The 144,179-nt window shown below is 36.9% G+C and overlaps 1 pseudogene; it reads right to left on the bottom strand.

Moving 5' to 3' along the window:
* Positions 1-24,592: 24,592 nt before the first annotated feature.
* On the bottom strand, positions 24,593-143,660 carry LOC112922059 (large ribosomal subunit protein eL42-like; annotated as a pseudogene).
* Between the last annotated feature and the right edge of the window lie 519 nt (positions 143,661-144,179).

Raw genomic sequence — 144,179 nt, 5'->3', positions numbered from 1 at the left:
AAGGATGTATCAGACACTAAGCTAGATGGGGGAGAAATAGCAGTAGTAAGGTTCAAAAGGTCCTTATACCCACAGGATTTCTATTATGGTAGGGAAAAAGACAAAACAAACAGGGAAATGTGTACATCTTAGAAAGTAATAAGTATTCTGTGAAATTTTGAAATGAATGGCTGCTTTAGAAAGTGGTTAGGAGAGATCTTGGTTAGGGAAGATCTTTCTGAGGAAGTCTGGGAAGATAAAGCCTTAATGACAAGAAGGGGCCAGTCCTATGAAGGTCAGCAGAATCTATGGGCCGAGAGAACAGTAAGTTGAAGAGTCCTATGATGTGAACAGGCTTGAGGTAATGATAATGATGGAGATGTGGAAAAAATTACAGAATGTTTCAGAATAAGAACTGATGGATTTTCTCCTGGATTGGAAATGAGGCTGAGGGAAAGAGATGAATCAAAAGGTGAATACTTTGTTGGTTTGTTAAGATTAAAGTAGGTTGTTGATTTGCAATTTGGGGAAGATGGCACGTGGTGGGCAGGTTTGGGGAAAGACCAGGTGTAATATTTCTTTGAACTTTTGAACATTTGATTATTCTGGTAAAACATATATATAATGTAACATTTACCATTTTAACCACTTTTAGTATACAGTTCAGGGGCATTAAGTACATTCACGTTATTGTGCAAACATCACCATCATCCATCCTCAGAACTTTTTCATCTTCCCAAACTGAAACTCCATACTCATTAAACACTAACTCGCCCCACTCCGCCTCTCCCTATGGCCCCTGGCATCCAACAGTCTACTTTGTCTCTATGAATCCAACTACTCTATGTGCCTCATAGAAATGAAATCATGCAACATTTGTCCTTTTGTGACAGCCTAGTGTCTTCAAGGTTCATACATGCACCAGATTTTCCTTCCTTCCTTCCTTCCTTCCTTCCTTCCTTCCTTCCTTCCTTCCTTTTTTTTTTTTTTTTTTGTAGACTTATTTCTTGGAGCAACTTTATGTTCATGGCAAAGTTGAGCATAAAGTACATAGTTCCCATACATTCCCTGCCTCCTCAACACACATAGCCTCCCCTAGGATCAACATCTTCCACCAGAGTGGTACATTTGCTGCAGATGATAAATCTACATTTTTAAAAAGATTTTTATTGATTTAATCATGAGAGAGAGAAAGAGAAAGAGAGAGAGAGACAGAGAAAAAGAGAGAGAGAGAGAGGCAGAGACACAGGCAGAGGGAGAAGCAGGCTCCATGCAGGGAGCCTGATGTGGGACTCAATCTCGGTTCCCCAGGATCAGGCCCTGGGCTGAAGGCAGCACTAAACTGCTGAGCCACCCAGGCTGCCCTAAATCTACATTTTATAGGTGAACGATTTTTTTTTTTTTAGGTGAACGATTTTATAAGTTAAAAATTACTTAGTTCCAAATAGAATGTAGGAAGAGGAGAGAAAATTAATTATGAAGTTTTAAAAAAGGATTTATTTACTTTTTTTAGAGAGATAGAGGAGAAGCAGAGGGAGAGGGAGAAGCAGATTCCCCACTGAGCAGAGAGCTCAACAATGCAGGGCTAAACCAAGCTAAATGACCTGAGCTAAAACCAAGAGTTGGTCGCTTAACTGAGCCACCCTGGTGCCCTGAATTAGTAACAGTTTTGATTGTTTTCTTTCTCTAAATGAGCTCTGTCCAATAGAATGGCCACTAGCCACTTGCAGCCATTAAATATATGAGACATGGCAGGTCAGAGATGCTGTAAGTGTAAAATAAACACCAGAATTTGAACATGTAGTAATAAAGTAAGAACATAAAATGTCACATTAACTTATTTTGTATTGGGTAATTGTTGAAATGATCATTTATTTTCATACTTTTAGTTTTAAAAAAAATTGTGGTAAAATGTACATATCATAAAAATTACCATCTTAATGACTTTTAAGTGTATAGTTCAGTAGAATTCAATATGTTCACATGATTGTGCAACCATAACCATCATTTATCCACAGAACTTTTTCATTTTGTAAAACAGAACCTCTGTCTCTATTAAACAACTCCCTACTTCCCTGCCCACAAGCCCCTGGCAAGCTCCATTCTATTTTGTATCTCTATGAATTTGCCTACTCTAGGTCAAAATGACACTCATTTGGGTTTATTGGGTTAAATTCAATAGATTAGGTTTTGTTTTTTAGAGAGAGAGAGAGTCTGTGAGGTGGAGAGGGAAGGGGAGAGAGAGAGAATCTTAAGCTGACTCCATGCTGAGCATGTAGCCCAATGTGGGGCTCGATCTCAAAACTCTGAGATCATGACCTGAGTTGAAATCAAGAGTCAGATGCTCGACTGACTGAGCCATCCAGGTGCTCCTTAAATACAACAGATTTTTAAAATTGTTTTCCTTTTTTAAAATGTGGCTATTTCAAAATTGTACACATGTAGCTCACAATATATTTCTGTTGGACAGCATTACTTGCCTTATATGGCTATTTAAATTTAAATCCACATTAAATAAAATTAAAATTTCAATTCCTCATTTGCACCAGCCAGATTTCATGCACTAGCTAGTTACATCTGGCTAGTGTTTACCAAACTGAACGATGCAGATATAAAACATTCTTATCATTTACAGTAAGTTCTGTTGGACAATATTGCTATAGAAGACCCAACTAAATGAAGAAATAGTCAAAGAAAAAACATGGAAATCTGAAACAAGGTCAGCATGGTTGAGCAAAGAGTTCTTGCAGCCAACAAGGGAAAAGTGACAACATATTAATGCAAAGATTAAAGGGAAAAGTGACAACATATTAATGCAAAGATTAAAAAAGTATTGCAAAATTTGCAAGTTTTGCATTATTTGTTTTAAAACACTTGGACAACAACAGACAGCTTCAGATGTTTTTCCCATAAAATCTTAGATGTTGCCACCAAATGTACAACACACTACTGTGTACTGTCATAAGTCAGCTAAAACATGTGTAAACATATGTCATGTCAGTCATTAAGAAGAAGGGTATAATTATACTTTTAAATGTGGCAAAGCATTTTGAAAGTAGTGTATAATTTTCTAGAGCAAGAACCTTTGTGAACATATCTTTCCCTGAGTGTTTATACAGCCTGACATCTTCAGGTTTGTTCAAATCAAGAGCCCCACTGTGAACAAGCCAGCTGCAGACAAAAGAAGCAATTTGTTCTTTAGGTGCCATTTCATTGAGAGAACCAGAAAGAAGGAGCAAGGCAAGCAGAGCTCAGACAGAAAATCAAGACAGGGGAGGCTACTACCGAGCTAGAACAAATGGCTGAAAACTTTATAAGGTCTGCTGATATTAAAGGGAAGACTTTTTACTAATTGTGACCAAGATGCTAGCATAACAAATATGTAGTATAACCTATAAAAGTTGATGGTTTTGCATTTTTACAGCTCTATTGAGGTTATTACTGATACATAAAAATAATAATAAACAACCCTGTACATATTTAATATTATAATTTGATAAGTGTGCATTTGCCTTGCACCTATATATATCATTACCGCAGTAGTGGTAATAAACATATGCAACACCTTCCAGATTTTTCTTTTTCCTCTTTTTATTTAAATTCAATTAATTAACAAATAATGTATTATTAGTTTCAGAGGTGGAGGTCAGTGTTTGATCAGTCTTATATAATACTCAGTGTTCATTATATCATGTGCTCTCCTTAATGTCCATCACCCAGTTATCCCCATTCCCCTACCCTCTCCTCCACTGACCCTCAATTGGTTTCCTATGATTAAGACTCTCTTATGGTTTGTCTCTCTCTCTCTGATTTCATATTATTTTATATTTTCCTCTCTTCCCCTATGATCCTCTGTTTTGTTTCTTAAATTCCATATATGAGTGAGATCATATAATTTATCTTTCTCTAATTGACTTATTTTGCTTAGCATAATACCCTCTACTTCCATCCACATTGTTGAAAATGGCAAGATTTCCTTTTTTGATGGCTGAGTAGTAGTTCATTGCATATATAGACCACATCTTCTTTATCTCTTCATCTATCGATGGACATCTGGGCTTTTTCCATAGTTTGGCTATTATGGACATTGCTGCTATAAACACTGGAGTGCAGGTGCCCCTTCAGGTCACTATTTTTTGTATCTTTGGGATAAGTCCTTACTAGTGCAGTTGCTGGGTCATAGGGTAGCTCTATTTTCAACTTCTTGAGGAACCTCCATACTGTTTTCCAGAGTTCCTGTACCAGCTTGCATTCCCACCAACAGCGTAAGAGGTTTCCCCCTTCTCCACATCCTTGCCAACATCTGTCATTTCCTGACTTGTTAATTTTAGCCATTCTGACTGGTGTGAAGTGGTATCTCATTGCGGTTTTGATTTGTATTTCCCTGATGCTGAATGATGTGGAACATTTTTTCATGTGTCCGTTGGCCACTTATGTGTCTTCTTTGGATAAATGTCTGTTCATGTCTTCTGCCCATTTCTTGATTGGATTACTCATTCTTTGGGTGTTGAGTTTGATAAGTTCTTTATAAATTTTGGATACTAGCCCTTTATCTGGTAAGACATTCGCAAATATTTTCTCCCATTCTATTGGTTGTCCTTTGGTTTTGGCAACTGTTTCCTTTGCTGTACAAAAGCTTTTTATTTTGATGAAGTTCCCAGAGTTCATTTTTGCTTTTGTTTCCATTGCCCTTGGAGACACATCTAGCAAGAACTTGCTGCGGCCAAGGTTACAGAGGTTGCTGCCTGTGTTCTCTCTAGGATTTTGATGGATTCCTGTCTCACATTTAGGTTTTTCACCCATTTTGAGTCTATCTTTGTGTATGGCATAAGGAAATGGTCCATTTTCATTCTTCTGCATGTGGCTCCAATTTTCCCAACACCATTGGTTGAAGAGACTGTCTTTTTTCCATTGGATATTCTTTCCTGCTTTGTCAAAGATGAGTTGACCATAGAGTTGAGGGTCTGTTTCTGAGTTCTCTACTCTGTTCCATTGATTTATGTGTCTGTTTTTGTGCCAGTACCATACCATCATGATGATTACACCTTTGCAATAGAGCTTAAAGTCCATAATGTGAATGGATTTGCCCTTAACATTTTTAAAGTGTATAACATCATACTGTTAACTATAGGCACTATACTGTACAGCAGATCTCCAGAACTTATTTACCTTATATACCTGTCACTTTACACCCATTGAATAAAAACTCCCAATTTCTCTGCCAGCCCCTGGCCACCACATCCTATTTTCTGCTTCTGTAACTGTGACTATTTTCAGATACCCCACATAAGTGGAATCCTGTAGTATTTGAATTTTGTGACTGACATTTCACCTAGCATAATGTCTGCCAGGTCAATTCATGTTGTTGCAAATGGTAGGATTACCTTCTTTTTTTAAGACTCATTTATATATACACATATATATAAATGTGTGTTTTAATATATATAATATATATTTATATATGTATATATTAATATATTGTTTATATATATTACATATATATTATTATATTACATGTATATATGCATATATAATTTAATAATGTAGAATAATTTAATTATTTAATGTTAATATATATTATTTTAAGTTAACATTTAATATGATTAAATTCAATAATTTAATAATTGTATATATATTTATATGTATTCTTTATCTCAGATTCTTCTGTGATATATTTTGCAGTACTTCGAAACTCTCCTTTGGATTAAATTATGAATTCTCTTTTCCTAAAGTTTTGGTTCTTCGTTTGTGTCTCCCATTCAGTCAATTGTTTTTCCTAAAATGTTGCGATTCTTGATCAGTGCTCACCTTTTCATCGAATATTCTTGGTGTGTGCGTATTATTAAGGATGGGGGTGCCTAGCTGGCTCAATTAGCACAGTATGTGACTCTTAATCTTAGGGTTGTGGGTTTGAGCCCCACATTGGGTGTAGAGGTTACTTAAAAATAAAGTCTTAAAAAAAAAAAAGGATGGCATATGGCACTTTCTATCGTTTTACCATTAGGGCATGGCCATTGAATCAGATGGTTTTGGGTTTGAACCATGAACTCTGCTAATTAAAAAAAATTTATTTATATGTATATATACATATATATGTATGTGTATATATATGTATACACACACAAGTAAATATATATATATATACACATAGGTTACTATAATATTTTTATAATAAAGAAATCAATTGTCATCAGGTTTAAAATGAACTTATAAGGAGAACAAGATAATAATTTAAGAACTTGAACTCACACATCACTGGCCATCAGGGAAATACAAATCAAAACCACCATGAGATACCACCTCACACCAGTGAGAATGGGGAAAATTAACAAGGCAGGAAACCACAAATGTTGGAGAGGATGCAGAGAAAGGGGAACCCTCTTGGACTGTTGGTGGGAATGTGAACTGGTGCAGCCACTCTGGAAAACTGTGTGGAGGTTCCTCAAAGAGTTAAAAATAGATCTGCCCTACGACCCAGCAATTGCACTGCTGGGAATTTACCCCAAAGATACAGATGCAGTGAAACGCCGGGACACCTGCAACCCGATGTTTCTAGCAGCAATGTCCACAATAGCCAACTGTGGAAGGAGCCTCGGTGTCCATCGAAAGATGAATGGATAAAGAAGATGTGGTCTATGTATACAATGGAATATTACTCAGCCATTAGAAATGACAAATACCCACTATTTGCTTTGACATGGAGGGACCTGGAGGGTATTGTGCTGAGTGAAATAAGTCAATCGGAAAAGGACAAATATTATATAGTCTCATTCATTTGGGGAATATAAAAATTAGTGAAAGGGAATAAAGGGAAAGGAGAGAAAATGAGTGAAAATATCAGTGAGGTCTATCTTCTGGAATCCTTCCCTTATTTTCCCTTTTATTGTCATTGCTCTTTTTTTGGGCGGGAGGGGAATTTGCTGAGTTACTGCCATGGCTACCTAATTGATATTCCCCCATCTACTCTCCATCTTTTACAGCACTCTGTTCTTATCATGTAAATCTGCACTCAACAACTTTCCATGGTTCCCCAGGGTCTATGAAATTAAAACCAAACTCCTTGGTCTAGTATTAAAGTAGACGCATGAATCCCTGCCCCCTGAAATATGCCTCTATGCCAGTCACAGCTGACATTCAGCTTATTTTTCCAGGTACCTGATAATATTCTCTCATCTTGCTTTTCCTGGTGTAATTTATTTGAGTGGAACACACAATGGAACCCTTCCAATCTATAGAAATTCTACCCACACTTTCAAACCTATATCTTCCCTAATAATCACCTAGGCAGTTGTGGTCTTCACTGATCCTTCCGCACATCCTCCTACATGATACTCAATATAAAGGGCTTAAAACAGTTCTTATTAATAAAATGATCATAAATAACATGTTCTCTACTTTTTCTCTACTTTTCCCCTTTGTGCGTAGATTACGTGCTCTTGAGGGCAGTGACCCTCTCTAACTCACCTTTGAGTCAGTATGGCACCTAACCCAGTGCCTACTCATGGTAGTTCCTTAACAAAGATTTGTTAAATTAAATAGTGTCATTTGCTATTCATTGGCAATTGTTTCTAGATTTCTTTACTGGTACAAATAGAAAAATATTTATAAGAGAGCTATCTGTTCATTGAATACACAGATACACATGGCATTGCTGTTGGCAATGAAGACTGCCCTTTGGCACTAGTTCAGTATATTGGCTGAGTCATAATAACCTTTTCCTTTTTGGGCTCTGTTATTCATATTTTATCTCGTTTAGCTTTTGACTTTAGTATCAACTATGTCCTTTTTGTGTTCTGGTCTCATTCCTTGCATTTATGCCACTGTTTTCCCCTCAAGAACAGCTATGGGTCCTCTCAACAAAGGTTTTAGAGAACAGCTCCATTTTTGCCACATTGCCTAGAGCCTCAACATTGCCTACATCCTTCCAACATTCCCCACACCTTGCTTATTCAAAACTACTCCCTCCAGGGAGTCTCCACCAGCTTTCATTGCTTAGAGGTGAAACCCAATGAATTGATAAACTTGGGAGAGCCTTCCCTTTCTCTATCTCTCAGAGATATGCCTGCTTTGTTTACTTCATAGAAATATAGGGGGAACAAATAAATCAACACACAAGATAATATACAAAGTCTAAACTGGAAGTTTTACAAATCTAGGATTTTATTTTAAAATTATGTAATTAAACATATTCCTTGATGACATAGCTTCTTCAGTGCCCATTAAGACAGATTATCTTTAACAAGAACAACAACATTTAAAAAGCAATGCAATTTTTATCTTGCTATAAAATTCTCTGTTTAGCTTTGTCTCCCCTGTAAGGCTGGAGATAGACTTTAAAATTGGTATTAGTTAAGGCCATGACAATTAAAGAAACTGAGCAAAAAAAAAAAAAAAAAAAAGTCCTTTTCCCAGCTGGATTAATAGGGGAAAGCTTAAATCTCTGACAAGAAGATTTTAATAGTGAACATGAAAATCCCTCTTACTGGGTCACCGTTACTCCAAGAAGGGCCTGCTGAAAATAAGAAATTCACAGCTATCCTGCTGACACAGAGAGAAAGAAAACTTCAAAGTAAACCTTGAAGAAATGATGTTTAAAGCAGTAGAGTTGAGGCTTGACCCAGTAATAGATTTTGAAAGGGTGTTTGGTATCTCTGCGGTAAGTCAGGGTGTCCAATAGACAAGGCTCCAGACCAGAATACAACCAGGCTGGAGGCGTCTTAATAGTGATATTGATTGACTATAAACAAAGGCAGAAAAAAAAGTAACCAGGATAGCAGAGAAAAATGTATTTTTGGGAAAAGGTTATTATCCTCCTTTGGGATGACTAATACCACAGCCATAGAAATTCATTTTACAACAAATGTTTTTTGAGATCCTACATTGTGCCAGGCCCTGGCTAAAAGATACATTTCTAACCCTCAAGGCATTTTCAAGCTAGCTTATGTGTTTTAGGGAGGTTGGTGGAAGGAGGGAAGAATCCACGGCCCAGACACAAAAAATCAAACCTGCCACTTTAGCATTATCAGTAACCCACACTCTGTTGAATTGCTCTGAAAAAAGAACTATACAACCCAGAATGACTCTCATTTTGTTTCTGTCACCAAATGGCTGGGTAACTTAAGAGCAGTCACTTCACCTTTCTGGATCTTAATTTCCTCTTGGCCAAATATGGGGTCTGGTGGGGGAGGAGGAAGACAGTGAACAAAAGTTATACCTAAATCTCTTTTAGTTCTGGGGTGCCCGAGTGGCTCAGTTGGTCAAGAATCTGACTCTTGGTTTTGGCTCAGGTCATGATCTCAGAGTCCTTGGATCAAGCCTTTTTTGGGCTCCACGCTCAGCGGTGAGTCCGCTTATCTCCCGCTCTGCCTATCCCCATGCTTACACGCACACTTTCTTTCTCTCTAAAATAAATGGATGAATCTTTAAAAAAAATAATAAATCTCTTTTAATTCCGTAATTCAAATGTGGTTGGGAACTGATACACAACAGTAGGATCTGTAACCATCTCTGTGAACAGAATACAAATTCACTCTTTGCAAGAATCAATTTGTACAGAACCTGTTGATGGAGTTAATTCAGGACATTACCCCTTGTCTTTTCATTAGCACTTACCCTTGGTTTCAGACTTCCTGTCTCAGAGATGGTCAGAAGTAATCTGGCAACAGTCAGGGGAAAACATGAAGCTGAGTGAAGCCCCTTTGCCTTTTGGGATGGATGTTTTCCAAGGATGGATTTAATTGGTTATTTTGGAGTCTTCCAATCTGGAATAGCTCTACGAATAGGATACCCAATGGTGGCTGGATTTTTCTTGTGATCTACATATACTGCCTTCCAACCCTTGCTCTGCTCCAACCTGCTATAGCTAGAAACAGCACATTGGGTGAATGTAGCAAGAAAAGTAGAGGACAGCCAAAGAAACCTAGTTGGAACCATAGTCCCAAAGAGGTGACCCTGTACGTTGCAGACACTTAGGATTTGAGAGTCATCAATTTAAAAATGTTTAAGCAAGAAGTATTTATTCTAGGGCTGAAGTCATAGGCAATAAAAAGCCTAATTTGATCTTGCAAAAGTAATGGTCAAAAAGGAACCACACATGTGTCAAATCCAAACAAGAAGCAACTTCAGACAGCAAGTGCTATTACAAATCACAACTCCACATATCAATCCGGCTATGGCCATGGCAGTGGCTGCTGTGCAAGCTTCAACATGCTTCATGCGAGCACAGCTTACTGGTACTTCCCCTTGGGCCTGCTGCCTGCCCTGGAGCTTCTTAGCTTGGATGCCCACGGTAGCCTGCTAGGTACTCATTCACAAAGTGGCCACCCTGAGCAATGGGCGGTGGAAGATAAATGTGCTTCCCATTTCATCTCCATAGGGGACAATTCCGAGATGCATTTCATTAGGCATCTCAGAAGATTCCACCAAATTGAGAATGCATTCTTGTATTTGCTATCCTCCTCTACTCCACTCACCTGCCCCTCACTCCTGCTTCTTGAGATCATTCCCCCCAAACCACCTGCATTCATGCAAGCTTCTGACTCATGCTCTGCTTTATGGGGAGGTCTGATAAGGAGGCAAGAGGGAGAGACTAAGGACTGTGTTGCAAATATGAAATTTCTTTGAAGTTGGGTGAATTTTGTATTCTTCACAGTATTTCCATGTATGTTTTAATAGTAAAATATTAACACTAATATCTCTAATGAAAAGTCCTACAGTAACCTATTGGCTGGCCTCAACGTTCCCACTATTGACACATCCAACCCATGCTTCATAACATCCTACGACGCAAATTTGAGTCATCCCTTTGCTTACACCTGTTAGATGGACAGACCATTTGATGAAGTTGTGATGAAGTTCAAACTCCTTAATGTGATTTATTAGGTCTTGCATAATTCAGCCCAGGCTGATCTCCCCAGCCATTCTCTATCTTCTCCCTGACATTTATCATCCAGCCATAATGAATTTCTTCTGATTCCTTAAGGGATCCACGTTCACCTGCCTCCAGGCATTTGATCATTTTGTTAAATCATCCTGGAGTCCTCACCCCACTACCCTTCAGCCTGATCAGAGAGCACTTTGTCATTCCTCAGATTCTCCCTCGAAAAGTGAATCCCCATCTTTGTCTGAATTAGATGCCCACCCATGTGTTCCTGTTGTAGCCTAATCTCCCCCCATCACCATACATTTAATTCTTTTGTTCTTGCCTATGAGTCTGGATCTCCTGCAAATGAAGCAGGGGGGGCAACAGGCCACTCCATCCATCCCTGCTGCCAAGGGCCTTGCTTGGTTCTGGGAACAAAGCTAATCACTGGCAGTTAGGGTTTTCTGAATCACTGAGTTCAATTACTGTTTTTCACACCTGTTGGCCATGTGACTTTGGGCAACTCTTGCAAGCTCTTTTAGTCTTAGTTTCTTTATCTGTAAATTGTGGAAAATAATAATACCTGATTATAGAATGATTAAAAATAAATGAGATAATTCATGCAATTTAGTACAATGACTGACCCACAGAAAGCATTAATAAATGACAGCTACTATTATCCTAACAATACTGATTATAATTATTAGGTATTCAATATATAAGTATGAAATGAGCAAATGAATGCAAAATAAAAGAAAAATACTTCATACTTCCTCTCATTTGTTAATAAGCAAGTTAAGTTTTTACCATCTTATCAATTTCTTAGAAAAGAGAGCTGAACTGAAGAAGCCAATAAACCATATATGATTCAGGATCCAGGAGATTTTTGTTCACTGCTCCACTGTCATAAATGCACATGCATATGTGAATGTGACTGCCATTCATTTATTTTTCAGCTTTTTAAAAACTAGGTAACTAGGATACAAAGGAGAGTGTAGCAGGCTGAATAGTGCTTCCTCCCAAAGATGCCCATGTCCTAATCCATGGATTCTGTGAATATATTATCTTACATGGTAAAAGGCACGTTACAGATGTGATTAAACTAGAGAGCTTGAAAGGAGAGATTATCCTGTATTATCTAGCTGGGCCCAATATAATCACAAAGGTCCTTAGAAGAGGCAGGCAGGAGGGTCAGAGTCACAGAGGGAGGGTGGTGATGTGATGACCATACAATGTGAAGCCAAGAGCCAAAGACTGAGGACAGCTTCCAGAAGCTAGGAGAGGCAAGGAACAGATTCTCTCTTGGAGTCTCCAGAAGTAATCAGCTCTGTTGACACCTTGATTTTAGCTCCATACAGACTCAGTTTAGATTGTAGCCTCTAGAACTGTAAGGAAATTAATTTGTATTGTTTTAAGCTACTAACTCTGTGGTAATTTGTTATAGTGGCAACTAGAAGCAAATGCAAATTTGAGGTACACAGAATACTGATGACCAAGGGGTTTAGTACAGTGTTTTTGGGTTTCTGAGAATAGAGAGATTGACGAGCATGAACTTAACTGAAGGGATCATCTTTCAGTATGTAAAGAGGACCAAAAACATTCTGGAGATAGAATTTCATTTTTTGCTGGCTATTTAAATCTGAAGGGAGTGCTAACCTCTTTTTATTTTAAACTTAAATATACACTCATATATATAAATACACTTGGGTCTGCAATCATGCGGTCTTAAATAACGTGGCTCTATATTTTAATACATGGTAGAATTAGCCTTAGCTCATTAGTTTTCCTTTCAAAAAGTTTCCAGCTATTGCTCATTTATGCTTCCAGGTTAATCCGGAAATACTGTCATCTTAAAATAATAATATTCTAAGTCTCTTCTGCTTGTAGTTGATGTTGGAGGATTTTTACAAGGTATAAGGATCTTCATTTTTTATGGAGTCTTCCTATTCACGAACAATATATATTTACATATTTAGCCAGTTTTTTTCCTCTAGGTGCCTCAATAGAATGTTATCATTTCTTCAGAATGTGTCTCCATATTTAGCATTTGTTTTATTTCTAAGTATTTTCTTGTGGTCCTTATGAATGGAAGATCTTCTTCCATTGCCACTGCTCTGGACTGAATGTTTCGGTCCTCCTGAAATTCACATGTTGAAATCCTAATGTGATGATGTTGAGAGGTAGGGCCTCTGGGAGATGATTAGGTCATGAGGGTGGAGCCTTCGTGAATGAATTTAGTACCCTTATAACAGAGGCCCCAGAGAGACTTCTCATCTCTTCTACCATGTGAAGATAAAATGAGAAGACGGCCGTCTGGCTGTGAACCAGGAAGCAGGATCTCACCACACACCAAATCCGGTGCCTTGATCTTGGACTTCCCAGCCAAGAATTCTGGAGATCTGTGAAAAATAAATTTCTGTAGCTTAGAAGCCACCTAGCGTACAGTATTCTGTTATAGCAACCCATATGGACTAAGATGTGATCCTTTTTTTTAGATCTGCCAGCCTTCTTTTGTTGTCAGAGAAGCTCATTCTTGATCTCTTCCTTTTCTACATTGGTTCTCTTGCAGAGTCTACGTTCTCTCTGATTTCCATGAGAAATGCATTTGTTGTCAATTTTCTTTTGTTTCCTGGGATAAATATTCTACTAGAGTATATTATCTTTTTCTTGTGTGTTGTATTCCTTCCTTCTTTGCCTTTTTAGTTCTAAAAAATTTTGTCTTCAATGCTTCCTTCCATTTTTTTTAAAAGCTTATTTCTGTTGGGTACAATGTTTTTAATTTAATTTTTTTAAGACAGAGAGAGAAAAATTGAGAGCCAGGGGATGGGAGGAAAGCGCCAGAGGGAAAGGGAGCAAATGTCAAGCAGACTCCATGCCCAGGGCTTGATCTCACAACCCTGAGGTCACAACCTGAGCCAAAAATCAAGAGTCAGGCACTTAACTGAGTCATTCAAAGTGCCCCTCTGATGGGTGCAATTCTGAGCATTCTATTTACTCTCTGATAGTGTATGGTATTCCTCTTCATTCCTCCCTTAAATTTCTTACTCCATTGTTATCCTTCCTTTAGAACAAAATTTATGAGATGGTCTGGCTTTTTGTTTTTTGTTATTTTTTAAAAAAATATTTATTTATTTATTCATGAGAGACACAGAGACAGAGAGAGAGGCAGAGGGAGAAGCAGGCTCCATGCTGGGAGCCTGATGTGGGACTCGACCCCGGGTCTCCAGGATCATGCCCTGGACTGAAGGTGGCGCTAAACTACTAAGCTCCCCAGGCTGCCCAGTTTTTTGTTATTTTTGCCTCCCAGACCTCTAGCAACTTGGAAAGGGCAAGGTGGGTTAGTACAGCAATCCTGCCAGCTGTAACTGATAAAACAGATTTTTCCCCCAGAAGAGTAACTTAGTATTAAAGTTCTTGTTCTGTGATACCAGATTTTGTAAAGCATATGGAAGTCTATTCTCATAGTTCCATCAGCTGAGGATATTAATATGCACACATCATTAATGGGATCATGTTACCACCATAAGTAATTACAGAAGATCTTTGGCTCCTGGCTTTTACCGTACATCCTTACATGACAATGTAATGATATTTTCAACTTTTATTGAAGATTTATTTTTTTCACCTGACTTAGGTTTTTTCCTCAAATAATACATTTGTGTTATCACATATATGAAATTGAGTGATGAACATAAAGTCACATTGAGGTGCAGATACTATGTGATAGTTAGCTAGTAATTTTCACTAGTAAAGTGACTTTCATACAAACTAGCATCTCAGTCTATGCCAATCTAATTTCTTGTCACAGCAAAATTATCAGTCTCTCTATATCACAGACCTTGAGTATTCTGTGAGAAGAATCAAAATTGTGAACACTCCATCTTGAATCCTGAAGGTCTCCTATATTCACTGTGGCTTCCCAGACTTTGAAATTGCATAAGTAGGTAAGATGTTTCATGATAAGCCCTGTAATGATGCCAGTTCAGACCATTTTTGCAGATAGAAAAGAGTTTGGAAAGTAAGTTTTATGATTTAAGGTAAAAATCATTATATATGCAGAGATAGCTATCATATAAATATAACTTAACCCTTCTGAGAAACCCCTATTCATAAAGTAGACCCTTTGCCCATATAGTTGTGAGGAAAATATCTGAAATATGATTTAAGAGTCCAAAGATTAAACAGAAATGCAGAGAGACAAGATGGGGGAAGTTAGAAATGGTTTAATCTATGCAATTTTTTATGTTGGTACTTGGGTTTACCTGTTCACAGGCCTAAGAAAACTGCTCTTCCTGACACTTCATGCACTCAGGTTTGCACATAGAGCTAAAACAAGCCTGGCAGAGAGTGTAAAGTTCATGAAGAAAAAAGCCTTCAGAATGCAGCTTACTGCACAGGACCACTGCCTCACTGGTGTCCTGTGTCACTGCTAACAAATTTTAAAACCCACACCTAGGGATGGCTGGGTGGCTCAGTCAGTTAAGCATCTGCCTATGGCTCAGGTAATGGTCCCAGAATCCTGGGATTGAGCCCTGCATGCACTGGGCTCCCTGCTCAGCAAGAGTCTGCTTCTCCCTCTGCCTGCGCCCCCCCCCCCACACCCCCATGCTCTCCCACACTCTCTTCCTCTCGAATAAATAAATAAAACCTTAAAAAAATCCCACATCAAAAGGGAAACAAAAGGATTCCTAAAGGATGTCTTCCTTTGTTCTCTGAAAAATATCACACTAATTCCAGAATCCCATGAAACTGCTATTTAAGCAAAGTTACTACAAAGGAATAGTCAACAGGATAGATGAGGCAGACTTAGTAATGTCCTCTGAGACATTCAGGATGAAAGCAAATTTAAAGATGACCATTTCTACTTCAGAGAGGCAACCAACTAGTTTTCCAGTCCTGTAAAATATAGAGAAATGTAACCCCAAGTTTGGTTCTATCTCAAACTGTGTCTTGTACTTACTGTAACCTCTCTCACTCTTGCAAATATTCCCATTCTCCATCGTGTACTAAAATGAAAACATCTTGTTCAACACAAATAAAGAAATTCCCTATAAATCCGAGGGAGACCGATGGTTATAAGCTCTTGGACATCTATGCCAAGCAGCCCATTAGACTGCAGAAAACCTTCTTGCTTGAGGAGAAATTATAACACATCAGCAGGTGCAATTTTATTTGGACAGTAATATCTTGACTAAGTGGATGGTTGCAGTTTTCTGACACACCAACCTGACAGCTGCTCCGATGACCTTTACTTATCTCAGTGAAGTCAACAGTGATGCTATTTCTTTGACTCTCAGCATATCCCATGGTTGTGCTCATCACCGACAGATCTGTACAGATATATATCTTACTTCACATCAGAATGAAAAGATGAATCTTGAAGGAAAACACTCCTGAGTTGACATTTAAACAAGTAATTTGATTTGGGGGAGAGGAATAATTTTAATTTATTGTCATTTTGAATCTGTATCATCCTTGTGAAACTGATAGCAAGGCAAAATAAAGCTTTTCAAAAATACCTATGTCTTTACAAAGGTTATGTGGAAGAAATGTCCTTGCTTTTAAGGATGAAGTATACCATATTAAGATGGTTTTATATACATATATACATGTATATGGGTATATATTTGCACAGGTATGTATTCGTATACCTAGAGAATGCATATGTTTGAAGAAAAATAAGAAGTATTAAAAATTGTTCACCTTAGGTTTGGATATGCAGGAGTTACTTATATATTGATTTCAATTTTTGAATGCTTAACCTTTTTCATAATTAAAAAATTTAAATACTGATATTTATTGAAATTTTAAGGCACAAACAATCTGCACTAAGATTCCCCCTCCTATCATCCCCTGCCCTTATATAAGTCCCTGGACTATGGAATAAAAGCGAAGTTGTAAAAATCAGGAAAGCAACCACTCCAACCCATTTGCTTTTTGAAAGAGGCTGCAGCATGGCATGGCAAGACTCAGGATCTTGAAACAGCAGTCAAGTACACATCCTTCCTTTCTTGCCTCCACGCTTCCTGATTCCGTCTGCTGCCTGCTTCTCTGCAGTCATGGCCAATAACATGCTTGGGATAGAATCGGAACTCTTTTCAACTGGAGTCTCCCATATGTTCATTATAGAAAATGTGTTTGCATTTTCACTGCAACACAGCGCATATACTGACGCTGCCTGACTGTGAATTCATAGCTGGGAGAGAAGAGGGACTGGCAGATGAAGTGAAAGAAAGTTGGTGAGAAGTAGCATTCCAGCCCAAGAGTTTCAGAGTTTCACAGGACTTTGAAGCTCTGGTACTTGGCATAGTTCTCATTACAGAACGCCCGGATTGTTGTTTTTTGCCTGCTGTGGCCCCTTTCCACTTAGGACTGTAATTTCAGCACTTAGAGCAACATGAACTTTCTCAGCATGGGACTCTATGTGAGACTAATTTCTGATTGGTCGAGGTTTGTCTTTAAAGTGATTTTCTTTTCTTTTTTTTCTAGCCACTGACAGTATTGATTCTTAATCCATGGATGCCTATAGATTCAGTGTCACTGATATATTCTGCTTTCCCTCCATATTATGTAGATAGAAGAATGGATGGATGGTTGCATGGATGAACAGAGAGAGAGAGAGAGGGAGAGAGATTGAGATGGAGGTCACCACATTTTTGTCTAAATTTTCATAATCTTAGAGCCTGCTATTAGAGAACACATGGGAAAGGTCTAGCATACGAAGAAATGAGAAAACTATTTGCTGAATTCGAATTTCTGTGCTGCTTCCAACAGACAGCTGTTTGGAGCTTTGTAGCACTTGTCTTCATGAAGTCCGTGACTCTCCAAAGGTTTCTAACTCCTATGACTCTCAACTAACATTGCCATATTTATGACTAAATTTATTTTGTTACAGATTACTTGAGATTTTTAGTTGCCCACTGTATTGGTCTGCTAGAGCTGCCATAACAAAGTACCACAAACTGGGCTACTTACAACAACAAAAATGTATTCTCTCGTGGTTCTGGAGACTAGGAGTCTGAAATCAAAGTTTCAATGGGGCCATATTGTCTCTGAAAATTTTAAGGAAAAATCTTTCTTTGCCTCTTCTTAACTTCCAGCGGTTGCTGCCAAACTATGAAGTGCCTTGGCCAGTAGATGCATCATTCCAATTTCTGCCACCATCTTTAGATGGCCATCTTCCTTCTGCAAGTAATTCTGTTCTCCACCTGACCTTCTTATGACACCAGTCACTAGATTTAGGACCCACCCTAATCCATTATGGCTTCATTTCAACAATTATAGCCACAAGGACCCTATTTCTAAATAAGGTCACATTTTGAAGTTCCTGGTGGGCATGAATTTGGGGGAGACATGATTCAACTCTCCAAACCCAACAAGAAATAAATATATCTTTCTAGCATGTGGGTTTCTGTTTTAAGGAGTTCAGAGTAAATGCCTTTGTACAAGATTTTAAGTATATGTTTTCCTTTTTTTCAACTATGAAAATATTTCCTTGATTTCTTAACTTATCTTTCCACAGATTAAATTTCTAAATTTTATTTTGGTTGTGAAAGAAAGATTTAAAATGTTTCCAGGAGCAGTCCCATTAGTTTTGATTATTCCTTAAGAAATAAAATGTGTGAACCAATTGACATGAGAGCTTAGAATTTATGGGGCCAGTTTCAACCTTTCACCCTCTTATGTGAAGCTGGAAATCAAGCTACGCCAGGTTCTGGCTATTAATATTAGCTGTACTCTATAGCTTCATGCCTCTCTTTCTGCCCCTCTTTATGCTGTTCCATCCATAAGCTATACACTTCCCCCATCTTTACTATCAAAATACTCCCATTCTTCAAAAACTCAACTAAAGGGCTTTTGCTCCTCAGTTTTCTCTTCCTTACTCAATCCCTCCAAAGTCTGAGTCGTTTTCTCTGTCCAACTCCTCATACTAAAGTCAGTCAGTGACCTCAGTTTCTTTGGGTGTTCCTCCTTGCACCACACCGTACCCATATGACTTCAGAGAATTTATTTAGCCTTTCTCAGGCCTCAGTAAACTGAGGATAATAATATCTACTTCTATGTAAATTGCTTAAAATAATGCTTGGCATCAAGTAAGAAGTCAATAAATGTTAGTTCTCCTCTGTAATCATTTTCTTCTTTGTCCTGTGGTTATTTGTGAACAAATGTGCATGCTCCACTAGACAGGGAACTATTGGAAGCCAGGGGCTGTGCTTTATCTATCTTAGCATGCCATATGCCATCAAGTACATGCTTGTTATGTAGCTGTGCTCAGTACATTTTTGCAGATTTGATACAGGAATGAACGCTTTTCAGATTCTGTCTGAATTCTTAACTAATACTGACAATCTTTCTCTTGTTTTCTAATGGAGTTATGGTAGAAATCTTTTCTGTCTGCACACATCACACATGAGATACATGCATTGAACATTTTGTTTATTTATTTTTTGATGTGCTCATGGTAGAAGGTTTTTAAAATAATTGCCAATAAGTTTTTATTTATTAGACACTTAATATGTACTAGACACAGACAATATGTTATCTCAATTTCTCACCCTCATAAGAACTATGCAATGTCTTTGCTATTATTCCCAGTTTGCAGAAGATAAAATGAAGCCCAGAGAAGCTAAACCTGTTCTGATGCAGAAAGCCATAGTTATAACAAGGGACAAGGCTGAGATATGAACCTAGTTAAGCTGGCTCTAAAGTCTTTCATCCTCCCCCTCTTCTGTTGTGTTGCTTGCTTTATTTCTTATTATAACATTACAAAATAGTTCAGAACCAGGAGGAATTTCTACTATAATTCCAATATCTCATCACAATTGGTATACACATTCTGCATATTATCTGCTTATCTTCTTCATTAGCTTATTTTCTGGAATTGATATCATAGTACCCACACAAATCTCTAACTTGCTTTTTTCACCCTCTGAAGTGCTTTTTTTCAGTATGTATTTGTCATAGACCTGCACTAATTGTCACCATTTTCCTTTCTCTTTGAGTGACAAAACACGTGGTCAATCAAATAAAAATCTTGGTGTATTGTTCACACTGACTTGACTTAATTTGGAATTTTTTTTCTTTTTTTCTGACTCAGTCAGAAATCCAGGGATATAACAAATGAGAGCATAGTCACTGATGGAGACAAGATGTTCAGTTCTTCTGGATTGAAAAGGGATAGTTTCCCGTCCTTACCTGAATCATATTTTCACCTCTTGAACACCCCTAGGTTTCACTCTCTACAGGAAAGGCAAAACTAAACATAACTATTACACAGTGCATGCATGCACACACACATACACACTGAGAAAGAAACAGAATAAGGATCCCAATAAAACTTAAAAAAAAGTAAAAACTACTGAATTCATTGAGTTAGATCTATTCTAAAATTAAAGGGGAGTAGAAATTATTAGATTCTTAAAAGGAAGAGAAAATCTTAGCCTGCATGGCAGGTAAATTCCTGAATTATTATTTAATGACTTACATTCACCATTATGAAAAAAAATCAGGAAGACTGAATGTTCTTTGGATTTTTCCTTTTCTTGTGCCAAGAACTTGGTTAGGCTTTTGGTTTGGGGGCAGTTGGAAAATCAGATGTTTGAGGACAAATGCTTTTCCAGGCTTGGTAAAACTTACATTCATGGAAGACATTGTGCCAGGAGACTCAGAGAGGGAGAGTAGAGCTCCTCTGGGGTGAGTAGAAGGGAGAGTAGACTGATAAGAGCCAGAAAATGAAGAGACAAGAGAGGAGAAGGAAAGAAAGGGACAGGGAGTTAGATGGAAGAAGGAGGAAAGGAGGAGGTGCTACTTCTGTGGTTCTCTATTTTCTTTTGAGTGGTAAGGGACAATGGGTGAAATTAATTTTAAGAATGCATTTTAGTTAATCCAATATATTAGAAGTATTATCATTTCAACATGTGATCAATATAAAAATTATTAATCAGATTTAATGGATTAAATATGAAGTGTGTATGTATAACCCACACAATATCTCAGTTCAAACTTTTTAATAACCGTGTATGGCTACTGGTTATTTTATTGGACCACACAGGTCATTGCAACAGATATCTGAATTTTTAACTCTTGAAGTGACCCTAAAGGTTATTCTTAATCTAATTATTATACTGTAAAAGTGAAATAAAAAATATTTAGGGAGGTTCAGCAATTAGTACAAGGATACAAAGCAAAGCAAATAGTACAAGGATACAAAGCAAAGAACTCAAATCTGAAAGTCTGAGGCCTTTGTTGCACAAATGTCTTCAATCCTGGAGTAGTGCCATATTTACTTCTCCATCATGGGAAATGTTACCAAATATTTATGCTCTTCTTCTTTGCAATAACTCAACTATAATATTGGGGGGGGCAGTGAGAGGTAGTAATATGTTCAGCCATTAACCTACATTTCTCAGCTTGCCTTGTGTAGAGTTATTCATGAGATGAAGTTCTGGACAATGAATTAAAAGAAAAAATATGAAGGTGACTTCAGGGTAAATTTCCTTTTGAAATAATATTTCATCTCTTGTTCTTTATTGTTTTCTTTTTCTGCCTGCCTATAGTGCAGATAGGAGACTAGAGGTGAGACTATCATTGCATGACACTGAGATGATCATGGGAATCAAAGCCATAGTCTGTAGATGATGAATAAGAGAGACGGAAGAGGAGGGCATGACATGGAGCTGATATGTCAGCCATGACATATCATGGCTGTATGTGATCAAACTTTTTATTATGTGAGTATAAGTCCTTGTATGGCAGAGCCACTGTACTTACATGTGGCACAATGTAATTCTTAACTGATATTTTCATTTCAAACATCATTAAATTATATCAGGATCAATAGACTTTTAAAGTAAAAATTTCAATGAAATACAATACCCAGTAGGGTAATATTTATTAGTAGATATGCCAAATATAGGACCAAAAAATCAAGAAAAAGAGAAAGATGTATTATATTCCTTTTGTAATGTATAGTCCTGAAAAATTTTTAACCCTCTATGTTGCTATATAGTTTACTGGAACAAAATATGTTTGCATCACAGCAGTGCTACAGCACTACGTTCATGTACGTCAACACCTATTAAAATGGGGAAATGCTGTCTTTTGGGTTAATAATGTACTAGGAGTTATGAGATCTTGGTTCTTTTCCCGGTTCTCTCACAAACATGTTGTCTTTGGGCAATTCAGGTAGCTTCTCTATAACTCAGGTTCTTCATCTATAAAGCAGAAAAGATTAAGGTACTGGAATCCTGAATTCCTTTGTAGCTTTAGCATTCTGCAAATCTATAGAAGCACTTCTTCCAGGAGACAGGATTCACAGCCTGATTTCCTTCTATGTTTGGCCTTTGGGGCTGTGCTAGTTTAAATTGTTAGATTAAATTTTTGGCAGTGATAACTCTTAAACATCCACCATTTGCAACTCTGACAGTATTCCTTCTGCTACGGAACCTACCCTTTCAGAAGACTCAACTTATTCAGCATTGCATAAAGCACCTTCATAAAATTTCAAGTGAAAAGGATTTCGAGGAAGTCAGATTTAGTACCTATTTTCTCTTTCAGAGGTTCTGGGAAATTATTTTTAGTGAGCTAAGAAAACAGGGACTATTGATACAATTTAGTATGCTCTGTGCATGTGTATTTTAAAATATTAGTCTCATTTCTTTAGTTCTATTTACTATTAGGCATTATTGAAAATTCTACCTCTTTTCATTTGCTCTTAAAAAAAACCCCAAAGAGTCTTTTTCCAATTCTGAAAACTCTTGGCTAAATACTGGTGCTATTTTCAACTTATAGTAACTGGCAACCTCACATTTTGTAAAGTTCAAGAAGAGCAGAAACTCAGCCTCTGAATATGCTGCTCTGTCAAATGGTTAGAATGAACAGGAAGCAGACAATGGAAGGCAGATTGCTGGAAGTCAAACCCTCCTTTACTATAAAGAATAGACTCAAATGAAGACTACTTTACAAAATTCATCTTTTAGATGGTCATGTTGAAAGGGGGATGGGTCCTACCTCCAGTCATTCTTGCATCCAGATCTGCTTGCATCCCTCTTATTGAACCTTAGATTATACTTCATATCTCTTCAGGTACTATTTATTTTAATACTATTGCTAGCTAACAAAAAGCATTCACCTCACAAGATGCCTTTGAACCATGGTCCCAAGGGAGACAGTACTGACTAATGCTTACAAGTGTAGGAATAGTAGAAAAACTGTCAGACTGAACAACTCATTCACTCTTTACTAGCCCTTAGTTTTCTAGTTTCCATTGAGTCTCTCCCTCATACAGTATTATTGTGGTGACTACATAAGATACTACATGTAAAACATTCATTTACTCTTGATTATAGTCAATATTCAGTTACTGATAACTGTAAATCAGTAGTATTATTATTACCTTTACATTATTGTTTTTTTTTTAATTTTTTTATTTATTTATGATAGTCACAGAGAGAGAGAGAGAGGCAGAGACACAGGCGGAGGGAGAAGCAGGCTCCATGCACCGGGAGCCTGATGTGGGATTCGATCCCGGGTCTCCAGGATCGCGCCCTGGGCCAAAGGCAGGCGCCAAACCGCTACATTATTGTTTAAAGTAATAATATTAATAGCACTAGAATTCCTCAAAATAGTCTTCCTATTAAAATTGTCACTATTTGCTGATGATATGATCTTATATACAGAAAACTCCAGTCAGTCAAAAAATTGTTGGAATTAATCAGTGATTTCAGTAAAGTGGCAGGTTACAAAATCAACTTCTAGAAAATGGTGGCATTCCTTTACACTAACAATGAAGCATCAGAAAAAGAAATAAAGGGAACTATCCCAATCATAATAGTATGAAAAACAACAAAGTACTTAGGACTTAATTTAATCAAGGAAGTGAAAGTTCTGTATGATGAAAACTATAAGACTTTTCTGAAAGAAATTGAAGAAGATACAAACAAATGAAATGGTAGCCTGTGTTCATGGATCAGAAGAATAAATATTGTTAAAATGGCCATATGACCACAAAGCCATCTACAGATTCAATGAAATCTCCATCAAAATGCCAAAGGCAGTATTCACAGAAATAGAAGAAAGAATTATAAAATTTGCGTAGAGCCACAAGAGTCTAAATAGTAAAAGCAATCCTGAGAAAAAGCAAATTCAGAGCAGTCACACTGATTTCAAACTAATACTCCACAAGGGAGCCAAAAATACCCAATGGGGAAGAATAGTCTCTTCAACAAATGGTGCTCGGAAAACTGGAGAAACACATGCAGAACAATGAAATTGGACCCTTGTCTCACCTCTCTTACAAGAATTAACTTGAAATGGGTCATACACTTAAACATAAGACCTATGTCAAAAAACTACAAGGAAAAAATAGGGAAGAAACTCATTTATATTGATTTTGGCAATGGTTCTTTGGACATGATGCTAAAAGCACAAACAACAAAAGCAAAAGTCAACAAATAAGACCTTGTTAAAATCAAAAGCTTCTTTCTGCACAGTAGAAGAAACAATTAACCAAATGAAATGACAGCCTACAGAATGGGAGAAAATTTTTGCAAGCCATATATTAGATAAGGGATTAATATCCAAAATATATAAAGAACTAACACAACTTAATAACAACAGACAAATAATCCAATAAAAATGGGCAGAAGAACTAAACAGACATTTTTTTCTTTCTTTTTTTTTTAATATCACTGCATTCATTTTCATACATGTAATTCTACGGCGTCAACATTTTCCTCTCAAAAGAAGAATTGCAAAGCTTAAAACTGGATCACTTGGCCTTTTCTCTTCTTATCTCCTCCCAGTTCAAAATGCTTGCATCTCTTAATGGCCAGCATCCTCTTGGACCTGCAGTTAGGTTCAACGCATTCAAGCCTCAACACACAATCTTCTTTGTGGTTTTAGCCTTCTTCCGGAAAATTGGCTTTATCTGCCCATCATAGCCACTCTGCTTCCCATCATAGCACCTCTTTCCCTGGGCGTAAAGGGAATCCTTGCCCTTCTTATACTGGGTCACTTTGTGAGGCTGATGCTTTCCACACTTCTTACAGAAAGTCCTTTGGGTTTTAGGAACATTGACCGACCATCTCTGCAGTGGCATTGTCTGCACGATGAAAACGGGAAATTCGGCGTCCACCAGCCTCACCTCGCTTCGTTCGTGCCTAACAGGAAAAGGGAGGATGAAGCAGAAGTCCATACATTTTTTTCAAAGAGGACATCAAGATGGCCAAGCATGAAAAGATGCTTAACATCACTAATCATCAGGAAGATGCAAATAAAAACCAATTACACCTGTTATAACGGCTATCATCAAGAAGACAAGAGACAATAAGTGTTGGCAAGGATGTGGTAAAAAGAGAACACTTGAATACTGTTGGTAGGAATATAAATTAGTCCATCCACTATGGAAAACAGTATGAAAGTTCCTCAAAAAAACAAAAAATATATCTACCATATGATCTAGCAAGTCTACTTCTGTGTCTATATACCCAAAGGAAATGAAAACAAGATTTTGATGAGACATATGCGCAACCATGTGTATTGCAGCATTGCTCACAAGAGCTAAGGTCTGGAAACAACCCAAATGCCCATTAACAGATGAATGAATAAAAAGACATGACATATATACATGATGAAATATTATTCAGCCATGAGAAAGGAGGCTATTCTGTCATTTGTGACAACATGAATGGACCTTAAGCATGTTATGCTAAGTGAGATAAGTCAGACAGAGAACGACTAGTAGTGTAGGATATCATTTACACGTGGAATCTTAAAAAATCAAACTTGTAAAAAAAAAAAAAAACAGAGTACAATGGTAACCAGGGAATGAAGAGTAGATTGATAAGACTGATGGTGTGTAAGGGTATGAACTCGTAATAAATGGTAAATAAGCCATAGAGAACTAGTACACAGTTTAATGAATAGAGAAAATAATACTATACTATAATGATGTAGTGGGATAAATATTGCTTCACTGGCAATCATATTACAAGGTATAAATTTATCAGAGTAGCACACAGAACACTTTAAATTTATAAAATTTATAAAATGTGACATCAAATTTATCAAATAAAAATAATAGTTTTCCTTGGCAGTATCATTAAATTGTCCCTCTCTGCTATTTCATAAACTAAGTAGATTTCTAGAGTCATACCAATAAACATAATATTTTTATTGGTTTCTTGAAATAGTCCATGCAGGATCCTTGAGAGTAAGGATGTGGTTTATTCATTATTCTATGTTCAATGTCTAATGCATAAATGCTCATTGAACAAATAACTTTTGGGTGACAAGCAACAGAAATGCTTTCTGGTAGCAACTGCTTTTAATTTTACCCTAGTTCATGAAAAAACTCTGCTGATCCTAATGTAACAAAATGTGAAATAGAACTCTTTCATTGTCTTATAACTGAAATAAAATATCTTATGTGAGTGAGCAAGAGAGAAAAAATAACAGAAAGAGACCAGATGATAGACTTCAGGGTAATGAGAGAGAAAAGGTAAATAAAAAGTAGATTTTACTCTCACTTCTGACAAGACAAGACATGGGAGTTTCCCATGGGTCAATGGGGGCCCTAGAAAATGGCCCACCTGGAGCCATCTGGCTGATGCCCCACTCAAGGGGGCTCTAACAGTAAAAACTGAGTGTAGGGGGTTTCTCAGCGACCTGGAGCTGAAGAGGGTAATTGAGGATGTCAGCTGGAGAACATACTTACAACAGGAATCTGAAGGGGGCAATTGTTCTGAAGAACCTACCCAGCGGCCCCACGGAAAACAGCATTGGGATGCTGCCCTAGAGAGGGTACCATGTAGTGAAAGACTTTGACTCTTTGCTTAAATCCTCCTTATCTAACCCCTAATTCAGAGGGATGAGAAGGAAGAAAGGAAGGAAGGAAGGAGGGAAGGAAGGAAGGAAGGAAGGAAGGAAGGAAGGAAGGAAGGAAGGAAGAAGGGAGAGAGGAAGGGAGAGCGGGAGGAAGGAAGGAAAGAAAGAATGAAAGAGGCAGAACACCCAAAGGGCATGGAAAAGAAAAGCCTTAACTGGATATGATGGGCATTTTAAGACTGGACTGGAACTCTCCATATTTCAATATTAATAATATCAAGGTGAGACTGTTTTAATACTAAGGGTAATGGGTTCCTTATGGAACATGCTCCAGATATTAATCAAGCCATATACAGAGAAAGTTAAAAAAAACAAGCATGAAAACAATAATGGCACGAAACCCAACTCTGTCCTTTGTCCTCCCATGTAGCCAAGGCTGTACATTGCACCAATTACACTCACAACCCTGTGAAGGAAGGGAGGAGAGGGGGAGGTGCAAGGTAACTAGCTGGGTAGGTGGGTCCCTCATGCTTAGCTGTTAAATGCACCCCCTGATGTTACAAAGTAAGTTAGCAAAAGTGAGGATTCTGAAGAGCTTCTGACTCTGTGCCAAGTTTGCTTTCCACTGCACTGCCCCACCTCCTACCTCCTGTAATAAGGGCTTCCGCCTCTACTGCACTTTCAAATTAACAAAGCACGGCCTAGCCAAGAATGTTTAGTGGGAACAAAATTCTGTTTAACGAGGTGTCAAAACAACCATTAAAGATGTTTCTAAGAGCATTATCTTAGCACTGCAGGGAGTCTGCTAGATGTAGAGAAAATGCAGGATTGGCAATCCAGGGGAGGCTTGCTTTCAGGTCCTAGCTCAATGAGGAACATTGCAAAATGAGCATGGCATTTGGAATCAAATTGAGATCCAAACTCTGGCTCTGCTTTTTAGCAGCTCTTTGACATAAGGCACATTCTTAACCTCTTTAATCCTCAGTTTCTTGATGCATAAAATGGGAAACCAGCACCTACTCTTTAGGATTGCCGAGAGGAATAATGAGATCATATAAAGGCCTAGGAAAGTGACTGGAACTGAATCCAATAAACATCCAATAAGCCATGAGTTTTATCAAATCTTCATCAGTACATTTTTTTGCTCTGCTGAGCCAAGAGAACCCGTGTGATGATGAAATACAACAATATATGTGAGAAAAACTTTTTTAAAGCATAAGTTATTTTAAAGTATTTATTTTTCTTGCTTGCCTCCTGGGAGATCTCTCTCTGAACTAGACAAATCTCTGAACAGGAGCACAGGGTGAAGATAAGATGGGGAAATTCCCTCTCCTTAGAAAACAAAGTCTAAACTCTCAGAGCCAATTTATTCTATATTTCTTAGGTGACAGTTGTTTTTACTAGTATTTTCATATATATAATTTCTTTTCAGTTATAAAAGAAACACATATTCATTGTGGAAAAGTAGGAAATATTTTAAAGTATTTTGGAGTTTTCTTTTTAGATAAGAATATTTTTAAGAATTAGACTTCTATGCACATGCAATTTTGCATCTTGCTTTTTAAAGTTAACACTGTTTAATAGGAGGTTTTTCTTAGGATCATTTGAAACTTAGTTGAAATATTTGAGTCACAAAACAATAAAAAGAGAAACCATAATTCATCAGCACTCAATAGAGAATGTATAGATAGTTCCTTAAAGGTGTTAATTACTGTGAATTACATACACTCAAAGAAGAAAATACAAAATGTACATGTACAAGGTATAGAATACAAGAAACCACAAACACCAGTGTAATGATCTCGGAACCAAAGATCTCTAGTTCTACAGAAGCCTGGGTGAGAATTTCCTCCCCACTGAGAAGTAAGCTCTATCTTCAAGAGTCAGACTCAGAATGCTCAGAATGTTTAACAACTGTTGAGATCATCATTTGTCACTGCCAAAGATAGTCCTCTCTTCATTCAAGATCCCAGAGGCCAAAGATACCAAGGTGTGGTAGCCATCTTCCTGCCACCTGTGTTGTATTTTGATTTTGCTTATGGTGTTCTTTGCCATGCCAATTATTTAAACTTTATGTTTATTTGAATTTAGCAATCTCTTATCTTACCAGTTCTGTTTTTTTTTTAATGGATAGCTAGAAATGGTTTTTCCACAACTAGGTTATATAGGAATTCACTGGTGTTTTCTGATAGTATTCACATGATTTCATTCGCTACATTTAGATCTCTAAAGATTAGCCGTGCATTCTGCTAGATAGTCTGAGGTTTGCATCTACTTTTCTCAATAATTTAGATGACACTTTCATTATGAATTAAATGGATTGGGTCCATTTCTATATCTTCTTTTATGTTCATGATTGTGTTTGTCTATTTGTGTGCCAACACCATACTGTTACAGGAACTTTATACCTATATTTTAATATCTGATAGACCTAATCTCTCATTGTTCTTTCTGAGGGTTTTTCCAAGTGACTTTTCAAAATTTATTTTCTATGGAAACTTTGCAGTCAAGTTGTCTAACTCCAAAATAAAATCAAACTAAGCAATACTTGTGTTTTACTAGAACTATATTAAATTTACATATTAACTTGAGGAGAAATACTATTTATAATGATGAGATGCCCACCAAGAACAAGATAAATCTTTCTATTTATTCAAGGCCAGTTTTGTCTTTCCAAAATATTTTAAAGTTTGCGTCTTACAGATTTTGTCTATTTCATGCTAACTTCATTACTAAGAATTTTGTCATTATGGCAATAAGGTTTTTCTTCTATTATGTTCCAAATGGTAATAGTTTATACAGGGTAATGCTACTTTTTGTTAATTTTACAGTATACTTCCTAATGACTTGTTCATTGTTTCTATTAACTTTGTCATTTATTCTCATCAATGTTCCAGGTATACTGTCATCTCATGGGCAAACAGAGATAGTTTTCCTTCTTTTCCAATTCTCACACCTCTAATTTTTTAATACAGTAATAGAGTATCATTGCCTTTTTCTTGAGGAAAAATTTCTAGTTTTTCCTCATTAAATTAGATGCTAGCTTTAGAACTGATACACACACACATGCACACACAAATCTGTAGATAAATATTAGATATATTTGTATGCAAAACCTTTTAAATAAAATTTTAAATAAAAGTCAACCACACATTAGATACATATTTTTCTAGAAATTCAGAGATGGTTCAAATACAGAAAATTCTGTGTTATATTGACCATATTTAGAGCTCAAAGAAAAAAAATTCATATGATTAATTCTTAGATACTGATAAAAAGGCCAACAAAATTCAACCACAATTCCTATTAAAAATCAATAAAAATAAGCATTTATGAATACTATTATAACATGATTATCTATAATTATATTCACATATAAATAGAGATAGAGAAATGAAGAAATAGAATTCAGTTCTAAGTGGGGAAATACTAGTTCTCAATGAGGAAATATGGACATGTCCCTGAACTCAAGAATTATTCTTTAACATTGTTAGAAGTATAACCAACGCAATCAGATGAGAGTTATGATGCTATTTAAGCCCAAACAACTTGAATTTATAGAAATATGCACAATTGAACTGCTTCACCTGTGAATTAGTTACAGGCTGGATGATATACATGCAAGTACAAGTAGGAGGGGGATGGATTTACTGTGAAACAAAGGGGTGTTTTTGCCATCTACAGATCTGAGGAATGATTCATCCTGGGTTCTGAATCACCCAAAGAGCCCATACATGTTGTCTATAGAATGAATGTTTACATCTCTCCAAAATTCCTATGTCAAAATCTAACTTCCAATGTAATGATATTAGGAGGTGCAACTTTTGGAAGGTGATTAGGGCACAAGGACAGAGCACTATGGATGGGACTAGTACCCTTATAAATGAAATCCTAGAGAGCTCCTTTACCATTTCTTCCATGTGAGGACATAGAATGAAGACAGTTATGAACCAGGGCCCGCACCAGACACCAAATCTGTCAGGACATTTTGATCTTGGAGCTGTCAGCCTCCAGAACTGTGAGAAATACACTTCTGTTCTTGTAAGCTACCCAGTCTATGGTTTTTTGTTATAGAAAACTGAATGGATAAAGAAATTGGTACCAGCAAATGGGGTGTTGCTGTAACAAATACCTAAATATGTGGAAGTGGTTTTGGAACTGGGTAATGGGTGAATACTGGAAGAGTTTTGAGATGCATGCTAGAAAATCCTACATTGCTATGAATAGGCTTTTGAAGGTAACAAGCCACAGAGAAAGCCTTCATCTTCTTAGAGAATACCTAAGTAATCCTGGATAGAATGTCAGTAGAAATATAAATGGTAAGGCTATTTTGATGAGGGTTCAGATAGAAATGAGGAAAACATTATTAGAAAACGAGGTGATCCTGGTTATAAAGTGGTAAACAATTTGGCTCAACTGTGTTCATGTTCTCGTGTTTTACAGAAGGTAGAATTTGTGAATAATGATATTGGATATTTAGCTGAAGCTATTTCCTCACAAAATGAAGATATGCCTTGGCTCCTCCTAACTACTTATCATAAAATACAAGAAGAGAGAAATGATGAAAAGCAAAATCAGATCTATAAATACAGAGAACAAACTGATGGCAGCCAGAGAGGAAAGGGCTTGAGGGGACTGGCAAAACAGGTCAAAGAGAGTGGGAGATACAGGGTTCCAGTGATTTAATAAATAAGTTATGGGAACAGAAGGTACAGCATAGGGAGGGAATATAGTCATTGGTATTGTAACAGTGTTGCATGGTGAAAGATGGTAGTTACACATATGGTGAGCGTAGGACATGCATAGAGTTATAGAATCATTATGTTGTATACCTAAAACTAACATTGTGTGCCATTTGTACCCAAATTAAAAAAAAAAAAAAAGAGGAGAGAAATAAAATTGTGGAATTGTTAGGTGAAAAGAAAGCAGAACTTAAAGATTTGGGAAATTTTCAGCCTATTCATACTATAAAAAAAGAAAAAAAAAAAGCCCACTGGGAAGAGAACATGAAGGGTGTGGCCAACTGACCATCTGATAAAGAGATGAGTATGAATCAGCCATCTCAATAGAAGCCAAGAGCTCTTCACCAAGATGATGGAAGAATGACATCAAAGAAAATTTAAAAATCATCAGGGCTATCTCCTTGGTTTCAAAGTAGGAACCATAGTCTTTTTTTTTTTCAACAGGCTAGAGGGTGTCCATCCAAAGCTGTGGGGGAAGGGCCATATGGAGCCTTGGGGTCCAATCCCTGCCCAGCAAATTGGTGGAAGCAAAACTACCACCGCAGTGGGGCCAAAAAGTGGGACCTTTATGACTAGGGCCTGTAGGGTAGACCACTGAGTCAAAGAAAATTATTCTCATGGGGTTTGCCTTATAAGGTGGGCTTACTTGGGATCAATTATTCTTTTCTTCTTTCCTATTTTTCCCTTTTGAAATGGAAATGTCTATTCTATGCCTGTCCCACCACTGTATTTTGGAAGTGCATGACTTAAATGGTTTTGCAGGTTCACAGCTGGATAACAATTTGCCTCAGGATGAATCATATCTTGAATCTCATCCATATCTGATTTAGATGATATTTAGATGAAACTCCGGATTTTAGACTTTAGAGTTCACACCGGAACAAGTTAAGATTTTGGGGCTCTTAGGATGTAATGAATATATTTTGCATGTGAGAAAGACAGGAATTTGAAGGACAAGAGGTAGAATGCTACATACTGAATGTTTGAGTCCCCCTAAAATTCCTAAGTTGAGACCTAACTCCTAATGTGTTGGTATCAGAAGGTGGAGCCTTTTGAAACTGAGTAGTTCATGAGTGCAGAGTCCTCATCAGGATTAGTGTCCTTATAAGAGATTTTAGAGAGCTTCTTCACCCCCTCTACCATGTGAGGACCCAGAAAGAAGACTGCTATGAACCAGGAAGTAGACCCTCACCAGACACGGAATCTGCCCGCACTTTGATCTTGAAACTTTCAGCCTCCAGAACTGTGAGAAACAGTTTTCTGTTTTTACAAGCCACGCAGTCTATGCTATCGTTAGAGCAGCCCAAATAGACTAAGATAATGTCTATATATCAGAAAGCTCTTACACCTGGAAATGCATGTTTTCAGAACTGATCACTGAATAAGTAGGTCTATGATGCTATCTTGGAAACTCTGTTCTTGCTGTGTATTTCAAATGACACCTGAAACCATTTCTGGTTTCAGGTGTCATTGTTTTACAAAGCTTTATTTATTTGATTGGGTGGTTGTTTATTTTCCACCTGTTTCAGAAAGGATTTAAGGAGCCTTACTAGAACACATGAAACACTGCTAGACCAATTTAGAGTAAATTTAAAAAGAGAAAATTAAAACTAAGAAAGTGAAATACTGGCACAGTTGAAGCTAATACAAAAAAACCCATACCAATAGCTGAGAAGCACTGAGGCTCTTTGAAGAGGCTGGGACACAAAGCCAATCCTGGGGTATTGTGTGGCGTAAATTACTTTACATTCTCCCTCTTTCTCCAACTTGCAGTATTTGCATGTGCATAAAGTGGTTTAAAATAAACACCAAGAGCTGCTATAGGAAAAGAGGTAGCATAAAGGTTTATCACAGTCTAAAAAAGCATGTGCAAAAGACTGGAGTAAATCCCAAAGCTTTGATAATGAGGCAAAGGTCTGGAGTCTGGATGTGGGCAGAGCACCTTAGATTTTTATGTATTTAATATTTTAGCATGGGTCAGCAGGGTCAACCATTTCATCTCCAGCATCCGCACTGATGAAGCTTTCTTGATTGTCTATGTCCTACATCCACTGTAGGGAATTTAAGAATGGTTAAATGATACCAAACACACAGATGTGTGTGTGTGTGTGTGTGTGTGCACTTACAACCATTAACATGCATATAGGAAAAACAATTCAGAAATCATTTAAAATAGGGTATCTGAAACCAGGTCTACTGGATACTTGTTATATAGTTTTGACTGCAATGAATTATTACAGTTGATTTTCATTGACTGGCCACTAAAGCAAAAAAGGGAAATGTGACAAAGTTGGTTCTTCTCTGATAAAAAAATATCTTGAATCTTTTTAGGAAAAAGATTTTTTTCCTGCTATTAAATTCTAAGAGGAATTTACCAAATGGACCTATCCAGGAACAGTACTGAGTCATAATTCTACAGCCTCCAACATATCAGAAGATTGGCTTTTCTCTCCCTGGTTTATAGTTAGGTCTTTAGTTAGTTCCTTACATGTGTTTTTTCCTTATTTAGATTACAAGCTCTGTGAGAATCAGAATATGTCTGTTCAGCTTTCTAGTGTTGCACTTTTCTTGATACAGTAGGCACTAATAAGTGTTTATCAAATGAGTGCTGAATAATGAATGAATAAATGAACAAATAATACTTTGAGTGTCCAACTAATTGCATCTCTCAGCTGTTACCTAAAGGATTGGCCTTGGGTAGTTATTTAACAGGTTATTTATCTAACAAGTATTTATTGAGCAACTAATGTATGCCAGCCAGTATTTTTAGTACTGGGATATGGACAGAAAACAAAAGAAATTTAACAAAACTTCCCTCATTTATACTGCTTACATCCCAAAGTGGGTTGGAGTATAAATAAATGATTAAAATATAAAATACGTTAGATGACAAGAAGTGCTTTTGAGGGAAAAAGAACTGACGATGAAGAGAAGAGAAATAAATTCTAAGGGGTGTGTGTGTGTGTGTGTGTGTGTGTGTGTGTGTCAGAGAGAGGGAAAAAGAGAGATAGAATAATCTAGGAGAAAAGACATGATTTATTCGTCCTGGCTCCTTATGGAGGCTGATGTAAATAAAAATAAAAAACATACTGAGTTAGCTTTAATGGTTCTAAGGCAGGTAATGGTGGTGATGGAAAGAGTCTTAACTTATACTCAGAAACACATAGAGTCATGGGTAATTGACCCGCTTTGCTGCACAGAGAGATTTCTGGATACATCCAAATCATACCACATTGGCTAAGTGCACACATGGTAGGAGTGGACTGGGGAAAGTGGAGGAGAAGGCTGGAGGCGGAAGAAATTCTTGAGTGCATTGGGACTTCTTGCAACACTGCAACAGTAATGTTTTTCAGAACATTCAGAACTTGAGAATTAATTTCCAATTGGAAGTCTAAATGTAATTTAGGTAGGCAAAAAGTAATTTCCTGGGTTGGATTTGGGCCAGGGCATTGGAATTAACACCTCATCTCTTACAAAAAAATTGCCAGGGGATCGCTAATAATCACACGCAAGCCTGACCTCAGATTTACAACTCCAGTGTAGGCTGGTATCTTCAGAGGGCAACTCTGATTAGCACTTCGAACAAACTCCAGGTGATGGATGACACCTGAAAGCCATTTACTGATTTACATGCACTCTGAGCTCCCAACAGCTCCTACGTGCTTCCTTGAGAGCTCCTGTGCAGAAGGACCGCCAAGACTACTCTGTCAACTGCTACAAGATCTGATCAACTGATACCAAAGGACCTCTACAGCCAAGAAAACTAAAAACTTAAAAAATTAAATAGGTCAAAAGATTCTTGCTGTGGTGATTATTATTTTTAAGCAGGTAAATACATCAATACTTCAGATATACTATAGGTGGTGAATATTGAATTAAGAATCTCAGACCGAGTTTTTATCTCAACCACTATGAAACTGTGTCAAATCCAGCAAGTCACTTCACTTCTTGGAGCCTCAGCCTTCTTGTTCCTATGCACCTAGAACGCAATCCAAACAACTTACCTGTCCTAAAAAATCACCACCTGATTTATCACCCAATGGTCTAACTTTAACATCTGTTCCTATGCCCCTCTCCCTGCGATTACAGCCACACTAGCCTTTTTCTGTCCTGAAAATTTGCCACCCTTGTCTGGACTCAGGGCCTTTACACTTGCTTTACCTGCCATGTGGAACAATACTGTCCCAGAGCTTTATGTGGCTGTTTCTTCCTATCATTCAAACACGACCTTCTGGGGTGCCTGGGCAGCTGAGTCAGTTGAACATCTGCCTTTGGCTCAGGTCATGATCCCAAGGTCCTGGGACTGAGTCCCAATCTGGTTCCCCCCCTCAGCAAGGAGCCTACTTCTCCCTCTGCCCCTTCCCTTGCTTATTCTCTCTCTCTCTCAAAAATAAATAAATATAACCTTTAAAAAATGAAAATTAAAAATAATAAATAAAACAAGATATGACTTTCTCAGAGGCTCTACCTCATCATGTAATCCAGCGTTGTTCCTTGCTTCATTAATTTTTTATTTATAGCCTCCCATTTTATCAATTTCACGTCCTAAAATAATCTTTTTAGTTCAATGATATACCTGCTTAATGTCTTCTTCCCCAAGAATCAGTTCCCCAAAGGAAAACAGTCTTGTATATCTTTCCCACCAGTTTATTCCCAACATTTAGGACACTGACTAGGCGAAAGCAGATCCTTAACAAATATGGATGAATAATGGGTACTGGGCCCAATGATAGTCTCAGGCCATCCCAGTTCCAGTAGTGGTCGGCGGGCCCATGCTTCCCAAACTAGGGTAGCTCTCAGCTCCATGCAATACCAGGAGCTAGGGAAGTTGTTTGTAGTGTCTCTCTTCCCCTGCCCCACCCCCTGCCTATTCTAGATCTAACCTCTTTCTCCCAAAGGCACTGTTCTCATTTACAATCACAGAGAAGAAGATTTTGGGGTAAGGGTAACATGAGATGGAATGAATTAAAATATGTAAAACTGTGCCTAGCTCATAGTAAGGTACTGAATGTTTTCCCCATTTCTCCCTGCCTGGTAATGGTGACATTTGATAGAAATATTAAATAAAATGTGGACTTGTTGACTGAAATTTTTAACTATGATAGGATTTCAAAATAGTTTCTAGTAGGTGATTTTCAGGTGTTACAGGTTTCCCATGACAGGATGGGAAGGTCAAGGATTGAGGAAGAATGAGTCAAGTTGAGACTGAGCACAGAGTATGAGGGCAAAAGGGTACTAAGTGACTGGGGGATGAAGCAGGACCCATGAATCCATGAAATCCAAGGCAAGCATGCACCTCATTGTAGTGGTGGGAAGGGTGACACAGAAAGAATGGGAGTAGGGAAGTAAGGCAGGTGAGTGTTTCTTGCCAAATGACACAGTCAACTGAAGGTCTCAAACTGGCAGCCCAGAGGGCCTGGCAAAAGTTATGTTTTGTGTGGCTCATATGAGTCACTAGTTTAAACACAAAAACTGGATGCCTCTTGTCAAAGCGTGTCATTTTATCAAGATACCCTCCTTTTTCACTGACTTCCATTACGTACAGTGTCCATAATGGTGGACACATAAATGGTGTCCATAAACCATTTCAGATCGCAACTACATAGCTTGAGAGTGGGATTATGGCCAAAAAGCAAGAAGCAGAAGTCTTACAGTCAAGAATCTCTAAAAGCTGGAGATATTACAGGAGTAAGGCAAGACCAAAATCGGTCAAATGCAACAGCCACCCTTCTCATTGATGATATTTCTGGAGCAATGCTGTCTTAAGTGGCTGGGTCTGAATATTTAGATTTATCCTCTTTTCTGTCTAATATAATGTCTAAATCTCTCTCCTTCCTCAAAGAGACACCAGTATCCAATGGGTTCTACCAGCTTACATGTGAAGTTCCAAGAGACATCCTGCCTGGAATAGGAAGGAGGGCAGTTATATCTTTGACTGAACTTAGACAATTTCTTCTGAGAAGAGAACTTCTGTATGCCAGTTTTATCAGTGACCATCCAAGTAAATAAAGCTCACCACAGCGGGAAATTCAACAGGCATCATTCAATCTGAGTATTTGGTCACTAGGGGTAAGAAAAACTGGAAGATCAACCAAAAGGAGGGGAGGAAACACAGAGATTAGCAACTATAGGGAGTTGTACCACTGTGAGGACTGGAGAAGGGAGGCAATAGAACCGGAGTCCAGAAGTCTGGGCCATATATGGACATGGAATCATGGTAGGCCTATGGGGCCGACAGGTTGGAAAGAGGTATGTGGTGCCATAGCCATTGTTAGATATACGCCCGAAGAAGAGAGAAGAGGGAAGAAATCTTTGACTCGTGTTTTCTTCCTGCCTGCCAGCCTCTAGCCAATCTTCCCCCACTGCTCTCAAGAAGTCAGAAACTAGTAGGTAACAGAGACTGGAAATTATAGTTTGCAGGGGGTGGATCCTTCTGATTCAACGAAACAAGAGAAGATGAGTCTGAGAACTACCAGGTCCCACAACAGCACAGGGAAGGGCTGGAACATTTGCTCCAGTTCACCAAAGCACGGTCTGCCCATCACGGACTGCTCCACCACCCCTCAGGGGCTCTCTTTTTTTGTTTACTTGTTTTCATTTATAAGATGCTCTTTCTGGGTTTGCTGTCAGCGTGATATTGCCATCTCGCTTTAAAAGTTTCCTTCTCACACAAGTGAAACCATTCAAGGCCATTCGATCTAGATGGGTGGTTTCTTTCAGTGCCAATTTAAAATTATTTTCATAAATATATATGCATTTGAAACCAGCAAAGAAAAGGAACAAATCTGAGAAGAGAGTGGAGTGCTAACACAAACCAGAAATCCATTACAGCGTGCTTCACAAATACCGTAGGTAATTAAAGACTTTTAAGGGCAACTACAGTATTATTTACTTGACAGTGGAACTCTTACAGGCTATTATGTAAATATACATTGAGCACATTTTAAAAGTGCATGCTATTTACTATTCATAAGTGTTGTTAATATGTATTTCATTTAACCCTAAGGAGCCATTTCAGTCTCCTGTGTGAATTTACACTTATGAATGTTTTTATAAAATGCATATTATTTACCCAATAGGCAGCTCTGCCATAGGAAATGCTAGAGCTGATTGCCAATTTAACTTCACATGAGTTTCCATGCAATTGTTCTGTAGGCCTGCCTGCATGATTGGGCATCCCTAAATAGTCCTTCCGTTCAGAATCCTGCAAGTCGAGACCCATGAGCTGTTCAAATGAAAGAATTTTCCAGTCTGTTTTGGTGGTTCTGGGGGTTTTAGTATCACATAAAAAAGGGCCAGTATATGTCTCATCTTAGAAAACAAAATAAAGATTTCAGCACTGAAGATGGAAGTCTATAAAGTATTTGTGTATAATCACCTTGTTTGCTCTGTGTCCTGAAGTCAATATCCACCAAATAAAGACAAGCAGGCTCTAGAATGAGATACTGAAAAAGTGAACTCCCTCCCTCTAGCCATCCCTCTGGGCCTCCCTTCCTTCCTTCCATCTTCCCTTCCTTCCTGTCAGGATGGAATCCTTCCTGCCTCAGTCATTTTCACTAAGACACCAATATGATCCCCTTCCCCCTCTGCACACACACCATATGCAGAATTCACAAAAGGAATGAAGATTCCTTGCCAATACACACACCATATGCAGAATTTACAAATGGAATCTGTTCCATGACTCCTGTACCCCTCAGGCAGATCAAAGACATAACAGGGATCAGAAAAAAAAATTAAAGAGAACAGACTGATGAAAAGATTTCTTCAGGGAGTCTTAAGCTGAAAGTCCCTGCTCCTTCTCTTGGAAGAGGAGTGGATGAAAGTGCCACTTTCAAACCCCAAACCTGGAGGGATACACTGAAAGCTTTGAATTTGTTCTTATGGGAGAAACAAAGACTTGGTGCTATTCTTATGACCAATAAAGCTAACACAGATTGAGAACTGAGGGCTGATTTCTACCCATGAATTCTAGAGAAAAAAAAAGAAAAGCTACTGAACAATTTTTATGGCAGACCTGAGAGCCTGTTGCTGTGTTGAAGTTGTCCTGCAGTTCTGGAATTCATCAGGACAAAGATGTGGTAGTGTATTTTAGCAATTTGACGTGCGCCATGGTGCAGAGAGAAGCAGGCATCAGGCTGTCTTCGGCCCTAACTGACTGGCTGGGGGTATGAAACTGGATGTCTGGGGCCAGGGGAGAAGGCAGAAGCAACTGCCCACATGACAAGTGCATCTGGCCAAAGTCAAGGATAAGAGAGAGATCTCTAGTGAAAAGATTCGCTGAGGAAAGTACAATTGTGCTCCACATAGCAGTAAATTTTAACCACCTGCCAGGTCCAGGGAATCAGAAGCCACCTAAGCTGAGTAAAATACCCATCTCCTCACCTCTCTTCCCTCCTCCTTTTTCACCCTGGCAGAGAGTGCCAGTAGCTAGAGAAAATGACAGTGGACAAGAGGAAAAAATTTGGAATAGAAATTCAAATTCTTTGTGGTAGATTGGCCACAAAATCCTCCCCCTTAAAATTGGCCACACATCCTCCCCCTTAAAATGTGGTATTACACATCCTTTCATCCAAAGATGGAGTCTGTTTCTCCACACCTTGAATCAGGGTTGATTGGTTGACTTGCTTTACCCAAGACTGAGAGATGGTTAAAGCATTTAGATATTTGGAGTTTACTCTCCGTTGTTTGTCTTGGAAATCCAGTGACCACTACACTATGAATGAGCCTAGGCCAGCCTGTTGGAGGATAGGAAATATGTATCACAGTGTCCCAGCCAATAGCCAAGCAACAACCAAATACATGAGTGTCGCTAACCACCAGCTGACTGTGAAGCATGAATGAGTGCAGCTGAGACCACTACGAGAGCCAGGTCTCTGAACCTCACCCAAATTGCTGATCCATAGACTGTGGACTATTATACAGCCAGTGGTAACTGATAGAGCCTTTCCCCCAGGTAGATTTTCAGTCTGAAGCAAGCCTGAACTAGGGAAGAGGAGAAGTTCAAATGTCTGCAGGTTTGCACATTTGATTTTCTGAATCAAGACTGTTTTTGATATACCATGACTATAAGAGTTTCTAACACCTAACAATCACTGGCCTGCATGAATTTCCATCTATCAACAGGGAGAAATCACTCCTAGTGAATAAAATCTGAAGAGATGATAAGACATAAACCAAAAATTGCGTTTTGATCAAAATCCATGTGTTGTTTAGCACACTGATTACTCTTTAATAAACATGCATTACATGCCCAGCATAATGGGCCTGGCATGACCTCAGAATAAAATGCATGGCATTTCTGAACTTCATGAAATTCATTTAAGTCTTTATAATGTGGACTCAAATGTGAATTTTTTCAAAGATATTAGAAAATTAAAATGGACTTCATAACATTTGATATTAAGGCTTTAAAATTTATTTTCCGGGAACTTGGGAACAAGAGAGGTGCCTCTATCAACAGCTTTTAATGTAAGTATCAGATTAAACAATATGAAACTGCCATTTTTATAAACCAAAAATGTAGAGGTATTAGGAATTTTGTATGGGTCAAGCTAATATAATACAATGCCTAGGTTAACCAACATGAGAAAGAGCAGAAAAGAAAAAGAAATAACGTGAACTTTGAAAAATATGTTGATAGGTTGATTGGCATTCCAACACTTCCCCAATATTTCTCCAGCCCCACTCCCTCACAGTTCCTACAGAGTTTAGAAAAAGAAAATATACCTTTCTAGCCATAGTCAAGTATAGTCATATGGCACTTTTTTGACATATACAACCTAAGCTGGAGCTTCTGGAAAGACATTTGTTCTCTTAATAAAAAGGGTCGATGAGGCTGGTACCATGCTATCTTCTCTCTCTTCTTCCAGTCCTGGGTTTGATACTGTAGCTGTCAGCTGGCTAAAAGGTTAAAAATGCTGATCAGAAGGATAAAAAGAAGTTGGGCCCATGATCACATCACAGCACTGTCACCCCTGGGCTTTCTACCTCCAGATTTTTGCTACTCGAGAAAAACCAACTTGTATTTACTTAACCTGGTTTTCTGCAACACAGAGCTAAAAAAAAAATTCTTATATGGTAGTAAACACAAATGTATAAGCAGACACATAAGCAATCATCAGGATTTTCTGTTTAAAAATCCTATTAATAAGATTTAGAGAAAGTGCTTTTTGTAGCAATTTTTATTAGAATTTGTGTTAACTATATCACATTTCTCTGCTTTTGTGAGTACAGAAATCACGAGTTTGACTTTTTTTTTTATACTTTAACCATAGTTTAGTGCCATGGGCTCATCTTTATGAACACCAAAGATTAATTACTAGTAGTTTGAACTACGAATTAGCAGCTAGCCACCTGTTTTTGGCCAACATAAGTGACAATTCCATAAGGTTCAACATAATATACAGCCCTGTTGCTATAGGTGTTAAGAAGTTTCTGAGATTTGGTAACTCCTGTGTGGATCCCAGAACATACTTGAGAGGTACCAATTTATATTTTTATTTATTTATTGACGTATTTATTTATTTAACAAAATTTTGAAATTTACTTGTTTCCCTGAAATTTTCCTCCTATACATAAAAGAAAGTTTAACAAAACTTCTAAGTATTTATGGTTTGAGATTTCATAGCACCCAACATGGTACACACACATACACACACACACCAAATACTCAATATTTTACTGATTAAAATCTGATTGCTGGAAATGGGTTGGTGTATCTGAACATATCACACACATACATATATATCATGAGTATCTTATAAAGATCTTCCTTAGATCAAATTATTTTAACTTTCAGGACACACTAGAATTTCTTCAAAATAAGAATTTAAAACCCAGATCTCCTAGGCTTATTAAATGCTAGTAATAGTGACACCATCATTGATAAGACATTTAGTAGTATTTCACTGGTTATTTATTAATTTGCCTTAAAAGATAATAAATATTAGTAAAGTTTTTTTTTGGTTTTTCATTCTTTTTCTTTTCTTTTTTTTATAACACATTCACTTTTGAAAGCTGTCTGGAATGTCAAACATAATGCATTTTGCATTAGTTCTATATAAATTTTCATTGAATTCAAACTTTTAAATAAATCTTCCAATATCTAATGCATCATATTATCAAAGCACAAAAAACCATTATATGATTATAAGAAGAACCTCAGAACTCACTGTCTTCAAATTTAATGGACTCCCAATGCTTTTTTTCCCCCTGCGAAGACTGTTTTTAAGACATTTCACGGTATTTTATACATTATAAATGGATTCCATTCTTGGCTTAGTAATTCACCTAATGGACAATGGATACAAAAAAGCTGTAACTCCAGGGACATTAAATTGGTTCTAAACTCTGAAAATTACAGCTTTTACAAAAAGAAGAAAATACTAAAAACATGTCTAATGCAACACTGCATCTAATTTTCCACTACCTCCAGATTGTGTCTAAAAGCTCCTAAACTTCTTAATGACACAATATGTTAAAATTGTGTTCCTGTATATTTAGATCTCAGAAAGATCTCATCCATTTTATAACCCCGAGGAGGGCTTACCAGCAAGAAGGGCACACATATGGGTTTGGAGGGCAGAGAGAGGAACAAGTGTGAGGCGCTCCATCTATCCCAGACACTGTGAATTCATGCCGGGGTAGGAAAGTAGCACCTCCGATGGCAGCCTCTCACTCACTGAGACAATAACGGATCCAAATTCCCATTTTAAGCACTGATCAGTGGGACTTCAGGAAAGGAATAGAAGAAGAACAGAAGAAAATGTTTTCTAGACATACCTGATGATCAACTCTAAGCCTTAAGACCAACCGCTAGTTTGGTAATCCCATCATTTAGGTCCTCCTCTATTCAGAGAACATACGCAATGTTCCCTGAAGCTAAATATTACATTTTAGTAATAGGGGGAGGGAAGTTATTCCATTCAACTCCAAGAGCAAAACGCACCACACTTTGTGCATTCACATGTAACTATGAAAAATATGAGTAGCATCTGAAGGCAGAGGGTCATAGATTTTGCTTAGCATGGTATTAGCTGTCTAAATTCTTCTATGAGATATTCAAATTTTAAAGAGGATACTTCCCCACTCTCCTTATCTCTCCCTTCTGAAAAGTGATCCAAAATATTATTACAATAACATAAGTCCCTCCTTTTAATCTGTTTATGTTCTTCTCTATCTTATTCTGAGGTTAGGAAGTAATTATTTTTGTGTGAATTTCCCCCACATCTTCCCAAGCACTTAATGTAAGCATGGTATGGAGAGACGCCTATGTTACGTGTTCCTCTGCTATCCTGGGCATTTTACTTGATTGATGATTTGTGCTGGAGAAATAGAAATTCAGTTCTAGCTTTCACTCAGTCCTTTTTCACTTCTTAGCAAACTATAGTAGAATTTGCACATCACTCAGAGAATCTGTTTTGTTTTGCTCTTTTTTAAAAAAGATTAAGTTATTTATTTTAGAGAGAGCTGGAGCAAGAAGCTGGGGGGGCAGAGGGAGAGGGAGAGAGAAACTCAAGTGGCCTCCACACCCTCCCTCCCCCCGCCCCCACAGGGTTCCATCTCCCAACCCAGAGATCAGGACCTAAGCCCAAACCAAGAGACTGCAGGTGCCCCTAGAGAATCTCCATTTCTTTTAAATTAGCGCTTTTTGGCCATCCAGGTAATTAAAAACTTCCTTTTGCCCGATACCACTTTTTACTCCAAATCTGACCTATTATAACAAAAATTTACCTAATCTGGGTCTTTTTTTGGCTGCCTTGATTTCAGTACTTCATCCTCCTTGTAACAGGCTGATAATCTTTTTTTTTTTTTTTTCATGCTAAGGGAAGAACTCTTACCAAGCTTTAATTCTCAGCTTTTCTCTTAATGTGTACCTGTTCTCTCCTTAAGGGCCACATATCACCCTGTAGTTCTCGAGAACACTTGATTTTAATGAGAAATTCCTTATTTTGGTTCGAGGCTTATTAACTTTGCTCTTCTCTTGATTTGGTCTGAGTGCTGTGCCACAGCTGAATTCTTCTGTCTTGTTCCTTAAAGCTTGTTGGCTCTCTTCCATCCACAGTCACATACCACACCTTCGTATTATGTGAGGTAACTGTGGTAAGCATTTCCCACCATTTTTGTAAAAGATATTTGTGTGAAAATAGGCCTTAGTTTCTCCGCATTCTCCCAACGCCCTATGTCCTGGCCTTCATCATTATCACCTAAGGCTCCCTGGAGTCCCTGGAATCCAAACATCTGAACAAATTTCACTCTCTCTCACCAACAATGTCACAGAAATCCTGTGAATCCTGGCTCCGAAATATCTTCAGAATTTGTCCCCTTTGCCTTCCTCCCTCTTATTTTATGTGCCTCCAAAGATAACTAATATATGTTGCAAAGCGCATCGTATGCATGCTGGTTTGTTTTATTCTATATTATTTTACTTTATTGCCTCAGACCATTCCATCATTAGACCAAGTAGATAAAGTAGATCATTTTTTCTTCCACTCTACAGATGAGGAAATTAAGGCCCATGTAAATTAGGTAATTGTGTGAGGTTCCCAAACCAAGAGAGAAATCAAGTGTTTGTTCAGTTCCAGAGAATACACAAAATTTCTTCTTGCACAGACCACTGCCAAGCCACTCCAAACTGCTCTTTCATACTCTAGTTTCACCCTCACCCTTTAATTACCTCTGCCAAAGCATTAAAGCTGGATCTCTAAAACATTATTCTGAACAAATCATCCTTCTGCTTATATAACTTTAGCAGCTTCCCATTATCTATAGGGCAATGCTTATCTTTCCAATGAGCTGATAGGACCATCGGTGATCCAGCCTAACCTCTCCCACTCACTGCATGGGTCTCACCCCTTCCATCCCACATCAAAGCTCCTGAGAGCATGGACACTGTAACCGTCCATGTTTTCTTACCCAGATGTCACCCTCTGTTGCACTGCTCCTTTCTGAACTGTATACTCCTTATGTGTACCTGGTCATAACCATCACTTCTTCTATGGAAACTTACTAAAATGGCTTGTCAGGTATCATCTTTCCCTCCACTGAGACATCTGAGCATTTCTTTAACTCTATTGGAACATTGATTTGTGATCTCTCTCCCTTGATTATGAACATGTCAAGGGACAGGAACATATCTTTAAGATGTTTTTCATTTCTCCAGTGTCTTACATACAAATATTTATCAAATAATGCCCCAGTCTTTCTCCCTCCACCCCTTACCTTTTAATATCTTTATTTTATTCTGAAATAAAAATCATAAGCTTAAAGATATTATCCAGGGATCTTTCATAGAAATATTAACTTTCAGTCAGGCAGAATTTACACCCTGAAGGATGCCATTTTATCATTTTTCTCTCTTGAGTCACTTAGAGTTTCTGGTACTGAATGCTGATAATCTTCCAGCCAGTAATCTCGCAGCACAGCAGTTCTCAAAGTGTGTTCCAGGGACCACTAAGGGTCCCTGAGAACCAGAGATCTGTGATGTTAAAACTATCCTCACAGTAATACTAAGAACATATTTGCCTTTTCACTCTTATTCTCTCCTGAATGTCCAGTGGAGTTTTCTAGAGGCTACCTGACACGATGATATTGTTAATTCATGGCTAATGGAATGTGCATATGCTTATGTTTTAAAAATTTCTGTCTTAAAAAAAAATGTCTGTCTTCATTACTAATTCAGTAAACATTGATATTTAGCAAATACTGATAAATATTTCACATAAAGAAAATCTTATTGGGCTTTTCAATAATTTTTAAGATGATAAAAGGGCTGTTAGACCAAAAAGTTTGAGAACTACTGCTCTAGCAATATGCCGGCCTACCTGAGTTGTAGAGTGCTAATAAGAACAGCATATGGAACAGAATCAAAATTCTTAAAACTACATGTGCAACTTCATTGTATATTTTTTGCTTCATAGTATATCCTGAAATACATTTTTATCATACTGGAATAATGTTGACAAAAGTCTACCTTCTGGAGAGTGATGTTGATTGTGACCCAGGATGTTGTACTTTTTTAGGGGATTACAAACTACCTGATGATTACCAGTTCTAGTATCTGCCCAGGTAGCAAAGTTAAATTGGCTTTTCTCTACAAATAAAAGACTTGTCCTTTGTAAAAAAATGAGAATGTGTACACATTTTCTTTATTCAGGCTCTTACAGAATTCAGTAATAGTAGGAAGAAGTTCTTTCTTCTTTTATTATACTAATTCCTGAACTAGTCTCTGAAATATATAATACCTATTTGTGTTCATGCAACAGAGAAAACTTAATAATTCCCAAAGTTTTCTTTTATTTAGTGCAAAAGTATAGCCTTTTTTTCAAGGTTATATCCACTTCATCCACCTCCCTCATATTCAACATTATGCACATTTTAAAGAAAATTATCCTTTCCTTATGTCCTGATGTTTTCTTAAATGTAGTAACAAGAATGAATATGTGAAAAAGTCTCTTCTAGGATGAACCTTTAAGCTTCCTAATAATCCATATTTTAAATTTATAGTTTTTCTTATGTAATTTCTTCTCTCACTAAGGCATACACAAAAAGAAGTGCTAAGAAAATTTCTACTTATTTCTACTTTCTAAAAATATCATGCATACATTCGTCTTGGCTAATCTTTCTGTATGTGGTTTCAAACAGATTACTTTATAACATTTTGACTGAAATAAAAATCCTTTACAAATTTTCACTGATATTAAACTCATATGAGACCTAAAATGCTTACAAAGGAGTGTCTGTTTCTTTTCAAAGTGATGCATTACAAAACTCAGCCTGCATTAAAAGATCTATGACAGGATTCGACAAAAATAACAATTAGATAACTTAAATGTTGCTATCTTCCGGGATTTGGGGGAAGCCATCAAAAACCTGTGTATAGATTCTAGCACAAAAGTAAACAAAAAATAATTTCCTCCACTACTATCATTATCATGGAAATATCTAACTTTTGAAGGTGCAGCTAGATAGGGTTAGAGAAAACATTTTTTTAAAAAATCTGATCATAAAATCACGTTGAGCTAAGTCGTCTTATGGAGTGTGAACCTTCCAGAACTACACCTAATTCTCAAGCTCATTGCCATGATACTCTCTTTCACGCACAGCTGCCCTTTCAGGCTCTACCCAACCCCATATAGACACCCTGTTGTTTCTCACATTTTCTTGTAATTTGAAGAGATAAATGGTGCCAGCTGTCTCCTGTTTAACTCAAGGCGAGATGATATTCAGCTCTTCAGGAAGTTGGTACACACCTCAGAAAACTTGCCAGGAGAGATGAGGAGTGATGGGTGTGTGCATTTAATCAGGGAGGAAATGCAGAGGAAGAAATACCTGAATCAAGTTGCTGTAGTAACATTCTTTGGGGCTTCAATAGCCAGATTAGCACTAATGCTCTAAGTCATGAGGGAAACCTAAGGAGAAGGATGGGAGTTCAATACACAAAAGTGAGAAAAATATCTAGCATACTTGGGAAATTTTTTACATACATATACTTGGTTAAATCACCCATTTTCTCAGCTGGACAGATCAACTGGGCAAAGAAGAGGATAGGCAGAGTGCTATAATTACAGTAAATCCTTAAAATGCTCTTCTTATAGGAAAATCTATTGAAATAAATAAGGATATGCATCGCTGAGTATCAATAGCTGACACTTTTTGGTCCTTACTATGTGCCAGCGACTGTCCTAAAGGGTTTGTGTGGAGTAACTGATTCAAATCTCACAAATATTGATGCCAGGGATAACTATTATTCTCCTCATTTCACAAATACAATGAAGAAACTAAGGCATTAAAGACTTCCAGAGAGCACAGATAGCAAGTGATAGTGCTGGGATTTGAACCCAGAAAATCTTGCTCCAAAGAGCATACCCTTAGACAATTCTATTGTCTCAAAACCAGGTATAATACCAAGATAAAATTTCTTTTACAACTTTCTCATGATACATTTAATATTCTATAATTTCATGTGTGAATACTTATTACTTTTAAGTATTTTTTATTGTTTACATTTTCATCATTTTGTTCCCTTCTTACCCTCTCCTGAACAAATCAGAGAACAAGTCCTATAACAAATTCCCCCAGAAAACGGAGATGAACTTGTACATAATTAGAGCTAAGAATCCGTTTTTATAGTGATTAGATCACAGTTTAGCAATCAACACATAAAACAAGGGTTCCATTGTGTCCTCATTCACATGTGTTTTTAAGATTAACATTTAAAAAGTAAAGTTGACTCTATCTGCAATTATAAAAATAGTGCCTATTTGTTCAAAAGCTCATAAAAATTACTGAAGTGGAAAACAGAGATCATTCCTAAAAGTCAGCCTCTGTACCATTTGTCCGTCTCCACAAAGAGATGTCTAAGGATCAGAATTGGTCAACAGAAAGATGAGGACTGAGCTTGATGTTACTGGAAGCAAAGCCTGAGAAGACAGGGAGACCACTTAGCCCATTTCACAGGTTACACAGAGTCTGTGGACTGGATCTCAGGGTTAGAGAGTTGGAGAAGTCTTCACTTACAGTGTTTGCTAATTTTCATGAGGTAAATACTTCCATCTGGGCTGATTCCAAGCCATTACCATACCACTGAATATGGAGTTTGGCTAGGGGCACACATCAGCTATTGACAACTAGTATAACCTAGCCCTAGTACCACACTGATAAAGTACTCACTCTAAGATTCTTACTAACCCCAAAAGTCGAGCTAAGATCTTTAGCTAAGATGTTATAGCTCATATCTCCTTATTTTCCTTCTCTCCTTCCCAGAACCACTGCATTTGCCTCCCAACTGGTTCACCAATATAAACAGGGTCTTTCCCCTATTTGTCCTTCACAAGGCAGCTAGGGTGATCTTTTAAAGATATAATTTGGAACAGGCCTTTTTTTCTGCTTAAACAAATGTAAAGGCTTCTGTGGTGAGCTGAATAACGGCCCCCAGTGATTATCTTTGCCTTAATTATCAGGTGCTGTGAATGTTGCCTTATATGGTGAAAAGACTTTGAAAATGTTATTAAGAATTTTGAGATGAATAGATTATGTTGGATTATCTAGGACCTGATATAATCATGATGGTCCATATAAGAAAGATACAGGAGAGTTCAGGGTCAGAGCAGAAGGTGATGTAATGACAGAAGCAGAGATTGGAATAATGCATTTTGTAGATGGATAAAGGGACACAAGCCAAGGAATACAGGTGGCCCAAACATGAAGATGCAAGGAAACAGATTCTCCACTCAGGACCCCTCAGGGAGAACCATACTGGACAACACCTGGACTTTAGCTCAGTGAAACAGATTAGGGACTTCAGAGATCCAGAACTATAAAAGAATTAATGGTTTCTTAAACCACTAAGTTTGTGATAATTTTTATAACAGCACAGGGAAGTTAATACAGTAACCTTTCCTATGAGGTAAAGACAGACTCCTTTAAACGGCTGATGTCCCACGTATGGTTTTGCTTCCACCCACTCTCCCATGTCAACTCATATCACATGATCTCTTTTCTTTCTGCCCCAGTCCCACTGTATTTCTTTCAGTCCACTGTATTTTCCAAACTTTGTATGTCATAGGGCCTTTTCATATGCTGTTTCCTCTGCCTTGAAAGCTCTTTCATTTACCTTTTTTCCTAGGTAATAATTAATCTACATCAATTAAAAACACATAAAGACTTCTCTTTATGTGTTTTTTCTGCAGAAAGACTTTTTCTCAACCAAGTGGATCAAATGATAGACACCAACATGAGTATCTCTATCCTTCACTATATTTATAGCATTTGAAATTTTACATGTGTTTGCAAGATTTTTTTTTAATTGCCTTCTCTCGCACTGGGTAGGGTCCATGCTAGTTCTTACTCCACCATCCCATCCAAGGGATCTGACAAATAAGAGATGCTTAATCAATATAACTGAATATATGCAGCTCATTCTTCTTGAACAGTTGTGATAAACACACTCTTTGTTCTTTTATTGTGCATCTAACCAATATTTACTGAAAGCCAACTATACATAAAGTTCTGATCTCACATCCAATCTTCATGCAGTGTCTCCAACAATAATAACAATAAAGAAATAGTAATAAAAGCTAATCTCTACTGAGAATTTACTGTGTGTCAAGCACCATAATAAGTGCTGTAAGTCTATAAGCTCATCTTACAAGATGAGTGTATTATAATTACCATTTTCAGATCATGAAAAAAATGGCCTTAGGGCACTTATATAACTTTCAGTAGACCATATGGCTAGAACTAGATTGAATGTGTACATGTGACTCACTAAACTTTTATTTCTTAGCACAGTATTATTGTTTGTCCTTTCAAGGCTCCATAATTGTTTATAAGAATTATTTATATATTTATGCTTATTTATTTAAGTACTCTCCTATAACCTACTCTCATTCTCTCTCTCTCTTTTCCTCACTCAGCATTCTGTTTTCAAGAATTTTCAAAGTTGCTGGAGCACATGTAGCTCATTGATTATAACTACTGCCATTTTTTATTCAACAACATATATTTATTATAATCTTACAATACAAAAACAAACAAAAGTAATCTTACAATACCAGAGAAAGCTAATTCTTTTTTTTTTAAGATTTTATTTATTTATTCATGAGACAGAGAAAGAGAGACAGAGACAGAGACACAGGCAGAGGGAGAAGCAGGTTCCATGCAGGGAGCCCGATGTGGGACTCGATCCCAGGACTCAAGGATCAGGCCCTGGGCTGAAGGTGGCACTAAACTGCTGAGCCACTCGGGCTGCCCGAGAAACCTAATTCTTCTTCAGTATTCATTCCTCCCTTCTTTAATAATAGTAGGCAGTTGAGAATCTGGCTGTCCAGTTAGAAACCACATTCCACACAGTCCCTTAAAGTTAGATGTGGCCATGTGACTTATGTTCTGAATAATGACATATAAACATCAGTAATATGCCAGGCTTCTAGATTGTGCTTCTAAATAGAAGTGGTAGACCCTCCACTTTTCCTTTCCTATCTTCCCCTGGCTAGAGCTGGAGCAATCATTTTAGACTACAAGGCAGGAGTATGTGTTGGGATTGCAGAGAATCATAATATAATATTTGCTAGAGATACCATGGTGTTGCCATATTAACTTTGGACAGTTGAAATTCAGGTGTCTATTACATGGAGATACATTCTATCTTGTTTAAGCCACGATTATTTTGTTTTTTCTTAGCACAAATGTGTTAGTATTCAAAACAATATACATATCCATTTCTCTGGTGAGAAATGCTGAATTTGCTCTAAGTCCTCACCACTAGACTAACAATGCTCTATTTGTCTACAAATCTATTTGAGACTTTACCTAGGTACCTACCTCTTAGGTACCTAAAAGTATAGTTATGGGTCATGCTTTATAAGAATACTTAATTTGACTAAAAATTGTCAGATTGCTTTGCAGAATGATATTTTGTTCTTAATCCTTACTTAATCCATGATTCCTCCCTCTGAAACACTCCCGCAACTCAACTCTTTCATTTCAGTGCACAACTTTAGTAATCCCAACCCCTACTTGGTTTAAATATAAGTTATATCAAGGGATAAAAAATGAGAATAAAGTTTATGGAAATATCTATTTTTTAAATCACATGGTCAGTGGGCAAATATTCTCCTGTGGCCTGGACTGCAGAGTTGCATCTTATAATGAAAAAATAGGTAATATGAATATGCGATTTATATATCAGAACTTATTAGTTTAATAATCCTGTATAGTTTTATAACTTGTCCTTGTACTCATACACCAATATCTCTTTGATTGTCTTGGGTTGTTAGAAACTATGCCCAGTCTCCGCCAAGAAGATTTTAGCGCGATGAAGATTCATGGCCTTGGCTGCGACTGAAGAGCGGCCCCTGCCTCTGCTACTAAGTGGACAGAGGAACTTAGACAGGACCTTCCTCATTATTAGCCCTTATTTATCTCCCTTATTCATAAGAGAGCAGACCAAAAATATCTCTCAGCACATTTGCATGCATGCTTCACATTACAAAATAAAAACGACATAAGTGTTCATTAAATCCCGAACACTGTGTTAAGTATGCTGGCTACACCAAGATGAATGTGATGTAGCCTCTCCCCTAAATGGTCTCATCATCCGGGGATCGAGATAGTAAAATAATAGGTGATTTAACACAGCATTGTGTCAGATGCCTCTTTTACCCTCTTCACATATTTTTTAGTCTCTCCTCTGATTCTAGCCATGGCAGGGCAGATAGTTCTGTGTGGAGCTATTGGTGAGGCCACAGAGCCTGTGGATTATTGTGTTTCAGGGTAGTGCTCATCACAAATCATCCACTGCAGAGGAGTCACTAAACAATCACGTGGACAGGATGACTTGCCTCTGGAGTCATCACAAACAATATTGCCTTAAAGTAAGGGACCCACTTTATGACAAAAAAGGTGATATTGGGCGTATGATCATAGAAGCCACTAGTCCTGCTGTATACTACATTATCAGAAGGAGCTAACCTATAATAAAAGGATGATTAAGATGAGAATTAGAAGGAAACAGTCTACAGGGTTGGTTCTGTTTTCCTGAGACAGCACAGCACAAGACCAGTAACCAATACCCAGCACTCTGGCCCTAAAGGCTAGACTACACAAATCTAGGAATCAAGGGGTAGAGTTTGCTTATCTGAATAATTCTTTCACTGATGCATTGAGGAATTACTGCTTCCTGTCCCCAAATCTTAAGATCTTCCTAATTAGCCACCATAGTTCCCGGGGAAAGAACATTTCCATCAGAAAACACAAAGATTCCACTGAACTTTGTCATATCAAGGAATTCATGTTGGTAGATCAGCTGCCAAAAACAAAACAATAACAACAAAAGAAGTTAATCTTGACCCAGAATGACAGGAGGAATGAGGCTTGCTGCTACAAAACATGGGCTGACAAAAGCATGTCTAGTAATCTTCATGGGGGTGTTTTGTTTCCATTCCTGGTATAGTAATGAGCAAACCAATTGTAACAAACATATCCAAGTAATGGAAAGGAAACTAAAGTCTCAAATGTTTCAGGAATGAAGGTCTGGTTCGCCCTACTGGACAAGTAATTCAGATCAGCTGAAGTGGATGTAAAATGGAGAATTGAGAAGAGAAATAGTTGAGTATCATTGACAACCTGTGGACCATTCACACCTACAAAAACTGGAACTTCTTCCACCAATCTTTTTGTTAAGTATTTGTAGAGATTGGAGCAGGCTACCACCTTTAAGCCTTGATTTAAGGTAAAGATGTATGGGTATGAGCAATGTAAACTGGACCTCTTTCCCTTCCTCCTCATTTTGGCCTAACCTCTGCTTCCAGCCATGGCTCTACTGAACAGTTCCATGTGAATCTCAACTCACAATGCAATGACAGCATCTTGCTATTTCTGTACAGCCTGGAATGACAAAGAGCTACCTCAAATAATGGGGGTATATCTCAAATACGGGGGAGCAGGAGCTGATGTATACCTACATTCCCTTTCAAAGCTTAAGTGGAAAATTTGAAAGACATTCTATAGCCTTCTCAGAAAACATAGGCAAAATAGAGCCCTTTGTGTCCACTGGTTATCAACTTGATTACATATGCTTATTTTTGGCTTTTCCTCCTCTGTTACATTCTCTCAATCCCCTCACTTTAAGTTCCCAGGATCAACTCCAGTATATAAGCTGTTGGCTCAGGCTGTGCTTCTGGAGAGAACACAAACAAAGTGATAAAAAGTATATATAGTGAAATGTACCAACAGTCCTTATCACTACCTTGATAATTGTTTATTGCCTCTACAATTGTTATACACCTCTACAATTGTGGAGGTTTCCTGCCTGTATTTTTTAAAAGATTTTATTTATTTATTCATGAGAGACAGAGAGAGAAAGAGGCAGAGACTCAGAGGGAGAAGCAGGCTCTCCGCAGCATCCCGATGTGGGACTCGATCCTAGGACCCCGGAATCATGCCCTGAGTCAAAGGCAGATGCTCAATCACTGAGCCACCCAGGTGTCCCTCCTGTATGTATTTAATAACTGCTTTCTGGGGATCCCTGGGCAGCTCAATGGTTTAGCGCCTGCCTTTGGCCCAGGGCGCGATCCTGGAGTCCCGGGATTGAGTCCCGCATCGGGCTCCTGGCATGGAGCCTGCTTCTCCCCCTGCCTGTGTCTCTGCCTCTCTCTCTCCCTATGTCTATCATAAATAAATAAATAAATCTTAAAAAAAAAAAAAACTTTTCCTAGTGCCTAAAAGAGTGTCTATACATAGAGAGTGCCTAAAGCATATTTTCTGTATAAATTCCACTGTTGAGATAATTCTTTAGGGCACCTGGGTGGCTCTGTGGGTTAAGCATCCAACTCTTGATTTCTGCTCAGGGGGTCATGATCTCAGGGTCATGAGATTGAGTCCCATGTCAGGTTCTGTGCTGGGTGTGGAGTCTACTTAAGATTCTCCTCCACTGCATGACAAAAGTGTCACAGTCTTGACCTTTCTGGATGTAGCCAAGGAAGTAGCCAGTGCCAGAGCAAGGGGTAGATGGATGAGGCCAAGGGATTGCTCAGACATAAACTCTATTTAACCACTGAAGATTAGAGTGGCTCTTTAAAAATATCTCTAGAATATGAGAAGTGATATGTAAGGGTTTGGTAAAATGAAGTATGTCTCATACATATAAACCATGAACTGATATTTGACCCATTCTGTGAATAATACAATTATTTCAAAAAGGTTATCTAAATTTGATTAGGCACTTTAATGAAAGGACCATTTTAATTAACTCTTACTTTGCTTCATTTTATTGAAGCAAATAATTATTACAGTATGAAAGTTTGCATATAGTCAAAAGTGAGCTCTTAATCTAATTACTTGATTTTTACAACAGCTCAACCCTTCTAGCATTTAGGAAACCAAGTGGTATTTCTGATGAATTTGCACTGGGAAGTTAATTGGTTTACACTTAACCTCCTCAGGGGATGTTTCCTCCCCTTTGGGGGTGGGCTGGGGTGGGGTGGGGTTCAGTATCTCCAAGTTACCATCAGATGTGCTAATGCCTGAGGCCAGAGAGAAGGATAAACTCCCTGTTAATCTGATCCTGAGACCGGCCTCTGTACTTTGTGTGTGCAATACTGCACACACAGACCTCCAGCTGCAAATAAGCTCTGATCACTGGGCAATGGGCTGGCTGCTTCTGACTGAGCCCTGCTGGAAGGACAAAGTCATGCTGTGAGAGAGTTTTCATGTCATTAGTGGCCTGGGTTATGACTCAGATGGAGGTGATCAAATAGATCTTTTTTAGACTGTGTAATAGCCTCCAGCATCTTGGCCTCATGCCTAAAGACTCTTTTTTTTTTTTTAAACAATAAATAGGATTTAACTCAACCATAAAGCTTCACGCCAGTACTTCCCTAAGGCCATTCAGTGGTTATAAAAAGCTTCTGTAGGAAATCTCTGCTAATAAAAGTTGTGGAAAGTTCTGATTTTACAAATGAAAAGAGGCAATTCCTGTCTCTCTCCATATGGGAAGCTCATCATCTTTGAGCCCCCACTTCAAGGCTTTGCCATTATGTTCAAATTTCTTCCTCTTTGCTCCAAAGCCTTCCATCCCTGTTGTCTTGGAATGAATGAACATTTTTTTCACATTATGACCTTTTTATACCCAGCTCCTGTACACCTTTCTAGCCCTGTGTCTCACCAACCCTACTTGAGATCATTCTTCATCCCAGCCCTCCAGTATTTTGAACCTGCTTGAAGGTGGGTGTAAACTTGGCATGGCACAATCCTTCTCCCTTCTGTGCCTTGCACATCATGCACCGTCTTCCTGGAACATTCTTCCTTCTACTCCCTTGTCCCCCATGCTGAGCTCATTCCTATTTACCACTTGGACCTAGGAACATGGATCAGTTAGAAAAAAACTTCCCAACTCCTACCTGAGTTCTGAAAGGTGAGTCTTTGTGTTTAGGTTTCTCACCTGCCAATGTATTGACTCACTCTCAGAACAATAGGGCAAAATCGGCTCCAAGCAGAACATATCCTCTTTTTAACTGTTTAATGACAAATGCAATTGTGAAAATCAAAAAGTTTAGAAGTAAATGAGCATTAGCTCTTCTAACATATATTCTAAACATCTGAACAACTATTTTCTTTCCTGTTGGCTCCTAAACAGACACATCACCAAGGCTGATATATTGAGCAGACATGTATAGATATTGAACTACTCCATAGCAGTTGATAAAAGCAGCTATCCTGACCCTGACTGTCATCTATAGCTCATTCCTTTGGCTGCCTTGGCATTTCACCTTGGATACTCCCAGGAACTCTCTTGCAGCTAAATGGGTAAAGCCTGGCCCAACAGGGGGACTCCAGAACCCAACCTGCTTCTCCAGGTGTCCAAGCTAATTGGTTCGTGCCATACTTCCTGTTGATATATTTCTTTTCTTTCTTTTTTTTTTTTTTTAAGATTGTACTTATTTATTCATGAGAAACACAGAGAAAGAGAGAGAGAGAGAGTGAGAGAGAGAGAGAGAGAGAGACATAGACATAGGCAGAGGGAGAAGCAGGCTCCATGCAGGGAGCCTGATATGGGACTCGATACTAGGACTCCAGGATCATGCCCTGGGCCAAAGGCAGGTGCTAAACTGCGGAGCCACCCAGGCATCCCGTATTTCAAGTATCACTCCTGCAAATCACCACATTTGCCCAAGTTCCAAAGGGATAATTGCAAGTATACTCTGTTGACAGGTATAATAACAATGCACAATGAGATAAGCCTGAATGTGAATAAAAATCAAGTTTGCAACTAGGAAAATATTCAGTATGGCATTGTATCATGAATCAAACGGATCCAAGAGTCATCTTCATGCTACCAAGCAAAGGCAGCTAGAATTGGAAAAATTAATATTTCAGATTTCATATTTAAAAATGATTTGCAACTGAGTGGTTCCAGTTGGCTAAGTGTTTGCCTTTGGCTCAGGTCATGATTCCAGGGTCCTGGGAGCGACCCACCTTGAGTCTGGCTCCCTACTCAGTGGGGAGCCTGCTTCTCTCTTTCCTCCATGCTCATGCTTTTTCACTTACTATCTCTTTCTCTCTCTCAAATAAATAAGATATTTTAAAAATAAAATAAAAATGATTTAATTGAAATTATCAAATAGGATAAATAACTTCCTCATCAGAAACTTATTTGCTGCAGCAGTTCATGTGTGTAGGTGTTAAAGCACATTTTGATTTTGTATTTAACAACTTGTCAAGTATATACTGAGCTTTTGTGAATTTAGATGTATCTGCCCCATTCAGGAGATAAAAATTACTGAGAATTTAAAATTGGGGCAGTCCATCATGGGTCTTATTGACATAATTAAGGATAGTGATGAATACAGTAGAAGAGGTGGAGGCAAGACGAGATACGTAAAGATTGTGAAGATGATGTCAAGTCATACAATGATGCTTCCAACTGTTGGAGATGTTTGATAGATAATGTTGCTTCCTCTGTTGTATTTGTGAGAAAGAAAAAGAAATAAGTAACAAACATCCTAGAAATGAATAAAATGCAACCATAACACATACACAGAGATAAATAAATCAAAGAACAAATGTTCTAGGGCCCATACTTACTTATGAAGTTTTTAATTCCAGTTAGTTAACACAATGTTATATTAGTTTTAGGTTTACAATATAGTAATTCAACACTTCTGTACATCACTCGGTGCTCATCACAAGTGCATTCCTTAATCCCCATCACTTCTTTAACCCATCCCCTCCCAAATCAACCCCCACCCCCCACCCCAACCATCAGTTTGTTCTCTATAGTTAAGAGTTTGTTTCTTGGTTTACACCCTCCTCTCTCTTTTTTCCCCTTTGCTTCTTTGTTTTGTTTCTTAAATTCCACATGTAAATGAAGTCATGGTATTTGTCTTTCTCTGACTGACTTATTGAGCTTAGCATAATACTCTCCAGCTCCATCCATATGGTTGCAAATGGCAAGATTTTATTATTTCTTATGGCTAATAGTACATATTCCACATCTTCTTAATCTATTCAGCAGTCAATGGATACTGGGTTGTTTCCATAGTTTGGCTATTGTAGATGATGCTGCTATAAATATTGGGGTGCATGTATCCCTTTGAATTAGTATTTTTGTACTAATAGTACAAAATAGTAGTACAATTGCTAGATTGTAGGGGAGTTCTATTTTTAACTTTTGAAGGAACTTCCACACTGTTTTCCAGAGTAGCTACAACAGTTTGCATTCCCACTGACAGTGCAAGAAAGTTCCCCTTTCTCCACTTCCTCACCAATGCCTCCTGTTTCTTGTGATGTTGATTTTAGCCATTCTGATACATGTGGGCTGATATTTCATTGTAGTTTGATCTGTATTGCCCTGATGATCAGTAATGCTGATTTTCATTTATCTGTTGGCCATCTGTATGTCTTCTTTGGAGAAATGTCTATTCATGCCTTGTGCTCATTTTTAAATGGATTATCCATATTGGGGGTGTTGAGTCTTATAGGATCTTATAGATTGCGGATATAAACCCTTTATCAGATAATATCATTTGCAAATATCTTCTCCTATTTTATAGGCTCCCTTTTAGTTTTGTTGACTGTTTCCTTCCCTGTGCATAAGCTTTTTATTTTGATGATGTCCCAATAGTTTATTTTTGCTTTTGTTTCCCTTGCCTGAGAAGACATATGTAGAAAGAAGTTGCTATAGCTGATGTCAAAGAGTTTACTGACATGAAACCACAAACCTGTAGAAGATCCACATGTATTTAAATGGAATCTACACTGGCACTGGTAGGAGAGCAATTCAGGTAGTATGTGAAAGGAATTGTTATCTCAGAATACTGTTTTCTTAGAGTGGAATCTCAGGAAAAGGAAGTAGATGGACCAGTGAACGTGTGACTTTCAGAGCCTAATTGGATATATGGTTTCTATGAAGATTTATTGAGGTCCTACATTGTGCCAAACATCCTGTCTTACAGTGATGGATACAAAGATGCATGCAGCATGATCCTGTCCTTAAAGAATCCACAATTCATTAATGCAAAGATACATAAATCCTAATAATATGGTTCAGGCTGTAATGAGCAAAGCAATAGAGAGCCATGAAGACACACAGAAGTGAGTTAATAATTTGGACTCAGGAACACTAGGCAAAGGGCTATTTTGAGTTTAGATACCGACAGATGAGAAGGTGCCCTGCTAAGCCGAATAGTCAACATGTGATTCAGAGATGTAAAATCATTTATTTGGAGGGCTGGTGAACTAAGCAGTCACATGTAAATATCCACATAAGCCAGAGAAGTCTTTAAAAAAAGCTTCTCTCTCTCTCTCTCTCTCTCTCTCTCTCTCTCTCTCTCCACATCATGGGAAACAAATCAAGATGAATTTCAAAGTATTTCTACAATATTTGAGAGTAAAGGGCTATCAAGAGACCAAGTAGCCTCTACTGCAGCGACATGAGCCTATCCATCTTCAGAGCAGCCCCGTTTGTGCTATGCCATTGGAACTGTTATACATGGCAGTGTTGGCCAGACAGGCAAAGATAGGGATAAGGAGAGAAAGGGTAGAATGGAAGCCTCTTCATACAGGAAAATCAGGATGGGAGAAAGAAACTGGAAGATTTGAGAAACAGTGAGGCTCTGGTACCAGAGACTGTAGACTATATATTTTCTAACACAGAAGCCACCAACCGCATGTGGATACTTTAATGTAAACATAAATCAATTAAAGTGGAATGAAATTAAAAAGTATTTTCCTCAGTCCACTAACCATATTCTAAGTACTCAATGACCCCAGTGACTAGTGGCTACTGTACTAATCGGTGCAGATACGGAACATTTCTGTCATCGCAAAATGTTCTTTAGAACAATACTGGCTTAACATTATGAGTAAAGGAGAAGAGAGTGTTAATGAAGAGATAAGCAGTGGTACAAATGAACACAAAACAAAGCTTGTCTTGGACTGAAATCTTGAAATAAGTACCAAGATAGTTAGATCTGAAGGAGGAACAGCACACTGACTCAGGACCTTTATCTCTTCTTATATAGTTATACTGTCAAAGGAGAGATGAGACAAAGGCTACTTGTAGAATCAGTAGCACATGATGTTCCTGGCCACATGATCCATAGCAGAAAATAGACAAATGACTCAAGAAGGTAGAAATGCAGATCTTCTCATTCCCTCCCTGCTCTGCACATACTCCGCTCTGTTTCCTAGCTGTGTGTTCTCAGCTTGTTCACTTTAACTCGCAGAGTTCATGTTTTCACTCATAAACTTGTGCTAATAACCTCCTTCCAAGCAATGGTTTAACAATCAAATGAGACAACACCAGTGGAAGTTCATTATAACCTGCACAGTAAAATAACTTTGTAAAAGTTATTGTAACTACTCAGTCTGACATGCTTCAGTTATCCTTTGGTATGTTTATTAATTTTGTCATATAGATTATAAAGCAATTGGAGGGCTAAAATACAATTAAAGTGACACACTCCCATGTAAAATTATGATTTTTACTTTTTCTGACATCTTATTTCTTTTTATCATTTTCTAAACATTTCTCTCACTGGATTGTAAAGCATTTGAGAGCAAAAACTCTACAACAGAGTCTCATTTTGATACAGCTAGGTTAGTAATTTGCATATTATTCATTAAAATGATTTAGTGACTAAGTCAAATATTTCTGGTGTACTACAGATTGAGTTCCTCAGGAAGCAACCCTGAGATGGAGATGAGCATTTATTAGGAAGTTTTTGTGGGATGCATACCTGTAGAAGGAAGCTTGATTCAACAAAGGATAAAGCCGAGCAGCATACAGTCCCAGCTGACGTATCAGCAAACCCAGGAGAGCTGGAATAATTCTTCAGATTTGGGGTTAGGGGACTTTTATGCCCCAGTGTTGACCAGTGTCTGGTTGTTGGCTCTTCTTGATGAAGTGACCGTAGGTGAAGCAGGGATTTGCAATCAAAGCTGTGCCCAAAGAGGTCTGTCAACTGATGGCTAACTTCTGGAACATGCCCAACTAATAGGAGGAACAGTCCCTTATTTCCTGAGGGGGAATCTGGGTGGTACATTGTGGCATTCCCTCCATGGGAGGAGCAGAGTGAGGGGAATACATAAAGAAGAAAGAAAAATTGCATTCAGAGATCTTGGCAGAAAATCAGAAGTAACAATTGTTGGGGATGCCCAGGAGGGTGAAGGCACTAAGAGTGAGTGACCAAAGGCATGAAGTCAAACAGAGGTGATAAGGCAAAGACTAGAAACTACCAATTAGATTTGACATTACTTGTTCACTTTAGCAAAAGCAAATGCAATCTACAGGGGAGAAATGAAACTAGATGGTATCAGAGAGAGGAGGAGATGCAAGATGCCTAACTTTTTAGGGGGACAGGGGAGAGGCAGAGGGAGAGGGAGAAAAAATCTTAAGCAGATTCCATGTCCAATGCAGGGACTCAATCTCAACCTCAAGAACATGACTTGAGCTGAAATCAAGAGTCGGATGTTTAACTATGAAGCCAGCCAGGTGCCCCTAGATGCCCAATTGTTCAATGAGATGAATCATGAGAAGGAGAGCAATGGGATGATAATTAGAGCCATGTATACCTTTATTTTTTATTATTTTTTAATATTTTATTTATCTATTTGACAGAGAGAAAGAGCATGAGCAGCAGGGGGAGCAGCAGGCAGAGGGAGAAGGAAAGCAGGCTCCACACTGAGCAGGGAACCCAATGCAGGGCTCAATCCCAGGACCCTGGGATCATGCATGAGCCGAAGGGAGAGGCTTAACTGACTGAGCCACCCAGGTGCCACCCATGTATACCTTTAAAGGAACTTTTATTTTATTGTTATACAGGAAAGCATGCTTCATAGGATAAAGGAAAACACCATTTACAAGAGATAAGATGAAGGTAAGGTGTGGAGGCTGGGGTGGAGTGGGGAAAAGAGTCAGGTTGATGGAACAAGGGACACATTCCAGGAGGACATAGAATCCAAATCACAGACACCTCACTCTCTGACATGGGATCCAAGAAGACATGAATGGGTGTGGAGAAACAGAATTCTGTAGAGGCTCTGGCAGGGAAGGAAATTGGGGGTGATCCCTACATGATTTCTGCATTCTCTGAGAATAAGGAGGTGAAGTAATCAACTCTAATAGATAATGAAGTGGTTGGAGTTGATTAATTGGTTGAGCACTAGCAGGATACACTTTTTTTTTTTTTTTTAAACAAAGCTTCATTCAACCAACCTGATTATTTGATTCTTGTTATAGTTTATTCTAGAAGACCAACTATTCACCAAGAGATGTAAGGTAACTCAGAAAGTCTGAGAAGAAAGGACAGCAGGCCAAATGGGTTTCTCCAGGGCAGGCAAATGGAACATTGCCTCTGAATTTCTTTTTGCCTGAGGACCACCATCATTTGTCAAAATGGAGAAAATGCATGGGCCAATGCCACTCATGTCCATTATTAAATGATTAATTTAATATTAAATTATTAAATGATTTAATTAAATCTTTAAAAAGATTTTATTTATTCATTATATATATATATATATAGAGAGAGAGAGAGAGAGAGAGAGAAAGAGAGAGAGACAGAGACATAGGCAGAGAACCAGGCTCCTATGCAGGGAGCCTGATGTGAGACTCGATCTCGATCCTGGGACTCCAGGATCATGCCCTGGGCCAAAGGCAGGCGCTAAACTGCTGAGCCACTCAGGGATTCTCCCATTATTTTGTACATATAAATAGAGGCAATGATTTGTTTATATTGGGCCTTCCGATGTGATACATAATGCCTTTCCAGAAAAGGACTAAAAGCAGACTCTAGATGCATTTCAGGAGTATAGTTTATCAGGTCTTTCCAATTCCTCACTGACTCACCTCTAACCCATTCTCAAAATTATAAGAAATTGAATTCTCCATTTAAAGAGGGGAAAAAGAGAGAGGAGGGAAAATAGGATGGAGGGCAGATGGGAAGGAAGACAAGCCACAATTCAAGATAATGGAACACTGCAGATTAGCATTATTAACATGTCCCTCCCTCCATTCCACTTTTTATACTCCCCTCATTGCCACCCCTCATCTACCCACGCCTGCCCCTGCAGCCACCAACACACAGAGTCTTAACATTGTACCTTTAAGGAGATGTATTTTTACAACTCCTGGCAACAGATCATTTGTACGCCTTCCCTTTTCAGTCATTTAAAATTCTTAGATTTTCCCCCATTTTTCTGAAGGTATTAAAGTAATAGATTGAACAGTAAAATGAATAAAAATGTCAAAACATTTTTTAAAGTTAAATTTTCAGACCTTTCTATATTGTATTAATAGACGACTTGAAGTATCACTTTGAAATTTGCCCAGAATTTTAAATAACAATGAATGATTCTTTTAAAAAATGTGACAAATGGAAAAGATAAAATAATTCTTAATTGTTATTCACAATTATTTCTTCTTTCTATCACCCAAAGACAAACTACTTAAAATATAACTGTAGACTTGGAAACATTGATATTTAATTCAGGAATTTACCTAATACATATAATGTTGAATACTTTTTTTCAAGAAATCAATGTCGGTTATTTTATTTCTAGCCAAGTGCATATATTTCAGATTTCCTTATGACACACATTTGTTCCCACATACATGAATCTGCCTGTTCTCTTATCCACCCCTCCTGTCATTGTCAGCAGAAAGCAGGCAAGGAAATGTGAAAACCACTCTTGACAGATTCTGTTGCTTTTTGACGTGGAAGGTACTATTGGCCTTTTTAGTATAAGCCTAATGCTTGGTATTTTCTTTCAGACTCCAGCAATCTCCTGAGAGGAACTTTCTTCTGGCTGGAAACCAAAATTAAATCTGCCCTTGCTGCTTAATTCTGTGATTTACTGTATAGTTCAAAACCATGTGTCACCATGAATCACTTCCATTTTAATTTTTTAACTTCTACAGCAATTCATGTTGTGAATGCTTTGGTACAGGTCTGAAAAGCTTGATGGTTATGCTACAGAAGCACTACATGGCAGATACATTAACTGAAGTAGCAGAGACGGAGAGGAAGAATGAGCAGGGACAGTTTCCAAAATCAGGGGAAGTCAATCAAATGAACATAATGACCATCTACAGTTTTGAATCCTTGGATTAGGAGAAACATCTTAAGAACTATAGTTTTACTCTTCATGAATTTGAAGTTTTTTGCAGACATTCTGAACAAGGCCATGTTACAGGCTGAATGTTTGTGTTCCTTAGAAATTCAAATGATGAAGTCCTAACCATAAGGAGATGGTATTGGGAGGTAAGTAGGTCTATATGAAGTCTCAGGAGGGGTCTTCAAGATGGGACTAGTGTCCTTATAAGAAAGTGCATGTGCCAATGGCCCCCACATCACTCCACCCCCAGCACCATGTATGGGTATATCAAGAAAGCAGCCATCTGCAAGCCAAAAAGAGGGCTCCCACCAGAACCTGGCCATGCTGGCACCTTAATCGCAGACTCCCAGCCTCCAGAATTGTAAGAAATAGATACCTGTTATTTTAAGCCACCCAGTCTATGGTATTTAGTTATAGCAGCCCAAGGCAAGCCATCACTCATCAAGAATAAAATTTCATTATGTTAGCATATAATAAAAGTCTTTATGGTGTATATATAGTGACACCTTAAATGATATCGGATCTCATATTTTTCCTGTCTCCAGTTTTCTTTCCTCTAAGGTTCTTATTGGTGCTATTTCTTTACCTATAAACATGTTTCATTCACTTCCACATGACCTAATCCTACTAACCATGAAAGTCCAACTAAAGTGAATTTTTCCATAGAGAATCTTTCCTATATCCTTTTCCTTTTCCAAATTGATCTAGCCTCTTCTCTATGCCTCTCACATTATACATATTAATTCATAACGCATTTCTTAAGTGGCAATAAGAATGTGATAGGTAGTCTCTAAGATGCTCCCATGATCCCCACTTCCTAGTAAGTATTCATGCCCTTGATTCATGCCCCTACCCTCGATTGAGGGCTGTACGTTGTGGCTTGCTTCCAACAAATAAAATAAGGCAAAAGTGAAGGTGTCACTTCTGAGATTAGATTTAAAAAAGAATCTGGCTTTCATCTTGCTCACTTCCCTTGGCTCTGGCTTCTAAGGGGAGCGAGCTGCCATGTTGTGAGCTGCTCATGGAGACACCCACGAGCCAAGGAACTCAGTCCAATAACCTGTGAGGAACTGAATCCTGCCAATAAAAAACGTAAGCTGCATTAGATCCCTGACTCACAAAAATTGTGAGATAATAAATATTTGTCCTTTCAAGCTATTAGATTTTGGAGTAATTTGTTATGCAGCAATAGGCAAGTAAAGCATAGAGCTAAGCACACCAATATGAAATTATCACATCTTTTTTAGTATTGTCATTTTTTATGCACATGTCTTTGGCTTGCTACTGGATTACAGGCATCTGGAAAACAGGATTCTTCTTTGATGGAATAAAAAGTATAGGCGTGAGAGTTCACAATGCTCACGAAATGCCCTCCTTCATCCAGACCACAAAGTAAACCCTGAAGTTGCCAGCACAATTTTCTCCCTTCTCATCTCCTCCTCCATCATTTTTCCACCTCCACCACCCAAAAAGTGTCTACTCTGCCACCAAGAGTCAAAGATTTTGTAATGCTACATCAAGGGAGGGGACAGAGGGAGAGACCTGTGAGGCTGGAGGAGGAAGGGAAAGACTTAAACGAAAAATGTTACAGGACTGGGAGAAAGGGGAGCAAGGTGAGAATGTAAGCCCATGAGCTAGGAACAGGAAGGGACAGCTTTACTGGTGTTTGACAAGGAAAGTGTATTCACAAGAAGAAAGATGATATAATAAAATAGCAACAATGACGACAATGGCCTATTTAGACTGTCATCCAACAATGGACCTTGTTCAATAGCCTTGCTCAATCATTCATCCAATCCACAGATATTTATTCAATGCACTCTGCCTCCATGGAGCTGACATTCTGGTGTGGGAGACTGAGACAAATCAATAAAATATTAGTGATACAGTCATATAGCCACATCTAATTGATTCTTCTTTATCTTTTGCTGCAACCAACATATTACTTTTTTTTACTTTTTATAATAATAAAAGGTATTATTCATTGGTTGAATAAATGAGAACCTACATTTGCATGTTTTAGTAGTACCCTTTATTTATTATACAGGGAGTCTCATGGTATATTCATTAGCTTGATAAGATTGCCCTAACAAAGTACCACAAACTGGCTAACTTAATCAATGGAAATTTATTTTCATAGTTCTGGAGGCAAAAAGTATGAGATCAAGGTGTTGGAAGAATTTTTTTTTCCTTTGGCTTGTTGATGGCCATATTCATCCTATATCTTCACATGGCCTTTTTTCTGAATGCATCTGTGTCTAATTTCCTCTTCTTATAAGAACATCAGGTATAGATTAGGGCCTAATGACCTGATTTTAAATTAGCCATCTTTTTAAAAATTGTAGCATAGTTAACAGAGTGTTATATTAATTTCAGGTGTGTAAAATATAGTGATTCGACACTTCCATACATCACCTGCTGCTCATCACAAGTGCACTCCTTAATCCCCATCACCTATTTCACCCATCCTCCAACCCACCTCTCCTCTGGTAACCCTCACTTTGTTCTCTTTAGTTAAGAGTCTGTTTCTTTGGTTTGTAAATTAATTCTCTCTTTAAAGACTGTATCTCCAGTACTGTCAGATTCCAAGATAATAATTCACTGGTTAGGAGTTCAGTACATGAATTTGTGGGAGACACAACTCTTCCCATAACACCATATAAAATGTAGTTATTTACTTCTAACAACATTGAATAATGGTTCAAATTAGACTCTGGGGTCAGATAGCCTATTTCAGGACTGACTCCACTAGTTCTTACCTGTTTGTTCTTAGGCAAGACAGTTAAGCTCTTTGTGCCTTAGTTTCCTCCTCTGTAAAATGGGATACCAATAAAATTTTATGTAAAGTAAATTAATTAATCACTAAAAGTCATCAGAAAAGCCACTGACACAGTAAGAATTCAATAAGAGGTAGTTTTTCATTATTTTGTTTTACCAATGGAAAATTGAGAAATCAAAAGTAAAATGACCTGCCCAAACATAAAAGCAATTAGTAAACAACAAAGAAAACTCAAGTGTCCCAATCCTAAGGGAACTACTTTTTCTCTTGACCACAGCACATTAATCATGGTTTTCAGCCAAGAAACAGATTCACTTTTGCATGCCTCCTAATGAGAGGCTGGTTTATAATGACTTTGAAGGTTACATTTTATTTTTCATCTCATTGAAGTCAGCTTAAGGGATATGGCTGTCAGTCTTTTCTCTGTCCAGTAAACAACTAAATCCATCAGAATCTAGCCTTGCCTTCTTTTCTTCTGTCTTTTGTACATTTATCGAGTATCAGATGTATGACATGACACAGGCTTGGTTCTATAGATCCATGCAAGATATTGTCCTTGCCTTTGAGGAGCCTAGAGGGTAATGAGGAAGTGGGCATTTGAGCACATAATTATAGTACTAGATGATGAGAACGATCAGCAAGCCACAAGAAGGCGGAGGAGATGATGTTGAGTCAGACTTGGCAGCAAATGTTACCAACAGGGCCACATTATGACTTCCATGTGTCCTAGGCACTTTTGTCTTCATTGGTCCCTTCCTCCATGTAAACACAAAATGATAACACATGACTGTGTGTATAAATATGAATATATTAAGGTATTTTCTTTGACCTAGAAGTTCACAGTTTTCTTATGATTTTAAAAGAAATTAAAACATTTACATGGGTCCCTTAAAGTATTGTGGGCCCCATAATACGGTGTCTACTGCTAATAAGTTGGTCCTGGCTACCTAAAGGAATGACTCTGGACCTACATTTTAAAGGATGACATTATCTAGAACAGTGCTCCTCAAATTTTACAGAACATGAACACCATCCAGAGTTTTGTTAAACTTCAGATTCAGATTTGGTATATTTAGGGTGGAGTCCAAGATTCTGAATACCTTAAAGTTTAAGCTTTAAATAGTAAGAATTTAGAGCTATGTTGTTCAATATAGTAGCCACTAGCCATGTGAGGCTACTTACATTTTAATTTAAATTAGTTAAAGTTTAAAATTCCTTTTTTTCAAAGATTTTATTTATTTATTCATGAGAGACAGAAAGGCAGAGACATAGGCAGAGGGAGAAGCAGGCTCCTCACCAGTAGCCTGATGCGGGACTCAATCCCAGAACCCTGGGATCATGCACTGAGCCAAAGATAGGCACTCAACCACTGAGCCTCCCAGGCATCCCAAAGTTTAAAATTCTGTTCTACAGTTACACTACCACATTTTAATGTGTGGCTATTGGCTTCCTTATTATATAGTGCAGATATAGAACATTTCTGTAATTGAAGCAAGTTGTATTGGACAAAGCTAATCTAGAGGAGAAAGATAATTTTGGTACAGAAGTGCAGGGAGAGGCCAGGTAGGACAAACCACATGATTGAAAGCTATCAAGCCAAGTATAGGCATGTGTTTTGTTAAATAAAACATCACAGACTTAAGAAGAATAGAATCATCTCAGTTCAATCTATTTCTCTATTTCTATTTGAACTACTGTCATAGATGTCTTTGTGGGTACTGCTAAAAAACATTAAGTCTTAGAATTAGGTTGCTCATACATGTACTCTCAGATGCCCTCTGGATGGAGGTTTAATCAAACTAAACCACTGGACTGAAAGTTTCTGTTTAAGGCAGCATGAATTCAGAGCAGAGACAGATGAAACTAAAGGTGACCTGTGTGTGTATGGGCATGCATGTTTGTGTGTGTTTAAAGAGTGATGGCTCCCTCTTTTGAACTCAGTTTTAGGAAAATTAAATGTCCTTTCTGAGGGAATTGAAATGAATGGTCCCTGTCATCAGTCCTTGTGACTTTTCTTACTTGTTTCCCACATTTGTCCCACAGATGTACTGTGCTGATGAAGGATTTTTCACTTGGTGACTCATTAATTACAACTCCCATTCTTTTTCAAGCTTATAAAGAGAATTGGAAACTAAGAGGAAAGTGCCTTTGATGTAGTCAACATGACACAACATATCCAGAGCCTTCATCCCCCTGGTTGTTCATGCTCTAGACCTAACCATGCAGAAATTTCAGTCCACAACTCCTGGGAAGCACATTGAGCAACAAAACTAACCCTTAAGTGTTGCTAGAACCTCAGATTAGGTTGGACATCTTGTGCTGCTAATTGTCTTTGTGTTAAACACTCCACAGTGATGAGGTGTTAATTTTATTTTTCTCATATGGCTCATTATATCCAGCATAAATAATGAAACCCAAAGGCTTTGTGTTTTACATAGTGTCAAGTGAATCTGATCACTTTACAGTCCACCAACGTTAAATATTTCCAGTCAGGGCTGGTCCTGCTGGGGGAAAAAAAAATCAAAAAGTCTAAAGAAATATGATAGCACACTTTGGCTGCAGGACACGTGTGAACACAAAGAACACACTCTCTTCTTCCAGCTTAAAGTGCATCTGGCTGGGAACTTCTGCTACAGCCTTTCCAATTTATCACTAAAATACCTACGAAGCAACAGAACAGGATGAAAATTCACACCTTCCAAAAATAAAGACTGATAGAAAACCTATTACTTCAGTCTAGAATTTCCAATTGCTACTCAGCTTTAGGTGCTGGATTAAGAAAAATATACTTGTAGCTTTGCATGCAATGTTTTATGAAACAGAAAATAAATAGGATAGGAAGTTATTTTACCTCTCCTCACTGTCTGCTCCATGCCAAACAGTAAAAATCCAGGTAGATATTCTTGCACTTTTAGAAGCAGAGAGAGAGGGTTCTGCTACCCACTATTAATCCTTCTGTATCCATTCCAGGACTGAAATTATACAAAATAATAGAGAATATGATTAAATGGTTGGGGGAACACTGCAAGCTAAGAAGTTACATTAGCAGTTATTTTTTCTTCAAGTATTAGGTATTGGAGGTGCAGAAATGTGTATAGTTCTTTACATCTTACCAGTTTGGAGGGTTGCAGAGCCAGATACAAGAGTAAGAGAAAAATGTTCCCTCATCCCAATGGTATTTAAAAAGATGAATACCTACTAGACACAGACAAGTGGGATGCAAGATCTACATAGGTACACTGTTTGGGACAATATTAAAAAGAAGATGTGCCCTGAATCAAAGTGGAAACTATGCTCCATACATAGGAACAAAGCTAATTAATAGAAACTGTCTCTGAGAAAGCCCAGACACTGGATATTAGAAAACTACTTTAAAGCAACTGTTATAAGTATGATGAAGAGAATAAAAGAAAAACCATGTAAATATGTCTCACCAAGTAGAGAATATCAATAAGAGGACAGAAATTTCAGAAGTAGAAATAGAAGTTTTGTAGTTGGCAAATTGAACACCAATAAAAAATAAATTTATATATAAAAAAAGAAGTTTTGTAGTTGATATCTGCAATAACTGAAGTGGAAAATTCGCTAAAGCAGCTCAGTGGTAGATTTGAGAAGACAGAAGAAAAAATCAGTGAAACATGAACATAGCATAGATCTACTGAGACTATCCAGTCAGAGGAACAAAGAGACAAAAAAAATGAAGAAAAATGAAGAAATGAAGGGGGGGGGGAGAATGGAGGGAGAGTGAGAGGAAGGGGGGATAAAGAGAGAGAATCTATTTGAAGACATGATGCTCAAAACTTCTCAAATTTGATGAAAAACTTTAATCTACACATCCAAGAAGCTCCAAGTAAGCTCACAAACTCCAAGTAAGATCAACTTAATGATCCACACTAAGATACATCATTATTAAACTGTTAAAAACAAAGATAGAGAACCTGAAAACAGCAAGAGAGAAGCACCAATAAGCATCAATAAGACTTACAACTGATTTTTCATCAGAAGCCAGTGGATGGCATGTTCAAAGTGCTAAAAGAAAAAACAAAACAACAACAACAAAAAACACCTGTCAACTAAAATTTTTATATCCAGGAAAAGTGTCTTTAAAAAATGAACAAGAAATTAATATATTTTCACAGAAGCAAAAATTGAGAATTTGTTACTAGTAGACCTGCTCTGCAAGAAAGGCTAAAGGAAATTCCTCAGGTAGAAATAAAAGGACAATAGACAGTAACTCAAATCTTCAAAAAAGAAATAAAGAATACCAGTATTACAGAGGTAATTATAAAAGTCAATATTTATGTATTTTCCTTTGTAACTCCATTTTTACATGTGATTTTTTTAAATAGCATAGAACAATATTAAACCTATATTAATGAGCACGTTAGTGTATTTGTGATAGTAACAATGTAAGAGGAGGGCAAGGGCTATATTGGAGCAAAGCTTATATATACTATTATAAGAAAGTTGTTACTAATTAGATGGTTATAGATTAACATGTTGATTGTAATCCCTAGGGCAACGCTAAAATATAACTCAAAAATACATAGTAATGAACATAGTGGAAACAAAGGAGCTATAAAATACACAGAAAACAAATAGTAAAATGGCAGAAGTTCTTCCTTATCAATAATCACATTAACAATAAATGAATTAAGATCTCCAATTAACTGGGCAGCCCAGTTGGCTCAGCGGTTTAGCGTTGCCTTCAGCCTAGGGCCTGATCACGGAGACCTGGGATCAAGTCCCACGACGGGCTCCCTGCATGGAGCCTGCTTCTCCCTCTGCCTGTGTCTCTGCCTCTCTCTCTCTGTGTCTCTCATGAACCAATAAATAACATCTTAAAAAAAGAAAAAAGATCTCCAATTAACAGATAGAATCCCAAAATGAATTTAAAAAATAAAGCACAAGATCTAACAATAACTTGTTCATAAGTGACTCATTTTAAATCCAAAGATACAAATGATTTGAAAGAAAAAGTATTGAAAAAGATATTCCACGCAAATAGTAACAAAAAGACAGTTGACATGGCTATATTAATATCAGATATAATAAACTTTAAGACAAATATTGACTTGAAAGACAAAAAAAAAACCTTATATAAAAGGGTTAATCCATTAAGAAGACATAGAACTTGAAAACACAAATGAAAATGACAACAGGGTCACAATATTAAACTGACAAAACTGAAGGGAGATATAGCCAGTTCAATGATTATAGTTAGAGATGTCAATAACTCACTTTCAATAATGAACAGAACTAGTTGAAGATCAGCAAAGAAATACAAAATGTGAACAATACTTATACCACCTAGACCTAACAGATCTAAAATTCTCCTTTCAACAATTGCAAAATAGACACTCTTCTCAAGGGTACAAGGAACATTCTCCAGAATAAGCCATATGTTGAGCCACAAAAAAAATCTCATAAATTTAAAAATACCAGCATCAGGGGGTACCTGGCTGGCTCACTTGGTAGAGCATATGACTCTTGATCTTAGAATTGTGAGTTCAAGCCCCACATTGAGAGTAGAGCAAACTTTAAAAAAATTAAATTTAAAATTTAAAAAATACTAAAAATAAAAATACTAGAATTATATAAAGTATGTTCTCCAACCATAATGGAATGAAATTGGAAATCAATAACAAAAGGAAATTTGGGGAAATCACAAATATATATGCATATTAAACAACACTCTTAAATAGAACAAGGAAGAAATCAAAAGGACAATTAGAAGATATTCTTAGAAGAATGACATAACAACTAAATATATCAAAATTTATGATAAATAGCTAAATCAGTGCTTAGAGAAAAATTATAATTTTAAATGTCTATATTAAAAAGGAGAAAAATCTCAAGTCCATAACATAAACTTCCACCTTAAAAAAATTAAAAAAGAATAAATTTAAGCAAAAGCAAGAAGGAAGGAAATATTAAAGAGAATAGGATAGATAAATAAGCTGGAGAATAAAAAAATAGTATCAACGAAACCAAGAGCTGATTCCTTGATAAAATCAATAAAATTGACAAACCTTTAGCTACACTGCAAACAAAAAATGAGAGACTAAACTACTAATATCAGGAATTAAAGTGGGGACAATACTATCATCTTTACAGAAATTAAAAGATTGCAAGGGAATAATAAGAATGATCATATGACCAAAAACTCGGTAACCTAAATGAAATGAACAAATATTTTAAAATTCACAAACTATAAAACTGAAGGAGAAACAGAAAATCCAAATAGATCCACAAGTAAAAAACTGAATCAGTGATCAAAAAACCTCTAACAAAGAAAGGCCCCCCAAAAAATGTCTTTAGTAGTTAATTCTATCAAACATTTAGCTAATCCTTCCCATACTTTTCCAAACACACACACACACACACACACACACACACACCCATACACACACACAAGAAAGGAATACCTCCCAACTCATTCTATAATGCTATTATTACCAAAACAAATATAACAAAAGCAAAGTACAGAGTACCATTTCTCATGAATACACACACAAAAATCATTAGCAAAACACTAGTGAAACAAATAACCTCTGTATATTAAAAGGATTAAACACATGACCAAGTAAGATTTATCCCAGAAATGCAAGGGTAGTTCAATATGGAAAAATCATTCAATATAATACATCATATTAAGAGAATAAAGGGGGGGGGGGGACCTACATGATCATCTAACAGATACAGAAAAATTATTTGACAAAATACAATGCTCTTTGGTGATAGAAGCCATCAACAAACTAGGAGTAGAAAGAACTTTCTCAATTTGATAAAGAGTATATATGAAAAACTTAAAGCTAATATCACACTAAAGGGTAAAAGACTGAAAAATCTCCCTTTAAGATCAGGAACAACACAAGAATGTCCACTTCATCTCTTCTTATTCAACTTTGTATTCAAAGTTCAACCCACGGCAATTAAACAAGTAAAAAAAAGATATAAGAAGGCCTCTAAATTGGACAGGAACAAGTAAATCTATAATATGTATAACAAATAGATGATTACGATGGTTTGAGAATCATGCAGATGGCATGATCTTTGTACGTAGAAAAGCTTAAGGACTCCACTTAAAATCTATTAAAATACACAAGTTCAGCAAAGTTGCAGAATATAAGATAAATATACAAAAATAATTGTATTTCTATATGCATTCAATAATCTATGAATGAAATTAAGAAAATTCCCTTACAATAACATCAAAAATATTAAAATATCTAGGAATAAATTTAGTTAAGTACATGTAAGATATGTAGAAAACTACAAAACATTGTTAATGGAAACTGAAGAAGACCTAAATATGGAAAGACATATATGTTCATTGACCGGAAGACTTAATTTTGTTAGCATAGCAATACTCTCTAAATTTAGCTACAGATTCAATGTAATCTCTCAAAATTCTGACTTTTCTTTTTTCTAGAAAAAAATTAATTTGATCATAATTGCAAGGGACACTGAATAGCTAAAAAAAAAAAACTTGAAAAAGAAGTACAAAGTTGCAGAATTCACATATCTCTATTTCAAAACTTAATACAAAGTTAAAGTAATCAAAAAAGCATAAATACAAACATAATAATTAATGGTACACACTCAAGAATTCAGAAATAAACCCATTCACCTATGATCCACTGATTTTCAACAAGATTGTCAAGATCATTCACTGAGAAAGAATAGTCTTTTTAACAAATGGTGATGAAACAATGGGATATCCACATGCAAAAGAATAAACTTTGACCCCAACCTCACACTATAAACAAAAATTTACTCAAAATGATGAAAGATCTAAATGTGACAGCTAAAACTTAAAACCTAGAAGGAAACATAGGTGCAAGTGTTTGTGATTTTGGATTAGCTGTTTCTTAAATATGATATCAGAAGTATGAGGATCAAAAGTTAGATATATTGAACTTTATAAAGATTAAAAATTTTTGTACTTTAAGAAAATGAAAGGACAACCTACAGAATGGGAGAAAATATTTGCAAATCATGTATCTGATAAGGCTCTCGTATTCAGAATATATAAAGAACAGTTACAGTTCAACAACAAAAAGATAATTAATAAATGGACAAAGATAGATATTTTGATATATTACTAAAGAAGAAATATGAAAGGCCATTGGGCACATGAAAAGATGCAGAATGCTATTAGTCATTAGGAAATGCAAATTAAAGATTTTTTTATTTTTTATTTATTCATGATAGACAGAGAGAGAGAGAGAGAGAGATGGAGAGAGAGAGAGAGAGAAGGCAGAGACACAGGCAGAGGGAGAAGCAGGCTCCACGCCGGCAGCCCAATGCGGGACTCAATCCCAGGACCCCAGGATCGCGCCCTGGGCCAAAGGCAGGCGCCAAACCTCTGAGCCACCCAGGGATCCCCCAGGAAATGCAAATTAATTCCACAATGAGATATTACTTTATACCCATCAGTATGGCTATGTTTTAAACAAACAAGGAAACCCCAGAAAATTGAAAGTATTAATGAGAATGTGGAAAAATTACATTACTGATGAGATTACGAAGCAGTACATTCATGTGAAAACATTTTGGCCTTTCCAAGGAAAGCCAAATATAGAGTTATCATATGACTCAGAAATTCCAATGATCCAAATAAATCGAGACAGAAAGTAGATTTTCAGCAGCTGGGGTGAAGGGCAGATAGAGAGTGACTGCATAATGGGTTTGGGGTTTCTTTTCCAGGTGATGAATATGTTCTGGAATTAGTGATGATGGCTGCACCACATTATGAATACAATAAAAACTACTGAACTGTATACTATAAAATGGCTAAGATGGTAACACTTATACTATATGGATTTTACCTCAATAAAATGAATAAAGAGAAAAAGAAAAACTAATGAAAAATAAAGTGTTTCCACTTAAAAATGAACAAGAAAAATACACTTCACACAAAATAGTAGCAAAAAAATCACAGAAGCAACCCTCCCTAAAAATGAGCATCTATTTAGGCATTTTATCTTTTAAGGTGCAGAGAAGTAGAACCACTGTCAACTCTTCCTTAATAGTCACCCAAATGACTAGTCTGCCTCTATCATCACAGAAAATAAAATTTGGAATGAACTTCCTAGGCATTTATAAAGGAATATCCTAGAGTTTCTCCAATGCAGAAGCAAATACTGCATCAACACAGACAGAAGCAAAAAATACTCCCAGAATATTAGCACTCTAAAATTCCCCTCCTCCCAGAATTGATGGCATTTTAGATGCTCTGAGAAATCCAGAATATAAGTCAGGAAGATAAATTGGGGGATATTCCTGAGTGGCTAAACACACTGGCGGGAAATGGTGGCTCTGACCAGACAAACCCTCAGTGGAGGTAGGTGAAAGACTGCTTGCTATTCACCCAGCTGTGCTCTCAACTATCCTTGACCCCACCTGTTCTCTTTCAGTCCTAACAAATTAATAGTCTCTAGGGGCAGGTTTAAGCATGCCTCCTACAAACTGTTTCCAAATATAGCAGGTAGAATGTAGTCTTTAGTTCTACTGAAATCTCCTTAAATGTCATATTTTTCCATCATATAATTGTATACTTTTATTGACAGAAAAGATGTTGGGTTAGGAAAAACCTGCTGTTTTATTGATTTTCAACAGCATTTCTTCATAACTAAAGTCATAGGGTGGTTTGCTCTCACTCAACAAAATGAGGCTTTGGATATTTACTTGTTTGGCCGAACTGGATGCTATCCACTAGGAATGATCTCCATCCTAGAATTAGTGGACTTCATGTATATTTGTTTATGTACTCATCTGGTAAAACCTTAAGCGATAAAATGTTCTCGCCTGAGATTATCAGGCAACAAGTGGACTTAAATTAGACAAAGGAAGACTTTTTTGGTACTAAAAGCAACAACAACAACAACAAAACTGTGAAGAGATATCAGATGTCTAATCAGATGAGGTTAAGTATTTTTCTTCTGAAGGAGATTTTTAATTTCCATATCTCAAGTACAAATAGTACAAGATTTCTAAAGTATGGTTATAGCATACTATAAAGTATTTTCAAATATAGTATCTCATTTAATCAAAACTCTTTTTCCAAATGAGAAATACGAAGTTTAGGTAGTTTATGTAATTTACCCAACACCATACAGCCAGTAAGTGTGAGAGAAGTAGAATTCAAATCTGGTCTTTGGAAGCAAGCCCAGAATTCCTGAAATCATGAAAATATAGCTTCAGAACCATAAAGGTGAAATACTGTCTTGTTATTTGTAATTGGGTTAATGTTAATGAAGTGACTTTTAGAAAGTACCTAAGGATGAAGACTGGTTGCCACAGGAAACAATCTTGAATAGATGATCAGAACTTTCAGTCCCATCCCCTGATTTCCAGGTTGGAAGCGGGATTGAAGATTGAATTAATCACCAATGTCCAATGATTTAAGCATTCATACTTCCAAAAAAAAAAAAAAAAACCAAAAAGAATGTTTGAAAGAACTTCTGGATTGGTGACCAAGTGCGGGTGCTATAGAATCACACATCTGGAAAGAGCACAGAGCTTCTGTGCCTGTTCCCCATACCTTGTCCCATATATCTCTTCAATCTGGCTGTTCCTGACCTACAGCCTTTTATAATAAACTGATATTCTAGTAAGTAAAATGTTGCTCTGAGTTCTGTCAGTCACTCTAGCAAATAAGTTGAGCCCTAAAAGGGAGTTGTTGGAATCTCCAACCTATAGCCAGTTAGAAGTACAGGTGACAACCTGGACTTGTGACTGGCATCTGAAGTCAGGGCAGGAGGGCAGTCTTAGAGGACTGAGCCCTTAACCTGTGGGATCTGATGCTATCTCCAGGCAGACAGTGTCAGAAACTGCCCCATCCCCTCAAAACATGGGATTTGGTAATCAGAATAGTTCTATGGTTGTAAAGTCAATTTAGCAAAATATTTGCGCATGATGACAGTATTATTCATCTTTGAAGTCATGGAATAGCATTATTTATTACATATAGATCCATCCACATTCAATCATGAATTATCATCTAAAAATGCTAGACAACTAAAGGCAAGACAAGGCACAGACAACTGGAATGCTCTCTAACTCATGAACCACAGCTTTACAAAATCCTTCATTAAAATGTGTATCTTTCAAATAGTGGTAGAGAAAAATTCTTAACCACTGAATGAAAGCCAATCAACAAACTTCTATAATTTTACCTTCTCTGTTCTTCAATTTTTTTTCCATCAATCTAAATGTACCTGGCTATCAAGATCTTTTCCCTATTTCTATTGCAAAAAGTACCTATTTTAAAATATTATTTTAAATAATTTTAATAAATTAAATTTATGCAGATGGCACTTCAAATCTGAAATAAGGCCATAAACAAGAAAGAGCCCAGGGCAATGGTGCAGGCAGGCAAATTGAAAATAACAGACAGAATGACATCAGACACATTCACCACGAAGGCATGCAGAGCAGGAGAAAGAGATCTTTTGCTATTAGTAAAAAGGAAGTACCTTCAGAATGACAAAGATGAACAGATATTAACTGCTTAGAGAATAATGAAAGATTCATCTGTGGTGATTTCAGTCCTATGGGATTTATAATATCATTGTAAATAATACTAAAAATGTATTTAACAAGTGGGACTTTGAGGGTTTAAAACTAGATAACAAAAGGCTGAAAGAAAAAGCTGAAGAAACGTTATCAATCAGGTTAAAAAGAATATATATCAAATCACTTTGTGCTTTGAATTTTTCTTTGGAAATCCTTGCTTCATTTGGTACTATGAAATGTATTTTTAATAGTAAATGTACTTATCTACATTTTGCTAGATCACACTAAGATACTGGTATTTTCTTTCCCTGTGATATATGGTTTTTAGGACACACTCCATTCAGTAAATTAACTCAACAAAGCTTTACAATATCAATTGTGTTCAAGACACTCTACTAGACCCTAAAAGAGATATAAATTTACAAGTTCCCTGGGTTGTTTTTTTTATATATATAAGTCACTTTTTTTAATAGTGAAAATGAAGCATGTATCCAAATATTCTCTGCAAAATAGTAAAACACCCATTGTTGGTGTAATGGAGAATAAAGGAAGGAATAAACCTTATTTGACAGAGATGACATCAAAGAAATGATATTTGTGATAATTTGAGAAGAAACTGGTTAAGTAGAAGGTAGGAAGAGACTAGGGGCAAATATCTAGGGAAAAGAATATGTGAGGCCACAAATAATGGAGTCATCCCAACTCATATCTCCAGGGTGTCCAACTTCAGTGGCCAACTTCCAAGCACCAGTATCTTTATCCATTTGCCTGAGTGCTTTCTCTGAAATGGCAAAATGCCCTTTTCCATAGATATGACTGGCCAAAAAGCTGGGGCATTAATACCTCCTGCAGTTGGTATAGAAATAAATGCTCAGCTTCCCTGCCTTTGATGAATCTACACTGCCCCTCAGAGTTTTCCCAACAGAAGTAAGCTCTAATTTGATAAAATAGGAGAGACTCTATAACCCTTTATTCATAATTCTATACTCATTGCCTTCTTGTCTCTGTCTCACTTTTCTATTTTTCTACTGATATTTCCTGTACCTTCCAAACAAATGTGAAGCCTTCCACCAAGGCTGTTTAGGAGAGAATGTAAGTAAGAAAATATGAATGTTCAAGAAAGAGGAAAATTTCAGAAAGATGGAAGAGCATAGTCTATATTGGGATATCACAGAAGATAAGACCTGAAAGGGTATACCCATTTGGTCCACAATTCAAGCATCACATCTACTATATTACTAGACAAAAATATCACACATTAGCTAATGGCAGTGCATGGACGTAAAAGCAAAGTCAGAATGAAAAATACTTCTTTCTCATCAAATCATAATGGAAACAGCACCCTTTTCTCGATGCATCAATCGGTGTTTTGCCATTGTTGCACCCACAGCAGTTGAATGGTAGACGGTGGAACAGGTATGGGAGTGGAAGTGAGCTTGGCATGAGTTCTCTTTAGTTTAAGTTGGATGGTTGGTATCTATTTTCTGGAGAATATATGAAAATTTCTTTCATTATTTAATAAAGATATACTTTATGCAATGGTTTGAGCAGAGCAGATCCTCAACAAATGTATTCTTAAATCATCTTTTTAAAAATAGTTAATTTTTCGGGATCCCTGGGTGGCGCAGCGGTTTGGCGCCTGCCTTTGGCCCAGGGCGCGATCCTGGAGACCCGGGATCGAATCCCACATCAGGCTCCCGGTGCATGGAGCCTGCTTCTCCCTCCGCCTGTGTCTCTGCCCCTCTCTCTCTCTCTGTGACTATCATAAATAAATAAATTTTAAAAAAATAGTTAATTTTTCTTTCTAAGGTCTATCATAATGACTTTTATTTCTTGAGACCATCTTTTAAGCATCATGGTATCCCCCTACTAGGTAGAACATAAAAAGATAGATGTACATTTCCTGTTATAGTTACTGCTCTTAAGCATATATATCTTCCCTCTTTGTAGACTTACATGCTCAAATTTAATTGAATCTTTCTCCAAAAAAAGTATCTTAGTGTTTGATAAATACTAAACTAACATCTATTAGCTCCTTCATACACATGCATCAAAAATATTATCAAACAATCTGTAGACTTTTTACAAAACGATTGAGAAGCCCATAGATACTACCTCAGCCCTCAGTGGAGATTGGTTTCTTCATCGACTTACTTTCTCTTATTGTCAATTTTAAACACTTCTGAAATTTTTATCTCAGAATTTTAAACTTCCTAGGGAAAAAAATGACAGTGAAAATTCTAATCTTGATTAATTTTGAATGCTTAACAAAATGGAAGCTTCCTCATCACTACAGACTGCAGTGGAAGCTGCAGGTGTTGGGCAGCTTGAGGAATATCTACGAATGGTGGACTTTAAACTCTTCCAGAAATGCTCATCCTTGGGGGAAGGATGAAAAGTTTGTGTCATTTTTAAAACTGAAATGTACAAGTTTGATTTACAGTAATGATATCTCCAAAAGAAAGACAGGGTCATTTGGAAGAAATCATCCCAGGGAGCTACTTCTTTCTATTTCAGAAGTCCTCGCCTTTCTCTCCCTCCATTTGGGCTGCTCTTAAAGTCTGTTGAGGTCTCTTTGTATATTTTTAATGCTCTCTCTCTAGAAATGAGGAGAGGTTGTAGCCAGTTGTGGTTCTAGGTAGTGACTCTGTGCCTCAGTGACACAAAAGGCACTGAATTGAATTATGTTTACTCAGTAGAATTTTTTAAGGAAAGCCTTTTTCTCCTGAATTTTCATTGTATGTTAATGTGCCTCAGAATCAGTTACAGAAGTAACAGAGGCAATAACTGTAGCATATTTCCTCCCATCCTTATTGAGAACATCATTAAAACCAGACAGGTAAACAAAACCACCCCACTTTCTCCCTGTTCATCACTTTGAAAATGAATTCCATGACCAGCTGCTGACACCAAGCAGATGTGTTCTGTCAGAGACTGACTCTGGAACTACAAGTTCAACTTACCCCAAGTTTATTCTCAGGGCATAACAGGATTAAATTGCTACATTTATGATAATTTCTATCCAGAAGGGAAATGATTTTGAATGGAATTGAGTAGAAAATTCACCTTCAGGGACTGACAGGATAGTGACAGCTTTAGACATCAAAGTCAAGCCCTATATAAGGGAAGGCAGTTCTTGAACTTAAAAATGGAAGATAATGTGCCTGGGTTCAGTAAACATCCATTCCAACCTCTTTTTTTTAGTGCAGAGAAAGCTGAAAGTTACATTTCCCCATTGAGTCAATGTTAAAATTCTTGGATGTGTTAATGGTATTGTGGTTATGTAGAAAAATGTCCTTTTTCTTTGGATATTCATGTTGAATTATTTAGGGGTGAGGTGTCATGATGTGTGCACCTTACTTTCAAATGGTTCTGCAGAAAAAGAAGCCATGTGTGGAGGGACACAGAGAATAAAGCATGTATTTTCTGAGGGAGGGACGGGGTAGGGAGGGAAGAGAGAATGCCAGTAGTATTTTAACAGTTGATATGTTGATTAACAGTAAATGATAATAAGGCATTCAAATACTATTCTTTCAACTTCCCTGTAGTTTTCTTTTCTTTCTTTCTTTCTTTAAACAAAATTTGTAGAAAAAAGTGCTAAATTAAAAAAAAATGAATAGGTAAACAAAAATATTCTTAATTTTATCAATTTCTGTCAAATGTTAATTAGCATGTTCTCTCTCTTAATGAGACCTGATTAAATGTAAATCGTTGCTAATTTTTTTTTCTCATCAGCCTTAGAAAAGAATATCTTTAATTAAATTCTTAGGACTCTAAATTTTTTTTTTTTACCTAAAATACCACACTTCTGCAAAAAGACAATATATAACAAATGTGGATGTTTATCCAATTTCTGATTAAGTTTTGTTTCTCTTTATTTGTGTGATTAATGTCTAAGTCAAAAGAACACTATAATAAAATAGCATAATTATTATAAAGATTAGATAAAGCCTTTATATTACCAAAAAAGGCCAGATTCTCTTATAGCTAGGTTTCTCAGTGTGACTTATATCCCATTAATAAATGCCCTGTGTAAACTTTGATCCCTAAATAAGTTATTTAAGATAGATAGGGAGTGCAACATTTATTTCGCTGGCATAGAACATAGCAGATATAAGAGTGGTTCTAGAGCTCTATTAGCAACTTCTCAATTTGCAGCTTATTTTCCTGGCATTTCTAATGCAGAGGTAGTATGTTTTGCAAACAGTGACACCAGCTTCCAGGATTGTCAGCTTTCTGTAAAGGCAGAGATAAATTTAATGACTGCAGTAGATCAGCTCTGAGCATAGAAATCATTCCTTAATTTTAGCCTAGAACCAATTCCTAGCCTTTTCAATAATTTTGTGAGTTTCTATTTGTTGGTGTAAAAAGTGTTCTTCTGATTAATAGGATTATATTCTGTTGTCTGTTACTTAACCCTGTTCAATATACTAGTCTTCCAAAAATATATATATATATACTAGTCTTCCTCTTTAGCCATATAAGTTCAATACCAATTAGAATTTCTAAAACACTGATGAATTTATTTTCTGTGTATGGTCTCTCTCTTTTTTTCCTCAATCTTCTACTCTTTTCAAAGAACCACTTACCTCTTATTTAAATAAACATCAATTTCTTGTCCCCAAGTATTTTCTCTCCTCTTTCAAGAGACATATTTCCCCTCACACATTGACATTAGGTTGGCCATCTGATTTGCTATGGCCAATGGTCTGTGAGTAGAACATAAGCTATGTGTGAGTAAATGCTTTAAGAACCATTGGCTTGTTCAACATTGCTATTTCCTCTCTCCCATAAGAACGATTTGCCTTAGAATCCAGCTCAGAATCCAGAATAGTGAAGGCACGATGGGATAGAAACACAGATGATCTACAGGTGAAGGTGGTATGGATAAGTATAAATATTTGTTTCTGGAAATCATTTTGAGGGTTTAGTGAAACTTTTGCTACCATAGATATAATCTTTGGATTCTCAGTTCTTTCTGCCCTGTCTCCCTAAAGTTCCTCTAAGTACATTATAGTTAAATAATTCAACTTGGAATTTACTATCAATCCTCTTACAGATGTGTTTTGAAGGGACCCACTAGGGACATAATCAGTGTCTTTTGTTTTCAACAAATATGTGCACAGAAAATATGCTATCCATTTATTTATAAATTATTTTTATTCTAATAACTATATTTGGCAATTGTTTTTATCTGCCTTTTGCTCACCTTTGAATCCTCAGCTTCGATCTTAGTGCTTGACAGAAAATAGATGCTTAATACATATGTTCAATGCATGCTGGAATGAATAAATTAATTTTCCACAAGATGTGTGACGATTAGAAGAATGGCAGAATTTTTCCAACCATTTCCTTTACTTTGATCCTCTTATAAAGGTTTTTATGCTGCATGTAATCGCAAATGATAGAAGAAAACAGAGTTATCGGTAAAATGGGATTTAAAATGCAGGATACTCAGATTTTTCTTTTAGTTTCTTTAAATCTTTCATTATGGCCAAATACAACATTACATTAGAGATCTTACTGTGGTTGGATTTAGGACTTCTTTCATTTTCTTTTTACCTTCTACCTCCCAATCTTTTGGAGGAAGATGATATGCCATTAAAAATAGCAAACTGACATTCAAGATGTCAAAGTTCTCATTTATTTCAGTTCTAGAAATATCAAAGAGAGGTGTGGAATGGTGAAAATCAATGAATTGTAGAATCAAGTAGGACTTAAAATATGTTATATTCAGGGCATGAGAGGAAGGAATAGGATAAAAAGAATGTAGGCAGTGGTTGGAGAGTGGGATGTTTACCAATTGAGATTCTGGAAGAAGTGCAACCTAAGGCATTCCTCCTGCATTATAAACAACTAGGTTTCACCTTCAACTCTGCTTGGAAGTCTCCACAGCTAAATATCCAAGTTCATCATTGACAAGCTTTGCTTCTCACATAGCCTCAGACCACAATTTGGCTAAGTTTCTGCCACTAAAAGAATCCACTTTCCTCCTGTTTCCAATAACATGCTCCTCTTGCTTCCATCTGAATCCTCACTGGTGGAGCCTTCAATGTTCTATTTCTCCTAATAGTCTGTACGTGCTGATTTAAGTGTTTTCTAAAATAATGTATGATTTCTCTACCATTTTCTTCCCTTCCTTCTGAGCTCTCACAAGCAGAATTGTTAACATCTGTATTTCTATTAGCAGTCTCTTCAAGGCAGTCCAGGTTCATCCTGTCTTCTTCAAAATTCTTTCAGCCTCTGCCCACTGCCCAATTCCAAAGCCACTTTGACATATATTAAGAGTACAATAGCCCCATTCCAGAAAACAAAACAGCAAATTCCTATTGCTGCTATAAGAAATAATCACAATGTTAGTAGCTTGAAAAAAAAATAGATTTATTATCCTACTGCTTTGAAGGTCAGAAGTCTGAAATATGTATTAATGAGCTAAAATCAAGGTGTCAGGAAAGCTGCATTTCTTACAGATGTTCTAGGGGGAAATCCATTTCCCTGCCTTCTCCAGTTTCTATAGGCTACCACATTCCTTGACTTGTGGCTTCCTTTCATATTGAAAGCCAACAATGGCCAGTCAAGTCCTTCTCATATTGCTTCATGACACTTCTAAGGACCCTTGTGATTAATTGGGCCCAGTAGATAACGCAAGATAACAGCCTTCTTTTAAGGTCAGATGATTTAAAAACTTAATTTCATCTACAACCTTACCCACCTTGTCATGTAACAACAGGTTCACAAATTCCAGGGATTAGGACAAGGACTAATCTTTAGGGGGACCAATATTCTGCCTATCACAGGTATGAGGTAAAAAATTTTTAAAAATTAAGGGCAGGGTTTTTGAAAAGACTAGTCAAATGAAGATACACACACAAACCAAGATAAAAAAATGAAGAAAAGACTTATCTCCAGATGCAGTACAGAGTCTCTCTATATAAAAATTTATGGCAATAAAATTAAACTCTGTAATGAGTTGAAGAGTTTTCTGTAATTATATAAAATGTACCATGCCAAAAATGACTTAAAAGTTAGCAGAGAAACTAAATAGATCCATGGAAAAACCTATACAAAAAACATGTGACACTAGATCTAAAAGGTTTAAGTGAACATTTCAACAAACCTTCCAAAAACAGATAATTCTCATGCAAAGTTCAAATAAAATACAACAGAGAAAAAGGTTTTCAACTCCTTTTAGGACACTATTAAAGTGTCAACACTATTATCTTACAAGGATACTATAAAAAAGGACCATTGCAGACAACTTTCTAATAAGTTTTACATAAATTATAAACAAAATATTAATAAGTTCATCAATGTATCATAACCAATTGGAGTCCTTCTCCCAAAATTCAAGTAATTTTCCAGGAATTCAATGATGGTATTAGACTAAGAACTTTTAGTATAGTTTATACCACATTAAACAAATTAAAGAAAGAACAACATGTTATTATCTCAATAGAAACAGAAAATATAATCTAGAAAGTGAATTGAATTTTCTTAACTACTGTTCTTAATATGCAAAAGCTACCTTCCCAAAACTTACAGTAAATTTCATATTCAAATGTAAAATATGAGAATATTTCCTTTTAAGTCCAGTTAAAAGGACATGGATGTAAGCTGTTACTACTTCTGTTCAATCACGTACTAAAAATTTTAGCCAGAAAAATGACAAGAAAAAAAAAGAGAATATGTAAAGATTTTGAAGTGAGTTAAACATTGTTGGTGTTGCTGACCCAATAGCTATTCCTGAACCTTCTTTATTGCTAGAGTGTGCTTTCCTCCAGACAGGGAAAAACAAACAAACAAACAAAACAAAACAAAACAAAACAAAACAAAACAAAACAAAAACACTATATAACTATTTTCCCAGCATCTATTGAAGTGAGAGACAGCTTACTAAGAGATTCCCTAGAAGGATCATGCCCTTCATTTCTGTTGGTCCAACTACTAATCAAACAACTATTTCTCAGGCTTTGTGTTATTCCAGTGCTCTGAAGCTTTTAAGTGTTACATACTCATTTGGCCACTAAGATATTGATCCAATTTCCTTTGCATCTTACTTCATACTACTCTTCTTCTGCTGGTTTCATTTTCCCCTTTCTCCATCATGAAATACTTTTGCAAAAGGTTTCATAGTCCAAACTTTGTGTGTCTTTTTTCCACCAGCTTCCTAGCCAAGTGCACCACAATGTTTATGCTGTATCACCTCTGTGGACATGACTTTCTCATCTGCATCCCATGCCCCCATCTCACTAGGAATGCCACTCTGGTGCACTAGCCTTCACATATCATGAGTGTTCTATTGGAAATCCAGATTATCCAATCAAATACACAATCTTATACTGAAGGTATACCTCCTGACATCCTTTTTCTATGAGTAAGTTACCTTAAGTCTTTCTTCTGCATGAGTTATTATTACTAATAATACCATGATTTTTACAGCTATGTAGCCTCAAATCTTAGCTTTGTCCTTTTCTCCATTACATTCCCTGCCAAACTGATCACCAAAACTTAATTCAATCAAAAATGGCTCTATGAACAAACAAATGGGGTTTTCCTATTTAAATTTTTGTTGACATTACATATTTAAACCTTCAATATTGCTTCCATGGGTAGCTAGTTTCCAAATATGATCTCCAACGAACCACTTCTTTTGCTATTCATATGTCTTGCACACCGAAACTGGGCTGCCTGGTCAACAGGGGACGACAGACGTGTTAAAATTCTAAGACTTGCATTTAAGATAGTGGGCAGAGTGCAATGTCTTTCTCTCGAAATGCCTGCTTTTGAGAACCCTGAATCTCCACGTAAGAAGTCCTGCTTTCCTGATGGACAGTCTACATGGAGAAACCGTATGGAAAGGAAGAGAGCTCCCGTAGCATCTTTGTCAAACTTGTAGCATCTTTGTCAAGACTATACATGAATTCAGACCCGGTGACCATCATCACATGAAGGGCATTACATGAGGGGGATCGTATAAGATCAGTGGAAAATCCTACCCAGTCAATCCAAAGAATCACAAGAAGAAAACAAGTGGATGGGGAAAGGCCCTCTGAAACTATTAGGAGTAGTTTATTTTACAGTAATAATATAAACACTAATTTAAATCTACATGAAAATGGTAACATTTGTATACCTCACTGGAGTAGACAGCTGAGGCTGAGTAGACCAAAGTGAGGCTCAGCTTACCTATAATTCATTTACACTATTTATTCTCTAATCATACGCACACTCCCCTGTCCCCATGTTTATGATCATTTGAGGATCTGACAGTGAGGCCCCCTGGCTCCAAGCATGGCCAGCCTCCTATGCCTGTCAAAAATCCACTAATCCTGCAAGGCCAGGTTCTTTGATTCTCCTTTGCCAGGAATCTCCTCCAAAGTTTCCAGGAGAATGTGGTTTTGTCCATCTCCTTTGAACCACCAAATCATTTGTCTCTCCTTTATATGGTTGACTTAATTTTCTTTTAATCATCTTTCCCTGGGTGGCACAGCGGTTTGGCGCCTGCCTTTGACCCAGGGCGCGATCCTGAAGACCCGGGATCGAATCCCACATCGGACTCCCGGTGCATGGAGCCTGCTTCTCCCTCTGCCTATGTCTCTGCCTCTCTCTCTCTCTCTCTCTGTGACTATCATAAATAAATAAAAATTAAAATAAATAAATAAAAATATTTAATTTATTTGAGAACCAGTCTTTCTTACCTACTGGATCAAAATGTAATTTTTCAACTGTGCCACTCAACAAACAATGTCTTTTAAAAACATCTGAATAAAAAAAAAAATAAAAAATAAAAAAATAAAAATAAAAAAATAATAAATAAAAACATCTGAATATTTGTTGAAAGAGAGTTTTAATCCTCAATGAGGATCTAAGCATCTAACCTTTCAGGGTAAAACACCGCACTTGTGGGACTAAAGACAGTGACTAAGTTCTGTCTGGACAATGTTATTTAAGATCAGGCTGAGTGAAATGAAGAGGACTGTTTCTTTTGCGGGGAGGGGGGTCAGATAAATTTTCAAGATTATTTTAGCAACATATTTTAAAGATCAGCCAACCATTGTTATTAAATTCCTCTGCAAGTATTTTTCCAATATTATTTCTCATTGGTCTATTAGACTATCTAAATACCCTGATTTCTAATATTCAAACACTTTAGTGTCCTTGCTCTCAAAACTGCCCTTCATACCCAGAAGAAGTATGGCAATCATTTGTCCTATCCATCTCACTTTGTGTTTTAGAGAATATAGTTATAAAATAGATAATAAACTATTTAATTTTCCCTATATGTTTTTATGATCACAAGTATTAAACACTAGAGTAAAATTTAACATAAAAACCCATGCTTAATTACAAATAGAAATAGATGTTTATTTCTTAATACATGGGGAAAAACCCATAGATATAAAGTACAGTATGAAATGCCACAGAAAGGATACCAGGGTAAAATAATCCCCAACTTAAAATAGTAGTTTTATAATAATTATTAGTGATGAAAATTGCATCAGCATCAATAACACAGCTGTTGACACCTCACAACACATAACAAGCTGTGTTGTTGCGCAGCAGCCAGAATGAGTAGGAACTTAATAAGTGCTATCCCTGATAATAAATTAACAACATATTTTGAATATGCATAAAAAATTGACCAACTCAAGCAAAAATGTTTCCACTTTCCCCCATGGAATTTTTCCTGGCAGTAAAATAAATGAAATCATCATTTCACTCTCCTCACCTGGCATCAGGGTCAGCTTTAGTAAAATGCTGTTATATGAAAGTTTCTGGTTTGTTGCTACTTAGAGCAGCATCTGCATCATGCTGGAACTTATTAGAAATGCAGAATCTTAGCCACCCCCCGACCCCCAACTCTTGAGTCTGAATCTGCATTTGAACAAGGTACCCCAGGAGATTGGCTTGTACACTAAAGTTGGGGAAGCCTTGTGCTAGTTCATCTCACTTGCTAGTTTTCTCTTTTGATCCACTTCCCTACAGGGTGTTCTTGCCTGGATAAATCATTCTTTGTACAGGGCAAGTAGGCAAGTGGCTATTTTACAGGCAGAACAATATGTTCATAACCTGCCCTTGCTGTTACTTTCTTCTTCTAACATTGTACCCATCAATGCCTTCCCTGAGTCATCAAACATGCTGGCCTGATTCACAGCAAACCAAAAGATTTTCATCTCTCTGTGATGTTTCATCCTCTTCACTAGAGCACAGAGAAAAGAGAAGGCAATGTTGGCTGCTCTTACTCTTTCTTGCCAACTTCCCTCTCCCCTGCTGTCTTCAGAAATAGGGGCAATTAACACCCAGGGTGAGTTCAAGAAAGCCCACTAGTATTTTCATCCATTTGCAAAATTATCACAGAACCTTCCTATTCTTAACAGAGTCATAGTTGTAGCTTTGAACAAGCACACTGCTATCCAGAGTTCTGAACTATTATATATATAGAAATTGTTGAATTTTCAGAGTAAATGATGGTTTAATGCCTTTGGTTGTTTATACATAAGAAGAACACATATCATGAATTGTGAATGATAAGTTCAAGTTCACGTAAAATAATAGAAAGCTCGCCATCATCAAATCAAAATCATCATTCAAATAGAAATGATTTATTTTTAAATTAACATGCTTTAAGGGTTAGTTTTAAGAAATCAGTCCTCCCACAAAGATCATCAACTCTAGCCAGAAAGAAAAAAAAAAAGGAAGGATCTGAAGACTAATAAGTTGACATATTTGGGGGGAGAACTGAAATTTGAATGGAGTTCCTTGTTTTGTTGCAGCTTTACCCTGAGGTCCACCATAGTTGAAGTGATGGCTCAAACTATGATTTTTTTAAAAAAGAAAAATACCAAGAACTAATCATCTTTATACCCAGAGAAATCACAGAAAGGAGACTTAGGGTAAGTATAACGACTAGAGAGTGACAAAGAAACTCCAGAATGGAGAGAGGCAGAGAAGAGAATCACCAGCTGATCCTTGAATCAGGCTAGCATAACTGAACTCAGAACTTAGTCACTGTCTACCACCAGTGTGACAGCAATTTTCATCTACCTGAATTAATAACTTGGAAAAACAAAAACATCAACATTTTGATGATATAACACTCAATTTATTGTTTCAATATAACAATATATACAATCCAAATAATATACAATAATATCCAGTATGTAATCCAAAATTACTTGACATACCAAAAGCTGGGAAAACATAATCCATTCTCAAAGGAAAAGACAATTGATATAAGCTAACCCTGAGATGACCCAGATGGTAGGCCCATTAGACAAGGACTTTAAAGCCCTATTTTAACTCTGATCAGTGAGGTAAAAGAAAATCCATCTGTGTTGAATTAAAAAATAGAAACAGCATAAATAGGAAATATAGAAAAAAGAATCAAATGGAAAGTTTAGAACTGAAAACATATGATATCAAATTAAAAATTTACTGGATTGGTATGAAAAGAGAATAGTAATGATAAAGAAATGATGATCTTGAAGATAGATCAATAGAATGCGTAACAGTTGAAGAAGGGAAAAAGACTGGAAAAAAGTATAAAAAGAGATGAGGATCTATGGGATAAGTTTCAAAAGGTATTATATACAAGTATGTCCCAGAAAGAGAGAGACAATGGAACAGAACAAGATATTTGAATACATAAACACAGAAAACTTCCCAATTTGGTGAAAGATATACATCTGTAGATTCAAAAAGCTTAGCAAAACTCAAATTGGATTAATTCCAAGAACCCATGCCTGAACAAGACCTCTTCAAAGGAAAGTTAAGGGAATTTGTCATGACAAGGCAAAGGTACAAGATATAATACAGGAAGATTTTCAGGCTGGAGTGAAATCATGTCAGAGGAAAATTCAGTTCTTTAGGAATGAATGAAAAGCATCCAAGTGGCAATAAATGATTTCATGAATTATTACAAAAGCATGGACAATTATAAAAAACTATTTATTCATAATTTATTTAAGGTACATATGATTTTAAAGAAAAAATTAAGAAGTTTATAATGTATTCAAAGATCTAGAGTGAAACAGTCAATAAAAAAGTAAAGTTAAATTCTTTAAAATATTCAGAGGAGGGTAAAAAAAGAAAATAGAAAAAGAGATGATAGATAAAACAAACTAAAAACAACATAATAGTAGACTTAAACCCAAACATAAAAATTATTTCATTAAAAGTCTAAATTTTCCAATTATAAGAAAGAGATTATTAGAATAAATACAAAAGCATGATCCAACTGTATGCACAAATAAATGTGTAAGCAAATGTAGAAAAATATATGATGCAAGCAAGAAGTATAATAAAGCTGGCTTGCATATATTAATATTACATAAAACAGACTTCTAGAAAATGAGTATTTTGGGGGGGTAAAAAGTACATACCATAATAATAGAAGAGTCAGTATTCTAGGAATATATATAATCATAAATATATAAATGCCTAAAATGCTTCAAATATATATGAAGCAATGGACAAAATTAAAAAATTAACTTTTGCACAATCATAGTAGGAAATTTTAACTTTTAACACATCTTAGCAACTATAGAAAAACTTAAAATGAGAGAGGATAAGGAGAATAAGGAGGATTTGATTAACTGAATGGATAAACATAAGGTGAGATATCCATACAATGACATATTATCTGGCCATGAAAAATGAAAGAATGCTGATACATACTACAAAATGGATTAATCTAGAAAACTTTATAAATGAAAGCAGCCACTCACAAAAGACAGTATTACAGTATTATAGGATATATGAAATATCCAGATTAGAAAATCTAGGGACTTAAGTACATCAGTAATTGTCTAGGGTTGAGAGAAATTGAGAGATATGGAATCAATGACTAGACAATACTGGATCTTTTTTTGAGGTGATAAAAGAGGTTCTAAAATTAATGATAATGATGGTTTCATATTTCTGAGAATATACTAAAGCCAATGAATTGTACACTTTGGGTCAACTATATGCTATGAATCATATCTCCACAAAGCTGTTTAAATCAAACAGAAATCATATAGAGGATTTGAATGTTATCAATCACCTTCACCTTACTGATATTAAAAAAAAATTACACAATATTTACACAACCTTTTCTTCACATCACATGCAGGTGCTTAACATCTGCTACATGTTAGAAGCCAAGATAGATTTGGAGGCTATTTGAATTAGACATACTCACTGGTTACACAGAACTGAGAATACATAGCAGGAGTTCTCAGTGAAGGATTCTGGATGTTTGTGGGGACATTTCTGGTTGCTATAATGATTACAAAGTGCTTTTATCACTTAGTAGGCAGAAGGTCAAGATCTTGAACATTCTACAGGTCACAGGATACCTTACACATAAAGAAATGTCCCATCTCCCACACGATTTTCCAATATCTTACCATACATTCATGTGGTGGAAACATTTTTGGCATTATCTGAGCCCAGACATTAACCAAAACACATAAGGATTTTTTACAGTTTTAATTTACAGCAAATTTTCCAAGAATGCAACTATTATGAAAGCCTAGGAACAATTATACACACTTCTTTTGTATGGTTTTGTTTTTGGAAGTTGCCAAGACCTCTACATGGTTTTATAAACAATAAAAACTAATAATAAACAGTAAAGAATTAAAGAAACAATAATTACTCTTTTAAGATTTGAGTCACTGATGCTTGCATTTTTTTTTGTTTGTATATGAAGCTGTCACATTCAGTTATCCCATTTATTTGAGCCAATGTCTATTTAGTTGTCTTGACATTTAACCATGCTTAATATTTACACATAAGGATATATATCACCCTATTATAAATTTTAATTTTCCTTTCATGTGTCCATATATTACAGGTAAGGCATAATTTGTTAATTATAAGTACAGGTGAATTTCACTTCAGGACAGTGAAAGGGCCATGATAAGCTAAATTGCTGGATCTGATGAGAGATCCACCGATCTAGAAAGAAGGCAAGTACACAACTACAAAAGCATGAAACACTTGCTAAAATGGAGGAATATACAAGGAAGCAAAGGTATATTAGTTTCCCATTGCCACTGTAACAAGTTACAAATTCAGTGGCTTAAAACATCAGAAATTTATTCTCTTATACTTCTGGTGCCCATAAGTCCAAAATGAGTATCACCAGGTTGACACCACAATGTTGGCAAGGCCATGCTTCATCCATAGTCTCGAGGGGAGGATTAATATCCTTGCTTTTTCCAGCTTCTAGTGGCTACTTCTATCCTTGGCTAGTGACTTTCTCCATCTGTGAAGTACATGACTCCAATTTCTGCTTCTGCCACTAATGTCATCTAAAAGTCTGATTTCACTTTGCCTGCCTTTTATAAGGACATGTATGATTACAGTGAAGGTCACTTGGATCATCTAGAATAATCTCTTTTTATGATGCTTAACTTAATCATACCAGCAAAGTCATACCTGTTATATAAAGTACAATTCAAAGGTTCTAGGGATCAGGACCTGGACATCCTTGGAAGGCATTATCCAGCCACCCACAGAGGGGTGTATAAGAAGACCTGCCCATGTCATGGTGGATAGTTAAGAAAACCCTCACAAATTTTCAGTATAAGGCCTAGTAAGCATTTGTCTGGTTAAAAATTAACAACAACAAAGTAAGGGAGGGACTAGACAGGGTTTGGAATAGAAGGGTTTTTCCAAAGTGAAGAAAGTTAAGAGAACCATATAGGGAGGCATGAGAAAGAACATCAGGGGGAGGGCAGGGAGCTCATTACTGTAACTTAGACAAAATGGATAGGGGAATGGATCACATACAACTGTGTATAAGATATGCAACAAAATTTAGTAGATTTTTTTCCCTCTAGACAATGCTGAATTACTGAAGAATTCTAAGCAACGCAGTAATACAATCATATCAGAGAGTACTCGGATGGAGGTCACTTAGGCAAGAGATTGGTAAGCAAACTGGACAGTAATATAGGCTAGAGATAATGAGGATTCAAATAATATCCTCTAAGAGCATCTTTTTTTTCCTATTTCTATTTGCAAACAATCATCTTATTTACAGCCTCATGTCTTTTAATGACAGCCCATAAATTGTGGAGTTTTCTTTTTTAAACTCATTATCTCAGAATTTTAATATGCGGAGGGTCACACACCAGGTCACACAATTTCTGAAGGTAGTCAAAGAGCAGTAACAGGCAATTCTCAGAAATCTCTGGGAAAGTAAAAACAAATCTCAGTCTCAGAAAGATCCACACTGCGGAACCTTTGCCCTACTTGGTGGGAAATCACCTTTGAGAAAGTTTAATTTCAATCTTAAAAGACCAAAGAGGGGGGGCATGTTTCATATCATTGTATTTTTAAACGTTGCACGATTTTGCCATTCAGAAAATAAGAAAGCAAAGGAAACCTATATACAACATTCCCTCTAATAGCATCCAAGAATTAAAATATGACTGCATTTGAAAAATCTTCCAGAGGCTCCTTTTCCTATTCCTTCTGTGAGAAAATTAAGGTTAAAAGTCAGAAAACTTGTTCTTGGCAGACAAATTTTTCATTCACTCTACATGATGTTATAAAGCACACTTCTGAGTCTAAAGTACAATAAAATTACTAGAGCCCCTTTCTTCATCCGTGAAGTTAGAATAGTAGAAATGTTTTATATTCTCTTCAACTGACCTAAAATTTTACCAGTGACAGTAATAGATAATAATTAACATTCTCAAACATTTCCCACTATCACTGGAATGTAATTTAAAATTTTAAATTAAAAAAAAAAAAAATGCGGGCAACCCGGGTGGCTGAGCGGTTTAGCGCCACCTTTGGCCCAGGGTGTGATCCTGTAGACCTAAGATCCAGTCCCACTTCGGGCTCCCTGCATGGAGCCTGCTTCTCCCTCTGCCTGTGTCTCTGCCTCTCTCTCTCTCTCTCTCTCTGTCTCTCATGAATAAATAAATAGAATCTTTAAAAAATTTTAAAAAGGCAAAATAGGCCTCCTCACAAAACTCCCTTCCTTCCTTCCCTTCTTCCTTTACTTTGCGTCCTTTCCCTCTAATTCATTTTTAATCTAATAAAATCAAATACCAGGTTTAACCTACCAAAAAAGGGGAAGGGAGGGTACTTAAAATGTTCAGCTGCCTTAACGTGGTCTGGACTCCCTTAGTCCTATAAGAGAAGATCATAGAGCTAAAATAGGAACATACTCCAGAGGGATCTCTCTGCTGCCCACAGTCAAGTCCCTTGAGGGACAATCTAGAAAATGTTGCAGTGGGCAACTGTATTACTCAATGCAAAACAAAGTAGCCATTTGTGGCTTATAATCGTATCTTCTTTTACCTTTTGGGAGATTCTGATAAGCAAGCTACCCCTTAATCTTTTCCCGAAAATAGGGAAATGAGATAGATCATATAGGTATATCAAAAGAGCAAGCAAGTGAGAAATGAATAACAGAGGATTTAGATATCATGTTCTCCTCTGTAATTGCAAATAAACAGCCTGTTATTGGAAAGAGTCAGAATTTTTGTATAGGCTGCTTGTGGATTATAATCGACGTCTTTTAATTGGATCTGCTTCTCATGAGTAGGGAAAATGGAGGTCAGGAGACTCTCGAGCCCCATATAAGGGATTTTCTTGAGGGTATACTATAACAGGAATTTTACTTCAAAGGAGACTGCTTCAGGTGAGGTTGGTAGTAAATAGCTATTTTTCACCAGTTGATTCCATGGGAAATGCAAGGATAAAAAACATTTCCAAGGTTTAAATAATTTCCATTACTAAAAATATGGATGGCTAGATGTTTATAAAACCCACTCAGTTCATTACAATTAAAAATTCTAGAATAAAAAATATTACAATCAGTTCAGTTCATGGTTGAGAGGATGAGAAAGTATGGTAATTCCTTAAAAGCCAAAAATGACAAGATATCATGAATTTAGAGGTGAGAGAAATATGGGGTTTGGGAAATGTTTGGTTTGGGAGATATGTCCATTCCAGACATACCAGAACTTAGGTTTTCAGATACTATTCATTATTGTTAATTATCTAGATATAAAACCTGGGATGAACTAGGGTGCAAGATTAGTTCTGAGATTCCAAATAAATTTAGACCTTATCAAGTGAAACAACTTTAAACAGCAAAATAATGAAGGGGATAGGAAACCCATATAGAGAGATAGTAGGGATATGAACTATTTAATGAAACATTAATCTCATCCTGAGAAAGATATTTCTCTTGTCTTTTGTTCCTAGAAAATAACCTCTAGATCCTTGGAATGTCCAACCTGATAAAAATGTCTTTGTTTACCTGTTGTTCTTAAACAATACTAGATAGTCCATGTTAACAGTGTGATTAATGGTGACAGCCTTGGCTTATGCAGAATCAACCTGACTCTTAGAGGAGCTAGAGACTAAGATCAAACACAAAGATAGTTAGTCATGCCTATTTGCCCCTCAGTAAAAACTTTGGACCTCAAGCTCCAGTGCATTTCTCTAGTTGGCAAATACTCCATGCATATTGCCACACATCATAGCTGGAAGTAAGTGGTGTCTGGAGTCATGCAGAAAAACAAAATTGGAAGCTCATATTTGAGCTTTCTATTAATCACTGATACTGAAGGTGATGTAATGGAAGTCCTCAATTTCACATGTCTATGTTTGTCTTTGGTCTAGTAGAACCAAGAAAAAGAAATTCATTTTCTGAGAATTACTAACCAATTCACACATAAATTTGGATCTGAGGCCAGAATTTGTAATAATTACATAGTGTATCTTTATAAAAACCAACCAAAAGAAAGCTGCTATAAATATATTAATATTAAAAAAAAAACTAAGCTGAAATTATTTTTTTACTTGCTCTTTCTTGTGTTTTTAATTTTAGCCATTCTGACAGGTGTGAGATAATACCTCATTACAGTTTTGATGTGCATTTCCTTGATGATTAGTGATGTTGAGCATGTTTGCATATTTTCATGTGTCTGTTGGCCATGTGCATCTTTTTCGGAAAAAAAAAATGTCCTTTCATGTCCTCCATTTAAAAAATTTTATTATTTGCTTTTTTGGTGCTGAATTGTATTAAGTTCTTCATATTTTAAACTCAAATTAGTAGAAAATATAAAAGTATTATAACATATTGATAAAAGTTCAATTTACAAGGAAGATTTAAAAAATCTGACCTTGTATGCACCTAATAACATAGCTTCAAAATGTATAAAGCAAACTAGCAAAATCACAAGGAAAAAAATTACAAAAATACTGCTATAAACTGAATGTTTGTGTCCTCCTCAAAATTTGTACATTGAAACATAATACCCAGTGTGATGGTATTTGGAAGTGAGGCCTTTGGGAAGTTATCAGATTATGAGGACAGAGCCTTCATGAATGGGACTCATACTCTTGTAAAAAGAGAGCCCAGGGAGTTTTCTCCTCCTCTTCTACCATGTTGACACAGCAAGAAAACTACTGTTGATGAACCAGGAAGTGGGTTTTCCCCAGACACTGAATCTGTCATTGAATCTTCTTCCATTTCCCAACCTCCAAAACTGTGGGAAATAAATTTCTGTTGTTTATAAATAACTCTGTCTACTGTAATTTGTTACAACAGTCTGCATAGACTTGGACAAATGCCATCATAATTGAAAATTTTAATGTACTTCTCTTTGCAACTGATATACTAAACAAACAAAAATCAGTAAGGATAAGGAAATTTGAACTGCTTGATTAAGTAGTTACAGCTTTTAGAAGTGGGGAATATACATTCGTTTCAAACACAAAATTAACTTTGTAGATTAATGACAGAAAGATAACTTTAAAATGTCCATCAATGAAATAATTTATCTTTTGTTCCAAAATAATCCAGTAGACTATTGGCTAAGAAATGATAACTTTTTAATATAGACAATGACAACATGAGATTTATTATAATATTCTACTACAGAAAGAGAGAGAGAAAGAGAAAGAGACAGGTGCACTGTTCAAAATAATAATAATATTGGAAACATCCCAACTTACTATCACAGTAAAATAGATCATTTTTTCAGTCATACAAAGAAGTAAAAAAATGGAGATAAATATCAATATAGAAGAATTATATCAACAAAATGTTGAGCAAAGAGTAAATCATAGAAAAAAATTACAAAATGATTTTATTTATAAAAAGTTCTAAAGGAAACAAAACTATATACAGGGATTATATGTGTGGTTAATATGGACTGCATATATATGTCGTGTATCCATAAAGTATAACATATGGCACCTTGGATGGGTAGAAGAGGAGTACATAAAGACTATAAATGATGTTTTTAATATGTCTCTTTAGCTGGATGGAGAGTACATGAACAGATTTTATTATTTTTCACAATTATATACATAAATTATATACATTCTTTTGCATGTCTGATATCTTTCACGAAAAGAATAGTGGTAGAATCAGTTTCTAAATAATGAATTAATAAAACTTAAGACAAGTTACATAAAGTTTTCACTCTACTTCAAAAGTATAAACAAAATAAAAGTTTAGTTATCAAAAGGCATCTAATACATGATTTAAAAAAATGGATGAATGGCAGAGCAGTCACTGTCATATTCCATTACAAATATCAAATTTGTTTTAAGAAAATATTGGTCATCATGACAAATTTACCATTGTCATATATATATATATATATATATTTAAGTAAGCTTAAGTATATTAAGTAAGTACTTAATATACTTAAGTATATTAAGTAAGCTTAAGTATATTAAGCTTTAAGTATATATATATATATATATATTGGTAATTGCATAAGAACTAAAAATCCTAGGAAATTTTTGGATCTTTTTGTTTAGTACATGCATAAAAGTTAAAATCCTAAGAAACTTATACCTATTTTTATAATTATTACTGTTGTACACATTTGGGTATTATTAGAATAAAATAGTTTTAGTATAATGAGCTAAATAAAGAAAAAAGAAAGGAAACAGGAGGGAGGGATATAGGAAAGAAAATTAGGAGAAAGAAATGTTTTGTGAAGAGATGTTGAATTGTGTTTCACAGGTAAAGAATCTGAAGTCCTAACGGGCTACCTGAGTGAAGATATTTAGTGCACGTGAAAAATTCAGGTCTAGACTTTGGAAGATAAGTATAGCTAGAAAATACAGATGTGTGTATCACTCACAGAAATGGTGCAAATATAAGAAAGTGCCAAAAAGAAGGAGCAAAGGGGCAAGATTATACTCTAAGAAGGGGTCATGGGGACACAGTTTTATAGGGTAGAAAAGGAGAACTTAAAGAAGGAGACTACAAAGACAATCCATAGAGTATATACATGTGTCATGGAAATTGATGTAGGAAATAATGTTGGTGAAGGTATGACTGCCATATTTGGTAATTGAAGAGATTAGTTATATGATTAACTGTGTGATTACTGAAGTATGTTATGACTCTTTGCATTTTTGTATACTTAGCCAAAGTGGCTTTCTGAAAAGGAAATCATATCCTTATGGTGAGATGAATTTCAAACAGCTCTATAAAGATATACCAACTGCACTCAGGTTCTGCCTTATGACAGGAATGCAGTTACCCCCACTATCATAGCATTCCACAACTAGAAATGATTTCCTACAGTCACATTCCCCCAGATCCAGCTGTGTTTTGGACAATTGGAACAATAGAACTTGACACTAAGTCCATGAACAGCAAGGGTTGTCAAACTGGGATACTTTGCTAATGTCATTAGGTTTATTGCAATTATGTTTTGCTGTGATGATGATATCACAAATTACTCTGGAGAAAGTGGGCACAGGAAACTTAATTTAGTTTAAATATTAGGGTAAACCCTTCTCAATGCTCCATCCTTGGATAGTTACAGGGTGGGATAAATGGCAGGGCAATCCCTGCAGCTTTGAAAGTGAGCAGAAAAGTGGCAAGTGGATTTAATAAGATCTTAGTGCAAGGCAAATATTCGAGAAAAATAAAAATTGAACTCTCTTCAGAGAATGCTTGGCTCAAAGCAATCAATTATGATTCAGGAATAGGAGCAAAGAGTTATAAATACTTGCTCAAGACAAAGCTTTATGTGGAAAAAAGGCAAAAAGGAAACCCATAAATCTTCTAATGTTTAGTACTAATGTTTAAAAGCAAAACAAAACATTACTGTCTTTTACAATATGATAGCAGTTCTAATACTGTAAACTTTATGGCATTCTGATTGCTTTAAGTTCGAGGAAGACACAGAACAGCTGTAGAGAACAAGCAAAAGATATTTGTGGTGGGCCAAAATATTTTTGTTTGTTTTGTTTGCTTGGTATCTCTTTTGGGAAATCATCTCTTTTAAATTTTTAAAACATCTAGTTCTGGTACAGTAAACCAAAATTAATCCCATACCATCCCTAGCATTAGGATCTGTTTATGACCTAGTTCTATCCAATTAGTGTCCAGTGCAACAATGACTGGTCCAAAGAGGGCCATGGGACACAATTCAGACCAATGAGCCATCTGCATGACTTGTGCTTAATGCCACAGGGAGAGAAACATGGTCTTTCACTGGGATCACTTACTGGAAACATTAGGGGAGCCTAAAGCTGCCAGTGGTTATCTTTGCCATCATATGGATATTGCTTAAGGGAATGAAAACAACACAGAGATAAGCAGAGCTAAGAGAAATGGGAAAAGTGTGAGATTCTTTTCTTCTTTTTTTTTTAGAAAGAGAGCAGGGAAAGGAAGGAGGGGCAAAGGGAGAGGATCTCAAGCAAGCTCCATACTCAGTATAGGGCTCATCCTATGACCCTGAGATCAGGATCTGAGCCAAAATCAAGAGGCAGACACTTAACTGACTGAGCCACCAGGGGCCTGGGGAACATGTGAGATTTCTGATGATATCATTTGATCTCCTGGACATAGCTCAGGCCATGTGTCAGATGTAATTACCATTATATTGATAAATGCAAAATTTAAAAGTAATAGCTTTTCAGTCTTCCAAAGGAATAAAGTGTAACTAGAAAATCATGGAGGACCAAATTAGAATAAAACTGGACTGAACTTATTCAGCATAATTTAGACATTGGTATTATCCCCTTAAGCAGCCCCCCAAACAAATTTAAGATGAACTAAACATTTACAAAGTGTGAAATAAACATTTGAATTTCATTGCCCAAAGAGGCTAAAAATATCTGTATTATAAAAGCATTAGTTATATTTGTGGATGCTATATTTATAACACCTTAACAAGAAAAATGACTTATCTAGGTCTTTTTACTAAACATTAAGTCTATTGTCATAAGCACAATTTTGTAACCATTGTCATACATTAATTCATTTATTCAGTAAATAATTATTATGTGCAACAATTATTATTGTGCCAGGAAATGTGTTTAGTTCAGGAGATGAATAATGACAGATATATTTACTACTTTCAAGGGGCTCTCTTTGTGGAAGAGAAGACAGACATATTTGCAATAAACATTACTGAGTATGAAGATTCTTGAGTAAATACAAGATATGATGGTGGCAGAACAAAGGAAAAAAGAGATAAAATATTCTTGGGACAAGGGAAGGCAGAAAAGGCTTTGTAGAAGAAATAATGATGGCTGGCCTAAGTTCTTGAGTAATGGAAAAGTTGGTCAGGCAGGCAAACTGTAAAGGGGGAAGGAACAATGTCAAATGCTTTATGCCTGGAGAGGAGCACTAGGGGCAATGGAGTCAGGGAAAGTGGAGCAGGTTGGCAGCAGAAGGTGGAGAAGTAGCCAAATGTCAGGTCATGAAAGGCTCACGTGCCTTGCCAAGAGCCTAAACCTGATCCTATGCAGCATGAAGCTGTTAAGAATTTTAATAAGTGAGGAACTCTTCATCATGAGCTCGACATAATGTGACAGTTCTATCCTTCAGTTCTTTTGGACTCTTACTGCTTCTCCCTCTTTCCAGGAAGTAGGAGTCGGGATCTTCTGCAACTGGCAATTCCAGCAACTTCAGATCCTATTCTGGGGTATGTAGTTATCTAGAGAAGAGGCCTTGATAGCCTATTTCCTCTTTGACTGTCTGGAGGGTCTACTTTGGTAAGGCAGTTAGAGAAGATCAGTTGTGTTTGGTCCACATGATTATGGATATTATTTTCATATTGTTGATTAATAAAATGTTAGCACATGTTCTGCTTTGTGGTCTAAGTAGGTGTTTCCCTCCCTGCCCCCGCCCCCCCCCCCCCCCCCCCCCGAGATCATAGTGAGATTCCTGATGAGTTCTGACACTAACTAGTCAGTTCTGGGGGCACAAAGAGGGTTGAGGGTAAATGTAAACCCCAACATGGGAGGAGGAAATATTTTTTCTTGAAATCCTTTGGTTACAAGGGGAATGAACAGAAATGCTCTGCCCGAAATTTCTTCCAACAGTCTTCCATGAAAGAAAGCAAACCTGAAAGAGATATGAAGTGAAAGAGTTTCAGTCATTAGGCATTTTGAGTGTTCACTGAGGTGTGGCTTGCCTACAAAATGTAAGCAGCCTGGCTGGGTTAAATAAATTAAGAGGCAATGGTACAGAAGGCCTGAGTTTTAGGCAAGCAACTTTTTCCCTCTGCTTCTGACACTGACTGGGTGTAAATAACTGTACTGGAGGCAGAATAAATATTTTGATTTTGGCTTTTATTTTTTAAAGATTTTATTTATTTATTCATGAGAGACACAGAGATAGAGGCAGAGACATAGGCAGAGGAAGAAGCAGGTTCCCTGCAGGAGCCTGCTGTGGAACTTAATCCCAAGACCCTGGGATCATGCCCTGAGCCAAAGGCAGTGCTCAACCACTGAGCCACCCAGGTGCCCCTGTTTTTGACATTTTGAAACAATTTACTAGCAGTGTCTTTTAACTGCCCCCCTGCTCCCTCCTGATCTTTTAAAAAAATATTTTATCTGTTTGTTTATTAAGTAGGCTCCAAGCCCAGCATGAAGCCCACTATGGGGCTTGAACTCAAAACTATAAGATCAAGACCTGAGCTGAGATCAAGAGTTGAAGGCTTAACCACCCAGGTGCCCCTCATTCTTTTTTTTTTTTTAAGCACTTTCATATCATCAATCTTTCCTGGACTTTTGTGGGCATGGAAGACCAAGATGATGTGCTTATTAGCTCTATTTTACTTGTAGTTTTGTCAGGCTTCCTTAGTCCCCTAATAACTTGTGAATCTTCAGACATTCATCTATATTACTCAGAACCAAATAAGAAACTTTTACTAACATTTACTCCTTGTCTCAAATTAAATCAGTCAATATTTTTTAATCCAGTGAGAAAAAAGTACTTTACATGGCACGGAGAGGAGGAATAAAGAAGTATGTTGTTCTTGAGATAAGACATACAGATTCAGCAGTTCATCCAAATAAAAACTGTTCCATTCGCTCAGTTTCTACTTTATTCTTTTAGTTCCAAGTTTGTGCAGAATACACAGAATAAAGCACATAGTAGTAGAAAAATCATAGCGCACTTGATGGAAAAGTGAATGTTTTCAGAACAGGAAATAGTATTTTGAAGCGTAGTGAAGAGTTTCCGCCTGATGGAGTTTATGGAAAGAGACTATAATATGCTCATATTTACTAATCTAATTTACTTCTGCTCTTAACATAGAATAGAAATGTTCCTTTTCATCCTCTCACCTCTTATTATAGCTATTTATCAGTCAGTTTAGATGTAGAAAATCAGTAAATGTGTTAGAGAGGATCAAGGGATTTTCATTCTTGCCCCACCACACTCTGTGATATGTGACCATAGGCAGTCATAGCTCTTCTCTGAATATCAGTTTTATCTGCTATCTCAGTGATCCTTTATGATTTCCTAAAATGCACTACCCACTTAGAGACTAAATATACAGCCAGACAGTGACCCGACTACATGTAAAAATGGAATTCTGACCCATATCCTGCAGTAATCAGCCTGGGAAGGCAATCTACTATCTATGGTAATGAATCCAAGAAGTCTTAACTAAAATCTCTATTAAGCAAAACAATAACCCAGGTAATTCCTGATCCAAAACATGCAGGACTTGACTAACAACTGAAAGCTTCTCTGATTTGTCCTCTATTTCTAACTTAAGACCAGAAGAAGCCATTTATGTACTCCTAACGAATCACACAGCGTGGCCTGCTTCTTGTTAGCTGCCTATCTATGGCTTTCATATGTCAACTACCTTCATTCCAGTGATACTGGAGCCTTCCCATTCTTTTCACCATAAGCTTTCCCACTCCTATGCCAGCCTGAGTCTCTGCCAAATGCAAAGGATGGTGCCTGATTCTCTTGTTCTAGCAAGTTCTGATACATAGCTTTTGCTCATTCTCATTTGTGTGGATCTTCATTTATTGCCACACCACCATTTAGTTCCCAACATCTTCACAATGAACTGGTATAATGAACCATCTAACCATCTCCTTTTCTCCTTTTAAACCATCTCCTTTTCTCAGTATTGTTCCTCCAAACGGTCTTCCAGATAGACCAGTGACCGAGTGATTATCATAAATGCAAGTTGAATGATATCAATCCGTATTTTAACAATTTTCTCTTTTTTTCCCCATTGATCTCTGAATAAGGTTTAAATCTTTAGCCAGACTGATCTGGTTTCTTCTGACATGCCCTGCTCCTTCTTTTGACACTCAACCCTAAGTTTGCATGAAATAAAAATTCTTGGTGTTCTCAAAATGAGCCATATTCTCACTTGATGCCTTCTGTACATATAAGTTTCTCCTTCTATAATCCTTTTATTGCTTTTGTTCATGTGGTAAATTCTTATACCTCCCCAAGTTTAGCATAGCCACTGTCTCCTCTGTGAAGCCCTCCCTAGCCTTGCCAGTCTGTGTGCCTTCAACTAAAAATGTATTTTCATTTTATGTGATTTGCTTAGATAACTCCTTATTCAATTTAATGTTACATTTTACATTTTTAGCATTTGCTTATTATCTGGCATAATGAACGGAAATACTGAAATTATGAATGAATAAATGAATGATTGTAAGACTGACTCTTTACATAAATGAGCTTCTGTGTGTATCTATGTCAAACTCATAGGATCTGACTGCTTTTCTTTGGTAGCCACTAGAGTAGGTATTAGGATAGGTACCCATCAACTCCTCTAATGGGCCACATAGAATGGTGGCTGTTTTATCCATCATGACATTGTCACAGACTAGTGTCACTGCCCTAAAATCCTCTGTGTTCTTTCACTGGAAGCCAAAGACATTTTTAACACACTTGTATGATTTCTGCCATCCAACACTGGTAATGTCTGCTCTTAACATGTGTCGTTATCTTGGTTTCAGTGATAACAGAAGTAAGATGCGGCAAACTTAATAACTGTCCTAGACCCACTTAGCAAGATTACTAAAGGAAAGGTAAAGAAGGACCCCTTAACCAATCGAAGTTACAGCAGGGTGAGCTTCAGATAATCAGGATATAATTGCATAAGCTGAAATTGAGCCAGAAAGTAAAGGCTAACAACGAAGTAAAAAGAAAGTTTGCATGAAATACATAACTTAGTCTTTTGGTACTTTACCTAAAAATGTGCCTCCAAAATAGATGGTCTAGAGTCACTGGGAGGGACTTAATCTAGTGCCATAAGTCCCATAAGACAGCAAACTCTGCTTATGAAGCCACACATTCTATTTTACCTATACAAGGTAGAAGAACCCCTTCATCTTATTTCAGAAGAAAGGTGTTTTAGACAATATTTTCTGGGTGGTTTTTTTTTTGTTTGTTTTCTTTTTGTTTTGTTTTGGCTTGGTTTTTACTGTGCCTGAACAGCCTTATTCTTCAAAACTACTTTAGAGAAAATAACAACACCACATCTGTTCCTTAATGGAAACGTTGAGTCCTTTGCTCAAATGTGCTCCATATTAAAGGTGTAAGACTTATCTTTCCCTTTCTTTACTCAAGAGAGTGTTTCTACCTTGACCTAGAGGTGTTAATGACACATGCTTATCCTCCTTATTTGGGACTAAGAGCAGTCCAAAAAATAAGAGACCCCAGAATCTGGAATGAAGAGGGACAGAGCTAAGACCAAAAACTTCATACCCGAAAACATAGTCTGATAATTAGAGTGAAGGAAAGTTCTCCTGATGGCACAATAAACTAAAGTAATTCTGTGACTCTTGGTCCCTGAAGACTAGGCAAACATGTCCCTCCAATGTGTTTCCATTATGTTGTGTATTTTATCTAAGTGAAGCATTTCAAAGTCACTGCCTGCACTTTATTTCTACATCTCCGCTGCTGGATCATGAGCTCACTGACAGGAGGAGGTTCACACTCACTGTTGTGCTCTATTCCAGTTAACATTGATTGTTATCTATTCCATCCCAACACTGATTGTCAGGGTGCCTGGAAGGCTCAGTCGGTTGAGTGTCCAACTCTTGATTTCAGCTCAGGCCATGATCTTAGAGTCATGAGATTGAGCCCCATGTCAGGCTCCATGCTCAGCAGGTAGGCTATTTGAGATTCTCTCCCTCTGCCTCTGCCCCTACCCCTGCTCGAGCAGGGGTAAATAAATAAATAAATAAATAAATAAATAAATAAATAAAATCTTTTAAAAAAAGACTGTTTTGAGTACAAGGCATGGGAACCCATTTAAGATAATAAAAATAACTGTAAAAAACCCTCTAACCAATGGAGAAAATAAAATAATGGGCCACAAGTATATATTTTAAGGCTTATTCAAGGACAGAGAAAAGGTATCACCCGCTGGGACTCAGGCAGTTTAGAATCAGAAGTCAGGAATTGAGATACATATCTTTTTTCATATATCTCTGACCCCAGCATGACTTATTTTTTTATTCTCTGATGACCATCTCCATTTTCCCTTTTTTGATTACATTCTATTGATTACTCAAATTGCAAAAACCAACTTGCCTTAATTCAACAAAACCTATTAAGGCCAACATTAAATACTGATAAACGACTTCCAAAGTCTGATTTGTCCAAGTCTTTTCTGTGCAGAGCCCTACTATCAGTTTGTACATATTTCCCATCACATCAATTATAATAGTCACGTGGCACATTGATCACTGCTCCATCAGCAGGAATGATGGGAATGAGCAGATTCTCTGATAAAAGACAGAGTTAAGGTAGTTCTCTCAAAGGTGCCTAGTACTTATCCTTAATATCTGACACCCAGAGGGCATCAAAATCATGTGTTAAATGAATGAACAGTAGAATGTGGTAGACATTGCAGGTAACATGTCAATTTCTCTCTAAAATCAACCCACTTTAGCTGGGTAGCAGTTGGCAATAGGCCAGGAACATGGACCCAGCTGGTGATGTGCTGGAGATATCTTGCACTGGTTTGTGGGATCCAGTTATGCACATCTCTTCCCAGTTCTGCCTTGGTAAAGTCATGTTGCTAGCCTGAGAGCAGCCACGATGAGAATATTGTACCATGGAAATCAGCCAATACTATAATCAGTCCTTGTTATTTTTCTTTTCCTCCCCAGAGAACAAACAGATTATTAAACATTTACCAGCATTCCAATAGCCTAGCCAGAATCATGGTTGGTCTAAGCTAATAATGGAAATCCCAAGCCTCATTTCCAGGATAGTTAAGGGGAGGGCCTGTGACCCAGTTCTACAATGGGACCTGGGCTTTCTTGGATTTTCTTCCAAATAAAAATAAAGATCTCAAATTTCCTGCCTTTGAATATTGTCTTTTAAGAATGAGATACCTCTAGCCAATCTGTAATCAAGAGAGGGATAGGGTGCCTGGGTGGCTCAGTTGGTGTCTGACTTGAGCTGATGTGATCTTGGGTCCTGGGATTGAGCCCTACAAAGGGCTCCCAGTTCAGCAGGGAGTCTGCTTCCCCTCTCTCTCTCTCTCCTTCTGCTCCTCCTGCTCCTTGTCCTTTCTCTCTCTCTCTCTCTCTCTCTCTCTCAAATGAATAAATAAAATCTTTTTTAAAAAAAGAAAAAGGGAATCATAGAAATGAAGAGCAACAGGCTCAAATGAATGAAAAGAAATATGAAAATAATCTGGTTCTTTGGTGACTCTGTTAAGTAATAGCACCAAACATGGAACTACTCTGCCTCAGGCCATCTTGTTATGAGTTAGCAAATGACCTTATTTCTTAGGGCAATTTTAGTTGAATATTTCACAACTTGCAACCCAAAGGTTCTAATCTAATACAGTGAATGAATAGGTAGATGAGTGAATGAATGAATGAAATGATTTGTACAGGTGTGTAGTGGGCAAAAAAAATACCAGGGATAATTTTACATGTATGCACAAATATGTAACATATATCCTGCTGGATTTCTATTTTACCCCTTAGCATTATAATATATTGCAAACTTTTCACATTATATTTTTATCATGGATGAACAGAGAACTTCTCAATGAAAAAACATATACACATTATTTACTCTTTTACATGACTATATCCATTTAGAAACCTTCTTAATGAAGGACAAATTCTTCTTCTCTGCCACTCCATGCTCTCTAGAATACATTCTAATTTGAAATAAAAATATGTGAAATTTGTGAAATCTTTAATTTGTATCCTAGCAGTTGAAACTTTAAGGGGTAATTTGTGTGTGTGCCTATATGTGCATATATGTTCATTGGGAATGATGGTGCTTTCTATTTATTTTGCATCCATTACACAAGAATGCTATTGGTTCTTATAGTGAACAAGATTTAACTATAGCAAAACTTAAAGCCATTATATGCACTGAAAATGATTCATAGCATCATTTTTACTATGAATGTTTTGACTCAATTTTGAGTCTTGGGGTTGGGCTCTGGCAAACACAAGTCTTTGCCAGCTGGTAAGAAAGATCACCAGCCCTTTTTGTACGTGGTCAGCTGCAATGAATCGTTTGTTTTTTCCATTCCATACTCTTACTGACAAATCCAAGTTCTCTCTAGAAACTCTAATAAATTGTGATTCCAGAGAAGAGGAAAGGTAGTCCAATGCGTACTTGATGATGGATGCTACCTAATTGGCACCTAATAAAAGAAAAATGCCAAAGCCTGGCCACTTCATTCTTCTAGGAAAAAAAGTCAGTTAGCTAAGGTGAAAGGCTCTTTTAAACAACAACCATTTTGTTTTCAGTCCTCAATTACCCTTCTCAGGACTAGCTATATGCATAACAATAGCAAAAATGTTGTTCTGGATGTTACTTCTTTCATTTTCTATTAAAACTGTAATAGTGCCTGCTTCCATTATACATTTCCCTGTATATTTCAATCAAAATGTCACTTAGCCACTGTTACTAGAGTGCACTTAATATTTTCATTAAAACCAATAAAACCAAGAAATGACAAGGGTGCAGGTGGGTGCAGGCAATTAAACTCCTCTTGTATGTATTGTTAAATAGCAGTTGAGGAAAGAAAGAAGCCCCATTGAACACCTGTCCCTTCTTCTTTGAATGGCAGCTAACAGAAATCCACTTAGCTAGCTATTGTCTGCTTATTTTCCTGACAGATAATGTGAAGAACAGGCAGTTATGGGGCCACTAATTCAGAATTAATTTTTCTTTCACCAGAGTGCTGTGGACACTGAGTGCAGTAATGGTGCCTGATCAGGATTCAGGAGGGTAAACAAGACAATCTGAGATGATGGGCAGAAGATAAAAGCCCTTTACAGGTCTGCTCCACTTGCCAGTCGGAGCTGTGGTTTTTGCTGGCACCTTGCATTATTATTTTTTCAATGTCTCAAATCAAAGTCTAAAGAGTTAATCATTAAAACATCCAACTGATGTGTGTTTGTGTGTGTGTGTGTGTGTGTGTGTGTGCTGCAAGACAAGACAAAAGAAGAAGATTCTACAATGTTGCTGTCCATCTTTTCCCACCATATTAAAAATGTTAGTGGCTGCAAAAGACAGCTGTTAAGCCACACATTGAGATTGTTTATGAAACTTTCTCTTGTAAGCTTCTACCTCAGTTGAGAAAATTATCACATTTCCTTTAATAAATCAGGACCTTTTGCTAACCCACCCATTATTGCTTATTTCATTCTGGTAGGAAATACACAACAAAAATTGGTTTCCACCAGACTGAATTAAAATGCTCCCTTGCTCTTATTCTTCCAACCTCTTTTCTGCTCCCTCTCTTCACCTTTCTCTCCCACCTCCTTCTCTCTCTCTCCCTCTCTACTTTCTAAGTCCCTGTTCCTACATGCTGGCCACCCCAATCATTTCAATAACCAGCTGAATTAAGAATCTCTACGGATGAGTTACAGAGGAGAATTAGATACAAATGTTCTCTGGCCAGCGTTTGAGATCCCATTGGCAGACAAATGGCAGACATATCTTGTGAATTATCTCCTAGTCACTGACACAAACCACTCAGAATAAATCAGAATTGAAGATTGATTTCTGCGAAATTGCTTTATTACTCAGGTAAAATTTATCGACCTGTTATATAAAGGGAAAAAAATATAAACAAAAGAAGACAGGCCATCCTAAAATAGCAAACATAAAACCTCCCATAAATCCTCTCATTTCAAATAGTTGATAATTTAGTGTAGAATGTGTTTTTGGAGAGGTTCATCTTTGTGTAGTTTATGTTGTCTGGGAGAAACACACAGAATCCAAGCACCTCAAAGTCCATCAGTTAGCTATTAAAACACATGCTGATTAAGTATGATGACCCAATTCTAAGCCCCAAATCAGGAAAATGTATTTTTACAAAGCTTTTTTTTCTCATTAAAAAATTAATCTGGCAATATTTTTGCCCATACAAACATTAAATTCAATAAGATTGCAAAGTTATATCTACTCAAAATACTAAATTATAGACTTTCTATCCATTGGGGCTACCTCCACTCAACTCATGAACTTGCATAGAGGGTTAGTTTTTATGGGCAAATTCTATATCGAAATCTTTTCAGTTTTTCTGAACGATCAAATGTAGTGTCTATGGATATCTAAATCTGTGTACATCATAAAAAATAACTTTCCTTGTAGTCCAGAGGCCATATATCTGTTTCAAGAGAGAGATCTCAGGAACAAAATCTTATGTGATAATTCTAATGAAGATGGGCAACATAGTAAGAGAAGAGCAAAATCTTGGCCAGATCTCATTACTCTAAATGCAGTTATGTAAAAGATACTAGTTTACTTTCTGTGTGTTTGTGTTTATTTTAGCTGAGAGTATTTATACACTCAGACAATGAGTACAAGAGATGGGGAGAGCAGTCAATTGCTGCACACTTTTAAGCAACCCATTCTTGATACATAGAAACTTCCAAGAGAATGGTCTCCACTATCTCTCATTTCTGATTCCTTCACAGCAGTAGCAAGTTATACAAACAAATCAGAGCTGATCCCCAAACATTTGGTTTATCTTCACTGTTCAGAAACATGTCAGTGGGAGAAAGAGACAGAAAACATGCCAAAACATGCTTGAGAGCTTGCAGACTCACTGTTTTTTCTTTTACCCCTAGTTTAAGTCTCAATCACCACAGCCTTTTTGATGACTGTCTTCTAGAGCACTTAGGAATCACCTTCCCACTCCCCTTTCTCAGGGCCTGGAGAACTGCCTCTTCTCTTTTACCATTTCTGGATAAGTACCTTTCTGGTCAAAAATTTTTCTTCTTCTTGACCAGGGCATTATTGCCTAAATCTACTGATTTAATAAGATCAACTTCTACCAACAAGATACAACACACAGAATATTTCCACATTAATATTCAAATATAGAAGCTTTTACTATAAAGGATATTTCCTGTGTCTGCCTAAGCTAATAATTTTTCCACATTATAACACAATAAATTGGATCTAGCTCTATGGCAAGTCCTCTCATGTAAAGTTGTTATCTTCCTATTTACCCTGAGGTGAGGCCTCCCATCCACAAGCCCTACCCATATAAGCTTGCTGTCAAATTTTCCAGTGTTTCAGTATCAACTGAATATTTAACCAAGTATATCACTCAGAAATGCAAAGTATCTGAAAGAAAAACAAAATTTAATAATACATAATACATAATAAGTATAAATATATTATCTTTAATGTGTTATAATGAAATTATAATTAATGCACAATTATTATAAAATATATTATACATCACTATTATTTTAAAAACACAAAGGAATGGAAGCCATGTGGGAGGGAGTAAAAGTGAGTTTAGTTACTCATCTTTGTAATACAATTTAAAGAAAAACTGTTAAAAATATATATACATATACTTAATTTCATGACTTCCAAAAATATTTAAGCAAGAAAAGTGATTGTACTAAGTTTTACAATTAACTTGTCAAATGTCATCACTGCTGACTTGACGTTTGACAATGAATTTGGCTTAGTTCTCATTTGTAAAGGTCATCAAATCTGTGATGTCCAACACAGATGGGAGATGAACCTCTCCACCAACTGGCCTTGAATGTACTTCCCTACCTGAGTTTCTGTGAGAATGTAAAACACTCAAGACCATTTCAACAACTGTGGGATTAGCAGAAAAAGCATTGATCACAGATTTGGAAGTTTTGAATTTAAGTTCTGCCTTCGGTCTATACCAGCCAACTTGTCACTTAATTTCTTGTAGCTTCAGTTTCCTTTGTGTCAAAATACCAAAGTTTTGGAAGAGATTAATGGAGATAACAAATAGAAATGTATTTGTTTATTTTAAGTAATGAAACAACTTTTAGTAAAATAGCTCAAATGTCACTTGTTTTCCATGTGACCTGCTTTTTGGCCATCACTGCAGCGACTTGGTGCTGCTGCTCTGACCTCATCTCTTTCCAATATCAGCCTAACATGCAGCTTTCAGCTCAGCCACGCTATTGTTTATTCTGTTTCCAGCATCAGGGAAATGACTGCTTTGCTTTTCTTAGCCCACTTCACCCATGCGCAGAGAGAAAATCTGTTCTTTATCTTGTTATGCTTTCGATCTAAATGATTTACATTACCTAGATGAAACATTGCTAGGAGGGCACAAAAGGTTAATTCCTTCCCTCCTTATACAAAGAGTTGGACACTGGTTTGAATTATTGACCAGGATGGCTTTTAAGGGTCATCGAAACGGTAAGTTGTGAATTGTAGCCTCCTTGTCTGAGCCCAAAGGCTGACTGTCTTCTTAAAAGTGGTTAAGTGGAAGTTATTGATGAGACCTCGGGTGAGATTTGACATCAGGCTTTAATTATACCTTGAGAGGCAAGGAAATGGAAAACGAAGGCTAATTCAATTGAACAGTTGATCACTAAGCAATAATCACAACACAAAAATTGTATTTCTATTTCACCCAATCTGCCCACATGGAAGATTGGTATCAGTAATTTGATTTGTGCTACTCTTCTTAAGATATTTTCTTTGGTTCAAGAGAGGGATGTTTTACTTAACCTATTTGAAAATGTGTTTGCATGGACATACAGGCCTGGAGTTTCCTTTAAAAAAAAGAGTGGAACCAAAGAAACTCCCATGTTATTTCTACTCTCCTGAGGATATTAAGCTACAGTTCTTGGTCAGGGCTATCTGTATTAGAAATAGAATACAAAACAAAACAAAACAAAAACACAAACAAACAAAAAAAGAAATAGAATACAAAACAGAGAGGTACCATCAAAGACTCATAGTTGGAAATATACTACCTAAGTCCACACTACCAAACACATTAGAGGTATAGTCAAATACACTACATACATCAACATTTATGCAAATTGTTAAGCCTTTTTAGTCTTTGCATTTTATTCATTGAAAAACATAGGTGTGGGCAGCTTGTTTGTTTCCAGTCTCTGCCATTCTCCTGACAAATGGAGCTACTTACATCAAATATAGAAAAACTGTTTTGACGTCCAGAAAATGCAAGAGAATCTGCAAACCTGCCACAAATACACTATGTTGAACCATATTATATTGCTAATATTCAACTACTTTTTACCCATAAATATGGTAGTGCCATATGGTTCTAATAGACACAAATTATGGATCAGATTTCTCTAATTTTTGCATAATAAATTACTAGTTATATCCTCCATGAACATTGCTCAGGACAGCCCTTCCTGGCTGAAGAAACTCGGTGGCATTTATCTTTGGCTATTAAAGATGAATATCATAAAGCTGTGTTAATTCAGCTGACTATTCCCATCTATGAAAGCAATTTCAACCCAAAAAGCATTGATGCTAAAATTAAAAAAAGGTTAACTAAAGTAGTAGATAGATATTATTTTTCTTTTTTACACTTTGCCATATTTTCCAAACTTCTACAATGAACAAGGATTTTAAAATCAGAAACATGTTGTTTTAAAAATTAAAGAGAGTTGAATTTTAAATATCACATTAAAATCTAAAGAGAGCAGGCTGTATAATAAATAGGCCTATTCCTTCAGACAAAATACCTATGAATAATTCTGAAAAATGACTTGTTTATTACCACTACCACCCCAATTTCTCCTCCTGTTGACAAGTAGTCAAGGTAGTTGACACTTCCAGTTTCACTTGAGCTGATTTGTGACACTTATTAGTCAACCAATTTAGGAGCACAACGTGCTTTGGTGGTCTAATGCCACCTCTGGTCACATATTAACCTCATTTTGGTTTAAATGCTCCATTAAAATGGGAAACCCTATCCAGCTGGCAGGGGAATAGCACTTGCTTTAAATTGGATATTATTCTGAATTACAGTCAACTCTGTAATTCAGTGTGATGTGGCTGCTAAAAAGCCAAGGATCTTAGACTGCATTAATAAAAGTGTAATTTCTGGTTTATGGGAAGTAATCGTCTTTCTATATTCTGATCAAGCCACATCTGGAGTATTATGTTCAATTACAGGTCAACATTTTAAGGACCATGGCAAATTAGAATATGACCAAAGAGGAAATCAGGATGGGAAAAAGTCTCAAGGCCACTGTCATTTAGGGGAAGAGGCAATGGAAAGCAGGCTAGGTGGTATAGATGACATAATACCTGCCTTCAGATATTTGAAATAGTTGAATGTAAATGAGATAATTCTGCATTGTTCAGAAATACCATGAATATGGGGTGTTTATGAACATGAGAGGATATTAAAATGGAACTTCTTAAAAATCTCCTCTTTGAGGTCACAAAAAGCTACAACAAACGACTAAATGAAAACTACACATTCCAAAGCAAGGTGCCTGATCATCTGAACAGGACTTGTAAAGGAGGTGGCCCAAAATGGTTTGGTTTGACGAGCATAACACTACTTCAAAGATATAAAATGGTTAATGTTGTAGGAGTTAAGAGTGGCTTTTTTTTCTTTTTTTTTTTTTTTTTTTTGACAAAGAGTTGTTGGAGGACAGTGGTCTTTGCTATCCCTGCAAGAAGGAAAACGGGTGCCAGCCTTTTGGAGAAAACAGGGTATGACAGGTGGAAGCACTCAGAGAATGTGATTTTGTGTCTAGGATATGATGAGCACAGAGACTGGAGCCAGACCTACACCAGCAAAAGCCCAAACATGGATGGCTATGGCTAGCCAGCCTCTCTGACTCAGACAGCAGAACCAGGAGACAGTTGTACTGGTCTACACATGGTTTTGCATGTGAAAAGCTGAACCATGTGTGTGCTGCATAAAGATGCTTGACAGAGGTGGCCAATGGAGGCTGAAACATACCCTCTCTCTCATCCAAAAGAGCAAGGTCTCATATGCCCACTCCAAGGGGTGCACTTTTCTTTGCACAAAGGAACTAGTGACTAGCGATGCTCTACAAGGATGCATCTTCCCAAAGGGTCAGCTTTTTCTTATTCGCAGGAAGGTACAGACAGCCCCAGTAATAAGGCAAGTTTTTTGCATGGACTCTATGTGGGCCTTGTAGAAGAGAAAGTCAGCTTGAAATCATCTTAAAGGAATTTGTCTAAGAGAGCCATCTAGTGAGGAGGTGAGACTTCAAGAGAGGACCTGAGTTGTTGAATGATGAGATATCTGGAGAGTTGTGAATGGACAAGGAGAGAAAATAATCTCCCTTCTCTACAAGATTTCAGAGCCTGGGACAGCAAAGAAGTTGGAGGACTAGAGACCCTATAATTTCAGAATTTTGACTATTGCTCCAGAATAGACATTTAAACTGAAATGAGACTTCCAGTGACTAATAATAATCAGGGAATGTTTTCATTCAAGTTAACAAAAAAAAGTATAGGAGCCGGGCAGCCCTGGTGACTCAACGGTTTAGCGCCGTCTTCAGCCCAGGGCATGATCCTGGAGACCCAGGATCAAGTCCCACGTCGGGCTTCCTGCATGGAGCCTGCTTCTCCCTCTGCCTGTGTCTCTGACTCTCTCTGTGTGTCTCTCATAAATAAATAAATAAATAAATAAATAAATAAATAAATAAATAAATAATTTTTTTTTTTAAAGTATAGGATCCACCTGAATGTCATCCAAGCAGCAAGAGAATGGGATCCAAAGTACAGGTTGAAAGGTCAGAGGCAGAAGGGAGAATAAAACTGTATCACTTGCATCTGTGAAATTTCACACAGCAGATTTTCTTTCTCTGTCTCCTTCCCTCTCTCTCTCTCTCTCTCACACACATACACACTCCATGTAAAAGGCATAAGGGGGGATCCCTGGGTGGCGCAGCGGTTTGGCGCCTGCCTTTGGCCCAGGGCGCGATCCTGGAGACCCGGGATCGAATCCCACATCAGGCTCCCAGTGCATGGAGCCTGCTTCTCCCTCTGCCTGTGTCTCTGCGCCTCTCTCTCTCTCTCTCTCTCTGTGACTATCATAAATAAATAAAAAATTTAAAAAAAATTTAAAAAAAAAATAAATAAATAAAAGGCATAAGGGCATAGATTTCACCATTAGACTGTTTACCAATAAAATGAGATAATGCACTGGGAGTCCCTGCAAATGAAAGGAGATAGGAAAGAGAAAAATCTAGAAAAACTGAATCCCCAGATTGACAGTAGTGCTCTTTATTTCTGAAAGCCGGAAGATTCTCAAGGTGCTTGAGTGTTCAGCTCTCTCCGCCTATCCTGGGTAACTGCTAAGCACAGATCTATTCTCCTTACATTAGGGTGTGACATTCATTCAGTGCAGAGTACCAGACTCCAACCACAAGGCATAATCAAACTTGTGGATAATTAAGATGTGATGATTTAATGAGTTCAATTACATGTATGTTTTAAAATAATCTTACTAAATGCCATGCTGGACAAAATAATTTCAGAATTTGGTTGAATCCACATAGTATAGATTCCTAAGAATGTAGAATAAGACTGAGCCATGCAGAAATTGGACCCATTTACTGCTAACTGCTTTGTTCAGCCTTTAGATATGCTTGATCAGACTCATTTTCTAGGACTGAACTGTGGTAGACAGTAGTCAGCTAACTCAGAGGCCCTAAATTGGAAGGAAGGGGAAGAGGATATTAAATACCTTTTATGTGGGTTGCATGAGGGGTAAAAAAGCAGAGAAATAGATAGAGACGTGGATGATTAGATTCTGATAAATGTCCCTCCTCCCCAAACTGAGCACATGCACCCAAACATCCTTATTTCTGGTAATCTTGCCAAGAGATATAGAGCTGTCAGTATAATTAAGGTGTGAAAGATTTTGGCCTCAGCCCCAAAATAAATTAGACCACGATGAAACAGGAATTCATTTATTCAATTTCATTCATTCAATAAATATTCATTGGGCACTTATTCTTTGCCAAGTATTGTGGTAGTTACTGGGGATAAATTCTTGAGCTAAACAGATACAAGCCCTGATATCATAGAGTTTACAGTACAACTGGGAAAATAGATATCAAACAAGGAATCACAAATGTGATAAGGGTTAACAAGGGATTTTAATAAAGTTAGACATCATGGAAAACTGATATGTTTTAAACCTATAACCATATTGGATGCAGATATGATAGGCAAAGCGAAAGAGACACTAATTAGCTATTCTATGTAATAGCTTGTTTGAACCTGTTTGGCAAACCTATGAAGAAGCAATATAAGATCTGTGTTGAAATTTATAAAGTGAGGTTCACTCCTTTACCACACATCTGTAGTTCACCAGGGCAAGTTAAGGGAAGCATTACAACTCGTAATAAGGTACCTGAAATGTATTCTGTTCTTCCCCCCAGAAACCTTTCCTACTGCAAATGGCCAACCATTCCCACAGGGCATGGCGTGAGGACAGAGGACAAGGACATTTGCCCACCCCATATTCCACTGTGTCAGTTGGTTCAGGCTACCTGCACAAAATACCATAGACTAGGTGGCTGCAACAGACATTTATATTCTCACGGTTATGGGGACTGGAAGTCTGGGATCAGGGTATCAGCCCAGTGAGTCCCTGGAGGGGACTGCAGATATGTCCTCCACGTGACAGCTAGAGTTGTGGGGGCTCTTCCTCTTTCCATAAGGGACCAGTCCTATCGGATAACAGCCCCCCCCCATGACCTCCTAGGATCTTTATCACCTCTTCCCAAGCCCTGTTTCCAAATATGATCGCATTAGGGATTAGGGCTCAACAAATGAATTTTGGGGAAGAAGAGACAATTCGTGAATTAAAAGAACAAAAGCATCTGGCTTAGAATTTTCTGAAAATGAACCCACATAAGCAATCCTAATCAAAACCAAAAGAACCAAGGATCGTTGTCTTGCTCTTAGATATAGGATGGGGCTGAGGAGCTGCTCTGGTAATCCATTTGTGGCAACAAAACCAGAAGGCTTGAAGACCAAATTTAAAGTTTATTCAAATGCTCCCTCTCTTATGAATCATGTCTTTTTGATGGGAGCATAAGATGGAGGGGAAGGTGGTCATAGCATGTCCACGGAAATTCTCGTATTCATGAGGAAACCTAACAGATTTCATTGTAAAGACCTGGTGTGCATGATCCAATCCACCTCCTGCATTATTACTAATAAGCTGTGAATGACAACAGACTTTCTGTTTGATAATAAAAGAAGAGGATGAAGAGATCTCCTTGTAATCATGATCAGTGCACGACAGAGCACTTCATTTCCCCAGGAGGCTGGACTCATTATGAGAGTAATGAACTGGGCAGCTGGCACAATTTAGAAGAGGATGGCCGTCCATCTCTCCATAGTGCTGTAAAGCCTCTCTGACTGTTTCTGTGACTGGCTGAAGCTGGCATGAACTAGATTGGCAATTTGCAAAGCAATGGGAAGACTAAGAAATGTTTCAGGAGTATGATAATGATTAATCTGCATGGAGACAATGCAGCATTTGGAGATCAAATCAAGAATTTGTCAAGCATGCTTTTGAAAAGATTTCTTTTAAAAAATGAATGATGTAAACAATACTACTATAACAATCAAAGGCAAAAAAGAAATAAATTACTTCTAATCTCACAACTGTAACAAATCATGCCAATATCTTATTCTCTCGTCCATTTGAACAAGAAAATGTCATATGTCTTGGAGCAGTTGATGGAATAAGTTTTGGAGCTGGCAAAGGATTTCTTTGCACTGGGAAATGATGTACTAAAGAGCTATGACACTGCATGTGCACAGCTAAAGGGACAGTGGAGCTGTACTGCAGCTCAGTGGAACCACGTGGAAGGCTGACTTCAACTTCTAAGTCTTGAGAAATCACTGTCAGGCAAGTAATTCTGACCTCAGTTACTACTGTGCTTGTGACAGTGTATAAGTACCTACTGGAGTGCCAGCTGTTTAGCCATATGTCCCTGGGTCACCATCATGCGTCTGGAATTCTAAAGGACTTCACCATGCTTCAATGAATCCATGTTCCGCAGCGACACCAAATGGTGAAAGGAGAAACAACCGCGGCATAAAATGTGATCCTCTGGATAATTAGATTTACTGGCTTGATTTCTTAAGGTCAACCCCCCTGCAGCTTCATTGCGATATAACTGACACATCCCATTGTATAGGTACAAGGCATACAATTGATGATTTGATACACTTATATATTGCAAAATGATGACCACAGTCTGGTTAGTTAACACCTCAATCACCGCCCCCCCCCCTTTTTTTTTTTACTGTGAGAACATTTGGGATTTATTCTCTTAGCAACTTTATAATATATAATACAGTATTGTTAACTCATCATGCTGTACATTAAATCTCCAGAGCTTACTGATCTTACAATAATAACCTTTGAACAACATCTGCCCATCTCCCCTATCTCAACAACCCTTGCCGCTTGCAACCACCATCTACTCTCTGTTCCTGAGTTTGGCCTTTTTAGTTTACACATATAAACGATATCCAGTATTTGTCTTTCTCTCTTACTTAGAAAAATGTCTTCAAGGTCCATCCATGTTGTTACATATGATGGCAAGATTTCATTCTTTATCATGGCTAAATATTATCTGTGTGTGTGTGTGTGTGTGTGTGTGTGTGTACACATACATACCACATCTTCTTTAGCCATTCATCCACAGACAGACTCTTAAGTTGTTTCCAATTCTTGGCTGCTCTGAATAACGATGCAATGAACATGAGAGTACAGATGTCTCATCAAGTTCATGGTGTCATTTCCTTTGGATGTATACCTACAAATGAAATTGCTGGTAGCTTCATTTTTAATTTTTTGAGGAACCTCCATATTTTTTTCCATGGTGACCAATTTACATCCATATCAGCCATGCACAAGGGTTCTCTTTTCTCCATATCGTCACCAATACTTGTTATCTCTTGTCTTTTTGATAATAGCCATTCTAACAGGTGTGAGGTGATATTTCATTGGTTTGGATTTGCATTTCTGTGATTATTAGTGATATTGAGCACATATTCATGAACCTGCAGGCCATTTGTATGTCTTCTTTGGAAAAATGTCTACTCAGGTCCTCTGGCTATTTTTTTAATGGGACTGCTAGGGTTTTTTTGCTATTGAGTTGCAGGAGTTCCTTATATAGTTGGACATTAACCCCCTATCAGATATGGTTTGCAAATATTTTCTCCATTTGGTAGGTTGCTTTTTCATTTTGTTATTTATTTTCCTGTGCAGAAGCCTTTAGTTGGATGTAGTATCACATATTTATTTTTGCTTTCATTGCTTGCACTTTTGGTGTCACATCTATAAAAACAACTGTTGCCAAGATCAATGTCAAGAAAATTTCTCCCTATATTTCAGGTCTTATGTTTAAATCTTTAATCCATTTTAGTTATTCTTTTTTTTTTGCGTGGTGTAAGATAGGTGTTCAATTTCATTCTTCTGCATGTGATTATCTAGTTTTTCAAGCACCATTTATGGAAGGGTTGCTTATCCTTTCCTATTGAGTATTTTTGGCTCTCTTGTCAAATATTAGTTGACAGTATATGTCAGAGTTTCTTTCTGGGCTCTTATGTATGCTCCACTGGTCTATGTGTCTGTTTCCAAGCCAGAATCATACTGAATTAACAAATGATTAACACAGCTTTGCAATATCATTTTAAATTAGGAAGTGTGATGCCCCCAACTTTATTATTCTCTTTCATGATTGCTTTAATTATTCAGGGTCTTTTGTAGTTCCATACAAATTTTAGGATTTTTTTTTTTATTTCTGTGAAAAATGCCACTGGAATTTTGATAGGGACTTCACTAAATCTAAAACTGGCTTAGGGTATTATGGCCATCTTTACAATAGTAATTTTTTGAATCCATGAATATGGAACATCTTTCCTGACTGGTTTCCCAGGTTTTTTGCATGCCTATTATCTGTTTTCAGTAGTGTGCTGGTAAATGTTTAACAGGGAGGGGAAAACCTTGCTTGTAGCATTTGCCAATTTCCATGGTATAAATACTTCTGCCATGGCCAATTTCAAGAATGACTGTGTTAAACAAAGGGATTGCAAAATTTCTGGAAATTCAGCAATAGACTCTTGGAGCCATGAAGCCAGCTCTAGCATCCCACTGTCCATTTTCCCTAGAGCGCCCAGGGAGATCTTTGCAAAATGTAAACCAGATCACATCATTTCCTGTTCCTAACTCTATGTTGTTTTCTACCACTTAAGATAAAATTAAGTCCATATCTCTACCTTACAGAGGTCTCTGGTTCTTTGCCCTTCCCACTATCTCCAGTCTTGTTCCAGCTTATTATGTCCCTTGTCCATGGTGTTCAAACCCACCCTGCCCTTTGTATTTCTAGCTTGCACCTAGCTCATGTCCATCTCATGTCTTTTCATAGGTGATTCCTCTGCTTGTGATGCATTTTTCCCATAGCTTGCATGCTGGATTCCTGTGGTCATTCTGACCTCAGCTTAAATCGCTCCTCAGAGGAGTCACTACTGACCACCCTATCTTAAGTATTCCCCTAATAAATTTGGTATCACATCACTGAAACTTTATTCTATACATAAAATTCATGCTGATATCTAATTGTTTGTTTATCTACCAGCTAAGTGTCTTACCACAATATAATTGAAATGAGTGCAGTGATCTTGTCTGTTTTGTTCATCTCTGAAACCCCAGTGCCTGGTATACGATAGGTATTTAGTGAATATTTGCAAAAAATTTTTTTTAATGAGTTGGATTTGATAGCATGAAAGTCAAAACCAACTTTATTACTACTTTTTGAGGTATAAATGACATAGTATACTAGTTTTAAGAGTACTACATAATGATTCAGTATTTCTATATATTACAAAATGCTCACCACAATAAGTCTAGCTGACATCCATCACTATACATAGTTACAAATGTGTTTTTTCTTATTATGAGGATTTTTAAGTCTCTAGCAACTTTCAAATATGCACTACAGTATCAATAACTATATTCCCCATGTTGTGCATGACACACACATCACTTATTTATTTTATAACTGGAAATTTGTACCCTTTCTTTCTTTCTTTCTTTCTTTCTTCTTTCTTTCTTTCCTTTCTTTCTTCTTTTTCCCTTTCAATCCAATTCTAGGAGTTCATTCTTTGCCATCTCTTGGATAAACGTCAGGCCAGAAGCAACTTCTTAAAAGTCTTTTTTAGTCATAAGATTTATTTTGTTTCAATAATTAGCAGATTGCATCCATATAATATCAGAACACTAGACTCTTGTCCTACTTAAAGCGTCTTCCTTTTTCTAGGTCTCAACTACCCTAAACGGAAACCCATGGAAAATATAGGTATGGTCAGCCTCTTCCCTCTTCCTCTCTCTACCTTCTCTTCCATTCCCCAGCTTCTGCTTGGCTCCTTTATGGCTGTGGTGGAAAAGGAAGGAGAGAAAACAGTAGACAAGATATACTTGATCAAAGCAATAATGATCTGGAATTAGTGTCATCTGTTGGTACACCATCTGTCAGGATGTTTAGAAAGCTGATTTCTTTTCTCCTGGAGCACTGTAGGTGGGTTCCTTAGGAATTCTTTGCTCAGATTTGGCTGAACCTATTTGGCAAGGACAAGTCTTCTTATCCAGCTGCCACTTAGGACCCCCTGGGGGGGGTCCTACTGGGTCCTACTGGGGTTTTCCAACTAGCCTCCCTCATTGGGGTCTTATCTTTGCCTCAAGGAGCCCTTCTTGAGTGGAATTCCTTTTACCATGAGCTCAGATCTGCTTGCTTCTTCAGCACCCATATTTAGACCTTGGAAAATATGCAAATTTGCCCTCCATTTAGTCAATGAAGTTTAGTGGAAGGGGAACTTGCCCTCACACATTCCTTTTTTCACTGTTATTATTGTTGCAACTTCCAACTAAATTCTCCTTTTTAGATTTCTCCTTAGACAAGATTTCTCCTGTACCTTGTGATCTAGTCCCTGTGCTCATTTGCAGAAGACTGCCAGAGAAAGTCACCTGTAACTGTCCAAGCTGACACTCCAAGAGATGCCTTCATGTTAACCAAATTGGAAACCTGGAATTATATGAAAAGTGTTCTGTGCAAGTTTACAGGACATTGAAGTGTTAGGATCAAGCAAATCCTAAATCTGAATCCTGTCTCTATTACTTCCTAACCAGCATCTTAGGAAACAGAAGACTAGGTTTTAGTTTTCTATAGAAACTGGTTTGAAAATTTGAAATAATTTAATTATATGTTTTCTTTCCTTTTTTTTTTTTTTTTGAAATCAGGCAACAATATTTAAGACTGTGTCTCTGACAGTTTGTCAGCTGAATTACTAACCAGATGTGTTTAAGGGATGTGAATGATAAAAAGACTATATTATTAGATTTTTTTTCATTTCTCTTTATGTGTCATAATCCACTTAATCAGATTTTTTAGGAGCTTCTCATTTTAACATTTTTTCAACAAAATATGGATGTATCAAATCAACTCTTTATTTTAATTCAATGATTTCTACTTTTATCAGATTCTTTTTTCTTTAGGTAAGTTTATTATTTGTTTTATAACTGTAAACTGTTTTAATCACTTCTATCATGCTTATTTTCAAATAAAGTAAACACTTAAAGCTCTGCATTGGTCTCTCTTTATCATTTTGGTCACATCTCATAATTTTTGATGTGTAGAATTTAAATTTGATTTTTTTAAAATCTGTATTGCAAAATCTGATTTCTTTTCCCACAATAGTTATTTAACATTATGTTTATTTTACCTTAAAAGATTCACTCTTGGTGTTTTATTATTTTAAATTTTTTTGCTAATTTAAAAAAATTTTTAAAAATCTGTACATGTCTTGGTGGCTAGTATATGATTACTTTTGAAATGTTTATAGAATCTTGAAAAGAATATGTAGTCTTGCTAGTCTTGTGTCTGTGTATGTATGTATGAATTGTATGAGTATGTAGATATAAAAACATTAAATTTTTTAATTCCAATAAAATCTCCTGCACAATTATACTAGATTCAATTACTCTTTGTATTTCTATTTTTGCTTTTGAATTATTGATACTATTTTCATGACTAACTTGTATTTCATATCCACTGTAAAATGTATATTTTATTTTAAAATTTATTCTTTAATGCACTACACCCAGGCTAATTATGTTTTACATTAAGAATATGCCAATTTGGGGCACCTGGGTGGCTCAGTTGGTTAAGCATCTGCCTTTGGCTCAGGTCAGGTCCCAAGGTCCTGGGAACAAGCTTCCTGATCAGCAAGGAGCTTGCTTCTCCCTCTCCCTCTGCCTGCAGCTCCTCCTGCTTGTGCTCTCTCTCTCTCTCTCCCTGTCAAATGAATAAATAAAATCTTAAAAAAATTAAAAAAATAAAAAAGGAATATGATAATGTAACATCACAAAAATTTTGCTTTTAGCCATGTCTAGATTGTTTTCATCAGGTTAACTTAAACTATTTATAATTATTTTTGTACATCTAAAAAAACCTTTCTTTAAAATATATTTTCACTTTTTTCTTCCTTTTTATTTCTAAGTAATCTCTACACCCAATGTGGGGCTTGAATTATGATCCCAAAATTGACCCACATGCTCTACTGACCAATCCAGCAAGTACCCCTCTCCTCACTTTTACTATATTCCTGCCTCCACTGGTCTATAGTGATTTCAAAGCTATAAATTCTATTTTGTGATTACTTTTAAGGTTTTCAAAATATAATCTTATCCTATATAAAACTAATTAACAATATACAAAATTATTGTTCCTTACATAAAGTTCAAATTTTTATTTCTGTCTCTAAACTTTTTAATTTCCTGATCTGTATCAAAATAAAATCTGGAGTTAGAATCAATTTGTAGTTTCAAATTATTTTTCCATACATTGTGTGTATTCTTCAGACAAATTTTAAAATTGAAACCAAATTTACAAGGTGTAGGCTGTTTTTTTTTACAATGTTTAGTTTTAACTCTACTTTAGTTAGTTTTACTCATTACCAGACAAATTTTTATGTCAACTTCTTTTTCTTCCTAAATTCTCAATGTCGACTTTTAGTCAGTTGACCTTCATCTGCCTATTATTATTTCACTAATAATCATGGGTGGAATAGAATATGCCCACCTCCCTCTGTCCCCATCTATTTCTAAGAATCTTTCTTTCTCCTTTCCACACAAACAACTACTTGGTTTGCTACAAAATGTTGGCATTGGTATGGATGCTAGAGAAAAGAGAGTATTTTGGTGGCCCTGTTGAGAGTATTTTCTTTGCATTAGAAAGTTACCCACCCATTTCTTGAGATAGTATGAATGAGGTCTTGCCTATTCAATTCTAGGAATAGGTAGTATATAATTGAAAGATCTCCTTGTTCTCTTTCAAGATAACAATGATACAGCAGGAGCCAATGCTGGTGTTGGTTCCATTCAACAGACCTAGTTACAAGTAAGACATCTGTACCACAGTAAGTTGACTTATTCTTAGCTGAAAGAGTGTGGCAAATTTCCTTCTTTTTTCTTTTTTTAAAGGTGTTTCATTTAGAATTTTGGAGACATAGAACCAATAACTGCTAACCTGGTGCTATTTTCCAAGATATAGTTTCAGCTATCTTTGAATCTGGTCTAGCAGAGTACCTGAAGCTTCACTTCCCCTGCCGTCATTCCAAGCTTGTAGAGGATAAGAAAGAACGTAAAATCCTAGGCCTGAACCAGCTGAGAAATGTGTCCAACTACTAGTTGAAGACTAAAATTAGAAATGTTTATTTGTCAACTCAAGCCAGCATCTTTGATTTGAAGTCAAAGTTAGGAGTTTGGGAGAAAAGAATTTTTAAGATCACAGAGGTGGTTAAATAATCACAGAAAATTGGACTGAAAACTGAGTAGGAAACTATATTTATTTAAGAGCAGGTTAGAAACAAACAATTTCTGGATAGTCCGGAATTATTACCACAAAAGTAATTGGAGCACCCCCTCTTAACTTCAGTGGTCAGTGGATATCTGGTGAAGAGAATTTTCAAGCAGAATTACAGAGAAACACATGGCCTGTCGTAGTGTTTCAATATCTTTACTCAAGTTTTCAAAAAGCAGACCCTGAGATGAGGGTACCTGTGTAGGTGATTTATTAAGAAAATTATCCCAAGAGATAATATTAGTGAGGAAGTGGTACAGTAGGACAGAGAGAGAAACCAAGAAATGATACTATTTCAGGTAATTTCCAGACCCAGTCCTATTTTCACAGGAAGATCTGAACATAACTGATATCACAGAGTTATCCTGCTGCTAGGGTAGATCAACTGGCCATCAGTCCACCCTTTGCTACAGGCTACCTGTAAAATGCTGTAAACTCCCAGATACTTCCAGCTATATCTGGGTGATGCTGTTTCAGTGAACCAAGGATAACTTTTGGAAAAGGGCTGCAGGTACAAGTAGCTATAAGTAAAGCAGGCAAAAGTCAGAGGATGGGTATAGGGAATAAGTAAAAGGAATCTATCAGTATTTGGATAGTAAACCACCAGTGTCCAACTATGCTTCATAAATGTTTGTAATTGTTGAATGACCAATGAGAAAAACTTCAGGACACCAGACAGCATACAGTGTAGTTAAAAGTGAGTGGTCAATGCTTGGAAGATTGGGAAAAAAAAAAAAACATAAAGAAACAAAAAGGGTATGAATAATAGAGATAAACCTTATCTCCCTCCAAATTATGTCACATTATAAGTTGGTTTATATTTTCAATAAAAACACCCCATCTCCTGGTTTCTGCCATAACTCAAAAACCTGTCCTTGAGTCCTAGAATTTACTTAAAATAATATTAGTATCCTCATAAGGAGTTTTCTCAAACTAAATCCATTTTCTCTGCAATTTTTCTCTTCCTTTTTGAGGTCTTTTCTTACAGGCTACCCAAGGTATATCCTACTTTGCATAATGATAGATTTTCTCTCTACTCAGGGTATTGCATCACAAAATCATTGTAGGTTGGAATAGGTCATTATTTTCATCCATTCACTTATTTATTCATTCAATGACAAATATCTATTAAGTCTCTACTGTGAGACAGGAACCAGGAATATAACAGTGAATGAGGCCTGCTCCTCTCAAAATGTTTACAGGGACACACTTGTTTGTCATAACATTCTCTGTGACAGAGAAAATTTCACAATCTCTTCAATAAGTTTATTTCATGAATTTATTCAAAAAAGTTTACTGAGTATATACTAGGTGAAGACTGCGATAAGTGGTATGGGAAATACAAAATCAACTCATCATGGATATGGCTCTTTAGATGGTCATAGTTATTTGGAAGTCAGAGAGTGGTAGCTAAGAATCATTAGATAATCCCAGCTCAATCTCTAATTAGAGAAGTTGATAATAAAAAGATCATGATGGTGTACTTAGCTTTTTTTTTTTTTAACCATCTACTATATGCCAGGCTATGTAAAACAAAACAAAACAAAACAAAACAAAAAAACACCTCTTTGTGTTTTGTATTTAATATTAATATCCTGTGAATTACATTATGTTGACTCCTATTCAGTAAATAAAGGAACAAAAGCTAAAAAGGTAAGTCATGTGTTCTACTTCATACTGTAAGTGGCTAAAATTGTCTTCAAGTTAGGGTATTTGGCCACTAAGTCCATGTCATTTCTAATATACCATGCTGTACAAAGACTATTTGAAATAATATATTCTTGCACCCTCCCATGGTAAGAAAAAGATAAATCTTTATGTTTAAGAGGTCCCTAGAACTAACAGGACTGAAATTTAACAATGTAACCCAAAAATACAGAGAATGGAATTTATATAGTTCAGGAACAAGAAAGATCTTTAAGGATTTCTCTAGTTCATGTACACTCTGATGAGCATCCAGACTTGAGTACTTGAAATTCAACCAAAGTTCTGAACTCTCTGAAGTTCAACAACTACTAATGATTAGTCGGGCTAATAAATATAAGGTCTGGGTTATCACACCCCCACTATGTATGAAAGAAAAAAATCAATAATACAGCTTCATATTAAATGAAAGCCCTCTGTCTCTCAAACAACCTCAGGGCAAATGTGTTTATGAACTGGAAGTGCAATGAACTCAGTGTTGGCCAAGGGGTCATGAGACTCCAGATATTCCAGAAATACCACATTGTTTATCACTACCTACTAAATACATTCTATCTAACATATCAGAAACGAACAATACAGCAACCCTTTATGTAGGAATAGTTCAGAATTTGTGTTGACATTGGTTAGATTGCTTAGTTGTTGAATTTCACACAGGCACACTTGAGCTCATCAAACATTACTGAGCACCTAATATGTGCTCAACTCTGGCTAGGTGCTGTGAGAGACATCATTATATACCCCTTTAGGGGTTTATAAGACAATTGGGAAGATCAGTGTAAACATCAAAATCCCAGATTTTTCCAAGATAGGTATAACTCCAAGTATTTTGCTCCATTGATAACCAATGGGTCCTCATTTTTGAAATAGAAGATCTAGGTAGTATAGAAATTATAACTTTATATATAATGCAATATTATATACACAAATATATGTGTGTAAATATATGTGTATATACATTTGAAACAAACTATTAGAGCTGCACTACGTATGATAAATCACAAATAGCCCTAGCTCTTAAATGCCTTTTGAATCTATCCCTTTCTTCCATCTCCAATCCTGCTAATTAGAATTCAGCCCTGACCATTGCCAATTGTCTTACTTGAATTACAGTAATAGGCATCTTTCTTATTTCGTACTCTTAACACACCTCAAAGCATTGTTTTTTCACTCTGAAGAAAGGTCTTCTAGGAATGACCACCTTTGCTGAAAAGCTGTCCCTTTGCCTTTAGGATAAAGTTTGAACTGTACAACATATTTTACAAACCTATCCAAGAGTCCCGCCACTGCTCCGTCTTCATTTACCTGGCCAGGATCCACCTTTCCCAGTTACGTTCTAGTCCTTGATTCCTTCAGCTTTCATCACTGTTCTTTCTGTCACATCTTAGTACATGCAGCTCCCTCTTACTGGAACCTCCAACCTTCCTTCCCCTAGACCCAACATATATTTTTTAGATAACACAAACATTTTTTAGATAACTTCCACTCATCCTTCAGATCTCATCACGAATGTCACTTAGTCAAGGATGCCTTCTCTGTCTTCTATGTTACTTAAACCACCTGAAGTGCACTTTCATAATACCCCTCCCCCCACCAAAACAATCATCATCTTTTTTTCTTAGGTAGGTCCCGTGTCTAATGTGAGGTTTGTACTCATGACCCAACTGAGCCACCCAGGCACTCTCGGGCACCACATCCTTGATGCATGGCATGGCTGCAATACAGTTGAAAACCAGCCCTAAACACAAGCCATAAAAAGTTATGACTACACCATTGCAGTTTTGGGTGGTCAGGCAAGATTTTACAAAATATAATAAAGTACATAAGGAAGTCTATTTCTGTTATAAAAGAACTGCATGTGAACATAAAGAGCGTGAGCCCTTCTTTCCAGGTCATTAGCAGGAAGGTGTGGAGCAAGGAACCAGGAGGGGAGCATTTGAATGAATAAATGATTAAATGCATGATGCTCTGGTTACAAAAGTATGACTTGAAAAATGGCAGGGAGTCTCTGGCCATGAAGAAATATTCTGAAGAGTAACAGCCCAAGCATCTTTTCCCTCTGCCCTTTTGGTCAGCACCAAGTGGAACATGCCTGTATCCCCCATCCAGTCATTTTCTCAATACTCATCAATATACACAGGAAAGGGGATCCCTGGGTGGCTCAGCAGTTTAGCACTTGCCTTCGTCCCAGGGCATGATCCTGGAATTCTGGGACCAAGTCCAACATCAGGCTCCCTGCATGGAGCCTGCTTTTCCCTCTGCCTATGTCTCTGCCTCTCTTTCTCTCTCTGTCTCTCATGAATAAATAAACAAAATCTTTAAAAAAATATACACAGGAAATCTAGCCAAACCCTTGACTAGTCACCTGAAGGGGTTTGTACCTAATTTGTCCTGGGATTGAAGCAGCTGGTACACTTTGCTGAAGTCTCATGGAAAAATGTTTTACTCAGTTTCATTGACTGAACCAGCTGCAATATCACCATTGCTCAAAGTGGAAAATAAATGGAATGACTCTTCAGGGAACTGAGAATGGGTAGACATAAACATTCAAAATGAAAGTTTCCTTCTAAATAGTTATGTCTTGAAGGAATTATTATTATTTTTTTATGAGAGAGAAATCTACTCAAGACATTAAGTATTTAAGGGTTAAATACAGGACTTGTTATTGAATTAAGCTTTCTTGATTATGAATATTATGTAACTTTAGGCCTTTAAGTGCAAACAGAGAAAACACTGCTTCTACAGTATTCATACAGTATGTCTGTTTGCAGATGTTAAAGTGAATTTGACATAATGGTAAGTAGTTCAAACAATCTATATTGCTAGGAGCTGTTTCTCACAGGAGATTGATTTTCCAGCACCATCAGCAACAAGCCCAGAAACACCTTCCTCTTTTGTTTATCATCCTGTGGGCCTAGGATGCATTTCACACTGTCTGATGACATTAAGTAAACTTCTAGACATTTAACTGGAAAAGTTAATGAATTATTTTGCTCTTCATTATAATGTAAGAGTCATCCTGCTAAATAACTAGTTATGGAGAAAAGCTTGGTTTGGGTAACCAGGAAAAGGAAAATAATGAAGAATATCACATCAATAAAAGTCCACTCAGGAAAACAGCACCTCAAAGAAGAATTTGAGTAGAGAGACTGTAATAACTGAGGATCTGTTCCCAAAAAACTGGAAGGCCTGGAAAGCCTTATGGTAACCAAGTAACAAAAGAGCAACAGCAGCAACCCCTTATCACCTCTAGGGCTGGAGAGACAAAAGGAGATGTGGTGACCAGAGATGATGAGTTTAGGCTACCTGGCAAGTCCTGAAACCATAACAAGAGCTACCCACTGGGAGCTGTGATCACAGAGGTGTCACAAGGTGACAGCCACCTTGAGCAGAGTGAGAGAGGCATAATACCCTAGCTCCTCCTTTCCTCTTACATCCCAACTCTGTCTCACATTAGCTTATCTCAGATGGAAGCCAGTGGACCAAAGAGCCAGGGAAATCTAGCCCACATAATATACAGAGTAGAGTGGAGAAATGGTGAGAAAAGGATCTGAGAGCATATAAGCAGAGCTGTACACCATAGAGGAAGGTTACATGAGAAGAGAGCATCATGCTAGGAATTCAAAGGCAATCCCCAAATAGACTATATGGCTAATGGGGGCTGGCCAGAACACCAAATGAATGCTTGAAGTCAGGCCACTGATAGTACTGTCATTTTGGATGGTTCACTGAGACTGCAGTAGGATCCTGGTAATGGCTGAGGATAAAGTCCTTATTGAGAAAGAGAGAGAAAGACAAGCTGAGGGTAGGAGGAGAAACCCCTACCAAATGGGCCATGGGCTCCAAAAGTAATTGGATTATACATAGAAAACCTGGTATACTAAGAGGAAGAACCTTATGATTAAGGTCTTGCAAGTAGAGAAGTGACATGAACAGAGATGTCTGGATTGATCTGATGGCACTGTATCTCTAGGAATAGAGGGGCCAGGAATTGTTCCAGTGATAAATGCTCTAGTATGTGTTCTTTTAAGCGCATATTTCATTTCACCTACTTAAGGAAGAAACTCAGATCTCTTGACAGTGGTGGTGGGAAGTCTCAGCTTTAGTGTAATTCTTCTTCCCAGATACTTGGCCTCAACTGAAGTCCATTGTAAAACTATCAGACTGAGTCTAATGGGTTCTTTTCAGTCAATCTCAGAATGATCATACATTGTAAGGGTGGTTCCATGTAGCAGGATCCATATAGCAGATCATCCATTCTAAATTTTTTTTTTTAATTTATGATAGTCACACACACAGAGAGAGAGAGGCAGAGACACAGGCAGAGGGAGAAGCAGGCTCCATGCACCGGGAGCCCGACATGGGATTCGATCCCGGGTCTCCAGGATCGCGCCCTGGGCCAAAGGCAGGCGCTAAACCGCTGCACCACCCAGGGATCCCAGATCATCCATTCTAAGGGCGGTTCTCTACATGCTAGGCTCTGTTCTCTCTGTCCCATTAGAGCACCTGCAGACTTAGGCTTTACTCTCCATGATATCTTAGCCAAAGGAGGAGGGGAGAAAGCACCACAAGTTTCCACCATTAGATATTGGAATATAAATCAGATTTACACCTGGAGCTCTGCCTCTCTCTCTCTCTCTCTCTGTGTGTGTGTGTGTCTCATGAATAAACAGAATCTTAAAAAAAAAAAGACAGTCTGAGAGGCTCAGTGGTTTAGCACTGCATTCAGCCCAGGACCTGATCCTGGAGACCCAGGATTGAGTCCCACATTGGTCTCTGCCTCTCTCTCTCTCTCACTCTTTGTGTGTGTGTGTGTCTCTCATGAATAAATAAATAAAATCTTTTAAAAAAAGATTTACACCTGGAAATCATACTGTCTCAGACTTCAAGCCCTAACTGTGATCCTGAAGCTGGGAGATACTTAGCTTGTTCATATTAGTATGAATTTAAGAAAACCATATTTTCCCCCTGAGAGGTTTATATAGTAAACTTTCTGTCCAATTATGGCATTATGAGTTTTAGCCTCTGAGTAATTTTAGGGGAAGAAAGGAAAGATATTGTTGAAGGCAATGGCTATTTTTTTTCCTTTTTTGAGAGAGAGAGAAAGGGAGTAAGCAGGGGGAGGGGCAGAGGGAGAAAGAGAGGAAGAATCTTAAGCAGGCTCCATGCTCAGTGCAGAGCCCAGGTTGGGGTTTGATCCCAAAATCCTGAGATCATGACCTAAACTGAAATCAAGAGCCAGATGCTTAACCTACTGAGTCACCCAGGTACTCCTAGAGGCAAGAGCTATAATGTATAAGACTACCTCCTTCCCTAGTTTCTGAGATGAAACTGCAGACCACTTACTGGCTTGAATTTTGTATTCTCAATTCACATTATTACAATATCATATTCATCTCCTAAATTTTCATTCTTCCCTTTAAATGTACAGTATAAGAAAAATGCAAAAGAATATTCAAAGAAAAAAATTTTCTTGAAGATCAACTTTTTTTATAACCTTGAAAACTTCAATTTGCTGTCAGGGTGTGAAGAACTTTGGTGGAAGCAATCAATTTGCTGAAAGCTGCTACAAGCTCTCCTAATGAATTCTGAATTCATTTCAAATAAAATAAAAGGAAGGGAAAACCAAAAAGGAGGAGGAATTTAAATAATTTCAACGATCTTGCACGGTAACCCCATGTTTTGGGCAACCGTATTATAAGTCAGGAGACATTTTGCTTTTTAATGAACACCATCTTGTGCAAAGAATAGCACACATCAGATAGCTTTATTTTCATGATAAAAGTGTTATTCTGAGCTATTGGCATCTACACAGCTTTGGGATTCTCAACATGTTTCGTATATATGTCTTATCACCCAAGTAAATGACTCCTTGTGATAATACAGAATGTTCTGCAAACATTTCTGAAAGTGAGAATTGGGTGAAGGAGCTCACACATGTGCAGATATAGATATTAGTCATTGTTAATAGTGTCCCACTCTACAAGGAATATAATGTATTTGCTTTGCCATATAAGAGACATAAATATAACACCATATAAGAAATCTCACCATATGTTACTCTACATTTGGACTAACTTAAAGGAGTTGCAAAACTTTTCCTCTTCCATCTTTCTTTTCCTTTCCTTTCCTTTCCTTTCCTTTCCTTTCCTATCCTTTCTTTCCTTTCCCTTTATTTTTTCTTTCTTTCCTTCTGTTTTTCCTTTTCTTTTATCCCACTTTCCTTACTCCATTTTTTTCATTTATTCTTGTCCTTATTCTAAAACATATAAAGGTGTACTTATAAGTACATAATGTCATATTCAATAATATGTATTTTTAATTATAATATATTGAAATAGCTGAACAAAGCATTAAAAGGGAAATTGAGAGTAACAGAGAAGAAATAAATACACAAACTATGTGTTGCGAAATGTCGTTTGTTTGCCAGAAGATGATCATGAATTTGACTCTAGATTTTCTAGATAACTATACAAAAAAGGAGTCAAAATCAGTTCTGAACAAACAAAAAAACACAAAAAGAAATTTCTTTCATTGATTCTTATAAGAAGGATCTTGAGTTGTGTCATGAACGGAGATCACTCTTAGACCAAATAGTGACAAGTCTCACTGAATTGTTTGTGATGACATTCCTCAATCTAAACCAGTGGCATAATACCAAACAAAGACTTATTCTGAAAAGAGCAATTCTATAGGGTTATTTAGATTCATTGGGAGTATCAGCTTTAACTTAAGTAGAAAAAATTCTTTCCCAGAACTAGATCAGTACATGGTACTAAAGTTGTTCTGTATATGGATTTCAGTGGTAACAAAGGAAAACATCAATGTTGGAGACAAATGCCAGCTCTTTCTTTTCTTGTCAAATATATTCAAGTAAGTCCTCAAAATCTGACTGTCTCATAACTGCACACCAAAGATTTCAATGCTTTTGTAGACTGTTTATTTTCAAAGAGACATAACCTGACAATTTGCAACTCAACTCTAGATCCTTTCATTGGTCTTAAATGGTTTTAATTTACATTTACTCTCCCCATTCATTCTTAAATTTTGAAGATAAATTGTATATATTCCAATAGGAACTATCAGGTATACTCTGGATATATCATCTGATTCTCCTCTAAAAAATCAATACCATCAACACAAATGGTAATCAAAATAACTAGATAAATATCAACAAGTTAAGATCCACTATTTTAACTTGGTTGGAATGAAATTGCCCCAAGTACCAATGACTTATTTAAGCAGTGCCAAGCTTCTACATAAAACGTGACATCTCAGGAAAGCAAATAATACTAGTAATATAAAAGTAAAACTTGCAAACTATAATGCAGCACCACTATATGCTAGGCATTATCCTAAAAGATTTATATGCATTAACTGCTTTAATTCTTACCACAGCCTATGAAACAGATATTAGTATAATGCCCATTTTACAACTGAGGAAACTAAATCACACAGTGGTTATGTATATTGCCCAATGTCACATAGGCAGTAAGGGCAAAACTGGTACTCACCAAGGAATATGTGATTCTAGAATGTTTTCACGACCATCGTCATACTTATAAAGCAAAATTTGCCAAAATATTTCTATCCAGCAACAATACTAATATTTAGCAATACAAACATGCTATAAGATAATCATAACAATCATTTTGTAGAGATTTTTAAAACAGCCAAATTAGCATTATCCTTATTCTAGTAATGTTATTATATTTGAGAAATTTAACAAAATTTCTCAGAAATAATTAATCCACATCTACTTTACAAAATGTAGTTACTTTTAGTCATATATGATTTTTTTGTTTTACCAAAAAAATCATTTGACACAATTACTACCATTGTCACTTATTATTTTCTTCAAATAACTTATGACTATTTCTAAACTATAATTCATCTCAAAAAAAGGAAAGGTCAGTAATCGTCAATAACACCCAAAATAATAGTGCCGTGTTTCATGCATCATATATTTCACATGGCATCTCGGATGTGAAAAGCACCATGGATGATGTTGGGGATACTGAAATGAAGAATGAATAATGACTTCCTAAAGTCATTATGTATTGCCACTTCCTTTAACTCAAAGAGGTCATATTTTTTATTGGTCTCAGCAGGCCTAGATGATTACTATATATGATGTTTGTGACATAAAAGCGATAACCACATGGAAATATTGTGTATGTTGGGGGTGGGTACTCACTTACAGGGAAGAATTGAACAAGAATATCAGAAAGCATTTCCGAACAAGATATTCCCAGAGCTGAATTTTGAATGATGCACTGGATTTGGCCAAGCCAAGCCAAGCAGGTAGGTAAAAGATGGCCTGATGATTTTAGAGAACTCTAAAGAATTAGGGCATAGGGCAGAATACTGAGATAATGACAGAGAAGCAAAGACTGGTCAGTTTGCAGAGGGCCTTGTGGGAGAAGTTGCAGCTTGTGAACACTGGCAGGAAATGAGGTGCTACCCTAAAGTTGTAGGGAGAGGATTATCATAAAGGGGCTTCCATTCTAGAGAAATAGTTCTGGCAGTAGGATGAAAAAAGAAAAAAAAAAAGGATGGTAGGAGAACAAGACTGGAAAATGGATTGTGTCTGGAGGCTATGGAGACAAATTCAGGCAAAAATGATGAGGGTGATTATGAAGGCATTCAAGACATTACCAAGAATATGTTGAGAAACAGCAGTCCTATTGACCAATGTGGAGAGCTGCCCTGAAGAGTACTTTCAAGAATCTAGAACTCATTCAGAAGTGTGTGTAGGTATTTTTGTGTGGGTGGTAAAGGGTGGTTTTCTGAACAATAGTCCTTGAATAGAAAATTTACTCCTAAAAAAAAAAAAAAAAGAAAAAGAAAATTTACTCCTTGGAATGTGCATGATACTTATTATCACAGAGACCACTTTCTCTAAACTCTTCAAGAAAGAAGCTACTTCATCCTGAAAATCCTTTTATAAGCTCTTCTGTTTCTTAAGAAGATACATAGAGCCCCAGAGGTTGGCAGAATGTGATGTTCCTTTTTATCTCCATCCGGAACTCTGTTGAATGTCACCTGGGATCCAGCCTAGAGCAATGGTAAGAATTGAATTAAATTGACTTCTGCCCCACCCCACAGCACCATTCCAGTTAACCCGCAGCCCAAACCTACTCTGCAGATTTGCTCAGTACTGAGATCCCATGCTTCCCAGAGCCAATGCTCCTCCAGCAGCTTGGGAGACTGATTAACATTCACGTCTTTCCCAGCCTCATTATCTCTCCCAGATGTTTCGTGACTGCCCCTTTAAAGCATCTCTGTCTATATTTTATTTACATTTGTTCGGCAATATTGATGCTTAATGAATAAACGCACTAAACTGTCAGTACTGGAGACTAATTAAATCCATGTATGAGCCTGAGAAGCTGATTGAAAAATTTGCAGTAACTAAACTGGGTTTAAATAAACACTTTAGTGTAGTGCTTTAATTACACTTTAGTTTGTAATGTAATTTTTGGCTGTTTAAACTATGATTTAGGCTGAGCTAATTACAAATGATTTTCTACTCTGTAATTAATAATAACAAAATTGTAATTAGACAGCTGCTCTGGATCAGGGCGACAGTCTGCATGTGCTGGCTCATGATGTTCGGTCTGGCAGAGACACAAGAAGAGCACTTGGCGACTAAAGCAGCCTGCACGTACCCAAGGTTCACTGTTAAAGGCCAAGGCCAGAATGTCTTGATGAGTTTCACAATCCCAACTGATGCCAGGGAAAGGGGTCTCTAATTTGTCATAGACTAAGGGTCCACATATATTCCCTGTCCTGAGACATCACTTTTGAAAAATGCACTGATGTCAAATCTCTGTGACTTCCTAACTGTAGCCTCAAACTCATTCACCTTTGCTTTTTGTCAAAGATTAAGCCAGATGATACTAGTATATTTTCCTAAGCTGATCATGATAGTAATGACTGTCCTCTCTTAGATTTTGTTCTGGTTTTAATTTCTGTATAATAAACCATCCCAAACTTTGGATCATAAACAAGCATTTCATCATGGTCAAAGAGTCTATGGGTCAAGAATTGGTACACAGTACAGTAAACATGCTTGTCTCTGCTTCATGATGTCTGAGGCCTCAGCTGAGAAGACTAGAATGTCTGATGGGGGTAGGGGGTTGTAGTCATTTGGAGGCATCTTCACTCAGCACCTACACCTGGCCTGTTGATGTGATCAATGCATCACCAAAACATAATAATAGCCTCAGGGTAGTTGGACTTCTTACATGGTAGCACAAGGCTCTCATGAGTGTGTTGCAGAAAACAAAGCAGAATCTTCATTGTCTCTCATGGCCTAGCCTTGGAAGTCTCATAGGCATCATATCTGCCATACCGTATCGGTTGAAAGAGTCACAAGCCTATCTAAATTCAAGGGCAAAGGGACCTTGAAGGGAGAGTAGCAAAATCACATGGGATAGGAAATGCTACACAGCCATCTTTAGAAAATGCAATCTGTCACAGATCTGCAGAGTATAGTTTTCTGAAGCACATGTGTTACATAATTGGATATTGAAGCTACACTGATATAATCAGGATAGTAAGTACTGCCTCCACTTCACAAACTGAAAGATAAAGAATTAGTATGTGGCCTTTCAGTATGTGGCTTAGGTGAACTAGGTAGGACAAGAGCCAAAATCCAGACCCTCTATACCTCTGACTGCTAACCAGAGCTATGTGAAAAGAAAGCTCTGGTTCTTAGTCTTTAAATGTAGACTTAATTCTGAGTAACTTCACTCCACCCATTTATCTCTTCTGGTGCATTTCTGCTTCCACACCTCCAGTTCTTTTCCTTGCTGCTCCCTGCTCCATTTTTATCCTCGTGTCACCCTTCTCACATGTGGCCCCCCATGACTCCATTAGAGTCATAAACATGATGTTCTTGTTCAAATGTCAATTGAGCTGATAATAAAACTTAATCTGACAAGTTATCCTTGGAAAATTTATTCTGGGAATTGGGTGCAGTGATCATCTTATATACTAAGTAAAGTAGAACAAAACTTCTAACCTCTCTGCCTAGCCCCTCACACTCCCATTTCTCTTTCTCTCCTTCTCTCCATCTCTCTCTCTCTCTCTCTCTCTCTCTCTCTCTCTCTCTCACACACACACACACACACACACACAATGTAAGTGAGACATGAAGTTTCTCAAACAGGAGATGCAGCTTTTCAGGAAGTAATGGTGCTGAGTCAATCAGAGGTTATAGAAGCCTATCCCTTGCCTTTATAGATCTCACTATCAACATGCATACAATCATAATCGAAGACCATATAATAACTACCAAAATGCATGGGGAAATAGCTACATAAATTGTGATAGACAGATGAGCAGGTTTGATGGAGAAATGAGATCAGATCTGCACTTATGGGATGCCTGGTTGGCTCAGCGGTTGGGTGGCTGCCTTCAGCTTAGCTTAGGTCGTGATCCCGGGATCTGGGATTGAGTCCTGCATCGGGCTCCTGCGAAGAGCCTGCTTCTCCCTCTGCCTATATCTCTGCCTCTCTCTCTGTGCCTCTCATGAATAAACAAATAAATCTTTTTAAAAAATCTTAAAAATTAAAAAAAAAGATTTGCATCTTATTCTGCTTGTATTGGATATGGGAGACTGTAGAGAAAATACTTTTCATGAGGAAGAAACCAACATCAATGAAAACAAAAAGGAGAAAGCAAGCATGGCATATAGAAATATTTTAACAATATTTATAATGGCAAAAACTGAAAACGGTCCAAATGTTCAACCATAAGGGTATAAATGCTTAAAGGAGTAATTCTGAAAATAAACTTTAATACAATATTCTCTCAGTATTAACAATTATCTCTCAGTATCCATTTGTTGGTGAGGAAAGATATTCAAATTATATTATTAATTTAAAAATCAGAACACACACAAAAAATAATTTTAAAAAATTAAAAAAATAAAAATCAGAACACAAAGCACCTCAGTGGCTCAACCTGTTGGGCATCTGACTCCTGGTTTCACTTCAGGTCATGATCTCAGGGTCCTGGGATAGAGCCCTGAGTTGGCCTCCACATACATTGGGGAGTCTGCTTCTCCCTCTTTCCCTGCTCCTCCCCCCACTGCTTCTGCTCTCTGTCTCTGAATTAAATAAACAAATCTTTTAAAAAATTATAAATAAATAAATAGAATACAAGGTGCATATAGCATGATTATGTAAAAGAAATATAAAAACAGACATAACTGTAAATACTAGTATGAACACTCAATATTATTTTAATGCATAATATGAAATTTTATTATATATAACATTTAGCATACATCTTAATATTTATACCAAATATCATATATAGTCATATATACCAAATATTATAAACACTAGGATATATAGCAAGAATCATATAATATAAATATTATATAACATTTGGCATATGTCCTAGTATTTATAATAAAATAAATATTCTATAATCATGTTTGTTATATGTTCATGTACTCTAGATGGTAGATTATGGATTAGGTCTCTGTCCTCCATACTTTCTGATTATTTTTAATTAGAGTTTATTACTTTAATAATCAGGGGCAAAAAAAACAAAGGATGACCTTTTAAAAAGGCAGTTTCAATAACCATAATTAGAATGGAAGTGCTTTTGTAGGGCACTATATGAAGACAATGTACATGGCCCCATCATTCAAGTAGTCTGACATAAAAGGAAATTAAGATATGGAACCACAGTACACTCAACTGAATATTTCATTTCTGGTTTTTAAGAAGTACTATACATCTTTGGAAAAATGAAACTAGTTGAAAGCAGGAATGAAGGGCACTGTACAACAAGGAGATAATGGCTAGGTTATGCCATTTAATGAATCAAGAATTAAGAAGGGATAGGATTGAGGGTATTTGTGGAAGAGTGAGCTTTCGGGAGAAAACAATATTCAGTTTTCCAGAACTGAGAGGGACGGATGAAAAAGTAAAGGTTAGGACACAGGTCAATGTGGAAGGATACTCTAATACATAACACCCCACTGATACATGAGAAGGTGCCTGCTAGCAAGGAAGTTCTAGAGCTACAGTAGTAGCTTTTGACCTTTCTCAAAGTTCCTTGTATTCATTAGAATGCAGGCTTGGGTGTTGCTGTCCCAAAGTCCCAAATACATGAGATTGAGATGTATATCTTTTTCTAAAGAGTCTGAGTGTGGGGGTGATTGGCAACTCATGTATATAAGAAACCAGGCTCACATCATCTCATCGCTCTGCTCTCCCACTGTATCACGCTCTTGTTCTTCATAGTCTAAGCTGTTTTACCACCATGTCAATGTTCCAATAAGTAGATACAGAAGGAAACTGCAGGAGGAGAGTACAGCATTCTCCCTCTTTAAAAATGTTTCATAAATCACTTCTACTCATATCACATTGGCTAAAATGATGATATCTAGTCATGAGAGAAGCTGGGGAAATTAGTCTGTAACTGGGCATTTATGTAAATAAAAGTACAATGTTACAGAAAAAAAGAGATAGATATTGGCAAATAACAAGAAGTTCCTACCTCAGCACTACTACCAGCTGATTTGATACAAGAACAAAAAATATATTCTAGGAGCTCAAGCCTTTCTCCATCATCATAACCCTCATTAGAGCCACTTCATAATCAAAATCTTCTTAGAGTTAAACGTGGGGTAGGCATCTTTAATAAAAAGAATACACACATGCATACACACACACAAAATTAATGAATCACCTCAAGTGCTGGTCCTTAAGTAATAAACTGAGCTCCATAAATAGCAAAAGCAGCAAAAGTGTTGGGCTATAATTATGTAAGTAGCTTGAATGACACATTCCAGCTGATGTTTTATGAATAAGACCTCAATAGAAGCTTGTTTGCTCTCTACCCTGCAATGTTTATATGTTGCTCCAGAAGTTTCATATCTATTTCTTCTATTCATTTCCTTTATTCCTTCACTCTGCAGCTCATCATACTATCCTTTCAAAAATTTAACATCTGGGATCCCTGGGTGGTACAGTGGTTTGGCGCCTGCCTTTGGCCCAGGGCGTGATCCTGGAGACCTGGGATCGAATCCCACATCGGGCTCCCGGTGCATGGAGCCTGCTTCTCCCTCTGCCTATGTCTCTGCCTCTCTCTCTCTCTCTCTCTATCATAAATAAATTAAAAAATTAAAAAAAAAGATTCTAAAAAAAATTAACATTTAATTTTTCCCCAAAACTTTTCACCTTCTTTTGGTATGCACATATTTATTAGCTCTCAGCTAACAGCTGGATTTTCTTTTATTTTCTGCCAATATTATTAATGATAGTAGCATATCTCTAGATATAATGGGGCAGTGTTCATTTCTCACCATCCACCAACATTCTTCGCTTAACAATTTTTGCAATGGAAATATTTTTCTCTTCATCTTGTCTCACAATTTTGGGATTTTCACTGTCTTCTTTTCTCAGACACATTTTAAATCTCTCCAAATCCCATCAAGTCTTTTCAAGTTCTCATCCTGTTTGATCTCTTTGTTGTCAATCTATGACTAGTCCTAAAATCATGATTTATTTCATAGCAGTTCATCTAAATCCATCAATAGGTGCCCTACCGTCTACATTTAAAACTCTAACTCTTCAATCTGATCTTCAGAAGCCTCCACAATTTGTCCGAAACTTGTCTTTCCCATCTTACTATAATTCACCATGGTAGCATTGAGCTCCTCACTCCTGAAAGTCTGTGGCATAACGAGCAGCACCCATCTCCTCTTGGAGACTTACTGAATCAGAATTTGCATCTGAACAAGAAACCCTCACCGTAGGTAATTGGTGTTTACCTGTTTTAGCACATCAATTCTTGACACAAAATAAGACCTAGTAGATTGTCATCCACCTCTGTCTAATCCCCAAACCTGTTTTTTCCTACAGGCTAATTGAAGTTTTACCTCTAAGAATGATTCTTGCCCAGTATAATATTAGAAAAAGCAACAAGCCTGGACCTCTGGGTTCTTATGATTTAACATGCCTCACGCCATGGTGGTACTGAGGCCACAGAAATTGGGCTTGCTTCTATGAAGAACAAGGAAGGCATTCTGGAAGAGCTAACCTTGCCCTCTTGTCTGTCATTTGCTTTGTTTATTTGCAGATTTTGTTGTAATCCAAAGCAAAATTTAACTTTGTCCAATTTTTTATTCTGGCCCATATTTGAATCTGAATCAGTCTATAGTCAGAGCCAGCTCAGGATCGATCTTAATTCTTTTTTTTTC

This window comes from Vulpes vulpes, chromosome 1 (genome assembly GCF_048418805.1).
Source record: "Vulpes vulpes isolate BD-2025 chromosome 1, VulVul3, whole genome shotgun sequence".
Lineage (NCBI taxonomy): Eukaryota > Metazoa > Chordata > Mammalia > Carnivora > Canidae > Vulpes > Vulpes vulpes.
Note: the sequence above shows the minus strand (reverse complement) of the source record. Positions and strands in the feature narration are given on the sequence as shown.